This window comes from Schistocerca nitens, chromosome 3, assembly GCF_023898315.1.
Source record: "Schistocerca nitens isolate TAMUIC-IGC-003100 chromosome 3, iqSchNite1.1, whole genome shotgun sequence".
NCBI lineage: Eukaryota > Metazoa > Arthropoda > Insecta > Orthoptera > Acrididae > Schistocerca > Schistocerca nitens.
In genome coordinates, this window is record NC_064616.1 from 238,888,084 (window position 1) to 239,032,262 (window position 144,179).

A 144,179-nucleotide genomic window follows, 5' to 3' on the forward strand; every position below is an offset into this window, starting at 1 on the left:
GGACCCAACTTAAAGCCTGTTTATGTCTCGAGCTGGAAAGGTTTATGCTCCAGATAAAAACGAAATTTCTCCAAAGCAAAGAGAAGTAACGCCTCGCACTCGTACACTGAGTACTTCGACTCAGCGTCATTTAGCCTGCGAGATGCACAAGCCCAACGCTGTCTATAGTCATCCGACTCTTACGAAAGAACAGCCAGAACTCCAGCATTTGACGCGTCCGTTTGCACAACAAAGGGTTTTTCAAAGTCGGGAACCCAAAGGACCAGCGGTTGGCAATAACCGTTTTAATCTGGTAAAAGGCAGCCTGCTGAGTGGGACCCCAAACAAAACGAATACCTTTCTTACGGAGTTGATTCAAGGGTGCGGCTAAGGAGGCAAAATTCGGTACGAAACGCCTAAAATAGTTCACCATACCAATGAACTTTGCCACTCCCCGCTTATCCCTATGAGGCGGACAAGGCGCGCAAGGGTTTCGTGCGATCCTGATCGATCCGGACTGACTGCCCCGAAACGATATGGCCCAAAAAGGAAATTTGTGGTTTCGCCTGCGTAACCTTAGATGGTTTGACTGTTAGACTGGCCGTCTGGAACCTAGCGAGGACCTGAAGCAAATGTTCTTCAAATGACCTACTATAACTAGATCGCCTAAATAATTGCAGACGCAATGTAACTCTAAATCGCCCAACACATTATCTAATAAACGAGTCAAAACATCAGCCCCAGTAGCAAGACCGAAGGGAACGCGATTGAATTCACACACATTCCAATCGGTACAGAAGGCAGTAACATGCTTAAAATTTTCAGTCAAAGGAATCTGATAATAGGCCTGATTCAAATCAAGTACAGTAAACCAAATCGCGCGAGCAAACCAAGTAAAGGAGTTGTGGAGGTCGGGAAAGAGTACTGATTCCAAAATGACTTTCTCATTATAACGTCGGTAGTCTACTACTGGCCGGAAATCCCCCCCCCCCCCCTTTAGTTTTGGGGACCAGAAATATCGGGGAGGCATACGGAGATGTGGAGGGACGAATAACCCCCTGGTCTAACATTTTACGTACCTTCCCTCGTAGTATTTTCATTTTGGGAGGAGACAACCGGTACGGAGACTGCCTAACAAACGTCATCGGTCAAATGAATGTCATATTCCAGAATGTTAGTCACCCCCAGTTTATATCTCAGTAAATCCGGAAGCTCTCCTAATAACTCACGCACCTGCCGACCTTGCTGGGGCGAAAGGTGGCTAATATCCCCTTCATCAACAGAAGCTACCGGAAAGGCATGGACCACCGACGACAACGCCTCCCAACATTCACAGAGACCAAACTTCTGCAGAGGAGCAAACTTAAAGATGAAAAGCCTACCAAAATAACCCAACACCAGCTGCGTTTTAGAACTAAAGTCACAGCCAAGTACCAGGTTCACTTGCAAACGCGTCACGAGAGCGAAGGTGATTGGCCAAGAAAAATGCCCTACCGAAACACTACCCTTAACCCACCCCACTAGAGTCAACACATGACTATTAGCGACACGACATCTCCGAAGCGGGATCTTCTCGGGTTTAAGTTTAGCAAGGTGTCCGAACTCCAAAAACCAAGCCTCACTAAGTAAGGAGTACGTGCTACCAGAAGCCAACAAGGCGCAAATGGGTTCGTGGTTAAGTTGAACAAAAATATAGGGAAGACGCGATCTGGACTCTGCTACGACGGCACGCCCACAACAAGCTGTAAATTTACCAAACAAGGTACGCCGCTTTCCCTTATGTCATTTGTTACTCCTACTACAACGGGGAACAGGACAATCCCGAACTAAATGACCACCCTCACCCAACGGAAACATCGCCTTGTCTCAACCCCGGTGGTTCTACCCCGACCGCGCTCCTCGGCCACCCCAAGTTCTATTACGGGCCTAGAAACCCTAGCGCCCCGTGTTTCCTCTAGCAACTTTAACGCATACGCAGTGACTATTCCTCCACGCAAATTCTCCCATGTAACCGGAGGGGATTTGAAGATAAAATGCAATTTATCTTCAGCAGCCATCGCTTCCAAAATCACAGAAACCAACTGGTCCTCAGACATATCGACCAAGAGCGCTTGTTGGCAACTTTCACCCTCTCCACATACTGCTGTAGGCTCTCGCACTCTCCCTGTACCCTCCAAATGTAGTGATACTAAATGCTTCCTAAGCCCGCAGTAAGTCTCTCACTAATAATCTTCTACCTAAGCTGAAGCAAGGACATCTGTTCAGTGAGAGCTCTGGAGGAAAGATCTCTAAGACCCCCTTTGGCTAAAGGGTAGAGTAAAGCTAGAAAGGTGGAGTGCGCTACCGCAGAGAAGTGGGCGTGCTGTTCAAAGTGAACCAGCAACCAAAGTAGCTCCTTGATCTTACTCAAAGAATCAACAGTTAACTCTCCTATATCCTTCAAAAGAAGTCCACTCGGGTTAGGTAATTTAGCAGAAGGTTCCAAACTACCTTCCATCTTCTGGTTTTGAACACTAGGCAAGATCCCCGCCTGGGCCCGATCCGGTTAGACCTGCCCACTGAATTCCTCAGAATCAAACTCTAAATAAGCTAAGCTTAGCTGCAACGTAGCCACCTTCTGCTGCAATTCCGAAACGATCTTACGATCAGCGTCACTCGAAACTACACTCCTGGAAATTGAAATAAGAACACCGTGAATTCATTGTCCCAGGAAGGGGAAACTTTATTGACACATTCCTGGGGTCAGATACATCACATGATCACACTGACAGAACCACAGGCACATAGACACAGGCAACAGAGCATGCACAATGTCGGCACTAGTACAGTGTATATCCACCTTTCGCAGCAATGCAGGCTGCTATTCTCCCATGGAGACGATCGTAGAGATGCTGGATGTAGTCCTGTGGAACGGCTTGCCATGCCATTTAAACCTGGCGCCTCAGTTGGACCAGCGGTCGTACTGGACGTGCAGACCGCGTGAGACGACGCTTCATCCAGTCCCAAACATGCTCAATGGGGGACAGATCCGGAGATCTTGCTGGCCAGGGTAGTTGACTTACACCTTCTAGAGCACGTTGGGTGGCACGGGATACATGCGGACGTGCATTGTCCTGTTGGAACAGCAAGTTCCCTTTCCGGTCTAGGAATGGTATAACGATGGGTTCGATGACGGTTTGGATGTACTGTGCACTATTCAGTGTCCCCTCGACGATCACCAGTGGTGTACGGCCAGTGTAGGAGATCGCTCCCCACACCATGATGCCGGGTGTTGGCCCTGTGTGCCTCGGTCGTATGCAGTCCTGATTGTGGCGCTCACCTGCACGGCGCCAAACACGCATACGACCATCATTGGCACCAAGGCAGAAGCGACTCTCATCGCTGAAGACGACACGTCTCCATTCGTCCCTCCATTCACGCCTGTCGCGACACCACTGGAGGCGGGCTGCACGATGTTGGGGCGTGAGCGGAAGACGGCCTAACGGTGTGCGGGACCGTAGCCCAGCTTCATGGAGACGGTTGCGAATGGTCCTCGCCGATACCCCAGGAGCAACAGTGTCCCTAATTTGCTGGGAAGTGGCGGTGCGGTCCCCTACGGCACTGCGTAGGATCCTACGGTCTTGGCGTGCATCCGTGCGTCGCTGCGGTCCGGTCCCAGGTCGACGGGCACGTGCACCTTCCGCCGACCACTGGCGACAACATCGATGTACTGTGGAGACCTCACGCCCCATGTGTTGAGCAATTCGGCGGTACGTCCACCCGGCCTCCCGCATGCCCACTATACGCCCTCGCTCAAAGTCCGTCAACTGCACATACGGTTCACGTCCACGCTGTCGCGGCATGCTACCAGTGTTAAAGACTGCGATGGAGCTCCGTATGCCACGGCAAACTGGCTGACACTGACGGCGGCGGTGCACAAATGCTGCGCAGCTAGCGCCATTCGACGGCCAACACCGCGGTTCCTGGTGTGTCCGCTGTGCCGTGCGTGTGATCATTGCTTGTACAGCCCTCTCGCAGTGTCCGGAGCAAGTATGGTGGGTCTGACACACCGGTGTCAATGTGTTCTTTTTTCCATTTCCAGGAGTGTATTTGCTCTAAGTCAGAAATCCAGTTAGAATTATGCACCAAATGTGCACGTAATCTAGTAAGTTGTTTCTAGCTAGGCTGATCTACTGAATACCAACTAAGAGACTTTTCCAACTCACCCATCGCCTCAACGGCCGCGGCTACGCCGGCCGGCAGACCAATGACTTTCTTAGTAACAACAGGCCGCTGCAAGGAATCTCGTAAACATGCGGCCAGCTCTGGAACCGTGCCCTCCTTGTCAATCCCACAAATTTTAATTTCGTACAAAATCTGCTCGCGCCGGAGCAATCCTAAGCCCGGGCACTCCCTCACCGCCATCACACCCTGGAATATACACTTTAAGTAAATGTGAACAAACAAAATAAAACAAAATAGTAATAAATACTAACTAAAAAAACTTCCCACCAGCAAGTCAAGAGGATCAGGTAGCGAACGTACAACCACGCTCTGCTACCAGTAATGAACCGTCAATTAGGGCGGTTCACAAACAACAACTAGAGTACACGTTTTATTCCAAAACGTTATCGTGGAAGTAGGGACCAGGAGGTGCTGGTGAAATAACACACACTGCTGAAGATACCTGTTTATTTTAAACTTTCTCAATAATAAAATTTTAAGTCTGGCACCTGTTTAAAAAAAATAATTTCAAATAGCTTGACAGTTTTCATTATGAAAAGATTACCAGGTATGATATTAGCCACTTGCCAATAATGAGATTTTAACTTAAAACACACACACACACACACACACACATTATAAAGACAACAGTAAAAAACCCTTTTTAAAAATAGCTCTATGTAAAGGATATTGCAAGGTTTGACGTTAACAGCAGTAAGAAATCTAACTAACCGAAGGACATCGAACACATCCATGCCCGAGGCAGAATTCGAACCTGTGACCGTAGCAGTCGCGCGGTTCCAGACTGAAGCGCCTAGAAACGCACGGTCACGGTGGCCGGCTATCGAGAACGTTTTGAGATTTTTGGGAACAGTGTTTCCCCTATATTAGCCTGTGCCCGTCTGAATGTTCATTAGAATATCGTGTAAAAATTTGTTTGCAAAATTTGTTTGAAGTAAATCGGTCAAGGAATTTTAGAGATTTTTGGTTACGACGTTTCAATTTTACGTATTACGTGTTTTTTTATACATAGTATATATTTAAAAAATAGGTACACGAAAACAAGCTCTTTTTCGAATGCAACCTTGTGTCAAAATTTTCGAGTTTTGCGAGCACTAACATACGCAGGATGAATATTTATATGTTATGTAACTGATGAACCGGTCGGCTGCTCATGGTTAGCATTAAGTATATACGGCCAGACGACTTAAAGGAAAGATAGATAGACAGAGAGAGAGACATCCAGATCACTTTCTAAACGACCAGTTAGAGTCAGCTGACCATAATTTTTTTAGCATTTTTGATCGTATATTATGTTTAGGTAAGCTAGTAGAAGAGACTGTATGTTACTGAATTGGTTGGTTTATGACTAAAGTGTGTGTTTACGGATATGCAGGCGCTTATAGTAAAACAGTCTGAGTGTACCATGGCATTACTCCCAAATCTCATACGTAACCTGTCCCACAGGCAATCTTCACACTGTATGTTGGATCCAGCACTTAGCAGGTCTCATTTGGCAGTCATTTAGTATTTAAACGTCTCGTGCATTAATCTGAAGCTTGGTCAGTGTACACCCTCAGGAGTTGCAGATGTAACGTATTCCGTCTCATCCCTTAGCCATTATACTAAATATGGACCTCGTACTCAGCCCATTTACTGTATTTTCATCATTGTTACAGCCCCTGTTTACAGTAACCTTTGACGCAGGGCATGGATTTGCCCTATCCACATACGCAGTACTACGACCCAATCATATTTTTAATTTTATTGTAGCCGTCTATATACTTTTTATATTATCATTTCGATTGATTCCATAATAGACACCTTGCACCAAATAAGGCTTGCCCTTGAATTAGATTTTGAAGTACTGTAACGCAACAAGTTATTAAGAGATGACATTCGTTGCAGTAAGGCACGCCTGTGGGGAAGTTATGTTGCAACCAGGATTCAGGTGACGTATGTCGGTGTGTGCTTGCTTGTATATAAAAGTGGCCAGAATGGAAGTGAGAGGCGGAATAAGTTTATTTATCAATTTGATGAATGTTCCGCACTTCGTTTTTTTACTACACAAAATACAAGATATTGATGTTTTGCTGATATTAATTACTATCAAATTAGTGATTGGATACGGCAAGATTTGCCACAAGAATGATTTGGAAAAAACGTTTTGATTGGTCGTTTAGATCAACAGCCAATCAGAATTAAGCTGCTCCCGTGCGAAAAGCGGGGTGGGCATATAGGAGAGTACCTCGAGAGGAGTCGCTTGCTATCAGGTCTATGGATAACATGATGTCACATCACTCCTTAAAGATGCTCTAAGATGAGGAACTAGTGAGCTAATTTCGGTATAAAAATCAGAGTTAATCTAATTTTAAACGCTTTTCTCCAAGTAGACTGGATACCCATAACGCGCGACTTTTGTATCAGAAACTTTCGGGAAGTGAGTTTCAACTAGAGTTGCGCGGCCTCTGTGTGGTAGGCATCGACCACGTGAGACATCAGAAAGAGAGGACTTATTTGGATTTTTTGGTTTTGTTGTGGTTTTAGGGCGCAAAACTGCTATGGTCATTAGCGCCCGGTCTGTGACTTAGGAAACGGTAAAAACGAAAATGGAAGGCAGCAGCAATGGGAACGAACCTCACAAAATTGGAGAAACTAAAAGCAGAAGGAAAGCTTAAAAATCCACAACAGAAAGGGGTTGGTTGTCACCAAAAAGAGCTTCAAATGACTGACGTCATCTCACTGGCACTAATGAACTCGAGAACGCGATCGGCCGAGCGCGTGTCATCTGCTTAAATGGACGAATATATCAGGCGACAGCTGTAGACGGGTGCGTAACGGAGTAAAATAAGGGCACTCAATTAAAAGGTGTCATACCGTCCATAGCTGAGAGCAGTGGGGACAGAGTGGGGGAGGATCGCCGCTTAAAAGATGTCGATGGCTAAAAAGACAGTGCCCTATCCGGAGCCTAGTTAAAATTACCTCCTCCCGACAACGCGTTCGGGAGGAAGAGATCCAAGCACAGGGAAGAGTTTTCACGTCCCGCAATTTATTATGGGGAAGTGTCGACCAATGTGCGTGCCATAAAAGAACAACACGACGACATAAAACGCTCCGTAGATCGGCGAAGGGAATCGATCGAATAGCTGGCAGAAGAAGAGAGACTGTAGCCTTGGCCGCTATATCGGCCGCCTCATTGCAACAGATACCAACGTGTCCTGGGAGCCAGAAGAACGCCACGAAGACGCCCCCCAAATAGAGCAAGCGCAGGCAGTCCTGAATCCGGTGGACCAGAGGGTGGACAGGGTACAGAGCTTGGAGACTGAGGAGAGAGCTGAGAGAATCTGAACAGATAAGAAACTGTATCCGCTGATGGCGGCGGATGTAGTGGACAGCCTGGAGAACAGCGTAAAGCTCCGCAGTATAAACCTAACACTGGTCGGGAAGCCGAAATCGATTTGGGGTGTCGCAAACTATATAGGCACTCCCTACACCTAACGATGTTTTCGAGCCATCGGTGTAAATAAATGTGGCTTCCTACAGTTGTGCACATAGAGCAGCAAATGCCCGACGATAAACAAGTGAAGGGCTACCATACTTGGGGAATTGACAAAGGTCACGTAGCAGGCAGATCCGGGGACGGAGCCAAGGCGGTGCTGTGCCCCAAGTTGTGAAGAAGGTTTTAGGAAAGCGGAAGGAAAGAGAATGGAGCAGGTGACGGAAGCGGACTCCCGGTGGTAGTAGGGAGGAAGGGCGGCCTGCATACCCTACATCCAAGGCGGCGTCGAAAAAAATGTCATGGGCCGGATTAGCAGGCATGGAAGACAGATGGCTAGCATAACGACTCAGAAGGACAGCTCGCCGATTGGACAGCGGAGGTTCAGCAGTCTCAGCATAGAGGCTTTCCACAGCGCTGGTGTAAATAGCTCCAGACACTAAACGTAATCCACGGTGGTGGATAGAGTCGAGTTGCCGAAGAATAGACGGCCGAGCAGAGGAGTAAACTATGCTTCCATAGTCCAATTTCGAGCGCACTAAGGCGCGATAGAGGCGGAGAAGGACCACTCGGTCCGCTCCCCAGGAGGTACCATTCAGGACACGGAGGGTGTTGAGGGATCGCAGACAGCGAGCCGAAAGATAGGAAACGTGAGAGGACCAGCACAGTTTTCTGTCACACATAAGACCCAAGAATTTAGCGACGTCCGAAAACGGAAGGTTGACTGGGTGGAAGAAACTCCTTACGTCGCCAAAAATTAACACAAACTGTCTTACTGGGAGAAAAACGGAAGCCGGTTTCGATGCTGCAAGAGTGGAGGCGATCGAGACATCCTTGAAGACGTCGCTCAAGAAGGCTGGTCCGTTGAGAGCTGTAGTAGATCGCAAAATCGTCCACAAAGAGGGAGCCCGAGACATCAGGAAGGAGACAATCCATAATAGGATTTATGGCAATGGCAAACAGTACAACACTTAGCACGGAGCCCTGGGGTACCCCGTTTTCTTGGGAGAAAGTACGGGAGAGAGTGGTGTTCACCGCACTCAAAATGTACGCTCTGCCATAAATTCGTGAAGAAAACGGGGCAGCCGACCTCAAAAGCCCCAAGAGAAAAGTGTATGGAGGATGCCTGTCCTCCAAGAGGTACCGTATCCTCTCTCCAGATCAAAAAATATTGCTACTGTTTGGCGTTTTCGGAGAAAATTGTTCATGATACAAGTGGAGAGAGCAACAAGATGGTCAACTGCAGAACGATGCTTTCGGAAACCGCATTGGGCAGGTGTTAAAAGACTGCGGGATTCCAGCCACCAAGCTAAACGGCAATTCACCATACGCTCCAAAACCTTACATACACTACTCGTGAGAGAAATGGGGCGATAGCCAAAAATGAGATGTTTGTCCTTTCCAGGTTTCGGAACAGGAACGACGATAGCTTCCCGCCATCGTCTGGGAAAAGTACTATCGGTCCTAATTCGATTATAAAGGCGAAGGAGGTAACGCAGACTATGGTATGATAAATGCAGCAACATTTGGATGTGGATACCATCCGGTCCTGGGGCGGAGGAGCGAGAAGAATAGAGTGCATGTTGGAGTTCCCGAATGGAGAAAACAGTATTGTAGCTTTCGCGATTTTGAGAGGAGAAAGCAAGAGGTCGCACTTCCGCTGCACGTTTCTTCGGGAGAAACGCTGGCGGGTAATTTGAAGAGCTCGAAATCTCAGCAAAGAGTTGACCCAATGAGTTAGAAATTGCGACGGGGTCCACTAACGTATCATGCGCGACAGTGAGCCCAGAGACCGGGGAGAAACTAGGCGCGCCTGAGAAACGTCAAATTCGACTCCAAACTTCCGAGGAGGGAGTGAAGGTGTTAAATGAGCTAGTAAAGAATTTCCAGCTTACCTTCTTGCTATCGCGGATGACGCGACTGCATCGCGCTCGGAACTGTTTATAGCGGATACAGTTGTCCAAAGTAGGATGGTGGCGGAAAACGCGAAGAGCATGTCGCCGCTCACGTATTGCTTCACGGCATGCCTCGTCCCACCAAGGAACTGGGGGACGCCGTGGCAATGCGGAGGTGCGTGGTATTGAACGTTCCGCAGCTGTAAGAATAACGTCTGTAATATGTGTGACCTCATCGTCGACGCTAGGAAAGTGACGGTCTTCGAATGTCGCTAGAGACGAAAAAAGTGTCCAATCGGCTTCGCCAAACTTCCAGCGTCGCGGGTGCATATATGGCTGTTGAGGCTGCAGTCTAAGGACACATGGAAAGTGGTCACTCGAGTGTGTATCATCAAGGACGAACCATTCGAAGCGCCGAGCTACCGGAACAGTACCGACCGAAAGGTCCCAATCAGAGAAATTTGTCGTGGAGGCAGACAAAAATGTAGGGTCCCCAGTGTTGAGGCAAATTAGATCCGCTTGGTGGAAGACGTCTAGCAATAGTGATCCACGTGGACAAGGATGTGGAGATCCCCAAAGCGGGTGGTGGGCATTGAAGTCCCCAACCAGCAAATGGGGGGGTGGAAGCTGACCAAGAAGATGAAGGAGATCAGCTCGTGCCATTGGTGTGGACGATGGAATTTATACAGTACAAAGAGAAAAGGTATATCCAGAAAAGGAAAGACGGACAGCGACAGCTTGGAAGGAAGTGTTTAAGTGGATTGGGTGATAATGGAGAGTATCATGGAGAAGAATCATGAGTCCTCCAATGTGCTGGAGTGCCTTCAACAGAGGGGAGATCAAATCGGACGGACTGAAAATGGGGGAGAACAAAGCGGTCATGGAGACGCAGCTTTGTTTCCTGAAGACAGAAGATGACCAGCGAGTAGGATCGTAAGAGGATCGACAATTCATCCCGATTGGCTCGAAGGCCGCGGATATTCCAGTGGATAATGGACATAGGGTGAACATAAAATGGAGGAATGTGACCAAGGTTGCCGTCAACTCAGCGACTGCTTAGAGCTTGCGACCGACAGAATGGAATAGCATTCAGCCGAAGGCAGAAGATCCTGATCCATAGGTTGTTCAGGAGCAGCTCCTGCCACCTGCGATCGGCCGGTTGATCGGCCGCCAGCAGTGCACCTCGGCGACCAGAAGACGGCCGAGGGCTATTACCGCCAGGTGGTTCTGTAGATGAGACACGCCTTAGCGGAGGAGGAGATGAACTGGGTTTCTTACTAGCCTTCTTGGAAACATGATGTTTAGATGAAGGAGGAACCGATGGTTGTGAAGTTGGGGTACATAAAAAATCTTCACGAGTATGCTCCTTTTTCGAAGTCTTGGTGTCTGACTTTTGGGCTCGAGATTTAGCAGAACCCGACGAAGGGTGAGCCATAGAGTGGGCAGGCGAAAGTGGTGAGGTGGAACGGGCGATCTTTGCGCTGGCCGATCTGACGACTGTGGCACTAAAGGTGAGGTTGGAAGTCTGCGTGGCCGCCTCCTTTGTTGGCCGAGGAGAATCAAGGACAGTGCTGTATTTTCGTTGTCTGGGGCACGGTGGGCTGTAGACTGGCGAATAATTTTCGAGCAGCAAAGGTCGACACCTTTTCCTTCACTCTGATTTCCTGAATGAGCTTTTCGTCTTTAAAAATGGGGCAATCTCGAGAGGAAGCAGCGTGGTCACCCATACAGTTGATGCAACGAGGGGATGGAGGTGGACAAGCACCCTTATGGGCATCTTTGCCACACGTAACACATTTGGCTGGATTGGAACAGGACCGGCTGGTGTGATTGAACCGCTGACACCGATAGCAACGCGTAGGGTTAGGGATGTAAGGGCGAACGGAAATTATCTCATAGCCTGCTTTGATTTTCGTTGGGAGTTGAACTTTGTCAAATGTCAAGAAGACAGTGCGGGTTGGATTGATGTTCGTGTCAACCCTTTTCATAACTCTATGAACAGCCATTACGCCCTGGTCAGACAGGTAGTGCTGAATTTCTTCGTCAGATGATCCATCGAGGGAGCGTGTATAAACGACTCCATGCGAGGAATTTAAAGTGCAGTTCGCTTCAACCTGGACAGGGATGGTGTGCAGCAGTGAAGTACGCAGCAATTTTTGTGCCTGGAGGGCACTGACTGTTTCTAACAACCATGTGCCATTCCGTAATCTGGAACAAGACTTTACAGGACCTGCAATTGCGTCGACACCTTTCTGAATAATGAAAGGGTTGACCGTGGAGAAGTCGTGACCTTCGTCAGACCGAGAAACAACAAGGAACTGTGGCAAAGATGGAAGAACTGTCTGTGGCTGAGACTCAGTGAACTTACGCTTGTGAGCAGACATAGTGGAAGATGAAGAAACCATTGTGGAAGAATCCCCCATGATTACCGGCGTCTCCGATGGCGCGCTCCTCCCTTGTGGGGGCCCTCTCTGAGGGCACTCCCGCCTTAGGTGATTGTTCACACCTCAGGTCACACCTCCCGACAAACGGACGGAGGGACCAATCGGCACATTCGGAAGGTATCAGCTCGGGTAATCACCCCTCCCTGAGCCTGGCCATTACCAGGGGGTACGTACGTGTCCTACCTGTCTACCCGGGGCGGGGAATTACGCGTTACCCCGTCACCGGCTACGCACGAAAATACGTGGGTCGGCCTTCAGACACGCACGGGGAGGAAGAAAGAGAAAGGGAAAAACAAAGAAAGGGAAAGGAAAGAAGAGAGGTCTCAAACGCCGCAGCGGAGAAAAGGGTAAAGAGAAGAGGTAAGGAAAAGAGAAGGACAAAGGAAGGATGAAGACATACAAGCAGAGAAGGCGAAGAATTCGTTACATTTACGAGCGTCCATCTCCGAACGTAGGCACAAACCATACTCCCAGAGATGGAGAAAGGGAAGGAAAGTGCCAGAGGTAAGGGGAGGGGGGGCGAAGATGGGGGATAGGGAAGGATGCGGAAAAGGAAGGTATGCAGCCCAGAAAGGAAGGAGAGCCACATTAGCTCGGGGTCCCGTGCTCGCTACGCACGTATCCACAAAAGAGTTGTGGACCCCCTGGGGGACTTATTTGGCTGTAAGGGCACGACGGAACCGCCTTAGTTGGGCGTGGCAACTGGCATCTGCCCTCTCAGCATACACTGGACGTGTTGTATCAAGGCAAACGGTGTAGAGCAGGCTTCGACAGATTGTCCTTTACTGTCAGAGACCTGCCGTATGTGTGCCTCGGACGCGTCTTCACCGAAGGGAAGCAGAGTCGTCAACATGCTAATTGGATACATGGACAGTCCAACAGTGGGCCGAAGTTCTTTTCACAGATGAGGCCAGGTTTGGTCTGGAAAGTAGTTGCCGACGTATTCGCATCTGAAGTGAATGTGGAACACGATTTCGAAACCAAAACATTGTGGAAAGAGACCAATATCGAGGAGGATCGCTAATGATGTGGGCAGGGATTATGTTGATCACTCGAACATCGCTTCATGAAATTGTACGGGTGAATCGGAAAGGTTAACTGCCATCAGGTGTCGTGACGAGGGCTTAGGACGTCACGTATGGTTGCTGTGAGATGCTGTGCTCCCAGACTTTTTTCTGATGGACGATAATGCTCGCCCTCATAGAACACGAGTGGTTGATGTTTTCTTTGAAACTGAAGATACTGCACGCATGGTATTGTCTGCTTGCTCTCCCGATATGAATCCCATAGATCATGTCTGGGATGCACTAGGGAGGCGGGCTGCATCACGTCAACATCCACCAACCACTCTCCAAGACTTGTCAGCAGCTCCACAGGAAGAATGGGTATTATTGGCTCAACATGACATTGATGACGTTATTCACAGCATGTTCCGTAGTTGCCAAGTCTGTATTGCTGTCAGAGGTCGTCACTACCCATACTGAGCACGTTACCCAGTTGACGGGATGTGTGTGCCAATCTGTTAAGTTCGAAAAAATGAAGAAATTTTCGTGCCAGCCTCTGTGGCCGAGCGGTTCTAAGCGCTTCAGTCCGGAACTGCGCGACCGCTACGGTCGCAGGTTCGAATCCTGCCTCAGGCGTGGATGTATGTGATGTCTTTAGGTTAGTTAGGTTTAAGTAGTTCTAAGTTCTAGGTGACTGATGACCTCAGATGTTAAGTCCCATAGTGCTCAGAGCCATTTGAACCATTTTTTGATATTTTCGTCTACTCTGCATGTTGCAGGTGTTTATGTTCTGTATTCGTTACATTTTTTCTACTTTTCTATCACATGTTTACACTGTTTTGTGGGAAAATAAACGAAACCTTGTAAAATTCCGTTTGTCGCTTTAATTTTGGACACCACACAAGTAAAATTACTTAGAAAATCATCATTTAATGCGATAGTAACCACACAGTCCAGGAGAGGACTAAATCTATCAGGGAGAATCGCATCAGTAGCGCGGATATCATAAAAGTCTTAAGAAATTAAAGATCGCTTTAGAAATGTTACATCGGGATGTCAGTATGTGACAATTTTTGTAAGGGATGTGATATATGCTCGTTTTCGACGCTTCCGCCACCGGATAAGGTGATATAAGGTGGTCAGCTCATCCTGTGGGAAGGAGCGGGATTTTGATCGCACCCTGAGTCCTTCCAGTTGTTGTCTATTTAACTGAAAATGCTTCGCCATAACATGGAGGACTTTCATAATCCGTAAGGGAGTTGGCCTGGCACCGTCATAAAGTTGACGCAAGACGGAGTAATAAAATTCCTGCGTCCGACGGAGATACCTCGCTCTCTCAGCGCCGTAATGCATTAATGCTTTCCGGAGCAAAAGTTTGGCATGCCATGACCACCATTCCGTAAGACAAGGGTAAGGGTCCTGCGAACGAAAGCTACGAGCTCAAACCTCTCTAACGATAATCTCGATGGAAGGGGTCTTTAAGATGGATGTGTTCAGCATCAAGAGCAGGCCATATAGTTTTACTGGTTGCAGCACATGATTTAAAGTTGAAGCTTCGGCACAGTGATCAGTGAAACAAGCTGGTATCACGTCTATCGCTAACAGCTGTCCACATGAAGTGTCAGAAAGAAAAAAGCCATCGAATCGGCTGCGGGAAGTAGCTGTAAAGTGCGTATACGAGAGTGGAATGTTGACAGATCCACCCATTTCGTATTAGCGAAGAACGGACCAAACAGTCTAGTTCTTTCCTGAAATTAAAATTATGGGTTTCATCCACAGGACGCAAAACAATTAAAATTTTCACGTAACAGAAGTTTCTGCGGAGTTTTACGAAATAAATAAAGTACATCCTTTTTATAAAAACGCGCGTCATCTGTGGAACGACCATATTCCTAAGGGGAATAAATAAGATATAAATTAAGGTTACAAGAAATGCAGCTTATTCTTCGACGAATATCAAGAACTTAGAAATCAGTCAGTGGTATTTTCTGTATATAAAATAACGCTGTACCAGTAGATAGTTCAGGAGCCACATTAAAGAAAGTAGAAAAACTGGAAATAGAAAAATTGTCAAATAACGCTTCTTGCAAAAAATACCACGTCTTCATTTGAATCTTAAGTAAAATGGTTCAAATGGCTCTGTGGACTATGGGACTTCACATCCGAGGTCATCAGTCCCCAAGACTTAGAACCACTTGAGGGGAATGGCGACCCCAGATGTTAAGTCCCATAGTGCTTAGAGCCAATTTAAATCTACTTGCACGTAACTAACCTAAGGACATCATACACATCCATGCCCGAGGCAGGATTCGAACCTGCGACCGTAGCAGTCCCGCGGTTCCGGACTGCGCGCCTAGAACCACGAGACCACCACGGCCGGCATGGCAGAGTCAACGAATGAATCTGAGTAGAGAGAGGTGGATCCCTCTCTCCCACCCTCTTTCTGCTTTTGCTTTTCCGCGATGCCGCGCGCTCAGGTAGAAAACACTGACGAGGCTGTTGGGGAAGGCGACTGCCTCATGGGGCAATGTGATTGGAGAAGGGGATTTGGGGGGGGGGGGGGGGGTGGAGGAATCGTGCGCAAATTCAACATCAGGTACAGAGGATACACCCCACTCTTTCACAGGTGGGTGGTTCGGCTCCTAGAAATCAATGAAAAAGAAAACTGACGGTTCGTCTTTTACCATCACATGTCCCGCTTGCACACTTGGACCGATCAGGTTCTAAACAGCAGTGGCTTGTGGCGTACTTTCCCCATACGGGGCCGCAGAAGGATTGTAGGAATACATTACAGACTCAGCGATGTCTGGCACGTCCATAGATATATTACGGAGCTCCGTAACATGTCTGTCCTCGCGTGATTCCGAATGGGCGCTCTCGGTCTAGGGAGTCAGGTCGGAGGGATTGCGGGACGCTTTCGAATCTTGAACAGTAACCGACATGTTATCATCCGGTCTAAACTCAGGGAGATGAGGCTTCCTCACTGGAATATTTTCATCGAACGGAGCAGCGAAGAGGAATCATCTGACTCAACATCTTGCATCCGTCTACGCTTGTTTTGAAGTGGAGTTGGTGCCGGCGCGGAAGCTACAGTGGCAAAGTGCCTATGGGAGGTAACGGCGGAAATGCGCTAGGACCATCACGAAATGACTCGTTTCGCCCCTCAGAAACTCTGTTAGGCACAGTGGCTGACACTAGGGAATCCAGGTCCGTTAAAGTTAGCTTCTTACGTTGTTAGTAAGTGGATTTTAAGACCGTAACACGACACGAGCAATTTGTTCGGAAGTGTCCACTCTCCTTACATATAAGACAAATATCTTCTTGTCCTGTGTAAATTATATGTACCTTCAAATATTCAGTTTGACACCCATGTCCACGGATCGAACTCCGCTATAAAATTGCAAACGATGTTGAGCGGACCAGCGTTCGATCCATATATTCCGTATATCCCCAAACGGAAGCAGAACTGTCTTGAGGAAACTGTCGTCAGTCATTCGTGTATTCTACCTCCACGTTCGCCAGAATAACCAAACTATTAGAGTCATCGCGACGAATCAAAGGGACTTCTTGTCCGTGCTGCAAAGCGAGCCCGTTAATCTGAAGCGGGTCTAGAATCTTGACTAAAAACGCATACGATTCAGAATCTAAGTAAGACGTGTGAAACTGGTCTGAAGTGACCTTGATCGTATCTACAAGCCAATCAATCATGAATTTCTAACAAACTGGGAGGCACATGATGCGTGGACTTGTCAGAACTAAAACTGCGTGGAACGTTCCTGGGAACCATGGACGTCAACACGAACCAAGACAACGCCGCGTCAAAATGGAATAACAAACACGAGACGGCGAGAGACAAACCACGATGTGACGTGGACAACGACTACTCACGCAGAACTGAGGGCAAACAAGGAAACTCTCGCAGCGTTACGATAGAGGCGGGAACAGGCAGAACCTTAACACCTGATTCAAATTTGGCCACTCTTTCTGCCAAGTCAAGGCACTGTTGCTCTCTCAAGTTACGGCCTGTGTCCGGTAGGTGGCAGTGGCTTCGTTTTCATAACTTCATTTCAATTAATTGTAATTCCGACAATTTGTACAGAACGTTTAAAATTATATACAAAAATCTTACTCGTGGATCAGTGTTTAAAGTCAGTATCGTATATTTTAATCATTAATTAAATAACATTAGAAATAGTAGCCACTCTGGCAACTAGTAACACCTGTGTTGCTCAATTTACTATCACACCTGCTAGTCATAACCATTCCTTGTCTCAACCTATATTCTAAAAATTTTCCCCCATTTCACAGAAATAGTAAACTAATAACAGAAATAGCATAGCGCCACACTACATTTAAACAAGTCAACAACTAAATAGTAAAAACTAAGGAAATACGGAAGCGTCCGATCCCGCCCGTCTGCTTTGACCCATGACGTCACAAATATGGCGGAAACAAAAACAAATACACACACTTTCCACAAGAAGCCTAATGACACTAACGGGACAAGCGCGGGGAATGGGGTGTTTTGGGTGGGGGGCAAACTAAATATAAACAAATTTAGACGCCTTGCGTAGCAACAACGTGTAAGTGAAGACAGCCATGCATGAATACCCACCCACCTCCCCAGGGGTCGTAACCCCTGCAACCCATAGAAGATAAACATGCTTCAAAAGCTGATTAGTGTTTTTTGTCTTTAAAAAAAATCTCACGGGATAGAACGAACAGATCAGAAAGATAAATATAATAAACTAAAACAGAAATTGGAGGAAACAGATAATTAAAATAAGTAATAACTGTTTTTAAATTTAAAAAAATCTCACGAGATAGAACGAGCGGATCAGAAAAGTAAATAAAATAAGATAAAACAGAACTGGAGACAGCCACACTCAAACCAAACTCCTCGCCGTCATGACGTCACACACGACAACACCCTTACGTCACGGGTCGAAGCCGACGCGTGGAATCGGACGCTTCTGTCGACCCAAAACTAAATATCGAGGGTACCGGGTGCTGTCATCTTTAAGCTGAGGCTCATGTCGACATCAGTGATGCCTGTAGCATGGATTCTGAGGGCATCCCTCGTTCATGGGTGAAGCTCGCGGAAGTGATGAAGACTGCTGGCTTCTCTCACGGGGTTCAAACAGAGTTCATAATTTAGCTAGAATTGATCGGGTCCTTTACTATGGAGCCGAGTGGAGCGTCTGAACCAGAGGCTCTGTCGATTCTGTGAAAATGTTAGCTCAAGATTTATGGACTTGGGTTATGGGGTGGAGAGTTGAAGGACTTGCCATTACAAGTCAGTGTTGTACTGCACTATATAGAGCAAGCAACTTGTCGGGTAGGATAGCAGAGTACGTGCGGAGCCTACATTCCTTTTCTTCTTTAAAGAAAAAGGCTATGCGATAGTTTGAGGTCTTCTGATGAATGCTCGTTCGCCGACCGCGTGGGGCTAAATCAGACAGCGTACAAAATATTGACACTTTGACTATCAAAGTTTTAACGGTAAGTTTTACCGGAGTATTTGTAACAAAGTACCTGAATTTAACGCTCTACAGGAAAGTTGTTGCGTTCAAATTACACTCGGAACCGAAAGCTGGATGAAACCCAAAATATAAAACAGTGAAATATTTAGCGAGGCGTGGAACGTACATCGAAAAGTCAGGTTAGACACCAGAGTTGAGGGACTGTTCACGGCAGCGGACTAAAATATTGTGCCCATAGAGGTCTGACTGCGAAATTCATGTGGATGTGTGTAACCGGCGCAGGTGAACTCAAGATAATCATCGTATGTCTTTACCGGCCACGCGATTCCGCCGTAACAGTAATAGAATCATTCAAAGGAAGTCTGCACTCAACAGCGCGGAAATGCGATTTTAACTTATAGAATATAGCCTTGACCTCTGTAGATTCATTGCAGGTGGAATGGACAGAAAGTTTAGTTCTGAGCACATTTTCGAAAATTGTCTTCAGCAGCTAGTTAGACAACCCACACCCAATGGAAATATTCTGTACCTTCTAGGTGCAAAGAAGTCGGACCTTATCGATAGTGTCAGTAGAGAGACAGGTATCAGTGGTCATGACATCATAACGACGATTTCCAAAGGTAACAGATCTATCAAGAATACTGGGAGAGTTTTTATACTAGAAAGAGCAGATTAGCAGTTGTTAGCATCCTACTAAGCAGTGAATGGACATCATTTAGTTCCGATACGACGGACGTAGAGGAAGTGTGGCCAGATTTAATCCGACTGTAAATCGTGCTCTGGAGACGTATGTGCCGAGGCGGAAACTACCCGCTCTGATTTAATAACAATATCAGGAAAATGCTGAGAAAGCAGAAATTGTTACATTCTCGGTCAAAAAACAAACAAGTGGCAACAGGCAACAGTTAATAGAAAATCTGGCATGTAAAAAAAGACTTGCGTGAAGCATACAACTTGCCCCGTCATACCTTAACAAATGATCTTGGCGAGAATCCGCGAAAATTCTGTCCGAAGTTAAATTATTATGTTTGTGGAAGGATTCTATGCAGCCACTCGTCTAAACAAAATGGTGTGGTGATAGAAGACAGAAAAAAGAAAGCTGAAGGTTTAAATATCACGGTTAAAACATCATTCACGGAGGAGGATCATACAGTCATACCATCGTTTAACCGTCGCACAACATACAGAAATAATCCCTGGTGTTGAGAAGCAACTGATACAATTAAAAACAGGAAACTCGCCAAGTTCGAATGGATTCCCAATTCCGATTTATACAAAGTATTTTTGCATTTAAGGCCAAACTCAAATCCAGCGCGAAGTTCCAAGCGACGGAAAAAGACCACAGGTGACTATCGTATATAAGAAAGGAAAATGAACGGACCAGCAAAACTCCATACCAATATGCCGAAGATCTGTCTACAGCAGAATTCTTATGCATGTTCTAAGATCAAACATAATAAAGTTTCTTGAGCCAAAAGCTTCCGTCCCCAAATCAGCAACGGTTTAGAAAGCATAGGTCGTGCGAAACTCAGCTTTATACATAAACAACCTGACGGATACGGTGGGCAGCAATCTGCGACTGTTTGCTGATGATTCTGCCGTATACCTGTACCGGAAAGTACAGAGGAATACATAATGACTTAGACACAACATCTATTTGGTGTATGCTCTGAATTTAGAAAACTGGAAGTTGATGTGGATGAATTGGCAAAAAAATGCACTAATTATCAAATACAGTGTTAGTGATTTTCTGCTTGACACAGTAACATCGATTAAATATACAGACACAACGTCGCAAAGCGTAAGGTCGGTAGTAGGGAGGGCGAATGGTCGTCTTCGGATTATTGAGAGAATGTTTGTGATCCCCGCCACGTCGGATTAATGGAAGACCTCAAAACAGTTCAGTGCCGTGCTGCAGATTTGTTACCGGTAGGTTCGATCAACACGCGACCATTACGGAGGTATTTCGTTAACTCAAATGGGAATCCCTGCATGTAAGAAGACATTCTTTTCGCGAAAGAATATTGAGAAAATTTAGATTTGCGGCATTTCTGGATGACTACAGTACAATTCTACTGCCACCTACGTACATTTCCCTCAAGGACCACGAAGACAAGATAAAAGAAATTAGGGCTCGTACAGAGGCGTATAGACAGTAAATTTTCCCTCTCTCCATTTGTGAGTGGTACAGGAGAGGGAATAACAGTACTAGAAGGTACCTTCCGCCATGTTTTGTGGTGTCACCGCCAGACACCACACTTGCTACGTGGTAGCCTTTAAATCGGCCGCGGTCCATTAGTATACGTCGGACCCGCGTGTCGCCACTGTCAGTGATTGCAGACCGAGCGCCACCACACGGCAGGTCTAGTGAGACGTCCTAGCACTCTCCCCAGTAGTACAGCAGACTTTGCCAGAGATGGATCACTGACAATTACGCTCTCATTTGCCGAGACGATAGTTAGCATAGCCTTCAGCTACGTCATTTGCTACGACCTAGCCAGGCGCCGTTACCAGTTTATATTGAGATTATAATTCATGTATCAACAAGAGCGATGTTCTCCAATTGTGGATTAAAGTTAAGTATTCCAAGAGCTTCGTGCTTTATTTATTAGACTCAACTCCTTTAACTGTTCCAGACGTTACGCCAGTCTGCGTGAGCTTAAACGCGTGCATTTCGGCCTCCTCTAGCAACACGGTGTTGGCTCTTCTGCCAACACATCATGTTTACCGTACAATGGGCTGCGGAGTAAGTATGTAGATGTAGATATTGTTGGCAAATGCAGCATCAATGAAAGTAGAGTAGCCAGGCACCATCTCGTGACACTGTTAAGCTGCAAATAAAGCTAAACTTAAAATAGATATTCTCGGGTCTTCTTATTACGTTTTCCGGTTCAGCAGTCTCGCGGTGGCCTAGAAAAATAACAGTTCAACACTCACTGCCTCCATCTTCACGCTGCGATGAGGATGATGTCGCGGCGGAACAAAGCCGGCTGGCGATGCGTGGGCGCCGTGTGACGGAGCAGGATCCGATTCCACGACCGTCCGCTACGAGGAACGGGCAGGCAGGCAGCTGTCCAGAACGCTCGTCCACAAGGCGCGCGCACCTGATGCTTCCCTGTACGCAGTGTCGCACCCGGGCAATGTGAGCGGATAGCAGCGCCTTACCCCGCCAGGCGGCGCTCAGCGATGCGGAAACCAGAAACTGTTTACAGCCTGCCAAGGCTGACACCGTCGCGCACGACGTAGTGAACTCGGAGGACATACGACAGCACAGATCGCCAGGACTGTCCAGCCAGCTCTTGAAACGCAAGATAAAACAGAGCATTCCCTCTACATTCATATTACGCAAACTACTATGAAGTGTGCTATGAAGTTGCTTACACTGACAATAAATTTAAATGTTAGGAAGTCCTTTCAGTTCGGATTTATCTTAAATGCAGGCCTGTACGCGAGTGAAACGTGGCGATAAGCCGTTCAGACAATAAAAACAGAAGCGTATTGAATAAAATCCGCCGCAGCTGTTCTAAATACTTTATTAAAGGCACTGCCGGTTTCGTAATTTAAATTACATCCTCAGATGCAAATCTGAGTAAAAACAAGAAAGAGACGGTGGACAGTGTTACGCAAAGACCATATCACAGTAATAAAAAGTGGCCGCAAGACTTATAGTAGTCAAGCCCCTTTTACAGACCGATCCCAACCCTTTCTTTAAAATTCGGGAAGTTTAACATAAACCGATAGTCATGGATTAAAAATGTGGCGGGAAACACGAACCTGTTAACAAATGAAACGAGAGAGTAGATTATAAAAAACACCGAAAAGAAAATGAAGGAGGGGCAAAGACAAAGTATAGAGTAAACGGTACATCTGCCGAAGCCGCGCCGGAACGGAATGCTGCGATTGCCATACATGAACTAGCAGCTTATGAAAACATAGCCCCGAGAGACGCGGCGCATACGCGGATGCGTAAATATCATCCGATGAACTTTAAGGGTCCGCAGCTCGTGTTCGTGCGGTAGCGTTCTCGCTTTCCGCGCCCGGGTTCCCGGGTTCGATTCCCGGCGGGGTCATGGATTTTCTCTGCCTCGTGATGACTGGGTGTTGTGTGATGTCCTTAGGTTAGTTAGGTTTAAGTAGTTCTAAGTTCTAAGAGATTGATGAGAATAGATGTTAAGTCCCATAGTGCACAGAGCTATATTGAACTTTAAGGAAACAGTTGGGAATCGAGCGTACAAAAATAAACATATTAATAACTCATAGCCATAGGGATAAAAGCCTAGAACCTGTTGTGGGCCATTTACAAACATAACATTTCGAATTTAAATTCTTAAAATTTCTTACAATTTAAAAAAAAACAAAAAAATAAATTTGAACGATTCTCAAAAATTTTCAATAATCGAGAATCGTTCAGCAAAGGCACCAAGGAAGAGGAGGTAAGGGGTCAGCGAAACGGAATCACACCATTCATTTAAGTAACCAAAGCTAGCCAAAATTACTTTATGACTTAATTCATTTTGAAAATTAAGTGGCTGATTTGAAGATTATCTTAATGCACGGTAGATCTAGTGTTCGAAGATATTGAAAACATTACCCTCGCGTCCCGTACGCAAAACTGAAAAACGACATGTAATACCAGATGCTGAGTGGCACGTTGCGGATAAATTTGAACGCAAGGCATAACTGGAATACCAACCAGAAATTTGTTCCATAAACATAACTTCCAACGACCTTCCAGTTTGATCCATATATTTCGACTGAATCAGAACTTGTGATGTTGTAAGCACCTGACGACGTCTGTTGTTCACGTTTCGTCCTTTCCCTGTATTTAAATCTTGGCGCATTATTCCTAGGAATGAAATGTGTGGGAACAATATCTTCCTAGTCAACTGCATACCCATTGCATTTGAAACAGTGCCATAGTACTGAATACTATGATAAGAAATGACCCTAGGGCCACTCTCCTTCCCGGGGAGTAATGAAGATGAAATACCCTGTTGATCCTGGGCCGGAGCAGTCCTACGGCTCTTTCCTTTATTTCTTTTTTAGAAGGCTTTTGCCATTACTCGGGACAAAATGTACGTGGTTTCCATGAGAACGTCCTATGAACTAGATGGCCCTATATTCGCGTTCATATGCTAGTTTACGTAATGAGGTGTTATATAATCTATAAATCATTGACCGGAAAGCTGCCTTTATGCACTCTAGAGGGTGATAGGAAGAGCTGTGAAGAACCAAATTCGTGGTTACTGGTTCCTAGCCGTTCTCTAAAGAATTCTCTAACGTAGCGTCCAGAATTAGGACGTTACCATTTTTGGACATGTCAGTCACTATGTCAGGGAATCCTTTTGAGAAACGACATTCATAGGAAAACAGCAACCACGGATTTGGCTATTCACAGCTCTTCCTCCTACCATCTGGAGTATAAAAAGACAGGTTTCTGGTCAGTGTTTCATGGATTACGTAACGCCCCGTTACATAAAGTAGCTTATGGACGCTAATATAGGGCAATCCAGTTCGTAGCAGGTTCTAATGTGAACCACGCTCATTTTGCCCCGAGTATTAACAAGAGCCTTTTAAAACAGGAAAAGAGAAAGAGCCGTAGAACTGCTTCGGCCCAGGATCAACAGGATGTTTCATCTTCACAACTCCCCGTGGAGGAGAATGGCCCTAGGATCTTCTCTTATCATAGTATTCTGTGCAATTGAACGGTTCCAAACAAAATGAGTGTACAGTTGGCTAAAAAAGATATTGACCAAGCACAATTCATTCTTAGAAATTATGGACTGAAGTTTAAACACTGAGCCGGCTTCCGTGACAGAGCGGTTCTAGGCGCTTCAGTCTGCAACCGCGCGAGCGCTACAGTCACAGGTTCGAATCCTGCTTCGGGCGTGGGTGTGTGTGACGTCCTTAGGTTAGTTAGGTTTAAGTAGTTCTAAGTTCTAGGGGACTTACGACCTCAGATGTTAAGTCCCATAGTGCACAGAGCCATTTGAACTATTTTTTAAAACACAGAGCAGGGACGAAAGGCGAGCCTCACGAGTCGTCAGGTGTTTACATCAGCAGCGATGATTGTCAGTAGAAATATGTGGGTCAAACTGGAAGGACCTAGGAAGTTATGTTTAAGGCATATATCCATGTTGGCTAGCTTTGATCACTTAAATGAATAGCCTGGTTCATTCGCTCTTTCCCCCTTACCTCCTCTTCCTTCGTGCCTTTTGCTAGAACGATTCTCGATTATGAAAATTTAAACTTTCTTTAGTTTTTTAAAAGCTGTAAGAAATTTTACATTTTAAATTCAAAATAATACGTTTATATACAGCCCACAACAGGTTCCAGGCTCTTATCTCATAGTCTATGAGTTATTCACTTGACATTTGCTATCTTCACTAATATGTTTACTTTTGTATTATTGGCACACTTTAACACTCTGATAAGGTCTTTGTGTAACCTTATGTACCGGCTCTTTCTCGTTTCTATTCAGATTTGCGCCTGATGACGCAATTTAACTTACGAAACTGGCCGTGCCTTAAATAAAGGATATACAGGAGGTGAAACGGTTTTTATTTGAAATGCACAAGTTTCGCTGTTGATGCCCGTCCATTAAATTGTGTGTGTGTGAAATCTTACGAGACTTAACTGCTAAGGTCATCAGTCCCTAAGCTTACACACTAGTTAACATAAATTATCCCGAGGACAAACACACACACACCCATGACAGAGGGAGGACACGAACCTCCGCCGGGACCACCCGCACAGTCCATGACTGTAGCGCCTGAGACCGCTAGGCTAATGCCGAGCGGCCATTAAATTGTCAAGTTAAATGGTTCAAATGGCCCTGAGCACTATGGGACTTAACTTCTGAGGTCATCAGTACCCTTGAACTTAGAACTACTGAAACCTAACTAACCTAAGGACATCACACACATCCATGCCCGAGGCAGGATTCGAACCTGTGACCCTAGCGGTTGCGCGACTCCAGACTGTAGCGCCTAGAACCGCTTGGCCACTCCGGTTCAGGCCTTTCCGTATCTTTGTGACATTCTCCTAAGGACCGAATGAATCGTGCTACACTTCACTGTATTCGTTCAGTGTCTCCTGTTAGGCATATTTGGTACGTGTCCCACATGCTTGAGCATTATTCCAGGATGAGTCTCCTTTGAATGGAGTCTCCTTTGTAGACGGATTGCATTTCCCCAGTAGTCTACCAAGGAACGGAAAGTTTGTCAACTGCTTTACCTGAGACGGAGACTTAGTGGTCGATCCATTTCATGTCCCAACGAATTGTTACAGCCACGTATTTGTTTGAGGTGACGGATTGCGATTGTGACTCATTGATATAATCATACGATACTACATTTACTTCGTTTTGTGAAATGCACCTTTTTACATTTCTGAGTATTTAAGGAAAGTTGTCAATCTCTGAAATCTTAACAATACCTGACTGAATACTTGTTCAGCTTCTTTCAGACGATACTTTGTTATTGATAACAGCATCATCTGCAGAAATTCTGAGGTTTCTATTCCGCGAGAAAATGCTATTAGGGTTCCTTACCGCAATCGGTGAAAACAGAACCCTTATAGGACCGTCTTTTGTTCGTCTGGTTGTCTGTCCGTCTGTTGAGACCTATTTTTCTCAGGAACGTGTAGAAGCATCGAACTGAAATTTGTACTAAAGTCTATGGTCCCTTGGCGTTTTAAAAAATTTCTAAATCACTTCAGTCAAAAGATACGGCCATTTACGTCGTATATTTTGTTACTCGTAAACTCACTCACCAAAACCTATAAATGAACTATCTTAAATATATTAAATATATTAAATTTTTTTTACAGTCAGAGCGCTATTCCTATTCACACTTGTTTTCTGGAAGTCTTTTGGGGTAGGCACGAATAGGCTTAAGTGATTGCTCTTCAGCACACCAGTGTACAGGATGGCCAAGATTGGCAGTGGGTGTCAGAATTTAGATGATTTAGTATTAATAAGAATGTATACTTTACACACAACTGGTTTATTCAAAACGGGGTGAATGGGCTCTGCGTAGGGCAGGCATAAGGAAAACGTCAGTCTCTTGGGTTTCATTATTTTTAGTGAGTCCGTCACGACCTGGTGGGTCGAGGGTAGGAATCTGTAGAAGGAGCAGCCTCGCAGGCCCGCTACAGGTAAACCTCGCCTGATCTGACTGCGCAGAAGCTGACTGGTCGGCTGTGTAGGCAGCACCATCAGCGCTAAAGCAGCAGAGTCAGCTCTGGCGGCACGGCACGTGGCTCATCGCTTCCCTGTCCTGGCCTGGCTCGGAGAATCGGAAGGCATCGAGACTGTTACAGTCGTTATCAGTAGTAATACAGTAAACTGAATGTCTAAGAAGCTATCCTTTCTGTAGGTCCCTAAGTCTTAAATGGCAGCACATGGAATAATAATTAGTAAAGAACAGTACCGTTAAGACTGATGTAATGAGAGAAAGAATATTGCATATCTTGGAAGTAGAACCTCATCTGGAGTCATTCCAGCTGATTACCACAGTTATCAACAGGAAGATTAACCTTATCAGACGTTGTTAACAGTTTATCAAGATCTCTTTACACCAAACGTTTTACAATAATTTTGTCTGACCATTCTTATTATTGTGTGTTAAGTGAGCACAGAAACTGTTAACTATTTTGGGTCAAGAATTCTTACTTATAAAAGACAGCATTATCACAAATAAGATTAAACACACACATTTAATTCATTAACTCATAATTTCCATCATTTACTGTATTATTTGCGTCACACTGAAGCTTTACATAAAATAAAAGTTCATGAATTTCGTTTGTTTACGGGAGGTGGTATGGTTCCTGTGGGCCGTTGTCAAAAATGGTTTGATATGGCTCTCCACAAGTCTCTTCACCTCTGCACCCTACATTTATTTTGGCCTGTTCACTGTACTCAAGTCTTGGATTTTCCTCTTCAGTTTTATATAATGAATGAGGAGGTTGTTGTGGATTGGCAGGAGCCAACCCACGGGGTTTGGAGGAAGCCGAAATGCACGCGTTTAAGCTCACGCAGGCTGGCGTGAGGTCTGGAACAGGACAAGGTATGTCGACGTCAGAAAAAAGGGGGTACTTGGTGGAATACTTAACTTTAATCCATTAATGTTGAACGTAGCTCTTGTCTGTACATTATTTACAATCTCAATAGCAACTGATAATGGCGCCTTGCTAGGTCGTAGCAAATGACGTAGCTGAAGGCTATGCTAACTATCGTCTCGGCAAATGAGAGCGTATTTTGTCAGTGAACCATCGCTAGCAAAGTCGGTTGTACAACTGGGGCGAGTGCTAGGAAATGTCTCTAGACAGGCCGGCCGAAGTGGCCGTGGGGTTAAAGGCGCTGCAGTCTGGAACCGCAAGACCGCTACGGTCGCAGGTTCGAATCCTGCCACGGGCATGGATGTTTGTGATGTCCTTAGGTTAGTTAGGTTTGCCTAGTTCTAAGTTCTAGGGGACTAATGACCTCAGCAGTTGAGTCCCATAGTGCTCAGAGCCATTTGAACCATTTTGTCTCTAGACCTGCCGTGTGGCGGCGCTCGGTCTGCAATCTCTGATAGTGGCGACACGCGGGTCCGACGTATACTAACGGACCGCGGCCGATTTAAAGGCTACCACCTAGCAAGTGTGGTGTCTGGCGGTGACACCACATTCCTCCCCCGCAAATCGGCGAACGGTGGTGTTATAAAGTTTCCGCCCGCCGTGGGGAGGACCCCATGTAGACGTATGCGACGAGGTGGGGAGCCTAACAACAGGCGAGGCTGTGCCACCCGCACCCGGCCATTCGGTCCGAGGGGAGCTAGGAAACGCCTGAAAACCTGCTCCAGGGTGCACGCCAACATACGGTGTATGCGCCCGCAGAGAGACAGGAGGGGACGAAGGGTCCACCTCCGTCGGGCCGGGTCACCCGACGGTCGAAGACGACATATGGTCCGGCGCGGGCAGGAGTTCCATGGCGGAGGACAACCGGTCACAGGAAGCGAGCGGCGGCGCGTGACCCAGTGAGGCGCCAGGCGGTTGCAGCGACGCGTCCACTGCGGGCGTCGCCGGCGGAAGAACAGGCGGCGGCGACGGCGCGTCGCCATGGGGCAAAATGGAAGGCAGCGTCGGTAACACCTGGGGCTGAGGCGAGCCAGTAGATGGGTCCCCAGGGCGCTGACCTGACGGCACCGTCGCTGAAAGCAGATGGGGAGCGGCAGATCCCATGCGACGGCAGAGGTGCAGCTGATGGAGATGCCGACACACCTCACCAGAGGCCCCCAAAACCAGATACATAGCGCGGCCGAGGCAGCGAAGAATGCGCCCTTCGAGCCAACGCCGTGAACCTCGATAGTGGCGATAGTAGACAACGTCGCCTGGAGCAAAAGCAGGTTTCTGCCGCTGCACAGGAACCTGATGCGGCGGATGTAGCAAAGACATCAAGATTCGATGAGGACGACCGTGGAGCAACTCAGCCGGCGAGCGACCATCGTGGGACTGAGAGCGATACGAGGAAAAAAAGAGCAATAACGCGTCCTCCCGAGAATGCGACTCTTTCAACTTCAACATCTGGGACTTGAAAGTCCTGACCAATCGTTCAGCAGCACCGTTTGACTGAGGCGAAAACGGAGCGGATGTCAGATGTTGAATACCATTGGCGTTGCAGAATGTCTGAAATTCTGCGGACATGAATTGTGAGCCATTGTCGGAAACAATAGTCTGCGGAAGACCTTCAATGCAAAAGATAACAGATAACGCTTGGATGGTGGCAGATGACGTCGTGGAAGACATCTGGACAACAAAAGGAAAATTACTGAATGAATCTACCACAACCAACCATCGAGCATTCCAGAATGGACCAGCAAAATCGATGTGTAAGCGTTGCCAAGAGGAAGTGGCTGTTGGCCATGCAAAGAATTTCCGCAGCGGTGCGGATTGTTGTTCGGCACACGCCAAGCAAGAGGAGCACATATTCGTAATCGCAGCACCGATTCCGAACCAAGTACAGTGCTGACGAGCAAGTTGTTTCGTTCGCACTATACCCCAATGTCCTTGGTGGAGAAGCCGTAAGACAGAGGACTGTAACGAACGTGGGACCACAACCCTGGACTGATCATTATCAGAACGCAACAGCGAAACACCACGTCGAACCAAAAGTCTCTCCTTGTAAGCAAAAAATCGGCGAACCAACGGATCCTCGATCCGTGACTTTGACAAGGGCCATTGCGTGGCAACAAAACGCAGAACGGTAGCAAGGACAGGGTCGGCAGCTGTGCCTGTAGCTACACGTAGAAAATCAATCGGAAACGATTCGACCACGTCATCGGTTTCCGCATCAATGAACATGCAAGCAAGTTCGGAAGATTCGAATGCTCTATCCTCAGCAACAGGCAAACGGGACAACGCATCGGCGTTTCCGTGCTTAGCAATGGACCGATACAAGTTATCGTAGCGGTACTGCGAGTGGAAACTAGACCAGCGAATGAATTTCTGTGCTGTACGCGTAGGTACAGGCTTGTTCGGATGAAAAAGCGATGTGAAAGGTTTGTGGTCTGTGATGATGGTAAAGTGACGACCATACAAGAAATCATGAAACTTAGTAACACCAAATACGAGAGCCAATGTTTCTTTCTCGATCTGTGAATAATTTCTTTGAGCAGACGAGAGCAATTTGGACGCAAAGGCAATAGGGCGATCGTGCGATCCATCTTTGTGCGCAAGCACAGCACCGATCCCGAAATCCGGTGCATCTACCATCAACAAAAGGGGTTTCTGGGGATCGAATGGCGTAAGGCAAGTATTGGAAAGCAACGCCGATTTCAACTGGAGAAAGGCGGGCGATCGTGCGATCCATCTTTGTGCGCAAGCACAGCACCGATCCCGAAATCCGATGCATCTACCATCAACAAAAGGGGTTTCTGGGGATCGAATGGCGTAAGGCAAGTATTGGAAAGCAACGCCGATTTCAACTGGAGAAAGGCGCGTTCGCATTCCGTCGTCCAGACGAACGGAACACCTTTACGGCATAAGCGATGAAGCGGAGTTGAAATGGAAGAGGCGTGAAGCACATAGCGATGATAATAATTAATCTTTCCCAGCACACTCTGTAGCAGCTTCAAATTCTGCGGCGAAGGCAAGGCTTGTATGGCATGGAGGTGCTCGGGACTGGGATGTATGCCTTTGGCATTGAGGACACGTCCCAGGTAGGATAAGTCACGAGCAAAAAACACACATTTGTCCTTCCGCAAGCGAAGACCATTTGGTCGCAAGACCTGAAATAATGTTCTGAGATTGGCTAGATGTCCTTCTTCCGTCTGTCCGGAGATCACAATATCGTCCAGATAGTTTGCTGCAGTAGGGACCGACGCACAAACGGTTTGTAGATATTGCTGAAACAATGCAGGGGCAGATGCACCCCTGAATGGCAGTCGTTTGAATCGATACAAACCAAGATGCGTGTTAACCACCAAAACGCGCTGGAATTCATCGTCCACCGGTATTTACAAGTACGCATCTGCTAGGTCCAACTTCGAAAAATATTTACCCGGGCACAGTTTGTCAAAAAGATCTTCCGGGCGGGGTAAAGGAAAAGTTGCAATCACTAGTTGTGGATTCACTGTTGCCTTGAAGTCCACACAGTCTCAATTTTCCGAAAGGTTTTGGCAAAGTTACTAACGGTGATGCCCAGAGAGAAGTCTGCACACGTTCGATCACACCTTGTGATTCCAAATCGTGTAATGTTCTTGCGACCTCATCACGCAATGCGTGGGGAACATTGCGCGCTCTGAAAAATTTCGGTTGCGCGTTTACTTTCAGTTCCAAATGTACTTTATAGTTCTTACCCAAACCAAGGCCCGGTGCAAAAATGTCTGCAAATTCTTCACTTAGACGAGAAACACTGTCTGAAGGCACAGTCTGGTTCACTGATAGGACCTGATTTACTATAGACAAGTTAAACAACCGAAATAAATCTAAACCAAACTAGTTCACTGCAGAAGAAGAACGAAGGACGTACAATGACACTAGTTTTGTTAGTCCCTTGTATGTCGCAAGAAGGCTGCACTGTCCTAACACAGGGAGCCCGTGACCTGAATATGTAGTTAGCTTAACATTTGTGGCACGCAACGGAGGTGTGCCCAGCTGTTTGTACGTGTCTTGATTGATAAGTGAAACTGCAGCTGCGGTATCGAGCTGGAATGGTATCACTTTGCCGTTAATGTCCAAATCTACAAAAAGTTTATTGTCCTGTTGACGACAAGAGCGACTGTCACGTGCAACGTGAACTGACACTGGTACAGAACCACTTGCGACTTGACGGGATTCCCGGCGATGTCGACGCACACTATTTGTGGGTCGAACACAGTCACTGTTAGAGAGAGTGGCACTGGGCGGAGTGGAATGATCTACATGAATTTCCATGGGCGAAGGGTCACGAGCCTGAGTATTCTTGGTTCGATTCCGATACCGGCGCGAAGCAAAGGGCCTGGAATGGTTGTGAGTGTCCGATCTGAGCTCTTTCTGGCAAACACTTTGAACATGTCCTTTTTTATTACAGAAAAAGCAAATAGCCTGGCGTGACGGGCAATTCTCACGCGAATGTCTAGTAGCACACCGCGGGCATGATTTTAGCACTGCATTTGCTTGCCTACGAGGCACACGTGGCTGAGAGCCAGGCGGCCGTTGCGCGGCTGGGCGAGAGGGCTGTTTACTGCTCCGTGCAGCTCGCCCGGCGGAACGGATAACGTGACACACGGCTGGGGAACTTTCAAATGATTCCTGAGCAAAGTCAAGTGTCTCCAATATGTCCATCACTTGTTGAAGGGAGGGATTGACTAGTTTCAAAATCTGTTCCCTTATACGAACATCAGAAACGTTCTGTGCAATTGCATCACGTACCATAGTATCTGAATAAAGGAGTCCACATTGACACTCAAAAGCACAATCCCTAGTAAGGCCTTGCAAGGTTGCAACCCACTCCCGATTAGTTTGACCGGCCGTACGTTTTGTACGAAAGAAGGTATACCTGCAACTACATTGACTGATTCTTTGAAATATGCATCTAATGCAGACAAAATTTCGTCGTAGGACAGAGTTGCTACATCGCGTCGGGGAAATTATTTCACTATCACACGGTACCTTTGGACGCCAATGGAGGAAAGCAGAAAAGGCTGCCGCTCATTACCTTGAATTCTGTAGGCGGCGAGATGGAATCCAAATTGGCGTGACCACTCCGTCCAGCATTCCAGTGCAGCATCAAAAGGACGAAAAGTTGGTGCAACAGCGTGTTGTGGCTGCGTTAGCGGTGGAGCGGCGGCTGCCGCATCGTTTTGCATTGCACGTTGACCCTGGACGAGCTGTCCAAGGGCATCCAGTAAGGCCTGCGTCGGCTGATTCTGTAAGCGATAAAATTCGGACAGTACATCTAGAGATTGTGGCGAAGCCATTACACAAGTTCAAATGGCTCTGAGCACTATGGGACTTAACATCTGTGGTCATCAGTCCCCTAGAACTTAGAACTACTTAAACCTAACTAACCTAAGGACATCACACACACCCATGCCCGAGGCAGGATTCGAACCTGCGACCGTAGCAGTCGTGCGGTTCCGGACTGAGCGCCTTAACCGCGAGACCACCGCGGCCGGCATTTACACAAGTAAATCAGGGCAGTATAGTTAAGAACGCAGAAAACCTCGTCGCCAAAATGTTGTGGATTGGCAGGAGCCAACCCACGGGGTTTGGAGGATGCCGAAATGCATGCGTTTAAGCTCACGCAGGCTGGCGTGAGGTCTGGAACAGGACAAGTTATGTAGACTTCAGAAAAAAGGGGGTACTTGGTGGGATACTTAACTTTAATCCATTAATGTTGAACGTAGCTCTTGTCTGAACATTATTTACAATATCAATAGCAACTGATAATGGCTCCTTGCTAGGTCGTAGCAAATGACGTAGCTGAAGGCTATGCGAACTATCGTCTCGGCAAATGAGAGCGTATTTTGTCAGTGAACCATTGCTAGCAAAGTCAGTTGTACAACTGGGGCGAGTGCTAGGAAATGTCTCTAGACCTGTCGTGTGGCGGCGCTCGGTCTGCAATCTCTGATAGTGGCGACACGCGGGTCCGACGTATACTAACGGACCGCGGCCGATTTAAGGGCTACCACCTAGCAAGTGTGGTGTCTGGCGGTGAAACCACAGAGGTAGTCAATCGAACCGGGGAGAAAAGAAAAGTATAGCACAATTTGACTATGAGACTTGACTAGACCCTCCCACTCCGCTTCGCCTCGTCCGCACTACACGCACACACACACACACACACACACACACACACACACACACACGCGCGCTCCCTTCCAGTGCACACCAAACAGTCAGTTGCTTGATGGATGACGGTCTGTCCTATCAACCAATTCCTTCCAGCAGTAAAGTTCTGCTTTAGATTTCTTTTCTCCTTTCCTCTCATTTCAATTAGGTACTTCCTCATTAATGATACAAACCATCCATTTGATCTTCGGCATTCTTCCGTAGCTTCAAATTTCAAACGCTTTTGTTCTCTTATCGTCTGAACAGTTACTGCCCACGTTTAACTTCCGTTCAAGCCAACACTCCAGACAAATAAATTCAGAAGTTACTTAAATTTACATTCGATGTTAACAAATCTCTCATATTCAGAAACGGTTTCCTTGCTACAGCCAATCTGAATTTCATGTCCTCTCTTCTTTATCTATTAGCAATTACTTTGGTGCCCAAATAGCAAAACTCATTTACTACTTTTTGTGTTTCATTTCCTAATCTAATTCACTCAACATCTCCTGGCTGAATTCGATTACATTCCATTATCCTAGTTTTATTTTTATTGCTGCTCATTTTATAATCTGTTTTCGAGACACTATGCAATCTGTTCAACCACAAACCTCAAAGTTTTTGTTTCTTCTCCCTGATCATTGATTCCCTTTCCAGATTTCTCCTAGGTCTTCTTTACTGCTTGCTGAATGTATAGGTTGAATAACATCGGGGATAGGCTACAGCCCTGTCTCACTCCCTTCTCAATTATTGCTTCCCTTTGATTTCATTCGGTCAATGACGGTGCCGCAGTGGATGACCGCGTTCCATCAGATGGCCGAAGTTTAGCACCAGCGGGCGTGTTTGGCACTTGGATGGGAGACCATCCGGGCCGCCATGCGCTCTTGCCCTGCCACTCAGCATCGTGATATCAATTGAGGAGCTACTTGGTCTGGTAGTAGCGCCTCCAGGTCACGAAAACTGTCAACGGCCGGGAGAGCGGGGTGCTGACCCCACCCTTCTCGAATGATGTCATTGAGCTGTGGATGACACCTTGGTCGGTCGTACCACTGGGCCTTCCAAGGCCTGTTCGGAAAGAGGGAGTTTCATCCCATTCGACTCATATAAATGCAGTCTGGTGTCTGTGAAGGTTGTAGATAACCTTCACGGTTCCGAAAAGTGTGTTCTAGTCAATGTTGCCTCTAAATGTATAATACTATAAACATGACTTTGTCTTCCTTCAATCTGTGTCGCAACGTCAGTATTGCCTCGTGCGTTCCCTTTGGAAAGATTTGTAAATACGTTAATAGAGGATCTTTGACTGACAGCCCCGTTGTACATAAAGGTATGTTTTTATTGTTATTGTTAATGAGAACGATACTGATTAATTAATAATAATTAATTTTATGTATGATTATTCATATTTCCTCATTAATAAAAATTAATCTCTGAAACCAGTGAATGTGAAATGGAGTGAGAACTTAGGGTCTGCGGCTTCGGTTTATTGGGAGAATTTTAGAAATGTGTAGCCTATCTATAAAGGAGACCACATACAGAACAACAGTGCGTCTCGTTCTTGAGTAGCGCTTCGTGAACACAAACCGGAAGCTCTTCAGGAAAGATAACCTTTTTTTCGCAGAATACTACTGAGAAAATTTAGATAACCGTCATTTGCGACTGATTGCAGAACAATTCTATTGTCGTCCAATACTTATCTTGTAACGACCGCGAGAACATGGAAATGAAAGCAGACTATAATCTTACATTAACACAAAATTCCACCTTTCATTTTTTGTTTTTACTATGAGCATAACACTTCTTAAATGTTCGTTTGATGCTGTAAACAGTATAACAACATTAGGAAGAAAACTCAAAAAGCTCATAGCATTTATTTCTGCATGCTACTAATCATGGATATTATAGGATAGTCAACTCTGTGATCATCTGAACAACTGCCAGCAACTTCACGGATTACGTTTTGAGTGTCTATATGAAAGACAAACAGAGAAAAAAGCCAAAACCATCGGTGTTTGATTACTGAGGGATATTCCTGCCATACGAGAAATGTAAAACAGTTTCGGTGGCAGTAATGAACACATAAGTAGGGAAGGAGATGCAGAATTATAGTGAATGTGTAACACTTGTCAGAGTGAGTTTAGGAGAATAGATCACTGTCAAGATGGTGAAAAATGAAGATGCTGAAATTAAATTCCTCTCAGGAATCAGTTACATGGCTCAGTATAATCCAGTATATTGCTAAGATGCTACTAGTTGGATTTCTCACAGTTTTTCGTATGCTACTTTTGTCAAAGAAGAGCTATTCCACATCTTTAGAGCCTAAATTATTTAGGTGCTGAAAGGTCCTACATTGAGTACTCTGCGATAAGGAACTAGGGTTAGAAATAAGCATTTACTTTTTAGTTCCTCTTAAGAATTCAATGGAAAATAAAAAAATAAAAAAAAATTCTCTTTAGTTTCTACTGGGCTTCGTAAACTGATAACTTCGTGTAACACAATATCAAAAAATCTTCCATTGGGCTGTACTGCCCCATTCAATCCAGCGATGGGAGAACTATGCCAGTGGTCATGGAGAATAATATCGAAGTGGGATCGTGCAAGTATTATCGTGAAATAATATTCTCTCATGGACAACAATAGGCACAGTCTCAAACAACTTTGGCATCACATCTCAAAGGAACACCAGATAATGAGTACTGTCAAACTGGGTGGCAACAAATAAAGTCCTGTCAGATAATTTTATGCTGCACCAATCCACTAGCTGACAGAGAATCTTTACTGGTGATACGAGTGCAGCACATGAATTTATATCATTCCAGATATGGCTATTGTGGCAGTTGAAATCCCATGAAATTGATGGAAATAATACAGACAGTAGGAGGTTCAGCACTGAAGTGTCGTTATCGATAATCCGTTGACACACTGAAGTTTGTGTTTGGAACTATTTGGTGGTCCGCCTTGGTAGCTGTAGGATCAGCGAGGCGAACTGATAAGCGAAAGGGTCAGGGTTCGATTCCTAGCAGGTCAGGAGAATTTGTACGCCGGAGACTGGTTGTTGTGTTGTCCTAACGTTCATATCGTCATAAGTGACATTCCACTACTGAGATGGTTATATGGAGATGTCCCGAAAGCCAATAAAAATCATTTGGTCCCCTTGCTTCAACACATTGTTTATGATGACGTGTAATTGCTGCTTCAGACACATACTGCACACTATATTCTTCGACATTTGCTATTCACCGACAAGTTGACGAGCAGTTATTGATAAGTCCTCTCCCACACGATCCAAGGACATCTCCTCAAACTCTGCACTGTGAACAATTCTTTGTCGAGGACCTTTTTCCAACTCTCTTTGGTTTTGAACAATCTTCCTTCGCTCTCGTTTTCCTCCAAAATTATAAATTTGTTTCAATTAAGGCGATTCATTGCAACGTTTTATCTGTTACAGGGAGTTCGGAAATTACAATTACACACTTGTAGAGGGGTGCGAGTAAATAATATTTTGAATAGGAATCCATGTCCAGAAACGTACCGTTTCTGTTCTACGAGGGGTTCATTTCAGATGTGTAACGTGACCAAGTCTGCTGCGGGAAGAGAAAATTCTCAGAGTCACTTATCCTGGTATGAAGTAGGGTAGACGGGATGACATCTACTGCGTCAGACCATCACCTGATGTCACTTAACATCTGCCTTGCTACGAGACTGTTGTAGAGACAGAGAAACACCTGCTGGCACAAGTTCTGGCTGCTGCACTAGAAACTGAAGAGACACCAAGTGGGATGGAGAGAGTGTGTAACTGAACGTACTTCGTAGGGCACAGTGTCTGTAACAACGTAGGTGGTCGCCACATCGAGCCGCTGTTGTAATGCGTCATTACTGTTCTGCACGTACGGTACGGTGGGTTATTTTTGTTTTGAAATAACGTAAACACTTACTGTTTAAGTGTTCACACAAAAAAATATGCTTAAGTTGTAAGTGGATGTTTCGTTGCGTTTCTTTCCAGCTGCCACCTAATAATTGTACTGCGTCACTCCTAATTCATGTTGTCAAACAGAAGTGGATGAGTTAAGCGTCTGAATGAAAACCGTCCTGGAACGGAAACAGTACTTCTGCGGACAGGGTTTTCTCTTCAAAATATTATGTACTCACTCCCCTCTACAAGTCCTAGAAACTTGTAACTGGAATATCCGAACACACTATATGTATTTGCCTTTGTGGTCACATCTTGTTGCACCATGTTTTGAATGTGTGACTACGAATTTCATGTTGCAAGTACCGTACTACCTATGAAGATTAGTCATGAACTGTAAATATTTGTAACCTTCGCCATGGATACGTAATAGATGGTTCTTTATTGTTTTACAAAGCAGCTCCTCCAATGTTGATGCTCCGAGTATTAATTTTTATTTCATATAAGCAGTTTACAAACATATGCTTCACATGCATTGCTCAAACAAGACATTGTACTGTCTGAAAGTTCTATTTTAACCATGAGTTAAGAATACTGACTCATAACTGTAATAATATTCAATCCTCTGGCTTGTACCTGCGTAATACATTTTCTGGAGTTATCCATTAACAATAAACAATTGTCTTAAATGCCCTCGAACCAAACGCAGGAACGTCTACACACCATAACTGTCCATTAGTCGTGTGATATTCCTTACTCGTTACATAGGCGAAATATTACTTTGTTATTCTCATTACACATAATTCGTATCCATTCTTTATTTATGATGTCAGTTTTTGAAATCAAAAGTTTAAAATTCAAAGCTATTGTTTCGTGATTTTCTCAGTTTGGCAAAATCCATATTCATCAGCCGTATTATGTATTATGAACTAACAGCCCTCATGAAAATATTGAACTTTCTACATTGAATAGCCAAAGAAATTGGAACACCTGCCTAACATCGTGTAGGGGCCTCTCGAGCACGCAGAAGTGCCGCAACACGACATGGCATGGACTCGACTAATGTCTGAAGTAGTGCTGGAGGGAAGTGACACCATGAATCCTGTTGAATCCTGTAGGCTTGCCTATAAATCAATTACAGTACTTGGGGGTGCAGGTCTCTTCCGAACAGCACGTTGCAAGGCATCCCAGATATGCTCAATAACATTCGTGTGTGGGGAGTTTGGTGGCCAGCGGAATGGTTTAACCGAAGAATAGTGTTCCTGGAGCCACTCTGTAGCAATTCTGGACGTGTGGAATGTCAGACTTTCCTGCTGGAATTTCCCAAGCCCGTCGGAATGCACAATGGACATGAATGGATGCAGATGATCAGACAGGATGCTTACTTGCGTGTCATCTTTCAGAGTCGTATCTAGACGTATCAGGGGTGCCACTCCAACTGCACATGCCCCACATCATTACAGAGCCTGCACCAACTTGAACAGTCCCACGCTGACAAGCAGGGTCATGGTTTCATGAGATTGTCTCCATACCCGTACACGTCCATCCGCTAGCGACAATTTGAAACGAGACTCGTCCGACCAGATAATGTGTTCCCAGTCATCAGCAGACCAGTGTCAGTGTTGACGGGCCCAGGCGGCCGGCCGTTGGTGGCCGAGCGGTTCTGGCGCTACAGTCTGGAACCGCACGACCGCTACGGTCGCAGGGTCGAATCCTGCCTGGGTCATGGATGTGTGTGTTGTCCTTAGGTTAGTTAGGTTTAAGTAGTTCTAAGTTCTGGGGGACTTATGACCTCAGCAATTGAGTCCCATAGTGCTCAGAGCCATTTGAACCATTTGAACGGGCCCAGGCGAGGCGTAAAGCTTTGTGTCGTGCAGTCGTCAAGGCTACACGAGTAGGCCTTCGGCTCCGAAAGCCCATATCGATGACGTTTCGTTGAATGGTTCGCACACTGATATTTGTTGATGGCCCAGCACTGAAATCTGCAGCAGTTTGCGGAAGGGCTGTACTTCTGTCACGTTGAAAGATTCTCTTCAGTCGTCGCTGGTCCTGTTCTTGCAGGATCTTTTTCCGGCCGCAGCGATGTCGGAGATTTGATGTTTTAGTAGATTCCTGATATTCACAGTACATATTGCTACCTCGGAGAGGCTGTGTCCCATCGCTCGTGCGCCGACTATAACACCACGTTCAGACTCGCTTAAATCATGATAACCTGACAATGTAGCAGCAGTAGCCGATCTACCAACTGCGACAGACACTTGTTTTATATAGGCGTTGACGCCCGCACCGCCATGCTCTGCCTGTTTACATATCTCTGTATTTTAATACGCATGCCTATACAAGTTTCTTTGGCGCTTCAGTGTATTAGCGCAATGGGCCACTTCTTCAAATTATTACAGAACATACGAAAAACCGAAGGGCGAGAGATCATTGCAGCTACTCAAGTTTCAGGCGTGTACTGGGACACAGCAATCGACAGTTTATACATTAACACGGATGATGTCACAGAAAAATTTATCTGATAGACCTACTACAAAAAGCAAACTGTAACAGACTACAACTACATTTTACGACTAGGATTATTCTGTCAGGTATGAATCATAGCAAAACTATTATTCCAAGAAACATGGTGTAGGGGAACTGATTGGAATAATTGCTGTCCAACAATCTGGCAACACGATGGAATTCTTGGGTGTCCATTGTACCTCTATATCTCTCCGTATCCCGCAATGGACATTAACTACTAAGGATCACGCTGTTCTAATTCAAGTATTTTGTGAGTCTTCGGAACGACAGTACGTAGCAGTTCTGTTCAGCCACAGCGTTCTACACGACAACACAATGATTCACTTAGACTTTAGCAAGAACAGACCTGTACCTGTCATAAGGATTATATTGTCAAGTCTGAAACGTCTAGGTGAACTTGTGGGAGCACTATTACTAAGTTATTTCTACACAGCTGCAAGGTACGACATTACCCAGGCGACTTTGTGGACGGGCGTCACGGTGACCTTGGGCTGGATACGCAGTTACGCGAATCGATGGAAGACTTCCATCTGCAATAGAGTGACAGATATTCCTCAATACACGTCGCCCAGTCAGTGGAGGCATTGTTCTGGACGTAACAACCCAGCGGATCACCTGATACTGGGCCTTACTGGTAATCAAATACAATCTGCACATGTTTGGTGGCAGGGACGACAATGGCTTACACGCCAAGAGGAAGTTGGCCATCTGGTACTCCAAACATGAGTAATGATCTACCGTAAGAAAAGAAGAATGTAAAAAACGTGTGATGGCATTGCTACACCTCTTGGCATCATAGACATTTCCTAATTCAGTTCCTGCTGAAAATTAAATCGTACGACGGGTTGGATCCCTCGCTTCACACATGATATTCGTCACAAAGGAAAACTTGCTGAAGAATTCACAACAATCGAGCTTAGGAATACTAGCGCTTACTGGATTACGACAGTCTAACACCAACGTTTCACGCTGGAATTTCATGTTCTCCAGAACGGTGAACCGACCCCACAAGAATCTAAAATTGGTCGCTTTCATCTGCTCATTGAAGATGGACTCGTCCGTCTGGGAACAACGACATCCAACACTTATAGACTGGTTACATCACTTTGCGAGACACCTCACATTTAACAAACACGTTGATCTTCATCATCTTGGTGTCAGAATAGTGTTATTCGAACTTAGGAAAGAATTGTGGATACTTAAAGGTCCTCACACCATTAGAGGGGTCCTGTATACATGCTTACCATACAGGATCATGAAGAATCCAAGAGGACAAAAAACTGAAGCACCTCCTCCTGCAGGTCGAATGAGACAATCTTAGCTCTTTACTGTCACTGGCATAGACTTTGCAGGGCCTCTCTACTTCAAGATACGCATGACCATGGAAACGGCCTGTACAGCTCTCTTCGCTAATGCAGCAAAATGTGCAATACATTTAGAACTTTGCCCTAATATGAACATCGGCACATTTTTGATGGTTTCACAGAGATTTTCCAGTAGACGTCGACTGCGGTACACAATCTACACCGACAACGCAAAGACTTTTTACTCTACCAACAAAGAATTGTTGGAACTATGAAACTCACTGACCGCCTGAGAGACCCATCGCTTCTTCGCGAAGAACGGGATCACTTGGAAATTCATTGCGTCACAAGCGTCTTGGTGGCGAAGATGGTGGGAGAGGATGAAGGGCGCCGTCAAGCGAAGCTTACAGGGGGTGTTCGGACGATCAAGATTAACTGATTAACTAAGGAACAACTCTGTACCATTCAGGCCATCACTGAAGCCGCAGCAAACTCGAGGCCAATCTCTCTGGGTGACGATACGGAATCTCTGACGCCAGCACAATTTCTGGTTGGTGAGGGCTTGTTAAAACTGCCCACTGGACCACAACCTACTGTCCCCAACAATCTGACTAAGGGATGTAAACTACGGCAAAAACTGGAAGGCGACTTCTGGCAAAGGTGGACCAGGAGCGTAGGAGATTCCACGAAGTTAGAGGCACATTGCTAGATCTGTTGCCTTCCGACCACGTGATCTGGCTCTCGTTCAAGAGGACGGACGCCCAAGACACATGTGGAGGAAATAGAAAGCTGTGTATAGAGGAGAGGACAGCAGACAGTACGTTCGGTTAAGCTGGTCGTCCTACCCTGGAGGTTGACGAGGGTGGGTGGGATGCTGGAAACTGAGGTGTTCATCACATTTATATCTCTCATTTGCAATACTAATTTTCACAGACATGACATGACATGACCTTTGTTTACATTTCGCGGCCTTGCCTTACTTTCCGAGTGTGCATACTTAGCCTTATACCGCAATCCTAAGTGCATCTGCTATAGATAAACTGATTAAATACGTTCATTAGTGTGCTCTTCAAGTTTGCCATTAAAGGCTTTTCTTTTATTTGCGTATTCTTCCAGTAATCGCAAAAAGTTCGTTTTGTTTACATTCGGCTGTTTAGGCCTAATTTTTGAACGTGCATACTTAGCGTTATACCACAAATTTAAGTGCATTTGCTAATAGTTCACTTACATATTTGTTCCCAAAACATATTTAGTGTCCTTCTACATCTGTATTTAATATATTATCGTTAGCACTTAGTAAATCTCTTAACTAATTTCCAAACTACCATGGATACTTAGTGTGTGAGCTGCAGTAGGAAAGTTAGTTCAGGGGTTTTGTACAGCTGTTGTGACAGGTGGTTTCATTGAGGAAATTGTAGCGGCGTGGGAATTGGGGAAGCAAACAAGACTCTTCCCTTCTTTTGCAGGGTTTGCTCAACAGATAGGATTATAGCTGAAGAGTAGGAGAAAATTAGAGCCCTTCAGGCTGATTTGGATAGAGTGAGGGAGGAACTGAAGAGGTTAAGGGGGGAGGAGGATAAACAGCGGTGGGAAGTGGTAGCTGGGAACAGGGGCCACAGAAAGAGAACAGTGTCTGACAGTTTCCCAATTGGCACACTCAATAGATTGGCCTTGCTACCACAGTTAAGTAGTGAAGAGGCTCCAGTAGAAGCAGATGTAGGTAAGATGCAACAGAATCTCACTAGGAAACCAACTGTTTCAAAAAAAGTAGAAAGTAAGAAGAAAGTTCTGTTGCTAGGTACCAGCCTTGGAAGAGGTGTGGGCCAGATTTTGCAGGAAAAATTAGGCGACAGGTACCAGGTCACAAACTTTTTCAAGCCAAGTACATGTGTTAGTCTGGTGGTAGAGGATATAGGTTCCTTGTGCAAGGGTTTCTCAAAGCAGGATCATGTGATGATAATGGGTGGAGTGGGAAACAGTATTCATAGGGACCAAGGCTACAGTATTGAGTGTGACCTGGCGAAAATAGCCTCTGCAACGACCCATACCAATGTTGGGCTGGTGCCTGCTTTCGTGCGACATGATCAGCCCCAGTTGAACTGTTCTGTCAGGAGGGTAAATATGGAGTTGGATCAGTTGCGTAGGGCGGCCACTCTGTCAGACATTGGATTCGTTCCTGTCGATTCTTTTGATAGGAGGGATTTCAAAAGGCATGGCCTACACCTTAATAGGAAAGGGAAGGGTAAACTGGCAGGTTTGTTAGCGAAATCCGTAAGGGGGGACACTAGTACTCATGGATGTACCTCTTTTTAGACTAATATCAGTGTCCCATGAGAAGTTCAGGAAAGCAGGTTTTAAAGAGGTCCAAAACTCACAAGATTCTCACAACAGTAAAGTAAATAATAATGTTACCATGTTGTTGTGGTCTTCAGTTCAAAGACTGGTTTCATGCAGCTCTCCATGCTACTCTATCCTGTGCAAGCTTCTTCATCTCCCAGTACCTACTGCAACCTACAAACTTCTGAATCTTAGTGTATTAATCTCTTGGTCTCCCTCTACGATTTTTACCCTCCACGCTGCCCTCCAATACTAAATTGGTGATCCCTTGATGCCTCAGAATATGCCCTACCAACCGATCCCTTCTTCTAGTTAAGATGCGCCATAAATTTCTCTTCTTTCCAATTATATTCAATACCTCCTCATTAGATATGTGATTTACCCATCTAAGCTTCAGCATTCTTCTGTAGCACCATATTTTGAAAGCTTCTATTCTATTTTTGTCTAAACTGTTTATCGTCCACGTTTCACTACCATACATGGCTACACTCCATACAAATACTTTCAAAAACTACTTCCTGACACTTAAATCTATACTCGATGTTAACAAATTTCTCTTCTTCAGAAACGCTTTCCTTTCCATTGCCAGTCTACATTTTATATCCTCTCTACTTCGACCATCATCAGTTATTTTGCTCCCCAAATAGGAAAACTCATTTAATACTTCAAGTGTCTCATTTCCAAATCTAATTCCCGCAGCATCACCCGATTTAATTCGACTACATTTCAGTATCCTCGTTTTGCTTTTGTTAATGTTCATCTTACACCCTCCTTTCAAGACACTGTCCATTCCGTTCAGCTGCTCTTCCGGGTCCTTTGCTGTCTCTGACAGAATTACAGTGTCATCGGCGAACCTCAAAGTTTACAGATTGAATAACATCGGGGAAAGGCTACAACCCTGTCTCACTCCCTTCATAACCACTGCTTCCCTTTTATGCCCCTTGACTCTTATAACTGCCATCTGGTTTCTGTACAAATTGCAAATAGCCTTTCGCTCCTTGTATTTTACCCCTGCCACCTTCGGAATTTGAAAGAGAGTATTCCAGTCAACATTGTCAAAAGCTTTCTCTAAGTCTACAAATGCGAGAATCGTAGGTTTGCCTTTCCTTAATCTATTTTCTAAGATAAGTCGTAGGGTCGGTATTGCCTCACGTGTTCCAACATTTCTACGGAATCCAAACTGATCTTCCCCGAGGTCGGCTTCTACCAGTTTTTCCTTTCGTCTGTAAAGAATTCGTGTTAGTATTTTGCAGCTGTGGCTTATTAAACTGATAGTTCGGTAATTTTAACATCTGTCAACACTTGCTTTCTTTGGGATTGGAATTATTATATTCTTCTGGAAGTCTGAGGGTATTTCGCCTGTCTCATACATCTTGTATATACTATGATGGCAGACGCTCTATCCATCTGAGCCACCGATGACACCGAAGAAAGCGAGACTGAAGGGATTTATCTCTGGCACGCCTCCCGGGAAACCCACATTCTCAACGTATTGTCCCGCACTACATTCGTAGTGCCCCCGCCCATTATACTCATTACTCGCGGCGCGTTGCCGATTCCCGTGAGTTCCGGCACTGTTTGTGCATTCGCACATAAGAAGAAGATGGTCAAGTGGCCGGTTAGCCTTAACTATATATATACTAAGAAGGTATCTGTTCTTTCGGACACGTCCCTGTCGGGGCACACATTTTTATCTGCCCCGTTGACGTATGTCAACGCCTGTAAGCGGCTAAGGGTGTCCTTTCGTTGTAATTTCATACATCTTGCTCACCAGATTGTAGAGTTTAGTTAGGCCTGGATCTCCCAAGGCTGTCAGTAGTTCTAATGGAATGTTGTCTACTCCCGGGGCCTTGTTTCGACTTAGGTCTTTCAGTGCTCTGACAAACTCTTCACGCAGTATCATTTCTCCTATTTCATCTTCATCTCCATTCTCTTCCATTTCTATAGTATTGTCCTCAAGAACATCGCCCTTGTATAGACCCTCTATATACTCCTTCCACCTTTCTGCTTTCCCTTCTTTGCTTAGAACTGAGTTTCCATTTGAGCTCTTCATATTCATGCAAGTGGTTCTCTTTTCTCCAAAGGTCTCTTTAATTTTCCTCTAGGCAGTATCTATCTTACCCCTAGTGATATGCGCCTCTACATCCTTACATTTGTCCTCTAGCCATCTCTGCTTAGCCATTTTACACTTCCTGTCGATCTCATTTTTGAGACGTTTGTATTCCTTTTTGCCCGCTTCATTTACTGCATTTTTATATTTTCTGCTTTCATCAATTAAATTCAATGTCTCTTCTGTTACCCGAGGATTTCTATTAGCCCTCGTCTTTGTGCCTACTTGATTCACTGTTACCTTCATTATTTCATCTCTCAAAGCTACCCATTCTTCTTCTACTGTATTACTTTCCCCCAATCTTGTCAGTCGTTCCCTAATGTTCTCCCTGAAGCTCTCCACAACCTCTGGTTCTTTCAGTTTATCCAGGTCCCATCTCCTCAAATTCATACCTTTTTGCAGTTTCTTCAGTTTTAATCTACACTTCATAACCAATAAATTGTGATCACAGTCCACATCTGCCCTTGGAAATGTCTTACAATTTAAAACCTGGTTCCTGAATCTCTGTCTTATCACTATATAATTTATCTGAGACCTTCCAGTATCTCCAGACTTCTTCCATGTATACATCCTCCTTTTATGATTCTTGAACCAAGTGTTAAGTATGATTAAGTTATGCAATGTTACCATATTTAACCAAAATATTTGTGGATTAAAGAAAAAATAAGATTCTCACACAAGTAAAGTAAAAAATAATGGCTCTGAGCACTATGGGAACTAACATCTGAGGTCATCAGTCCCATAGACTTAGAAATACTTAAACCTAACTAACCTAAGGACTTCACACACATCCATGCCGGAGGCAGGATTCGAACCTGCGACCGTAGCGGTCACGTGGTTCTAGACTGAAGCGCCTAGAACCGCACGACCACAGCGGCCGGAAAAACAATTGTTACCATTTTTCACCGAAATATTCCGGGATTGAAGAATAAAGTACATGAGCTGCTGATTTGTTTAGATGACATTAAATCTGATAACGTAATAGATATACTATGCCTGTCTGAGCATCACATTGTGTCTAATATGGAAAAGGTAAATATCAGTGGTTATAAACTAGCTGCACATAAGAGTAGAGAGAATAAGGTGAGAGGAGGAGTTGCCATATATGTCAAAAGTTATCACTCTGTTAAAAGCTTAGATACAAAAAAGTTTTATCTAGAGCAACATATACAAGCATGTGCCTGTCAACTTAAACTGAAGGAGGGCTCTTTTATAATTGTAACAGTATATAGGTCCCCTTCTCGAAAATTTAATTTATTCCTGGAAAACTTGGATGCCTTGTTGTACTATCTGTCAGATACGGGAGAGCAAATTATTATTTGTGGGGACTTCAATATTGATTCACTGAAAGAGTGTTATACGAAGAATGACCCGGAAGTCTTTCTCGGTTCTTTCAATTTGACATCTGTCATTTATTTTCCTACTCGGGTAGTAAGGGACAGTAGCACATTGATAGATAACACTTTTATAGAACAAGATAAGTTTAAAAACATAAACTCTTGTCCTTTTGAGAATGGCCTTTCTTATCATGGTGCTCAGCTAGTTATAGTATATCACACAGCTCCATTCCGTAATTCAAAACTACCCTCCAGAGTTGTGCGTTCAGTTAATGACTCAACAATTAGAAATTTCAGGGAGAATCTGCAGTAGTTAGACTGGGACAAGGCGTACAAGGAACCCAATGCTAATTTAAAATATAACTTGTTTCATGATAAACTTGTAAGAGAATTTGAAAACTGTTTCTCCAAGAAAGTAGTTAAATCTAATTATAAGAAACCACGCAAAAAACCTTGGCTTACTAAAGGAATAAAAATATCTTGTAACCACAAAAGGGAACTGTATCTAACAACAAGAAAGAGTAATGACCAAGAAACAGCCAAATATTATAAAAAAACTACTGTGCTACATTAAGAAATGTTATTAAAAAGTCCAGAATCATGTGAATCATGTCTGAGATTAATAGCTCTGATAACAAAATCAAAACAATTTTGAATATTATTACAAGAGAGACAGGTCAACCTAGAGTACAGGATGATGGCATTACCATCAAAGCGAATGGAAACCTGACAAACAACTAGCTGGAAGTCGAAAACATTTTGAATAATCATTTTTTAAAATGTTGTAGAGAAAATAGGATCTAAATGTTCATTAGAAGAAGCAAGGCAGTTAATGGAAGAGGACTTACCCACACAATTTGATACAATTGAAATTCCACCCACCTCTCCTTCTGAAATTAGAAATATAATAAACTCTCTCAAGAATAAAAGCTCACATGGAATTGATGGCATTTCCATCAGCATAATAAAAGCTTCTTCCCAAGAGATAAGTGGGACTCTTAGCCACATATGTCATAGCTCTCTGAAGCAGGGTATTTTCCCAGATAGACTGAAGTATGCTATTGTTAAACCACTGGATAAAAATGGGATACGTCTGATGTCAGCAACTACCACACAATGTCTCTTCTGACTGCCTTACCAAAAATTCTTGAAAAATAATGTGTTGTACAGTAGCTTCACACCTTTGTAAGAATGAAGTTTTAACAGAATGTCAGTTTGGTTTCCAGAAAGGTTTCTCAACGGAAAATGCTATATTTACTTTCACTAATGAAATATTAAATGCTCTGACTAACCGGAAGTCACTCGTTGGGACTTTTTGTGATCTCTCAAAGGCTTTTGATTGTGTAAATCCTGGAATACTTCTAGATAAGCTCAAGCACTGTGGTATGAATGGGACAATGTTCCAATGGTTCAAATCATACCTAACTGGAGGGGTGCAGAAAGTTGAAATAAGCAGTTCACATAATATGCAAAGAACTTGTGATTTCTCAAACTGGGGAACATTCAAGTATGGGTTGCCGCAAGGTTCTGTCTTGGGTCCTCTGCAGTTCTTAACGTACATTATTGACTTGCCATTCTACAGTGACGAAGATGCAAAGCTGGTACCTTTTGCCGATGATACAAATATAGCTATCACACCCAATACACAAGAATTAACTAATGAAATTGTAATCGATGTTTTTCAGAAAATCGTTAAGTGGTCCTCTGCAGATGGGCTCTCATTAAACTTAGACAAAACACAGTATATACATTCCACACAGTAAATGTAATAACACCATTAATAAATATAGACTTCGTTCAGAAATCGGTAGCTAAGGTAGAATATTCTAAATATCTAGGTGTATGCCTTGATGAGGAGTTGAAATGGAAAAATCACACTGAAGATCTGCTGAAACGTTTGACTTCTGCTACTTATGCTATTAGGGTCATTGCAAATTTTGGCGATATACATCTCAGTAAATTAGCTTACCACGCCTATTTTCATTCTCTGCTTTCGTATGGCATCATATTCTGGGGTAACTCATCATTGAGTAAAAGAGTATTCATTGCACAAAAGCGTGTAATGAGAATAATTGCTGGAGCTCATCTAAGATCATCCTGCAGACACTTATTTAAAGAGCTAGAGATTTTCACTGTAGCCTCACAATATATATATATTCACTTACGAAATTTGTTATTAACAATCCGAACGAAGTCAAAAGTAATGGCAGTGTACATGGTTGCAACACTAGGAGAAAGGATGATCTTCACTACTCAAGGTTAAATCTAACTTTGGCTCAGAAGGAGGTAAATTATGCTGCCACAAAAGTCTTTGGTCACTTACGTAATAGCACCAAAAGTCTGACAGATAGCAATATAGCATTTAAAAGGAAATGAAAAGAATTTCTGAATGGCAACTCCTTCTACTCATTAGATGAATTTTTGGATAAAGTAAGTGGGTAATTTCCCCACCCCAAACCCAAACAAAAGATTAAAAATATTAAGTGTCATGTAATATTTTATGTAACTTAATATCTTGTATAGACACCTTTTTTAACCTGACACGTTCCACATCATTACGAAGTGTCGTATTCATGATCTATGGGACAAGTACTAATCTAATCTACTCTGTAAACTCTTTTTGTTATAAATTTTCTGTGACTTGTAACTAAAGAGTGTTTTAGAATGAAACTCACTGCTCAGAACTGTCTTTTCACGACAAAGGTGAAGGATGGACACACCCTATAATGTCCACTAATAATACTTTCGTAATAGCGCCTTGATTGCCCATCCTTTAGGCAATATCCACGATTCTCTTATTCCTCCCTTGTATATTCTTCAACAGAAATCCTTTTGACATTTTGATTGGACACTTATTTTTGAACATGACTCTAGATCCCTCCTTCCGCCTCGCACCGAGCTTCACTACCCCCACCGCCGTGGTCCTTCCCTCTCCAATGTCTTCAAACTCACACACACACACACTCACACAAACACACACACACACACACACACACACACACACACACACACACACACACACACACACACACACACACATGGGACTAATTCTTTCTTCCACTTTCGTGGGAGAATATCGAATAGCAATGGGTATTTTGATGAAAGAGTCGTGCATCTTCTTCTAGTATTCTGATTAGTGTAATAAATTGGAATCAGTTTATCACTCCTTTGACGAAGAAGTCAACGAGACTGATTTGACACGTAATTTTTGAGAGGTTGTGGTTTCAGCTTCCCTTTCTTCTGCTTGATGTACTGCTCAAGTGCTGTCCATTTAATTTTCAAATTGCGTAGGCTGTTGAATTCTTCTGTCATACTGGCTCTTGTCACCATGTCTTTTCTATGTTTCTCTCTTATTCCAAGGCCAATTATAACGCATGACCCTAAGTTCTGTGCTTCTTCTATAAAAGTAATAGCTTAGAGGGTTTGTGAATTTAGAAATTATTATTTTTGCATCCTGTTTGTTTGTTTCGAAGTTCATCTTACACCTTATCAACTGTAATCAATTATGTGAATAAATATCTGCATGTTCTGCAGCCTAAACTCAGTCTTGCTTTTAGTGAGAACCTATTAGGAACTAGGAAAATTGTTAACGGATCATGTTTCGCACAGCCGTGGAATATAAATTTAGCTAACAGCATGTGAACGTCTATGAACAACAATAATTGTGTCTTATATTCGGTATGTAACATTATCTGCGATTTGTAATTTATGAAAATGTTCTCATTATCGCTGTATTCAGCAGTGAGTCCCATGAGGAACAAACAATTTATTTTACTCTAATAGTGAATATTCATTACATGAAGTGTATGCTGTTTGCATTTTTTAAGGGACAGAGTGATGACAGAAATACTTTTTCACTTAAAACAAGAATTTATTGTGTGAAACGTTTCCTGTTTGCATTTCTTCAAGAAGAGAGGTATATATTTGTAAGGAAAGGCGTTATTTTGGTTTATACTGTACTAGTGTTGCTGCTAAAAGTCAACAAAACAGAACACGCTGTATCTCTGGTGAGTAGTACGTTACCTTATGATGGAAAACGATAAATTTTTCAATTTTACAGCTCATTTTGCATGGATTACGTCACAGAACAAACAAGAGGAAGAAGGCGAACATAATTTTAATCTGAAAGATCTCGCACCGTGAACTGAAATTTTTCCAAAATGACATACTTCGAAATATAAATTTCAGCACCAGCAAGTAATTATGTACCTGTATGTTGTCTGTTCAGAAAATTACAATAACGAGTTAGATGCCCTTGGCTTATCTTTCTCGTTTGCACGTAGTCTCTTCTAAAATTAATTTTGTTTTGTACTGAGTTCTCGCTTTTCGGCCATTCGGCCATGCGAACAGTACATTTATTGATACACTCATCATAAATTTATTCACTGCCTTATAATCCTGATTATTTACTTGCATAATCTTATATTCGTTACTGAAATATATCTGCAACCATTTCCGTGAATGCTTTCTGTCAGTCTGATTGATTCACTCAGTAAAATGAATTTTAAAACACAAACTTAGTTCAGGTAGGGACTCCAGACTAGGACATCCACGTTGCAAGCCAGCGCAGTTCGTAAACGGTTAAGTTACTCATTATATGAAAGACAGCATTTCCCCCCGCCGGCGCTGCCGCTCGCTCAATAGCTGTCCGCGCCGGCCGTAACCATGGAAACAGCCAGGTACTCCACCCACGCTCAAACCTCCGGCCGAGGCCAGGTGAAGTGCTACGTATCAGCCATACTGGAAGTATTGATTGTTGTATGTCCCTATGACATCCACTCACTATTCCCAGCAACTCTCTCTTACTATCTGAGGGGTGTGTGAGGTTCCGTGTAGATTCGACGAGTGTAAGGGTAGCTCATGCTGAAGAGAACAGAGCATTTACTGAGAGAATCAGATGTGTGCTACAAACTTATAACAGGTCAAAAATGAACACGAAATTTAAACTGTTACAGAAGACATTATTTGATCGGCATGTGTTATAAGGATGGGAAAATAATGCAGAATACCGAGCGCAAGTACTCTCTCAGCGGGAATAGAGCGATTACCCATCTCCTTAGCTGAAGTACCTATCTGGTCTCACGTTGCGATAGCAGAATTTTTGCTGTCCTGCTTATGAGGACATGCTTCTCCTCTTAGTCCGCTCGCCGATCAAAACGCAAATAGTAGCCGATTTGATAGCAGTGTACGTAGCAGCAGCAAGCAGTGCCAGGCATGTCGCTAAGGCCTCGGCGATGTCCATTGGACGCGGCCTCTCACACGACAACTTAGCACCCCTCCAGTGCGTGCAGAACCTACGATACGTTGGTATTATTTTCAACCCCACCGTGCGCCGCTCCGTTGCCACTAATTTTAAGCGTAGTTTTTAATTTATCTGCGCGACAAAGTCTCCTCCGCCGACCCAATTCTTTATAAAGAATGGAATACCTCAATCAACATATGGCGTCCAAGATGGTCCACATTCCACTGCCATCTGATACTGGACGCAGCATCCAGGTCGCGTTCGGCTACTTTCTTACATCCGGTACCCTCTTTAAGGTTCGTTACGAGACGCTCATCCTCCCCCATGAGAGCTGGGAGCCTCGGTCTTCCCAAAGTGCCACTCCGAGAGGCGTCTATGTACATGACCACCATGCACAAGGTTTGGGCCGGGGCGCCTCCCTTACGTGCAGCTTAGTGGACATCCTTATGCCCACAACCATATCACCACCGGTATCAGCAGGACACATCACGCCCCATATGGCACATATTTCTCATTTCATCACTGACTTCAGTCACTTAGTTAAGACGCGCCTTCCTCGAACCAAAGGTTTTCACACTCCACTACTGTGCTGTACATCCCTCAACAACGTAGAACTCACACATCCATCGACGCGGTGGTCCAAGCTTTGGCGCCATGTCAACCAGCCTTTACTTGCCTCCAACATGTTATCATGTTGTATGTACAAAATGCGCCACAAATCAATGTCTTCACGCAATCGGATTGTTGGGTTCCACCTCGTGGACGATGATGATAGCCACCTTATTTGTACTGCCGCCAATGACGTCTGTAAACTGGGTCGACAGTTCGGTGCCTGCTAACTGCGCATTTCGTCGGACTCGATTGAGCCATGGGCTTTCATCCATCCTGAGGACACGTATTTCCCCGCCAGAAAAACTCACGCTATTGTATGGGTCAACGGATGGACTATCTCGTAACTGCATAATGATGGCGATAAATCACGCATTGACCTCTGGCAGTACTTACGAACCGCCCATAATGAAATGAAGCACCGATTGCGATACCTCTCCTTCCTCGCCAATTACCTTCGCACGATCTTTACGTCAGCCCCGCTCAGCTGGATGGTGCCACGCGCGGTCTGCACCAGCCCCCCTGCTGACGTCTGAGACGCCCTGTGCTACGTTTCTACAGGGTGTTTTTTTCCACAGTGTACTAACTCTAGGGATTGATCCATGAGAGGACACGGAGCAAAATAGGTCTAATGAACTTACGTCCAGAAATGCATGGTTCCCATGCTAGAGACAATATATTTAATCATACATTATTACAGAGACTGCGGTCTAATATACGCTCGTCCATGCAGCCACAGTTTCAGCATGTGTTGAAAATGGTTTCCGTGTGCCTCAATGCATACGTGTACGCGCCGAAGCAAGTTCTGTCTCACACGTTCACATCGTCCAGGCTGCATCCGAACAGTTTCAAAGGCAGCATGAATACGCGGCTCCAGTGTCTCCATATCTGCAACAGTCTCTGCAGACGCGATACTTATCAGATGGCCCCATAACCAGAAATCGCACGGGTTGAGAGCAGCTGAACGGGCAGGCTGTGTAACTGGAATCCCTCGTCCGATCCATCGACCAGGGAAGACCAGATTAATATGCGTCCGGACGTTAACGGCGAGGTGGGCTGGAGAACCATCATGTAGCACCCACATAACCCTTCAAATCATCAATGGTACTTCTTCCAGCAGGGGAGGCAAAGTCACACGCAAGAACGCCCATAGTTCGCGCCTGTTCAAAATGGTTCAAATGGCTCTAAGCACTGTGCGACTTAACATCTGAGGTCATCAGTCCCCTAGACTTAGAACTAATTAAACCTAACTAACCTAAGAACATCACACACATCCATTCCCGAGGCAGGATTCGAACCTGCGACCGTAGCAGCGGCGAGGTTCCGGACTGAAGCACCTAGAACCGCTCGACAACATCGGCCGGCTCCGGCCTGTTAGGTGACGTGGATGGGAGACTGGTCCCAAAATACGGTCGCCAATTATCTCGGCCCACACGTTCCGGCTGCACCTTTGCTGATGATTCGCTGTCACCATACCATGGAGGTTCTGCATACTATTCCACAAATGCCTGTTATGATAGTCAGAGATACCACTCCGCGTAAATTTGGCCTCTGTGAATTAAATGGATGACACAAATCGCGGAATCATGGTTACCTAGCGAAGAAACCAGTGACAAAACTGCTTCAGATGTGGTAAGTCTGTCGCTAGTAAGCACTACACACACTGTAAGCGATAAGGTAGCAACAATTGTCATGGATAATGTTCCACACTGTCGTCTGGCTTATCCTGTACTGACGGGGCAACTGCCTGCCACTGACTCGGCAGTCGCATTCCTTGGTGTTAATCACCTTTTCCTCCAAGTCTGGTGTCCGAACATTTAGGGTATGTCCTTCATCGTTTCCTGCTTCCTGAAACGACCCTGTCTCCGAGAAACGGCGAAAGACTCTTGCAAACATAGAATGCTGTGGTTGTTGTCAGCGGGGATTAGTCTCTTGGTACAACCTCGCTGCTCGCCGCCCATTGCCATTTCCCTTTCCGCAGGTTCTCGATTCGAATACGGAACCATTGTGTACAACGCTGTATCACATCCACTACAAGGTGCGTCAGGAAAGAGCGCTAGGGCATGGCGTACACTACGTGATCATAAGTATTCGGACACATCTAAAAACATACGTTTTCCATATTAGGTGCATTGTGCTGCCATCTGCTCCTAGGTACTCCGTATCAGCGACCTCAGTAGTCATTAGACATCGTGGGAGAGCAGAACTGGACGCTCCGCGGAATCACGGACTTCGAACGTGGTCCGGTGATTGGGTGTCACTTGTGTCATATGTCCGTACGCAAGATTTACATATTCCTAAACATCTGTACGTCTACTGTTTCCGATGTGATAGTGAAATAGAAACGTGAAGGGGCACGTACAGACAGAAAGCGTACAGGCCGACCTCGTCTGTTGACTGACAGAGACCGCCGACAGTTGAAGAGTGTCGTAATGTGTAATAGGCAGACATCTATCCAGACATTCACACAGGAATTCGAAACTGCATCAGGATCCACTGCAAGTACTATGACAGTTAAGCAGGAGGTGAAAAAAAAGTGGATTTCATGGTCGAGCAGCTGCTCATAAGCCACATATCACGCTGGTAAATGCCAAACGACTCCTCACATGGTGTAAGGAGTGTGACGGTGGAATAATGTTGTGTTTAGTGACGAATCACGGTACACAATGTGGCGATCCGATGGCAGTGTGTGGGTATGACGAATACCCGGTGTAAGTCACCATCCAGCGTGTGTAGTGCCAACAGTAATATTCGGAGGCGGTGGTGTTACGGTATGGTCGTGTTTTTCGTGGAGGAGGCTTGAACCCCTTGCTGTTTTGCGTGGCACTATCACAACACAGGCTTACACTGATGTTTTAAGCACCTGCTTCCTTCACACTGTTGAAGAGCAATTCGTTCATGGCGATTGCAATTTTCAACACGATCGAGCACCTGTTCGTAATGCACGGCCTGTGGCGGAGTGGTTACACGACGGTAACATCTCTGTAATGGACAGGCCTGCACAGAGTCCTGACCTAAATCCTATAGAACACCTTTGGGCTGTTTTGGAACACCGACTTCGTGCGAGGCCTCACCGACCGCCATCGGTACCTTTCCTCAGTGCAGCACTCAAGAAGAATGGGTTGTCTTCCCGAAGAAACCTTCCAGCACCTGATGTAACGTGTGCCTGCGAGAGTGGAAGCTGTCATCACGGCTAAGGAGGGATCAACACCATATTGAATTCCAGCATTACTGATGGAGGGTGCCACGAATTTGGAAGTCATTTTCTCCCAGGTGTCCGGATATTTTTGATCACCTAGTGTATAATAATCTTTGCTTCTCTGGATGTTCTGGAAAACCACTGCAGTTACACGTCTGGGATATGTTTCATTAGATTCAGTTAAAACCTTTTATTAGCCGTAATTCCGTCACTAAACATTTGCGGACCTATGTTTTTATGAACTTTTTGTTTAGTTTTGCTTGTAGAGTAATGTTTTAAGATATTTGCATATCTCCGTGAATCACCCTGTATAAGGGGCGTGAACTGTATCATGATTTGAGAGATTACTATGAAGGACACGGAGATGCCGTTTATTCGTGCAAGAGAGCGTCACAGCAGCTGTCAGAATTTGAAAGTGGCCTCGTTGTGGGTATCCGTTTGGCTGGCTGGTCGAACAGTACAGAATTCAGATTTGTGGGGCATTCGGGTGCGACAGTGGTCCGCGACAGTGGTCCGATGTTGGACCGCACGGGAACGTGTGGGCAAGCATCCTCGTCGTCAAGATTCCAGCCGACGAAGTCTGACCGCCACGAGGGAGAATATCCGAATTGTGCATTAAGAACGTCGTAGACCCGGCGCATCCGCTTCTGCCATTCGAGATCAGGTTATGGATTCTCTGCAACATTCTGTGTCATCCCGCATCACTAGTCGGAGACTGAAAGCAACTGGACTACTGGATCCCTGCTATCTTTAACACCTCAACACAAACGACTACGCATGAAGTGGTACCGTGACTGGGAAGCAAGGACTACTGATGAATGGTGTCGCATGTCTTCAACCACGAATCGCGTATGACAGTCATCGGCGAGTTCTGTGGCGACCGGAAAGATTTACCATTCTTCTAATGCTTTGGAGAAGCACATCTGTGTTACTTAAGGCGTTATGGTGTACGGGAGCTTCGGGTATGACTTCAGGTCATGGCTGGTGTAAGTAGGCTGTTTAGGTTTTTTTGTTGGTAACGTCACGTAGCGCTCTGTATGAAAATCACTGGCTGTGCTGTGTGCAGTCTGTGGCCTTTTGGCATTGTTGGAATATTCACTATTGTAGTGTTGGGCAGTTGGATGTGAACAGCGCGTAGCGTTGTGCAGTTGGAGGTGAGCCGCCAGCAGTGGTGGATGTGGGGAGAGAGATGGAAAAATTTTGAGAGCGGACGATCAGGACGTGTGTCCATCAGAAAATGTAAATTTGTAATATTTGATATCATGAACTGAGATATATATATATATATATATATATATATATATATATATATATATATATATATATATATATATATATATATTATGACTTTTGAATATTATTAAGGTAAATACATTGTTTGTCCTCTATCAAACTCTTTCATTTGCTAACTATGCCTATCAGTAGTTAGTGCCTTCAGTAGTTAGAATCTTTTATTTAGCTGGCAGTATTGGCGCTCGCTGTATTAAAGTAGTTCGAGTAACGAAGATTTTTGTGAGGTAACTGATTCATGAAAGGTATACGTTATTGTTAGTCAGGGCCATTCTTTTGTAGGGATTATTGAAAGTCAGATTGCGTTGCGCTAAAAGTATTGTGTGTCGGTTTAGTGTTCATCAGAATAAGTAAAGAGAGAAATGTTTGAGTACGTTCAGTTCTGCCCAGCTGTTTGAAATAAAATAACGTAGAGGTTTCCCAGCAGTGTCATTTATAAAATTTTTCTAAGAGGATGTTTCATATGTCGTCCCTTAGCCGAGGATACCTCACTGTAATCTTCTGATTGTCTCTTGTAGTTTATGTAATTAGTGTAGGTGTTGTTCATTGCTAGCGCGTAATTGTAGGGAGAATCTTCCTTGTAGTTTTAGTTTTGCACTGTTGTACTGTAAAACAGTTGTGGCGTGCTTGTAGATTTGCATCAAGTATTTCGCATCTGCGCTTGCAATTAACTAGATATTATTTTCAGTGCTATGTTAATGTGTTTTCTTATTTTACTCTTCAAATTGTGCTTTTCTGTGTTATCGTGTGAAATATTGTGACAATTACCGCGTGTGGAAACGTAATACTAGGCTCCAAAGTAATGTGAGAAATGACAGTGAAGACGAAGAAAGTGTGTTAGCGCCACCGTGTAATGAAGTAACTAATGTTCAACATAGTAATTTGGTAACTGTGCATAGGGAAATGGACCAGGCGGCAAATAATGGTGTAGACAGTGAAACAATTAGTGAACAGGGAAGCATTATCGATCGATCGGTCGGCAACAGCTCGCCTCAGGAATCAGAAATGACAGGACACAATCTTGCAAATACTGTAAATTCAGGTTTTGCGTCCTCACAGTTTTCTCAAATAAATCTAGACACATTTTCTGCTTTTCAAAATGCGAATATTGCCGGTTCAAATGCACTGCCGAAGAGCACTGAGGAACATGTTTCAGACACCAGTGCATTGTTATTACAATTAATGCAACAAATGGAAGTAAAGCTTCAAAAGTTAGACACAATGGATCAAAACCTTCAAAAGTTAGACACATTGGAACAAAATCTTCAAAAGTTAGACACCACGCTTGCACAAACGCGTGTATGTTTAAGTGCTGAATTACTTAAAATCGAATAGAAATGTCAAAAAGTCTGTAATGACGTAAAAACACATATTTGTGAGCATTTCTAACCTATTTTTTCGCGTCATGGATATGCATTACAGAATCACGAAGCAGCCATAAAAGAACTGCAAACTATTGTTCATTAAAATCACGACACCTTGTAAGCTAAAACTGACTCAGTTGCATCTACCGATTCGGTTACGCAACTTGAAAAACTCAGAGAAACATAAAGGACATGATAGATGCGCTTTCAACACAAATGGGCACTCTGAAACTTGGTTCAGAAAAACACACTGAGGAAATCAGTTCATTATCGGAAAAAGTAGCCGAACTTTCGGATCAGTTCACTAACTTATCTACAAAGGTAGATGATGATCTGAATGACACAAGACCGGTTGCCTTCACTGACACAGAAGAGTATGAACAAATTAAAAAATTCAAAGAAAATCAAAATCAAGTCAAATACACAGTACAAAAGAGAAATCCGGGAAGTACAAGATCAGTTGACACAGGTAATACAAGAATTACATTTTTCAAAGGACACTCGCGCTCCAATACGGGAAGAGGGACATAGAAATACGGAACAGCCACAAAATAATAACACAGGGCACTTCGGAAATTATGAAAGAAATAGGCAAGGTGCACCGAATTTTGAGATGGAACCGCCGAACCGAAGTAACAGTGACCGACATGCGACTCGCCGACATGATGATTTTCACTGTAAGCTGTTCATTACTACACGTAAATTCAAATCATTTAAGAATTCTGGCAACGACATTCATCCACAAGCATGGCTTCGTCAATTCCCTCATTGTTTTCCTCCCATCTGGTCATTAGAGCACAGGTCAGAATTTATGTGTGGCTACTTAGAGAATGAGCCAGCTCTAAGAATGCAATCGGTCATTCACGATTGTCACTGTGAAGGAGAATTTTATCATGCCTTCCTCTCAGCATATTGGTCACAAGCTATTCAAGATCGCGTAAAACATAGCATCATAATGATGAAACATTTCGAACAATCTGAATTTTCCAGTCTAGTGAAATATTTTGAAGACATTGTGCACAAGAATCGGTATCTGTCAAACCCATACAGCCCCTCAGAACTTATTCGCATTTGCTCAATCAAATTGCCTGAACATTTCCGACATATTAATTTGGCAGGACGTTGCAAAGATGACATCGAAGCTTTTCAGGGACTATTACAAGAATTGGAAATTGACGCTGACAATCGCCGGACACGAAAACAGGAACACAGCAATTACAGGTCACATCCGTCGCAATTCCGCGATAACAGAAATAATAACTGGATGCGACAGGGCTACCCTTACAACGCAAATCGTGACCAAAACAGACACCACCCGTATGACAACTGTTGGCAGAGTAGCAATAATTACAGGGAAAGATCATCTCTCCGCGGTAATGACTATGGCAGAGACAGAGAAACAGGCAATATGGGAAACAACATAATGAATCATCAAGGGAGACAGAATAACTTCAGACGCAATGGGCCACCACGCAGTTACGACTCGTGGAGAAATTCTCCACCACGTGACCGACAAGAAAAAAGTTGCAGAAACTACCGACATGACGACAGTCGATATAATCTTAACAACAGACCAGAATTTAATCAGAACTGGTGGGTTTCAAACAGGGCAGGGCCCTCTCGACAATGTGAATTTGTAGAAGTTAGATCTCCAAATCCCAGTAACGACGCATGACAACAAAGGTAACAGACAATGACTCGCACCGCAGGCAACCACGTGCGCCGGCTGGCTCAGCGAAAAATAACATAGACACTAACCTTGAGAAAAATTTGAGCATTCTTTACCAATGTATACCACATGATAATTGCATTGAAGTTGAAACTCTGCGTACTAGGAAGAGTAAAGGATTGCACAACATTTCACATGTAAAACCGTTTATTGAGAGATAATCTGCTTTTTAACTTAGTCTTTGACATAAAATCTTTCACTTCGCGTTACTTCAAATGGCTCTGAGCACAATGGGACTTAACATCTGTGGTCATCAGTCCCCTAGAACTTAGAACTACTTTAACCTAACTAACCTAAGGACATCACACACATCCATGCCCGAGGCAGGATTCGAACCTGCGACCGTAGCAGCCGCGCAGTTCCGGACTGCGCGCCTACTTCGCGTTACTAGTACGCTTTGTCACACATAGAAACGGTTAACATGCGCCTATGTTTTAAAGTTAACTATCCAGTCAAGAACCTAGGGAACTTATTTAGACAGTAATTACAAATGCATTTTTGTAGTGAACAGACAACACGGTGTTATTGTGTGTACATTCTTCCTTGTTCGTTGCACGATTACGTAACGACTATAAGGCTTACATACTTAGAACATGTACTGGTACTGCTAATGAGATTTTACTGCAACATTTTGGTTTACTTGAAAATACGATCTAGATTTAAAGTACGTTCTGAGACACCAGATAACACAGTGGTTAGTTTATTTGACGATTATATCACGACGCATACTAATGAGTGACACAATTTATATGATTGCTTCTGTGCTGTATCTGTTTCATATCAGCACAGTTTTTCTGAATTCTTCTGGAAAGTAAAACATGTTTTAGTAGTAACTATTGTGGTATAGCTACTATGAGACAGCCTTTTCCATAGCACAAAAATACTTAAAGTACAGTAATTTCTTGATCACAGTAATGTGCGTAATAACTACGATATCTATACGCATAGCATTTCACTTTTGTTTATTATGGGGAGAGTACATTGACTTCTACAGAACTTCGCTTACGGACGACGATAATTACGACACATGGCACATTTTTTACCCTTAAGTAATGACAGAGATTATCTTACAACAAGACGCACAGTTTAGCGCTACAGTACACGTATTTGAGTGATTAATTTTCTACTTAAAACATCTATTTTTTAAAAATTTTTGAATTACAAAGATACAAAGGTTTTCCATGATACATTTCATTCCATTGCTGTAATCTGTAACACCTGAGGGTATAATTACATTAATCCTCAGGGGGTACACTCCTACTTTGTGTACTAAGTGTGTGGCAAGCGCTAGGAGAGCTAGCTAATATGGTACTTGCTTATACAACTTTACACATCGGTACCATATTTCTCTAACACAGAATTACACAGCTATCTGATCATTTAACTGAGAGAGACAAACATTTCTTTTACTATGTCAGTAACACAGTTGGATAACTTCACATTTATTAAATTGTATTTTGTCTTTACTTTGTGAACTGTTCATATTTTTTCGGAACCATTGTGATTCTATGAGAGCTTGGAATGGTGTATTTGGTATGGGATCATGATTTTTAAAGTATGTTTGAGTTAGATGACACTATTGAAATCAGCAGAGAATTTTTTGTAGGTTTTGAAATTATTGCAGAAAGCTACGACGTTTTTGAGTTTTGACTGGGGTGTTATGATGTTATTATTATGATGATGATGTGTATTATGCTGTTGAGGTATGTTTATGATCAATAAGCTGATGCTATATGAGGAATGTGATTACGTGTGTATATGTATATAAATGATGAGTAGAAGTTAGGTAATCTGGTTTGTGAAAAAGGATGTTGGAAACCAAGAATCATACTTTAAGAGTTATGACATGTTTGTCCATGCATGAATGTATCACAACACTGCTATTCATGAGATTTCGTTTCTACGCATTTATACTGTAATTCTTCGACCTGTGAAATTTTTTTATGTGAGATGTCACTGTAGCGGAACCTGCTGTCGTAAATATTTCGGTAAGAAAGCTAAGTGACCTTGACGTAATGTGCTGTAAGCGCCCAGCTATGCGACAGTCACCTGGAAAAAAAACGGAGCCTTTCAGAGGCACAACAAAAAAAGAGGCCATTAACCTCGCTATTGACATTCCTTTGTAGAAAGCATCGCAAATATGACACGCTTTTACTTGGAAACATATGATTATACTGTGGAGCTCATACTTTGTGCTACTTACTAAAATGCTTATGAACTGATGGGAAATATTCTTACATCTGCACACCTGATGTACATAGTTACTTATTTCATTTGATATCTGGGTTCCAGCTGTGTTGCAGCATTGGTTTTATAAAATAAAATTAAATGCATTTGCTAATTTGGACACTTTCTGTCAACAGATGTATTAAATAATAATTTTATGATCCACATTCTTCGAAAAAGAGCACTTGGAAAGGAAAGAACAATAAGAAGGGACTAATAACAGTAACTGCACAGATAATTTTCTTTTCAAGTACTAGGTAATTTTCTTTTGTAGAATAAGTTGCTGTGGTGCACCACTTTAATGACATAGACATGAAGATGTAAATAGACATTTCCCTTATCTGCAATATTGTCTTTAGTGTACTATTTTTTCTGCTTGAGCTCTGTCATATTTAGGTATAAGTTACTCCATTTGATGCTGCTGTTTGCCAGGCATAGTGCTACTGAACTTCACTTTGTATTGCTTTGTTAAGCCAGTTTTATTACTGATTTATGTTTCTTGTTGCTGCACGTTGGCTCATATTAGTTGCAATGTTGCATTTGCTTTGCTAATTTAGATATGCTGCTGCTCGCTTTGCCAATCTGCATTTTTTTGTCATTGCTGTTTGTTATGTGTTGCTGCATTGCCTCATCCCTTAGTATATATATCTGAGCTCAGTAGATTTAAGTTAGCCTAAGATGGGGTAGGCTATATAAGAGAATGAGTTGCGATGAAATGGAAGAAATGCATTGAGAAGTTATATGAAAAAGACTTGGGCCTAAATGAGTATTGTACAATGAGAAATAATTATTTTAAAAGAGGATATGAACCAAACAGTAGGGTTTAGGGACAACAGGTATAGATAGGACTTTTTGGGAATAATGATGAACTCAGGGAGATGTCCTTTCCTTGTGTGTTATTCTGCTATGAGTTTGTGAACCCTTGTGTATTTTTGTTCTTCCTGTCTGATATGAGTTATGTTGTAGAATTTTTCTAATACTATATTATTTACTTTGTAAAGATGCTTAGACATTATTAATTCTGTTCTGTTTCAATGCTCATGTGTGAAATTAGTGTTTTGAAAACTATTCTCATTTTTTTATTTATTTACTTATGTTATAATTCCTGTAACACTGATGTATATGTTTATTTCTATTCTTTTGTAAAGCCTGTATTACTACAAACGTTATCTGTATTATTATGTTATTTAATTATGTATTTTGTACCTTTGTAATTGTATTTTTATGTTGTAATTTTATATTTGTATAGACACCAGTTCTTCAAATTAAGTTTCATTTCAATGCACACGTCTCTGTTGGTCATAGTATGTGCACAATATATGAGAAGTTGGGACTGTTACTGTTTGCATGTGTGTTAATTATTCAGCAAGGGACTGGTTAACAGCATTGCTGGTTCTAAGGACAATTCCAAAAGCTTTGTGAGTGTACAAGTGGTAGTTTATGGACTTGCTATATTGTCCGCAAAACTCTTCGATGGTGATTGTGCACCTGCACAGTCGCAACAGATGGGTGCTGGCCGTCTCTACAAGAACTATAGTGTGTCTGCACCTTTGATGGCCCACCAATACCGTACTCTCTACCAGGACTACCGTGGGTCTGCTCTGTGATGACCTACCTACCAATATTCTTCAAAACTTTGTGTGACTCTGCTGTGGGTTTGCTCTGTTGTGGCCCATTACCATTCTGCATGCCAAGAGTCAGCATTGTTTTTCCGTTGGAAGGATAACACTACTTCTTCAAGACTGCATGTAAATCCACTACTTACGTGTCCATCTTCTTTTACTGCTCAGACTTTGAGGGAAAAAAAAAAACTGCAATTAATGCTGTGTGAATGATCAGGAATGTTTTTATGGACTGTGAGAAAATTTTAGCTTTTGACCAACATTGTATCGATAAGTGTTTGCATTTGATATATTTGTTAGCGTCAATATAAATTTTTTTAACAAATATGTATTAGCCAGTGCCCAAAAGAATTTGTAAAATTTTTTGTGGGGAGCATGGGGGTTATCTAAGTAGGCTGTTTAAATTTTTATGTTGGTAACGTCACGTAGCACTCTGTATGAAAATCACTGGCTGTGCTGTGTGCAGTCTGTGGCTGGTTGGTATTGTTGGAATATTCGCTATGGTAGTGTTGGGCAGTTGGACGAGAAAAGCGTGTAGCGTTGTGCAGTTGGAGGTGAGCCACCAGCAGTGGTGGATGTGGGGCGAGAGATGGCAGAATTTTGAGAGAGGACGATCTGGACGTGTGTCCACCAGAAAGAGTAAATTTGTAATATTGGATATCATGAACTGATATATACATATATATATATATATATATATATATATATATATATATATGACGACTTTTGATATTATTAAGGTAAATACATTGTTTGCTCTCTATCAAAATCTTTCATTTGCTAACTATGCCTATCACTAGTTAGTGCCCTCAGTAGTTAGAATCCTTTATTTAGCTGGCAGTATTGGCGCTCACTGTATTAAAGTAGTTCGAGTAACGAAGATTTTTATGAGGTAAGTGATTCATGAAAGTTATAGGTTATTGTTAGTCAGGGCCATTCTTTTGTAGGGATTGTTGAAGGTCAGATTGCATTGCGCTATAAATATTGTGTGTTTGTTTCGTGTTGATCAGAATAAGTGAAGAGAGAAATGTCTGAGTACGTTCAGTTCTGCGTAGATGTCTTAAAATCAAATAACGTAGAGGTTTTCCAGCACTGTCATTTATAAAATTTTTCTAAGGGGATTTTTCACAGGTAGTGATTGAGGGTGCCGTATTTAGGCAGGTGGAACGTCAGCAGGTGCACAGGGCGACAAAATACTGGGGCAGTAAAACTTTGCACTGGAAAAAAATAATTTAAGTGTAGTTTTGGTGTCAGTGGTAACACAGCTGTCGTTCTGGGCTAGTACTTGGATGCATGGCCATTCGGTCTGCCAAGTGCTGTTGATAGGCGGGGTGCACTTAGCCCTTGTCAGGCAAACTGATGAGCTACTTGATTGAGACGTAGCGGCTCTGGCCTCGTAAACTGACATACGACCAGGAGAGCGGTGTGCTGACCACGCGCCCCCAATATCTGCAGTGACGCCTGTGGGCTGAGGATGACAGTGTGACCGGTCGGAACCGTTGGGACTTCCAAGGCCTGTTCGGACGGAGTTTACTTCAGTTTTTTTTGTGTGCATTGTACCAGAATTCAGCCATTAAATAATTTATTGGCAAAGTATTGACAAATATTTGTATCTTTCATTAAACTCGTATTTTACTACTGCTGCTAGTCCACATGTATAACATCTCCCACGTATGGGTGCATTAAGGCTGCTATGACATCATCCCTGTCAAACAGGAATTGCCCGCGCTACACCGCCGTTGCCTGCAGCTAGTAGCTTGTGATCTTCTATAAAGTTAACTGCAGGCAAGTGTGCCATTATGGCGGCAGGAACATAAAAAATGAAATTTTGCTTGCATATATACAGGGTGTTCAGAAGAAAGTGTCGAGTACTTTTAGAGGTGGAAGTACTTATCGAAGCAAGAAAACTAATTCCAATAAAAATAGATCTGAAAATGCATACTTCCTTAGATAATTCCAGTAAACATGGATACAGAAATGCATCCTTTATGTGATAAACACGTGTGTGCAGGAGGTGTTCAATGTGGTGTCCATTCATGACAATGGACTCCTCAGCCCTTCTACGTAAGGAATGACGTATCCTTTGAAGTATACCCGGGTGGTGTTGTACTTACTGGCACACATTGAAGACGCGACCGTGTGCTGTCCGCATGTGGTCGACTGGCGTGATGTAGACCAAATCCTGCAAGTGTCCTCATAACCGTAAGTGTAGGGGGTTGAGGCTTGGGAACGAGCAGGCCCAGGTGTGCTTCCCCTCTTCCCCCCGCCCCCTCCTCCACGCCACCCTCCTTCTCGACCAATCCAGCAGTCCTGATACGTCTGGGGTCAGATCTTCGCGCACACTATGACGAAAGTGTGCTGGGGCGCCATCATGCATGAACTACATATGTATTCTTTGCTGCAATGGCACAGCCTCCAGCAAGGTAGGCAACACATTAATGAGAAAGTTAACCTTTGTGGTGGGACGTATCTCCCTATTAATGTATCACCAAGTACGCGTACCCACTCGTTGATTGAGAGCGGTGTTGATGCCCTGTTTCCTGAATTGCTTGGGATTTTCATGTACCTATACATGCTATGAAAATTCACATCATGTCTTGGGAACCCTGCCTCCCCTGCCTCATTGGTAAATAAAATCTTGAATGTGAAAAGTGGATCTGCTATACACTTCTCCAACAGCCACTGACAGAACCGCCGTCTGAAATGATGATCCTGTGGCCTTATGGCCTGAACGTCCTGTAGATAAATGGGCACAGAAATTGTTCAAGAAGTAGAGGAAACGGGCTCTCAGGCTAAGTCAATTTGCTAAACCGTAGCAGAATATCATATCTGCCTTTTCACTTGTCGAGTTGTAGGCTTCCATTGGTAACAAGTACTGGAAGAGAGAAAATGTAAATGTATTACACCATTTTAAGTACAAACAGCGCAAAACACTAAACGCATAAGTGAATTCGTGTTTGGAAGACGGTAAAACACCATAATACGTACCCAGGGTTGACAGTACTGTATAATAAGGCACAGAAACACAACGAAAAGTAAAGTAGCCTACAACAGGACTCGAACCACACAGCTGACTGCAGACCGCGTAACGATAGGTAGCGAGTACTGTGAGTAAAACAACGTGATACCCTGCTGACACATTTGACGGAGCGCCAATACAAGACTTTCCTGCCTCTAAACTTAAAACTAAGCTAATTCATTCGAGTACTAACTGGTCATAGTGAAGTTCTTTCTGTTGTATTTGATATAATCAAAGTACAGTAGTTGGTTGATTCGGAGGAGGGGACCATACAACGAGGTCATCGGTCCCAATGGATTAGAGAAGGATGGAGAACGAATTGGGCTGTGCCCTTTCAATGGAACCATCTCGACATTTGCCTGGATCAATTTAGGGAAATCACGGAAAACCTAAATCAGGATGGCCAGACGTAGGTTTTGAACAGTCGTCCACCCGAATTCGAGTCCAGAGTGCTAACTGCTGCTCCACCTCGCTCGGTGTACAGTGGACTCCCGACTATCCAGCTCGTGACTATCCACCCTTTGGACTATCCGTGCTACTAAATTAATATCGCAATAATACTTCTCCGTAATATTATAATATTTAATGGGCATACTGTACTTTTCCAAATCTTTAGCAATCAGGCGCCGGCTACAATGCTGTCTGGTCTTTCAAAATGTTTTATTCACCTCTTATGCTTCTAACACATCTGGGGTCACAATTATAACACTGAATAAATTTCGGGAGCCGCTCTCCAAAAACCAAACTTAGAAGAGCTCACAAACAATAATGAACACACGCAGAGAGCAGCTTTCCTGATAAACCTGTGTTTTTTGTTTCTTCAGCTGCATATCAGACATCCCAAGTGCGGGAGTTGTTAAATTGTTGTTTTTTGCGCTCATTTTTGTTTCAGTTAAAGAGCCCAAAATGGATAATTAACGAAAAAAATGTAATGATTACAGAATTCAGAAAATGATAATAAAATTGGGTCTTGGTAAGAATAGGGAGTTTTTAATGGTACTGCTGGAGTCGAAAGAGAGAATTCATAAAACTCCGGCTATTCCGGTTTTTTTGTTGTCCAGCTTGAACTTCCGCCACATTAGACCGGATGGTCGGGAGTCTACTGTATGTTCAGTTTTAACACTCTACATCGCAGATTTGTTTCTTCAGTTTAAGATAGTGGTAAGCACAGACGATCTAGATTAAACGATGCTGCGTATCGAAATAAAGATGAAGTAAAAAGACAGAGGGATAGTAAACATTTACATAAAATCCGCGACTGGAATCGTATTTCAGTTGTAAAAGTGAAAGTGATCCGCGTGCCTATGAACTTTTAGGTGAAGCTGCAGTTCAAGACAGTGACAATGAAGAGTGTAGCTCTCTAACTGTAGGCGAAATTAGAGTTCTAAAGGGCAAACAGAATGCAGAAGCTCTAACTTTCGGAGCACCGGAAGGAATGCAAGAATTCTCACAACCTAAAGCAGAGAATTTCCCGGTTTTCAGTATTGACACATTTTACTGGGAAAACAATGACCAGACGCTAGAATATTTGTTTAAAACGGTGTTAATCAAAACAAAAATGCTTATTTTTTTATCCTCACAGTGAAACGTCGAAGAATCTCAGCGATCCTGCAACAAAAAATGTTTCAGAGGGTTTTGATGAATGAAAAAATTATCAACCGTGAATATCCTGTATATTTTCCAAGCAAAGTATCGTTGTTCGGTACACGTTGTAAATTATTTGGTGGTGAATCGCCATTGGCAACATCTGGTTTCAGTGATTGGAGCCATGCTGAAATACGAATAGCTGAACATGGAAATTTTACGTCCCACAAAGACTGCCTGATAAAATTGAAAAACCGAGGAAACAAGATGAATAGAACATGACAAACAGTTGTCCATTCAGCATGAGAATGTGCTAAAATGAGTTGCTTCTTTAGATAAGAAGCTAGTATCTTAACGGTTTAGCATTTCGTGGAGACAAAGAGGTATTTGGTTCTATGAAAAATGGAAATCTCATGATGTGCCAGGAATTAATTGCGAAGTATGGTTCTTTTTCGCTGATCATATAGCAAGGCTTGTTAGCCCTGTAAAAGGATTTACTTCATAAGTGTCACCAGCAACTTATGAAGATATAATACGACTTATGGGGAGGTCAATAACCCAAAAAATATGTAATGAAGTTATTTCTTGTAAATATTTTTCTGTCTTACACCAGATATATCCCATAAAGTCTGCTTAAGTGTAATAATTAGAAACGTAAATGAGTACGAGCTCTCAACTGGAAGATTCCTGTATTTCATAGAAAATGCAGGTCACACCGGAGAGAAGCTTTCTGGGGCAGTTTTAATTCTTGAGAAGAACATGGACCGAAATTTGAAAATTTTAGCTTTCAGTCATACGATAACGCAGTAATGTCTGGTGCATATTCAAGCTTGAAGCGAGACTGAAGAGCGAAACTCTTTAATTTTTCTCATTCCGTGTTCGGATCACTCGCTGAAACTAGTTGGCTCAAGGTTGCACAACGTTGCACAGCTGCAATACGGTTTTTTGAGTTAATTCAAGGTTTGTACAGTTTCTTTGCAGATTCTACAGGCAGATGGAACATCTTGGAAACATTTTGTGATTCTGCAAGTATGGCACTCAAGTCATTGTGGACGATGGTGTGCACTTGAGTATGCTTGTAGGAGTTTGAATGCAGAGTGGAAACTTGTGTTTTCTGCATTAAGAATAATTTCAGAGAACGATAGTGGTAAACGTGAAGCTGTAGGTCTTCTTAGAAAATGTAGCAGTACTGAGGTAGCTTTCATAACATCAGTGTGGAATTGTATTCTGCAACAGTTTAATGAAGCAATGAAAACACTGTTGGAATGTATGACTCTTTTTCAATGGTTTTATGTGAGCTTTACACATCTTTTTCAATTCACGAGAATTCAGCTGAAAATAAACTTAAGATCAGGATTTCGGAATCATATCCATCTCCTTCAGCTGCTGAGAATCAAGAAAGGAAACATCAAGTTAACTGCAAGAAATTCTTGGATGAATCATCTGACTCCCAAGGCGAACGCAAATGTCCTGAGGAACAAGCACTATCAGATTGTTTTGAGATCTGGAGAAGAATGAAAATGTTGTGTTCTAAGACTGTACAAATTTTTCGGAATGAGTTACAGAAGAAATTTAATATCGAAAAAGAATATAACTTAAGATTTTCAGTTCTCCAAATATCACGAATTACAAGCTGTTCAGATTTGTGATGCTGCAGAGAAACTTAGAGCCATCTATAGTTCTGACATAGAGAACAATATTGGTGAAGAATGTATACATTTTAAAAGCTATCAGTTGTCTATGAAGATAGAAGCTGGTGACAATATGTCCTTTCTTCCATTTCTCATAGAATGATGGTTTCAAAAAGATAAATAAATAAAAATTGGTGATGTCTGTCGAAATGTGTACCGAGCACTCAAGAATTACAGCTGTACACCTGCAACAAACTGTTCAGCTGAAAGGTCCTTTCCTGTTCTAGAACGGACTAAGAACTGCCTATGGACAACAGAAAATCAAAATAAATAAATCATAAGTCCTGGCATACTAACAACAGGATTAGGCATGACAGTCCAGAGTTTCAGAGAGTGATAAATAAATTCGCAAACACATAAGTGAGAAGGAAGTCATTTCTTTAAGTTCGCTACATTTTGGAAAAGGTCAATTAAATGGTATTGTATCACGTATTTGGGAGTGACTAAATTTCACATTAAGTGAAATAATTTTGATATGGGGTATTAATCTGTAATGGTTTTCTTTGTATTTTTACCAGACGTTGTGTCCAAGTTTGGTGTTCCTATGGTAATTTTCAGTAAAATGGGCTATTGAATGTAGTAGTTATTTTCTTATTTTTAATTTTTTAACTTGTACATCTGCTTTGTTCTATATATTACTTAAAACTTCAGTAAATTTAGAAATGAAGTTATTACACATAATTGTTGATAGTCTGTAAATAAATAGCAATGCTGATCCTTAGGGTCTGGGGAGGGGTGGGGACGATAGTAAATACATAACTGCACACGTGTGTCACACACCCTAAACACGGCCCTACGTACCATATTCGTATGACTGATATGGCCCTATGTACCATATTCATCTGACTTGAACACTCGCTGAGAGAAAGTAGCATGTTTGCAGCTAGTAGAGTTGACTGTGGTGCTCCACAGACAAGCCGCACTCTTTGTCTTGGAAGAGGATGTAAGTAGTGAGACAACGCAATTTCTGGCATAAATAATTTATTCAAATTGGCGCTGTGTTTCCTCCAGCCCTGTGGTGTCACACACCTGTCCATCCAGTGCAAATGGTGGGAACTATTTTTGTGGAAGGTAGGTCAATTGGGCTACCTCCACTTAACTGACTCCCTTCGCTCCTCCTGCCGCTCCTATGACACCAGCCACCAGCCTCCACCCACTTGTAAATTGGCAGGAAAAACCTTAGTCTGAGCTGCAGCAGGGGAAGGATGTAAGTTATTTATTTACTTAGTTTGGTAGGAAATGTGTTCTTGGAGTGTTATTCTGCTGGTGGATTGTCCTCCACAGTCCTCTCTTCCTCCTAACTTCCAGCCGTCCTTTGCCCCCCCCCCCCTTTTTCTGATCATGCTTGTGTATGTTTGCCTTGAAGTTTTAAGATGGACTTTCCTAATCGCCAATACTGCCACCAGTGTTACAACCACCCCCACTTTCTATCACCCGCTCCCCATCCTTCCACACCCCAGAAATTGCCAGTAAACATTCAGTGCATGTTGAGCTGTTGGTGTGTAGTGACATCCGTTATGATCTAGTTCATGATACCCTCACCAGGTGGCGCTGGATGAATTTAATAACTATGTTATCCGTAAGTATGCAGCCGAGGACTGTGTCCATGCTTCCTACATGAGGTTTCGAAAGCACTGACAATGAAGGAGCATAAGAAGATGAATACTTTTCAGCAAGCAATGGTGATGCAGTGGGATAGGTTGGAGTTGCATTTCACGACTCATGCAGATAAATGTTTATGCTGGAACGGTCTAGCAGTGTGTTCATTTGATGAGATGCTGCTACTGAACAGGGAGGTGTTTAATGACTGCATTAAACTGTATTACCTGTAAGCATGCACCTGAGGACCGTGTCCATAGCTTCCTGTAACTAAAGCCACAGCAAAGAGGTCATCCACAGGTTTGGCAAGAATCAAGATATACCTGTGGAATTAAACAGGACAGATATGTTTTGAAATTTAATGTCTCAAATTAATTCATATATCAATACGTAGATTATCACTTATTATTATTCATAAGCTATAAAAATAAATAACGTATGCCGCTGTATCAGATGAATTAAGATGATAATTGTATTTTATCCTTTCAGAGAAGACTAAATTGATTAGCCATTCATCGTTAAGTACCTATTATACAATTGGAGGTGGTAGACAAATCGCAAAGAGAAAGAAGGAACTGGATATGTCATTAGAGGGACGTGGTTTATTATTTGCTGTTACCTTTGTTTTACTTTCGATTATTTTAAGTCGTAATTCATCTGTAGAATTATACGTTTGGTATGGATGTCATCTACATTTTGCACAATGTTTCTTATATTTAGTCCTAAGACATGATCCAGAAACACGAGTCCTCAGGCTGAATACTGAATTATCACTTAATTCAAGGCGTGCCATGTTTTTTTAAAGTGCCTCGTTTCCTGATCAACTATGCTGAGGAGGAGGACATTAGTGTCGAAAGTTCTGTCAACAGTGAGGTCATTAGAGACGGAGCACAAACTTGGATAAGGGAAGGACGGAGAAGGAAATCGGCCATGCCCTTTCGGTGAAACCATCTCGGCGTTTGCCTTAAGCGATTTAGAGAAAACCTGAATCTGGTTGGCCAGACACGAGTTTAAACTGTCGTCCTGCTGTATGCAATTCCAGTGTCCTGTGCTGAGAGAGAAGGCAATTGAAATGAACTTGTTATGGGGTAAAATCAAGCGCCGGCGCCGACAACGACAAAGCAGAGAAGGCTGTGAGATGAGATCAGCCAATCGCACGATGACCGACCTCCTTTCCAGGACGACAACGCGACAGCAGCAGTTCAGGAAAGACTTTTGTCAGTTAGAGATCAGCAGGCACTGCTAAGACTGATTATTTCGTATGCCGCTCTTTGCTTTTGGCACTTTTGTTAATTGTCAAAGTAAAGTATCTCTAATTGTCTTTGTAATAGAACTCATTAATACAACTTGTTTGATTGTTTGTCTAGCGAACCCAGTAGGCGGGATTCCTAGACACAACAGGACTGTCGCATAACATGCGAAGGTCCCGATTAACGTCAACGTCAACAAGCTTCAGAATTTTTCTGCTGCAGTGCTGTCATCTCCATTCATTTTTATCTGTGACCGTTCAATTCCGACACGTCATCGACCCGTTTTGAACACCCACCGAACTGCTCTGGTGCGTCCTGTGCGTGCCACTCTGTCGAGTGATCAGCAAGGAAACATTGTCTACCATCACACGAGCGGCCTTTGGGTTGTGTATGCTATGTGGGCTGTTACAATTCAGTTCGGAAAGCAGGAAACCTAGCATTGTTCGTGGGGCTCAATTTTCTGTTATATAAAGTAGAAGTTAATTAAATACCTACCTCAAAATCGCACCTTTCATAAACAACTGCTACCGAGTCTTTTAAGCTTCAGAGTTATTGAAATTTGATAAAACTACCTAATTGTGAGACTCGCAGCTCAAAAACTATTCATAGTCAAATTCTCAAATAAACTTAAAAAGTCAGGTAATACGGAATTCAAATTTATTCCTGAAATTCATCTTAACTGTAATAGGTATAGATGTAGTACCGAAAACACTTTAGGTATTACATCTACACCTACGACCGAACCTGAATTTTAGATCTAAATTTCAATATTTGGAACTGTAGTTCGTCATCAAATATAAATATACAGGGTGATTCACTAACTATTGCCACGAAGAATAACTCCGAAAATATGACAGGAGCTGAAAAGTTTCTAGGAGAAAAGTTGCATAGGACAATGAAGGCCATAATATGACGTTGGTTTATTGTTGCTAGGTGGGGTAGCTTCAGAGATATGAAGGTCAACTTTGTTTTTTTAAATAGGATGCTATAGTTTGGTACTTATTTTCTGATAGAGGCTATCGACACGAATCCAATGATGTGAAACAATATGGTCTTTGAAGGTCAACGAAGGTTACAAAGGTGACGTCAGCGTCCATTTACAGAAAGTGTTCGAACTGATGACCATTGGTTTCAATGCAGTGCTGCAATGTTATCATGGATTGAGTGGTATTCCTTATCACATCGACACTTACCGAAGCACATGCTCTGACAATTCTCTCTCGCATATCTTCAGGTGTAGTTGAACGTCTTTATAAACAATGTCATTTCGAATCCCCACAAGAAAAAATCCAGAGGCTCAAGTCTGGAGAACTAGCCGGCCACCACACATCTCCTCCGAGTCCAATCCAACGATTTGGGAATTGTCTCTGCTACTCATTTATAGCCATCAGCGAAAAATGTGCCGGACGCCCATTGTTATGATACCACTTTCTATTCCTTGTTCCTAAAGGTATTTCTTCCAATAACAGACCTAATGTTTCTTGCAGGAATTTGGTGTACTTCCTACCATTCAAATTTCCTTCGATGAAATAGGGGCCTATAATTCTGTCCTCGGTGATCCCACACAATACATTCACCATCACGGTTTTTGGTGAGCCACTTACCGCAACCAACATGGATTTTCAATTGCTCAATAATGCATGTTATGAAAATTAACATTTCCACGGTTCGTGAATATAGCCTCGTCAATAAATAAAATCATATCAATAAATGTGTCATCGCTCTGAATCTGAAGTTGGGCCCATCGGCAGAATTCAATGCGACGCACGCAATCCGTACCAGTGAATTCTTGGTGAAGAACGATATGGTAAGGATGATATTTATGGCGATGCAGAGCACGAACAACACTATTCTGGCTCATGCTAGATTCCCTTGCGATTTGACGCGAACTAACACAAGGATCTCGAACCACAATGGCAAGAGTACCAATTTCCGTTTCCTCGCTAGTAACCCTCCTTTGCCGGATATGTTTCCGATGCGTTAAATATCCAGTTGTTCTCAATTTACATTGAGGATATCTTTCAGCGAATAAGTCTCTAGCTGTCACTGAATTTCGTTGGCATTCTCCGTAAATGAGAAGCATATCGACTTGTTCTTCGAAGCAATACATCATTCACATCCGCTTGACTCTACTATACTACTCTTACCGTTACTATTAGTGTTGTATTGCGAAACCGTCGAATGGTGTTTACATGTCAATGACACGTTAGATGGATACGCAGTATTCGGCGAATATTTACTATCTGCACGATATACGAGAGAGAATTGTCAGAGCATATGCTTCGATAAGTGTCGATGTGATAAGGAATACCACTCAATCCATGATAAGAAGATTGCAGCACTGCATTGATACCAATGGTCATCACTTCGAACACCTTCTGTAAATGGACGTTCACGCCACCTTCGTGACCTTCGTTGACCTTCAAAGACGTTACTGTTACACATCATTGGATTCGTCTCGATAGCCGCTATCAGAAAATAAGTACCAAACTACAGCATCCCATTAAAAAAAGTAAAGTTGACCTTTATATCTCTGAAGCGACCCCACCTAACAACAAAAACTAACGTATTATGGCCCCCGTTTTCCCATGCAACTTTTGTCCCACAAATGTTTCAGCTCCTGTCATACTTTCGGAGTTATTGTTGGTGGCAATAGTTAGTGACTCACCCTATATATAAGGCGAAGACGGGCCTGTGACGAAAATACAATGGTAATGTATGACTTTTCGTTCTTTTGATTCTAAAAATCTACAAGGGTATCACGAGATGTGTGAGGGTGTGTAAATGAATCAAAAATATATGAGAAGAAGTAGATAGGTGTGTGACATATGACAGATTAGGTCGATCTGGGGAGCGCGCTCAGATTGGCTCAGCGGTAAGGCGACTGCTCGCTATAGACGAGAAATGTGAGTTCGGGTACTGTTCCCGCAAAAATATTCAAATATCACTTTAGACATTACGCTTGTACCTACTACAGTTAAGTTCAATTACAGGAATAAATTTCAATATTTGAAACTGAGGTTCTTAATCAGATATAAATATAATTTTGTATAGTTTGAGATGATATGCATCTAGTTCTCTTGGAACTTTTCTTCTGTATTTTCTTTTAGTGGGCGTGTCTTGAGGTCCATACAAGCTGTGTATTGTATTGAATGGCTATCTGGGGTGGGGGAGAGTAGCGTCTCTTAGTTCTGATTTGCCAGTTAAGACTTTACGTGCTTGTGTGATTAATAAAAATGTTTCCTCGATGTTGTTCCCACGTGTCAACCTGGCACTAAGACTTCTGACTAGCACCATAATACCAGAATATTTATTAGTGTGTTCCATTTCTACGCTCTGAAATGGTTTACGAAAATTCAGCTGCTGGTATTCTGCAATATTGATCTGAATTAACATCTTTTACTTGAACAGAAATGCCCTCTTCCCTTCGCCCCCCCCCCCACCCACCACCCCATCATCCCTAGAAGAAAAAAATATCTGTGCCCCCGATAGCGTGAAAATGAAACTGCTGGACAAAATTCGCTAGACATACAGGTAAAATATGTCTACAAATACTCATGAAATATGTCAAACATGCGTGAACTGTATTTGACATGTGTGTATGACGGAAAATTTCATGGGTATAAAACTCTTCCTAAACTCCTGGAACGAATTGAACGAAATTTGCTACGTGTATTACTTGCAATCTGGAAAGAGATACTGTTGGGGTTAGAACCACCAGCTTCAAAAATTCAAGTGGTTCAAATGGCTCTGAGCACTATAGGACTTAACATCTGTGGTCATCAGTCCCCTAGAACTGAGAACTACTTAAACCTAACTAACCTAAGGACATCACACACATCCATGCCCGATTCAGGATTCGAACCTGCGACCGTAGCAGTCGCGTGGTTCCGGACTGAAGCGCCTAGAACCGCTCGGCACCGCGGCCGGCCCACCAGTTTCCTGTTATGGTGAGTGTGATAACGTGGGGAGAGAAGAGAGGACGAGGAATGGAGAGATGGCAAGGTGGAAGCAAGAGATAGGTACATAGAAGAGGAGGAGGAGATGGGCAGAGATAGGGGAAGAGGAAACGGACAGGAAGGAGCGAGATGAGTAGATGGTCATAGAAAGGAAAGTGCAGATAATGGACAGAGGCATGAGGACGAAGAGACAGGCAGAGGGATGGGGGAAGAGGAGATGAACAGGTAGAGGGGGAAGAGGAAATCGTCAGAGGTAGGGAAGAGGAGGAAATGGAAAGAGAGAGGGAAGAGGGTCAGAATGTCACAGAAAGGGAAGGGGAGGTGATACACAAAGAGAGAGGGGAGAGGAAGAGGTGGAAAGAGAAAGTGGTGAGGAACAGATGAGGGAGGGAGCAGGGAGAGGGGGACGAGGACATTGAGAGAGAGAAGGGCAGGAGTAGACGGTCAGGTCCTGATGGGACTCCAATTTGGTTTTAGAGAGTACTCTACTGCATTGGCTCCTTACTTAGCTTGCATTTATCGCGAATATCTTGCCCAACGTAAAATCCCGAGCTAATGGTAAAAGCGCAGGTGACGCCTGTGTATAAGAAGGGTAGAAGGACGGATCCTCAAAATTACAGACTAATATCCCTAACATCGATTTGTTGCAGGATTCTCGAACATATTCTCAGTTCGAATATAATGAATTTCCTTGAGACAGAGAAGTTGCTGTCCATGCATCAGCACGGCTTTAGAAAGCATCGCTATTGCGAAACGCAACTCGCCCTTTTTTACATGATATCTTGCGAACCATGGATGAAGGGTATCAGACGGATGCCATATTCCTTGACTTCCGGAAAGCGTTTGACTCGGTGTCGCACTGCAGACTCCTAACTAAGGTACGAGCATATGGGATTGGTTCCCAAGTACGTGAGTGGCTCGAAGACTTCTTAAGTAATAGAATCCGGTACGTTGTCCTCGATTATGAGTGTTCATCGGAGGTGAGGGTATCATCTGGAGTGGCCCAGGGAAGTCTGGTAGGTCCGCTGTTGTTTTCTATCTACATAAATGATCTTTTGGATAGGGTGGATAGAAATGTGCGGCTGTTTGCTGATGATGCTGTGGTGTACGGGAAGGTGTCGCCGTTGAGTGACTGTAGGAGGATACAAGATGACTTGGACAGGATTTGTGATTGGCGTAAAGAATGACAGCTAACTCTAAATATAGATAAATGTAAATTAACGCAGATGAATAGGAAAAAGAATCCTGTAATGTTTGAATACTCCATTTGTAGTGTAGCGCTTGACACAGTCACGTCGATTAAATATTTGGGCGTAACATTGCAGAGCGATACGAAGTGGGACAAGAATGTAATGGCAGTTGTGGGGAAGGCGGAAAGTCGTCTTCGGTTCATTGGTAGAATTTTAGGAAGATTTGGTTCATCTGTAAAGGAGACCGCTTATAAAACACTAATACGACCTATTCTTGAGTACTGCTCGAGCGTTTCGGATCTCTGTCAGGTCGGATTGAGGGAGGACATAGAAGCAATTCAGACGCGGGCTGCTACATTTGTTACTGGTATGTTTGATCGTCACGCGAGTGTTAGGGAAATGCTTCAGGAACTCGGGTGGGTGTCTCTAAAGGAAAGGAGGCGTTCTTTTCGTGAATCGCTACTGAGGAAATTTAGAGAACCAGCATTTGAGGCTGATTGCAGTACAATTTTACTGCCGCCAACTTACATTTAGCGGAAAGACGACAAAGATAAGATAAGAGAGCTTAGGGCTCGTACAGAGGCATATAGGCAGTCATTTTTCCCTCGTTCTGTTTGGGAGCGGAACAGGGAGAGAAGATGCTAGTTGCGGTACGAGGTACCCTCCGCCACGCATCGTATGGTGGATTGCGGAGTATGTATGTAGATGTAGATGTAGAGGAGGAGATAGAGGCAAAACGAGCAGATGGACAGAGGGGGACGGAGCAGATTGACAGAAGTAGGGGAGAGGAGGAGATAGAGAGCTAGTAAGGAGGAGATAGACACAGTAGTGTACAGGGAAAGGGGGTGGCGGAGGTGGACAGAGAGATGGGGATGGAGGAGATGGGATAATAGATGATTAGAATAAATACATACCCGGGTAATGCCGCGTACTCAGCCAGTATTACATATATGTCGTAGTGCTCCACGCCAAAGGCAATATCGAGATGTCAGACAGCTTGCATTACATGTATATTATACAGAGATCCGCCAAATATCATACAGAAGAAAGTTCGGCAAGTAAGAAATCTCTCTCTCTCCCTCTTCCTCTCTGTCTCTCTCTCCCCCTCTCTTTCGCACGTACACCCACAGACCAGTTAACATGTTTACATGTAATATCGGACGAAACTGAGATCATTACGAGCTGAGACCATTACTTTGTTTTATTATTCCAGCACCTCTTGATGACGCAACAAGTCCGTGTAGAGAATCTATTTCTATTCGAAATTCAGGTCTACAAAGGAAATTCTAAATCACATAAGCCAGAATAATATTTGTAGACGCTACTGCGCCACCTGTGGAACTAGTACTTTTATAGCAGGGTGGCGGGATTGTGTGTCCTTGTATGCCCATAAATCGTTTGGATTACATCATATGGAGGAGAAAGAGTATCGAACAGTCGGCCGGCTTGCTATAGGCCCACAAGCTGCTCTTCAAGTTCATTAGCGCGGTCAGTAAGTTCGACGTCACAGCACATCACATCACGTCAAATCGTATCACATCGGAACCTCATGTTTACACGATATCTAATGCACCAAAGTTACCACCATTGACAGTGGACACAATTCAGACTTCATTTTTTGTTTATTCGTCGTGAGTTGTGTCATTCTGTATAGTAACTTACACTCTTAACAAGAAGAAAAGAACAAGAGTGAAAACCATTCGTTACTCACTTCTTCTTTCAGAGTGTCTCTTGCAACTTATTGCAAAACCAATATAGAGAAACTTTTTCTCTTTTCTGATAGCGTTATCATTAGCGATGAAGCATATGCATGTTTGAACAAGAATGGGGAAGGAAATCTGGCGTAGCATCATTCAAGGAGTCATTTCAACATACACCTTAAGTGACACTGGGGGAACCAAGTAAACTATAATGCAGGATGACTGCACAGAGATTCTATCCCCACTAATCCATAATATGAGACTAGTGTCTTAACCATTGCGCTGCCTTTTTCGAGCTCAATGGAAAGAAGTCTGACCAGGGAGAGATAACGCACTTGTGTTTGTCGACATAGAAACTGTAAGGTGTCAGGAAAATCAAACACCTTCCATGTAAACCCTGACATGATAAGCAAATCCAGTAGTATGTCACATAGCTCCGAATAAATCATGACATTGAATTAACCAAAGTAATACGAGTAACGAGTGAGCAAATGGAATACCACAGACTAACACAAGAATGCCTAAATGCATGTCATACCTTCCCACCGTGAGACAGACGCAGTTCCGAGGGGAGAAACGAGAACAGAAGCCGAGAGCAGAACCGTGTTAAGCTAGAAGGCCCTACGATAAGGGACAGACACTCACGTCGCCAGCTAACCGATAGGACCACCACCCAGCCCATGTTAAAAGCTAGAGCCCTCCAGAAGAACAGTGTAGATCTTACGATAACACTAAAAGGGCCACCCCAGCCGCATGTTTTAGCGTGAGACTTTTTCTTGTCTCTGTTACGTCAGGATCACCCCCCAGCCCATGTTAAAAGATAGAGCCCTCCAGAAGAACAGTATAGATCTTACGATAACACTGAAAGGACCACACCAGCTGCAAGTTTTAGCGTGAGACTTTTTCGCATCTCTGTTACGTTGCAAACTTTAAAAACATTGCCCCACCACGAAAAGTATAACATTTCTCATTGGACAGACAGAATTTTTGTAGGCGGAGCTTAAGGTTAACATTGAGACCCTGACTGGTCAGATGAAAACACAGCCAAATAGTTTTTTTAAACCAACTTCGGTAAACTGTAGTAAGGAGAAGTTAGGAGAGAGTTGCTTCCGAGACGACGAGGTGAGCGGAGCTGTGCTGCTCGCCGCCCCCTGACGAACACCGACAAGGTAATGAACGCACGCGATGCCGCATAACAGCGCATAAAGCTTCACTCAGAACTGCAGAAGTCTCATCTGTTACACCCCCTTTTTGCGTAATACTAGTGTCGATCGTCAATTTAAGCTCATGGTGTTCACATTTGCCACTTGGAGTAAAAATCTGAAACGCGATGATTTTTCTGTTATATAGTTAACGAGAAGCCACATCGGCCACTGTAATTTACGACAAATTAGATAAGTAATTAAAGATAATTGAGGGTCACTGTAGACCATTTCGATAGTTTTCTCTTTTGTGAAACTTAATTTAAACCTAGATTATAGATGTGATATGGCATAGGTCATCCTTCGATCCATTGTAGAACTTGGAAACCCATTCAGGGAATATTCCTTCACATTTTTGTTGAATGCAGTTGGTTTTTACCATCCTGTATTAAAACATTTCCTCTTTTCAATAGTGCAATTTATAAACAATGCCGGCCGCTGGTGGCCGAGCGGTTCTGGCGCTTCAGTCTGGAACCGCGCGACCGCTACGGTCACAGGTTCGAATCCTGCCTCGGGCGTGGATGTGTGTGTTGTCCTTAGGTTAGTTCGGTTTAAGTAGTTCTAAGTTCTAGGGGACTTATGACCTCAGCAGTTGAGTCCCATATTGCTCAGAGCCATTTGAACCATTTATTATAAACAATGTTTTGTGAGTAGAATAAAATTTCCAATGGTAAATTTAACTGCTTTTTCGACGTTATTTTACCAGTTAACTAAAAATAGGGAAGCCTTGAACCCCTTGCACTAAATTTAGTTAGTATTAAGATTCTTTTACAGGGAGTGCAGTGGAGCTGACGTTGAAATCATTAAGTATTTGGTTATATCATCGCTAGCCTCACTGAACTCTTCTGAAGTCTACATGTCATGTGTGGTCTGACGTCTCCTTACCAGCAACAGGTCCCAGGTTCAAACTAGTCAATTCCCTAAAAAACACGCTCAGAGCGTCGTTGCGCGAAAGTGGTAGGGAGACACGAATAGAACAAACAGATACCATGCAGAATGTTCAAAAACGATGCGAATGTGCAGTGAGTGTAAACTGGATCTACAATTTGTAACATTGTTTGGACTTGCTGAGTTATAAGCGAAAATTTAATTTTTTCCTGTCACTGTCGGGAATGTGTGATTTACAAACACTTCTTCTAACTGAATACACTGAATTTTACTTTCTGGCGAGTGAGGTGGCACAGTGATTGACACATAGGAATCGCATTCTGTCAGAAAAGGAGAATGTATCCTCTTGCATCTATCCGGATTTAGGTTGTCCGTAATTTCCCTTATTTACTTAAGGGAAATGCCCATATAATTCCTTCGAAAATGAGACGACCGATCTCTTTTGACATATTTGTCCAATCTGAGCAAGTTTTCAAAAACGTAACCTCAAGAACATTAAACCCTTGCGTTTCTTTCTCCTTATATGAGTAACTGTGTAGCAAACAGTAGATGTGATGTGTCATACTGACTGGACTGTCTTTACTTGTTGCTCTTAGTACTTCAATCGCCCTACCTTACCTTAACAGCTCCCGACATTAGTTCCGTTTGCAGCCACCGATAAAGATAAATCAGACGAATCAGAGTAATTTGAAACTGTTGTCCTAAGTTCATTACACTGAAGCCGCAAAGAAACTGGTTTAGGCTGAGTATTCAAATACAGAGATATGTAAACAGACAGAATACGCCTATATAAGACAAAAAGTGTCTGACGCCGTTAGGCCGCTTACATCTCCTACAATGGCAGTTTATCATGAGGTAAGTTAGTTTGAGCGTGGTATTTTAGTCGCAGCACGAGCCGTGGGACACAGTGTGTCCGAGGTAGCGATGAAGTGGGGAGTTTCACGTACGACTATTTCAAGAGTTACGGCAAGGAAAAAGGAATAAAAGTAAGATAGCGTTCATACTTTCATCCTTCTTTACCTCCTCAGCACTACTGCAGATGATGTGTCACTGAGAACATTTGTACTCTGCATGCAGTACACGTGAGGTGCCTAGTTGTTTCCACTGCCCTGTGTGGAATGCATAAGTTCTTGTACACTTCACTAACCTGCTGTCTTCATGATGATGATGTCCGCAGCGCAGAAAACAGCACGCAGGTCATGGATTCTTTTTCTTGAGACTGAAATTAACTTCGCAAGGAACTGCTGCTACGAATAAACTATAACTCATTTGGGATGCCACTCGCGTTTCTATTGATATAGACACGAGAAACTATTCTTGATCTCAACGTATTGAACATATATTTCCACAGTCATTATATCCGGCTAAAATAACATGAAATACATCCTGCCACAGACAACATATCTGTCTACTGGAACCGTCAGAACTGGAGAATAAAATTACATGAATCAAATACTACTATTACAGACAACATGTCTGAACCTAGCGACGGTCGGAACTGTAGTAAATAAAATTGTATGAAACAAATACTGCTATAACAGACAACATGTCTGTCTACTGGAACGGTCAGAACTGATTAATAGCTGGCTGTTGAGAGATGTTTATTTAAAAAATGCAGTAATTTGGATGACAGGTTTAATTACTAAGTACCAGCTGCTCATCTTTGATGTTTTCTAACTCACTTAACTGCTGTTCATGTTTATCATTACATTCTTTAGCAGCCTTGCTTTGCTCGTTTATTACTTGGCTAACATTACTACTTATTGTTGATATTACAAAATCCTGAGCCCCCATATCATCATTCAGCTTTTTAATTCTACAATCAAACTTCTGATTTATCTCAAGCTTACATAATTCTAATTTCTTACCCCATTCTTTTGTTTCTCGATCTATTTTTCTGGAACAAGCCTTAGTTTTAGCTTCAAATTTTGATACCTTTTGTTCTAAAGCCTTAAAATTGCTATTGATTTGAGTCATTACTGCATATGCTTTCCTGACATCACCTATTGTTTCTCTTCACTCGGCTTTTATCTCTTCTTTAGTGTCATTTTGCCCTTTATCTATTTTATGTATGTTTTCGTTAGTTTCTTTTAAAATTAATAATAACGTAGATAACGTATTTTTCTCCTTGCTGATTTCTATCTCCCCATTATCTACTGTTGGCAATGTTTCAGCTGAAGCAGTGCCATCACTTAATCTGTGTGACTCCACTGTTGGCTCATTTGCAATGTTGACGTCAGATTCAGTGTGTCTGACGTCATCATCCAAACCTACATACGTCGTTTTGGTCTGGAGCGACAGTGTCTACATTTTCCGTACGATCATTTAACACAGAATCAGCATTTTCCGAAACATTTTCAGTTTCATTATCTAAACTTTGCAAATTATCTGGTAGATCATCAACAATGTTATCTATTTGCAAGTTTTGTGGCTGATCTGAAGGATCATTGCCATCAATATCTACTTGATCCCTTTCCCTACTTCTAAGATGATATCTTTTTTCAGTTTTGTCAGACATTTTACACTTAATATAATTTACAACGTATTGAACATATATTTCCACAGTCATTATATCTGGCTAAAATTACATGAAATACATCCTGCCACAGACAACATGTCTGTCTACTGAAACCGTCAGAATTGGAGAATAAAATTACATAAATCAAATACTACTATTACAGACAACATGTCTGTACCTAGCGACGGTCGGAACTGTAGTAAATAAAATTGCGTGAAACAAATACTGCTATAACAGACAACATGTCTGTCTACTGGAACGGTCAGAACTAGAGATCCGGACTGCCCGAGACACTTCGCCCGCCAATCCAGCAACGCGTGACCCGAACGCCACCGAAGTGCGTCGGCAGTATTATCGTCAGTCTTTTGTTTTAGTAATACTTTGATTTTAATAATTTTGAAATGACTGATTGACAGCTGGCTGTTGAGACATGTTTATTTAAAAAATGAAGTAATTTGTATGACAGGTTTCATTAATAATAGCAACTAAAGTTTAACGTTCTGGCGCCCTGCCACCGAACACAGCAGCCAATCACGGAGCAGCAGCATCATGCAGGCGGTCTTTCTCACGGGAATGGTACCGAATCTGATATCTGTCACCGGTACCTCATCCCACATTGCGTCATCTCTATGCTTCTTACATCTCCACTGCCCTGGGAATAGCTTCCTGGAGCCTAATATGATGGCTGAATAAGCCAGAAATATTACAGAGTGTACCGTGAATATCAGGAATCCGCTAAAACACCGAATCTCCGACATCGCTGCAGCCGGAGAAAGATCCTGCAGGAATGGAACCAACGACGACTGAAGAGAATCGTTCAACGTGACAGAAGCGCAACCCTTTGGCAAATTGCTGCAGAGTTCAATGATGGGCCACCAACAATTATCAGTGTGCAAACCATTCAGCGAAACATGGTCGATATGGACTTTCGCAGCCGAAGGCCCACTTGTGTACCCTTCATCATTGCATGACACAAAGCTTTACGCGTTGCCTGGGCCCGTCAACACCGACATTGGACTGAGGACGACTAAAAACATGTTGCCTGGTCTGATGAGTCTCGTTTAAAGTTATGTTGAGCAGATGGACGTGTACGGGTATGGAGAGAACCTCATGAATCCATGGATCCTGCATGTCAGCTGGTGGAGGCTCTGTAATGTTATGGCGCGTGTGCAGTAGCAATGATATGGGACCCCTGATACGTCTAGATAAGACTCTGACAAGTGACACGTACGTAAGCATCCTTGGCCCGGGTTCCCGGGTTCGATTCCCGGCAGGGTCAGGGATTTTCTCTGCCTCGTGATGACTGGGTGTTGTGTGATGTCCTTAGGTTACCTCGCGCTATATCAGCCATTTGTTCTGCCTATCGTGGCCCTTAGTCGTGTGGCTCACTTTACTTTTATTTCACGGTTTTAGTTATTAGTATTTATAACTTTGCAGCTGAATGGTCTTCCTGCTGCCACTGTTAACGAACTTCACGAAATCTATTAAAACTGGAAAAAAAAAAACTTCGCGAAAACGGAAAGTCGATTGTGAGTCGTCTGAACTCGGTTGTGTGCTTTGTCGAATTTAACTGTTAGTGTATAATGTTTTATAGGGCGAAAACCGAGAGGCATTTGCCTCAATGATCTTCGCAAACTGCTAAAAAACAATATTGGGTTTCTGCACACCAGACCAATGGTTGTTTTCCGTTGCGTTTGATCCAAGATTCGTAAGTGAACGCAGTACCCGTTAAGCTAGACGAGAACCTGTTATGTAAACCACTTCCCGGTGCGAAAGAAGTATTGCCACGTGCTTAACTAAACTGGGGCGATCGGAACAACATCGCAATATCCCGAGCGATAAAGAGCTCTTTGGCATCCGACAGAAAGAAAGAGTGTATGGAAAATTTAAAATGGCAGGTAAAAGTGAAGAAATTTAAAATACTGCATGTATATATTTCTTTTCAAAAGGCTTTAATTTAAAAGGCCTTGGTAAGTGTAATTATCTTGGTTATAAATTTATGTGGGTGACTTACCTTGTTTTTCATTTTAAAAGATCTCAACTGTTGATTATAAAGATAACAATGGTTAAATTTCAGCAGAGTTCCTTGAGTTTTAAAATTTAATTCTGGCAAATTTCTGGTAACAAGATGTATTGTTAATGTAATATGGTAAAAGGAATATGGAAAATTCAGCAAGCGTTGTAGAATTCCGAAGGAAGAATAAAAATTTTTATAGTCATTAAAAATAAATTTTAGGTACCTTAATTGTGTGTCCTTTTCCCCTAATCAGCCACTGGCAATAGAGTCTAGTCTCAATATCCTCTCGAAAGGAAATGGAAAAACGGGGTCAGTCTGATCGGTGTGAGGTGTAGTTTTTCAATGAGAGATGTAATTTTTGAAAGCAATCAGGGTAACTAATAAAAAGGTAATTAGTGATATGGGGAAAAACTACACAATGTATTTGTATTAGAACTTCCTTAACCACATAAGCAGTGAGAAATGGACAAAGTAACCAGCGGGAGGTCTAGTTTGCAATAAATAAATAAACAGCTAAAAATAAAAGTAAAAACTTGTTCCTCAACTTTAAGATTAGTTAAGATTCTAATTTCGTTACAGTATATGACGACGAACACTATAACGTATTATGTATTTTAACTAGATATTGTCTCCCACGACACATACGTCTTTCTGAATCAATAAACTCCCCATCATCCACGTATTGCTTTCCGCAGAGTACATCCTTCATTGGGGCAGACAGATGGAAGTCCGAGGCGGCGAGATCCGGGCTCTAGGGTGGGTGAGGAAGGTTTGCAGTCATGACAGACGCCTCACTCAACGACTCACCGTACTTTTGTTCACTGCGAGCTCTGACATTCTGCAAGTGCCCACGAATATCTGCGATGCATTGGTTTTCCCCCAAAAGAAACTCAACGGCAGCTCTCTGCTTGGAACGCACCTCTGTTACAGGCAACGTTCAGAATGCTACGTATACCGCCGCCATGTATCGGAACTTTGTGAAACTATAAGGGCTGAAGCGAGAATATTCCTCGATGTCCCACACAAAATTTCGCATTCTTTCAACCTAAACTAGATGAGAAAAAAAAATTCCTTGAATGACTTGTTGAACGCTCCTCGTATTAGCGTGATGGCTATCGGGGTGACATTTGTCCGGTGTGTTGCTACCTTCCTTGGCCTCAACGTTAATGTATTTACCTTCTTCGTTTCAGTCTTTGAACGGACACCAGATATGAATCGTATGGCGTTTCAGAAGAGGAAGTGAAAGACGAGAGACGCGCAGGCGCAGCCTCAGCAGGCGGATTGCCTTAGTATTGATCGTCCGCGCGGCATGCCCTGTGTATCGTACCTTTTGACTTCACTGCCTTTGAAAATGACATTTATTACAACGCCGAGGCACTATAGACCTTAGTATACGACATAAATCTCAGCGTCATAAATCTACGTGTTTCTGAGCCCGAGAAAAAGAGTTTTAAACAGTCAGACGGATAGACGGACAAATAAACACGTAGTGATCCTATAAGTGTTACCTTATTACCAACTGAGTTACGAAATCCTAATATGGAAATATAGACACACAAATTCGACGTTTTGTCCCTCTATTTTGACACACTGGTAGTCTGATTTAATGACAGGGAAGTAATCCCTATCTCTTTCCTCCAGCTTATGGACACAGTCATGTTCATCAGACACGAATACAGGGGTTAGCGAAGTGAAGAAACGTGGCGAGGACTGAACACATGAAATCAGTTACATAGAAAACTCAGAACCAAACTACTGTACAGAAGAATAAATCTCGCAAGACACAGGAATATGTGAAGAAAGCCGGCTGCTGTGGCCGAGCGGTTCTAGGCGCTTCAGTCTGGAACCACGCGACCGCTACGGTCGCAGGTTCGAATCCTGCCTCGGGTACGGATGTGTGTGATGCCCTTAGGTTAGTTAGGTTTAAGTAGTTCTATGTTTAGGGAACTGATGACCTCAGATGTTAAGCCCCATAGTGCTTAGTGCCATTTTTTGTGAAGAAAAGTTTTTGCAAGACTCACGCATGAGAAATTATTGAATTCAATTCCACTGTTTAAGAACCTTGCCAGATGATTTTGAAGAAATAGTCAGAGTGCTGCTGCTACACTATGTGATCAGAAGTATCGAGACACATGGCTGAAAATGAATTACAAGTTCGTGGCGCGCTCCATCGGTAATGTTGGAATTCAATATGGTGTTGGCCCAACCTTAGCCCTGATGACAGCTTCCACTCTCGCAGGCATACGTTCAATCCGGTGCTGGAAGGTTTCTTGGGAAATGGCAGCCCATTCTTCACGGAGTGCTACACTGAGGAAAGGTATCGATGTCGGTCGGTGAGGCCTGGCACGAAATCGGCGTTCCAAAACATTCCAGGACTTAGGTCAGGACTCTGTACAGGCCTGTCCATTACAGAGATGTTACTGTCTTTTAACCACTCCGCCACAGGTCGTGCATTATGAACAGGTGATCGATCCTGTTGAAAGATGCAGTCGCCATCTACGAATTGCTCTTCAACAATGGGAAGCAAGAAGGTGCTTAAAACATCAATGTTGGCCTGTGGTGTCATAGTGCCACGCAAAACAACAAGGGATGCAAGCCGCCTACATGAAAAACACGACCATACCATAACATCGCCGCCTTCGAATTTTACTATTGGCACTACACACGCTGACAGATGACGTTCACCGGGCACACAACGTTTGTCCACTGTTCAGTCGTTCAACATTTACGCTCCTTACACCAAGCGAGGCGTCGTTTGACATTTACTGGCGTGATGTGTGGCTTATGAGCAGCCGCTCGACCATGAAATCAAAGTTTTCTCACCTCCCGCCTAACTGTCATAGTAACTGCAGTGCATCCTGATGCAGTTTCGAATTCCTGTGTGATGGTCTGGATAGATGTCTGTCTGTTACACATCACGACCCTCTTCAATTGTCGGCGGTCTCTGTCAGTCAACAGACGATGTCTGCCTGTACGCTTTTGTGCTGTACTTTTCCATCACGCTTCCACTTCACGATCGCATTGGAAACAGTGGACCTAGGGATGTTTAGGAGTGTGAAAATCTCGCTTACAGACGTATGACATAAGTAATACTCAATCACCTGACATTCTTCGAAGTCCGTGAGTTCCGCGAAGCGCACCATTCTGCTCTCTCGCGATGTCTAATGACTACTGAGGTCGCTGATATGGAGTACCTGGCAGTAGGTGGCAGCACAATGCATGTAATATGAAAAACGCATGTTCTTGGGGGTGTCCGTATACTTTTCAGCACATAGTGTACATTTGTGAGTCTACTGTTTCTGTTGTTTCAAATCGTAAATGTGTGTCTTTTAGAGTACGTAATTCTGAATTCTGGAGTACCTGGCAGTAGGTGGCAGCACAATGCATGTAATATGAAAAACGCATGTTTTTGGGGGTGTCCGTATACTTTTCAGCACATTGTGTACATTTCTGAGTCTACTGTTTCTGTTGTTTCAAATCGTAAATGTGTGTCTTTTAGAGTACGTAATTCTGAATTCACAGATGACTGGCTTTTAGTTGGTAAAGAATGGAACGAAAGCAGTTAGGGATGAGTGAAACGAAGGAGCCAGTTATTTTCATTGCATCTCGTTGGTAGCCGCATCTTAACGAACATTGTTTCATTCGCTAAGCTGACTGGTAATTTCTTTGGTTTCACTCTAAGGTTTGTAGATGCTTCTCAGTTATACTTTCGTGTCTTTCTTCTTTGTTGAAGTGTATCTGTGTTTCATATATTTTCTGTGGGTATCAAATGAATTTTCCTTCTACAGACACCTAGAGGTTGTTTCTTGTGGGCCTGCGAATGAGGTCGTTGTGCCAGGCCCGGATCTGGGGACTGGGGGACAAACCGAGGTATCTGCCCGGACGGCAATTGCAGGACGCGAAAAATTCATATTCTTGAAGAAAAAAATCTTGTTTCAGATAGAGCCTAGCATTCAGCTCACGTTGGTCTATCGATTATACATGTGATTTTGAAACGCATCCCTGTTGGTTCTTGAACACTCTTTAACACATTCTCAATTGATTTCTGAACGAATAATAAGTTGAATTTTGAATGCATGCATGGTATACGAGATGCCTCTGTCAGGGGAATCTCCATTGCATCAAGAAATAAAAAAATACAAAAAAAACATTTCCGCAGACAAAAGGGGACGAGGCTATATGAGCTGAGCCGAACAAACCTGAAAGGGTGAATACCAATCGCTGTTTGTTTATGTAGTTGATTGGTTGTGCGAATGATATAATTACTGGCGAAATTCGTAGATTTAGACTATCAGAGTAGAAATAAACGACTATCAGGAATAACAAGGAAGAAAGATTACATATTAGCTTCTGGGTGTATCCAAGGAAATGAAATTTTGACACAAAACGTTTGGTCAGATCGCTACTCTGCTAAGGGCCAGTTCTACAGTCCTCAGTTCGCAGACGCTTAAGTTCTTTTCTCTGAATAGCGCAGATAACGCGTTGTAAGGAACACGCCATAATGCGTAACTGGAGAATAAATACGGGATAACTAAACCGGTGAGTCTGGCAGGGTTAGTGAAGTTAACCGCAGAATTAATTTTGACAGTGAATTAGTTACGACAAGATTGGTTGTTAGAATGAGGAAGGAGAAGAAACGGAGGCATCACACAAATTATATGGAAGAATATGATGATTTCAAATTTCTATAGAAATTTCGTACTACTACTACTTTTAGATCTCATGCTTCAGAAACCGGAGCATCGGAATGAAATGTGAAACTATTTCTTAACATAAAACTTTTTGCTTGTAATAAGTCTAATAGGCATTTGAGATGGGTACTTCGTGAATTATATTCTGTCGTGTTGTTTATGTAAATGAGGTACATAAAAATGACGATTTGTGTCAGAAAAGTCTCGCTTACTCTAGCACACAGTGACAAAATAGACGTGATCATGTCGAGAAACCACACTAATCTTGGGTAGTATTTGTGGTAACAGTTTTTTCAGTATTAGACAATAACAATTCGATTTTTCATGTAGCAAAACGTTTGACACTTTGATGAGGTACTAGATTCTTTAGCAGAAAGGAAAACACGCCGTGTAAAGCTGTCGCAAGGTTAGAAAGAAAAAATGCTGGGACCTAAGGATTGAAGAAATGTGTACTGTCTTGCTAGTCTCTTGTCTTCACTGGTTTTATGTGTTCTATATTTAATTTTATGTCACAGAAAGAGAAAATTATTAGTTAATAGTTAATAAAGAGTGCAAATTTTCGGAAGAGTTCTTATTCTCCCGGTCACAAATAATACCAACATCATTTAATTGCGAGTTTTTATAAGGGGGTATGATGTGAAACCTGTCGACTGGAAATAGGAGAGGCACCACAGGACATTTTAATTTCCACTGTCCTGAATGTAGGTTTGATGCCTTCCATTACAAAATATACACGTTTGAATTCCGCAGAGCGATATACAGTGACGTGCGATAGCATAATGCTGTGTGAAGAGGCATGGCGTTGCAGTTTGGCACACTTAAGACCAAATAACGTATTGCTTTTCTTGAACGTATATGTTTTATATATCAAACCCTCCAGAAAGAATTGCGCTAGAAAATTAAAATATTTTCGAAAAATCGATTATTTTCAATTTTTGGCGTCCTATCTGAAACGCTCGAATGGGATTATCAGGAGGTGGTGGGAGTTGGATGGAGGGCACCCTAACAAGTTTCTGCCCCGGTTCGGAAATATCGCAGCTCCGGGGGGTTGCGTCGTGCCACAGACGACGGAAAGCCTTTTCGTTGTCTATGAACACAGCCCCTGTTCTTTTGTTGGTACTGTAGCGGTCTGTTAGGTGTTCAACGACACGAAGGCGTTGTTCTGTTCTGGAGTGGTAATTCCTGAAGCCGAATTGCTCCGGTCTCAGAGTGTTGTTGCTTATGCAGTGCCTAGTGAGTCGTTTTAGGACTCCCTTCTCGACAATCTCTCTCAGGGAGCTCAGAAAGCTGTTGAGTCGGTAATTTTGTGGGTTGGAATGGTCGTTCTCTGTCTCCCTGAAAATCAGGACTTTGGGTGGCTTCCACGACGCGAGGAAGTGTTGTTGGTGTCTTTGGATGGTGAGTGTGTGTGTGTATTGAACGAGAAACCTAGAAACAACGGAGAGGCTTCGTCCCACAGTAGCCCTCAGTGGTTCACAACCCTACAACAGGCCACAGCAGTCCACCCACCCCACCGCCGCCGCCACGCCATACCGAACCCAGGGTTATTGCGCAGTTCGGCACCCTGTGCCCCCCCCCCCTTGTGCCACCTCCCCCCCCCCACGGGAACGTCTAATACCAGACGAGTGTAATCCCAAATATTTGCCCGGTAGAGTAATTAAGGTGTACGTGTACGTGGAGACAGTGTTTGCGCAGCAATCGCCGACATAGTGTAACTGAGATGGAATAAGGTAAACCAGCCCGCATTCACTGGGACAGATGTGAAACCGGCTTAAAAACCACCCACAGAGTGGCCGGCGCGAGATCCCCTTCAGGCTGGTACTCTTACGATAGTATTCGACATCCACATCCACACAGATACTCCGCAAGCCACCGCACGGTAACTGGCGAAGGGTAGCCTATCCTGTACCAATACTAGTCATTTTCTTTCATAATCTGTGTTAGGTTTTCTATAGCTTTGCTCGTGAATTTCTGGAAGACGCGGTTCTGAATGGCATCTGAGGCAGGCGCTTAACAGCCCATGTAATTTTATGTGTGCTAGTACGTCTGATTTCGTCGCGCGAGGCCTGGATACAAGACCTGTAACCTCGTGACCTGTTTAAGTGTGAATACCGGGTCAGGTTTATATCTACTTGAAGAATGCATATAGTTTCTTATAGTTTCTTGTGTCCCATCTATTAGGCATGTGATATAATTCGTTTGACTAACTGAGAATACGAATATAATCTAGTGAAGATTATTTTATCCTATGTGATTTATAAACCTACATTACAGAAATAAGTCTACAAACTTTTCCTGTTTCCCATCTGTGCAAGAAGGTAATTATTATATACTGAAACCAATAACGTAACTGTTTTAGTTTCAGTTGTAAATGCATCTATAAAAAGCGGGCTGAATAGTAATGCCTCCATGAAAACTGTTAAGGCTTTTTAAACAAAACAAACTTTATTGACATCCTACATCTTTATTCCACATGTCTCTGTGTTTATTTCTCAGCATAATCACCCATACAACGAACACATTTCCCCAATGAGAGACCAGTTTGTAGATACTGTCACTATAGAATGTTTGACTTTGTTGCCGGGCCATGACCTCAGCTCTGCCTGCAGCGCTTCGGCGCTATCAAAATGACGTCCTCGAAGGAAAGTTTTTTAATCAGATGAAAATCGGATGGGCCAAGTCTGGACTGTGTGGAGGATGATCGATGACAATGAGCCCAAGGCATCGGATTGTTGCAGATATCGCCAGGTTCGTTTGTGGACTGACATTTTTATGTTGACGCAGAGGGTGCTCCATGTGTGGACGAACTCTTTGAGTTCGAAATTAGAAATGGTTCAAATGGCTCTGAGCACTATGGGACTTAACATCTATGGTCATCAGTCCCCTAGAACTTAGAACTACTTAAACCTAACTAACCTAAGGACAGCACACAACACCCAGCCATCACGAGGCAGAGAAAATCCCTGACCCCGCCGGGAATCGAACCCGGGAACCCGGGCGTGGGAAGCGAGAACGCTACCGCACGACCACGAGATGCGGGCTTCGAAATTAGATTACAGCAGGAACCTCAATAGTTACGTTACACACCGCCATGTTACATGCCACACACAATTCCGAGCCCTCTACCTGCAGAAAACTGTAGACATAAAGAATAAATATGTAGAATGTTAAAAACGTTAGTTTTATTTAAAAACATTTCCATTAAAATTCGGTGGCCCTTCTTTCCAGCACGCCCTTGTACTAACACAATTAATGGCCCTCCAAGTTGCAACCTTGCTACTTTCCTTTATAATCGGGACTTAAATAAAAATGGCAAAGGTAATGTTAATCAGAATACAGGGAGAAGTTGTGATATAAACCACAATAGATTTATTCATTCTGAATATCACAAGACAAAAAAAGACTAAAGAAACGTCACACAAACATTTTTCATTTGGCAATCGCTTACACTAATATGGGCTCTATGGTGGACAAAATTATCAGTTGGGCATCGACACACGACACTAACCAGAACAATAATCGCTCTATCTGACTTCGTACACGTGAATCCAGGATATGGCACAAAACTACCCCACAGTCAAGCATCTATACTCTACTATTACAAAAAAATAAAAATATGGTTCGAAAGAACAGGGTGCTGAGAAAGATATATTGGAGGCCTACGCCGTAGCAGCGAATACTTTACTCCTCTTCTGGTCAGACGGCACACCACGATGCATTTGGCGACTGAAGTCATCGATGGCAGCAATCTCTTATTAACGGCGTGCCTCCAAAAATGCAAATATGCGGTCTCATGTTCAGATAATTCGGAATGCATGTAATTCCCTATGAGCCTCTGAAACCCCGGTGGATTCCAATGTGCAGGTGGACCCGTTTGCTGGTCTGCCAAACCAATTTGACTCTGTCCCACGACTATGCGTGACGGAATATGTCAAATTTTTAGACGGCCGACTCAAGGCAAATAAGTACACCCACGCATCACTCGTTGTGTGCGTGATGCTGGAAGCTGTACCTCTGATGGTTCAGAAGGTGACTGGTACAGGCTCTAAGCGGCACACTAACAAAGGACACAAGTCTCACCGTTTAGGTACAGACCTGCAGTTCATTACTAACGAAGTGCCAGTACAAGAGTAATTTCTTCACCTTCTCTCTGCTTTCCTCACCAGCTCGGTAGCAAAGCACATTTACATCTTAGACTACTCCCACTTTAGCACAAGCCAATCACGAGCTGGAGCACCGTATTCGAAGATGCTCCTTGCTCTGCATACACTGATTCTTTCAATCAGAGACTTTAAAGTTAATTGGGAGAAAAGAAAAAACAGTGTGCCTCTACAGGAAATGTGTAGCATAGTAACATCAACATACAAAATGTGCTTAACTGTGTTAGTACATTTATCTGCCGACTGTATAATGTTTGTTACTATTGACGGAAGGTACCAGTGTGCAAGATGTTGCAGAGTCGCTTTTATTTTATTTAACTCCAGCAGTAATAATGTATCCATGTACATTGTTGTAAATAGCTTTATAATACCGGAAGGTAATCTGAAAATTGAATCCGGTAAATATAAGTAATTATTCGTTAGCAGCTCTTGGTGTTTGGACTATAACTTCTTTTTAAAAAATAATAAAGAATGAAGAAGAGCTTGCTCCATACAAGGTTGACTACCTTTGAAAGTCAAACATGGAAGGAAATCTTTCAAGGAATAATCCACCGCTTGGCAATAACCAAGGAAGACTGCACTCGGATACGGTGGGCAGTCACCTGAAAGATAACTTGGATGAGTCGGAGCATCTGAAAATACCCAAAACGGACAGACGACCAAAACTCAAGACAAGACAAATAAACTACATTGCGACACACAATATAAATTCCCTCATACAACCAGGCAAACTCAAAATTCTGACGGATGAAATGGATCGCAAGGGGATTCTCATAACCGGACTTCAAGAAATGAGAAATACTGATCAGGAGCCGATAGAATCACAAGGATATAGGATTTATAAGGGAATACCAGGAAAAAGAGTCATGAAACAGTGTCCACAATTTGGAACAGGATTCGTGGTGAGTCTGAAAATAATAGAGTCCATAATAGAATTTAAAGCACAATCTCCCAGGCTCTCAACATTAACTCTAAAAGCTGCAAATAAAATGTACACAATAATAAATGCCCATGCCCCGACAAATGATAAAAATAATAAAAAAGAACACAGAGAAGAGGTAGAAAAATTTTGGGAGCTCTTAGATCAAACGACGAATAACATTAATAAAAATCACATCAAAATTTTAATTGGAGACTTCAATGCCCAGTTAGGAAGGGAAAAGAGATATAGAGACATAATAGGGAAATGGACAGCACAAAGAAGAACAAACAAAAATGGCATAAGACTAGTGGAATTTTGCAGAAACCATGACATGATCTCAAAGTCGACGTATTTTAAGAGAAGACCAAGTAAACTTAAAACTTGGAAACATCCAGACTGGAAAAAAGGAGAATGGCAACTGGACCATGTCTGCATGGATAAGAATTACCACAAGGAAATTTACAATGTGAAAGTACTGAGAGGGACAGATACCGGATCAGATCATTACATGATAAAAATTAAAATTAAATTAACCCCATTAGCAAAGAAAAAATCCCACCAGAAGAAGAAGAGAACCTATGACCCTCATAAACTGATACAAAATGAGGATTATGAAGCACAAACCAGGGATATAAAAATAACAGATGATCTGGAAGAAATAATTCCCAAATTGAAACAAATAGCTGAACAAGTTGCCCCTATAAATCCAAGGAAAAAACACCAGTGGTGGAACGATGAATGTGATGAAGCAGTGTTGGATCGACACCAAGCCTGGTTAAGGCATCAAAATGAAAAAACAGAAAAATCATATTTGGAACTCACAAAACAAAGGAAGAGAACACAAAAAATAATAAGGAGAGTTAAACGTCAGTACCAAAAAGATATACTTCTAATGATAGAAACAAATAGTGAAAAAACAAACTCAAGAGACTATTACAAAATATTTGGCAGACAATTACAAAGATATGATCCTCCAACATTAATGTTAAAAGATAAAGATAATAGCCTAGCCCATAGCAATAGTAAAAATACAGAAATTCTAGCAGAAACATTTAACAAGTTACTAAATTGTGAAGATCCCCCAGAACTTCTTCAGATAAACACAGAAACCCCAATTAAAACACCAGCAGAAAATATAAATCCACCTACAATTAATGAGGTCTACAGAGCTTTGAAAGAACTCAAAAACTACAAAGCAAGTGGAGAAGATCAAACGTTTGCTGAACTTTGGAAATATGCAGCAGAACCAGTAAAGATAACATTACACAAATGCATAGTAAAAATCTGGAATGAAGAGAAATTACCAGAAAATTGGACTACTGCTATAATACATCCATTACATAAGAAAGGAGAAAAATCAAATCCAGACAACTATAGAGGAATTTCCCTTTTGGACTGCACGTATAAGATCATGTCAAGAATACTATACAACCGCTGTAAAGATCAACTAGAACTGGAACTGGGAGAATATCAAGGAGGATTTAGATCCTGGAGAAGCTGCCCAGAACAGATAATCACCCTAAAGTTAGTTATGGATGTCTACAAAAGAAGGCAAAAACAACTAGTCATAACCTTTGTAGATTTCAAAAAGGCGTATGATTGCATCCATAGATCTTCAATGATGAAAATATTAAGGAATTTTGGACTTCATCCTAAATTAATAAAAATGATACAGTTAACCTTAACAAACACCAAATCCAAAGTAAAATTTAGAGGAGAAATATCTGAACCATTTACGATTAAAACAGGGTTGAGACAGGGAGATTGTTTATCACCATTGCTATTCAATTGTGCTCTTGAATATGTAATGAGAGAATGGTACAAGGAAAATCCTATGAATATTAAAATTGGGACTAAGAAAGATAAAATAAACCTAAATTGCTTGGGATTTGCTGATGACCTAGCATTACTAGCTAATAATATTCAGGAAGCCACGAAACAAATAACAAGCTTACAAAATATAGCACAAAAATTAGGACTCCAAATATCATTTGAAAAGACTGAAATAATGGTAACGGATCCACTTGTAATAGATCACATCACAGTGAATAATAGGGAAATTAAAATAGTGAAACAATTTAAATACCTGGGTGAAATTATAACACATAAATTGGACGAGAAACCTGCATGGCGAGCAAGAACTAATAAAATGATAAAAGCTCAAAAACTAACGTGGTCTACGTACAATAAAAAATGTCTATCGATTAAAACAAAATTAAAACATTACAAGACGGTGGTTCAACCAGAGGTTACATACGGAAGTGAAACTCTTTTTAAAGTCACCCAGAAAAACAGAATTGACAAAATTTTAAAAGTAGAGAGAAGAATTGCTAGAACATGCATAAATAAGAAATATCAAAAAGCTGGGCAATGGCGGATAGTTCCAAATGAAGTGGTATACAGAGAACTGGAGCCCATCACTGATACTATACGAAAGAAAAGGATCTCTTTTTGTGGTCACATTCTGAGGACACCAGAAACCAGATTATCAAGGAAAATTATTGAGAAACTCTGGAAGTTGAAACAACAAGGAGGATGGCTTAAGGAAATAAGAGAGGATATGGAAGAACTGGAAATAACCCTGGATGATTTGCAGAACAAAACGCCAAATTTAAAGAAGTTGAGGGACACAGAAATAAGATTTAAACCAAAAATTGACAAACGACATACAATGAAAAGGGTATTTACAGATGAGGAACGACGAAAAGCATCGGAACGAATGAAGAGATACTGGGCCACTCGGAAGGGGAAAATACCAAAGAAGAGGACCAGAAATGATTGACTGAAGTGGTCCAATGAGGCCGTAAAAGCAGAAGAAGAAGAAGAAGAAGATATATTACATAAAAGTCGTACTGCACCAAGCTGAAGGCCATATTTAGATGTCTAGGTGTTTGTATTCCATGTACATTATGCATAAGTATACCAAAGATCATACTGAAGAAAGCTGGTCAGGTACGAAGATGCAGCGGCTAACATATTTTGTCCTTTTTTTACGGTTTCTTCGGAATTTACATATGATTTAAAGTTTAGTCTCTCTCTCTCTCTCTCCCCTCCCTCCCTCCCACCCTCCCTCCCTCCCTGTCTCTCTCTGTCACACACACACTTCGCAGGTACACACCATTTTACAAATTTACTTGTAATACCAGAGGAAACTGTGGTCATTATCAGCTGGGAACATCACTTAATTATTCTTACATATATTGAGGAACAATACCGGCTCTGTAGAGAATTTATGTTTGTTCAGAATTTAGGTTTACCGAGGAAATTTGAAACCAAACCAAATAGAATGGGATTTGAGGACGCTGCCTCTCGAACGTTCTTTCTGGATTTTATCACTGCTCCAGCTCTGGGGCTTCTGCTTTTGTATCTGCATGACGGGTTGTGTGCCGTTAAATCGTTTGGCTTCCATAACGTGGAGGAGATAGAGGATCCACCCTCCAGACGTCTGGTTAGGGGCTTACAGGCGCTTCTTCAAGCCTATTCACATCACCGTAGCGTCGTTTCACACCACACCACATCACATCAGAACATCATGTTACAAGATGTCGATTTCAGAAAATACAGCAATAACGATGGACACTATTCGTCATCTTTTGTGCGTTAATTTGTAAACGTTAATTTACTGAATTTGATATGGGTGTTTTCTGCCTGCATTTTAATTGAATATCATAGAACCATTTCCCGTTTATTTGAGATGATCTTTCTTGAATAAAAATTATTCATCATGATCCTCTGTCGCCTACATCAGCTACAGAGGATGGAGTAGAACCGTTGTTATTAAACAGTTCATTTAACTTTTAGTTTATATTTCTATGTATTTTATTAACTCGCATTTCTCGCCCAATGCCAAGACTACTTGACTGTAGGATCACAGCTACAGGTTATTGTTTGCAGCGAATTAGCTGTGTGGTATGAAAACAGACGTCTGCAGCTCACCCCTATGACTAAATCGAGCTATCCTTTTTAAACAAAGCCGCGCATGGCCCAAGTACCTCAAGTACGAGTAATAGCAGGTAAAGAGGCGACTGGATTGCTTGTATGAGATGCTGTTTGGAAGAGCAACTACACTAGCAGCAGCCGTTTCGTACCGTCCAAATTATTGTTTTCTCGTCTTGTATGTGAATGTAATTCCTTTAGAATTACATCTGTAATTTTAACACTTTAAATATTCTGTGCTCCAGGTTCCAAATCCATTTCATTTTAGGCAGTTTGCGTGAGGGCTCCTAGCGTAAGATTTTGCAGGTTGAAGTCGTAGTTTTACACCACTCCTTGACTAAATAACTTCTTGACGAAAAGGGTAGAGGGCTCATTGAGGTCTGCGGGGGTGGTGGAGAGGGGGGGGATTGGGGAGCTATCCCTATTCCACTCAACGGAATGCGAGAAAGAAACGGAAGCGATCATCATCATCATCAGATAATGGAGAGACAGGCATTGCATCATCTAGCTAACCGGAAGAGAATCCGAAGTAACCTGTTGCTGCACCGTATCAGAACGAGAAAAGGATAGTATTGCATTAGAACACTGTAAGAGCAAAACAGCAAACGATGTCTCCGTTAAATGACCGGATCTCACAGGAACAGATGTTTTTACAGATGGAGGAGAGGACGCAGATGTGAAATTCATTTCAAAATCTGGAGAACCAGCCACATCATCTCTGCCGAACAAGAACCGCAGTTAACGTCAGTATTCAAAGCATCACCACGGGAAGAAACACCTTCCACCATCACCTTCTCGGAGAGGCAAGATTGGGGAGGATGACATCAAGATCTTCACCATCCTAAGTCAGCTGGATTTTAAATTTTGCTTCCGGTGTCGTCGCCTTAACGGCAGCAGGGGCCGCATCTGAACGTACCGGTGACGGCGGACAGTCGCTCTGAGTGGGGTGTACTGTCTCCACAACGTCATCTAAAGGTGGAGAATTATTGACAGCAGACTGCGGAGACACTGACTGAGCTAATGTCAACGGAAGATGTTTTCCACAGGACGACTTTAAAACCGTAACACGACGCGGGCAGTTGGATATACGATGGTTGCCTCTTTACAAAGGAAGGAGGTTCCTTCTCGCCCTACGTATGTAACATGAATCGGTTGAACACATTTTTCTGCGGTTCGGATACCACTGTAACATACGGCGTGTTGAAAAAGAGAGGGAGAGAGAGGGTGACATATTCGTGTGAATGATAAACACATTTCTCGAAAATTTCTCTCTTTCGTACCTCTCCCTGTGTTACCACAGATGACGCGCCATTGATCTCAATTGTACTAAGATGGCAGAACTCTTGAGGTCTTAGCGAGGAACTGATATTGGGCAGATAATAAAATTTCAGTTAGCTTCTTTATACTGGATGCCACTCATTTTTTATTAGCAGAATACGAGAAGCTACAAAACTATATTCCATTGTATGAATCACAAATAATCTCCAATCTTAACACTTTAATAAAAACAAAACAACAAACTGCGTATTTGCGTAATCGCTCCAGGAAAATGCAGGGATGGTTCCTTTCAAAGGGCACAGCAGACTTCCTTCACTAACCGATGAGACCGATGACCTCGCTGTCTGGTCTCCTCCTCCAAAAACAACCCAACCAAGTTAGGCGCGATCCGAAAGTCTCCGAAGTGCTTCGTCTGCCTTTTCGTTTATCAATTGTTTACTATTCTGTTGGTAATTAACACTTTTCAAGTAACTGAAGGATATCCTACTATTGAGAGATGCTTTTACATGAAATGCAAGTAAATACACTGTTTAGTTTTTCTAATATTAATAACAGAAGGTTATCATTTTGGCGCGCAACTTTCGAATGAAACAGCCAATCGCGGACAATCACGATGGAACAAACCGTCTGTCATCGGTAGCTCACACCAAATTACGTCATCTTGCCACAGCTGCCTTCTCAACTTCATAAGATGACCTTCTTGTAGCCGAATATGATGGCTGTAAAGCCAAAAATATTACAAAAATTGCAAACGACGCTGTACTGACCAATGTTCCAGCCGGATACGTTGAACGCCTCCTAAAAGAAGCAACGCAGGCGTAAGAAATAAGTCGTCCACTTCGGGTGGAAGAGCGTGACCTCTAACTGGAATATACTCGATCGATGGATTTGCAAGAACGACTGGACTAATGGAACCATTACGATGTGTAAACATTACTTGAGAACCAACTCGAGAGAGAAGCAGGTCCACATGCGAAATACCTTGACACTTCCCAAAAAATACATATAGATGAGAATTGATATAAGCAGTATCTACATGATCAGGTGTAACGCGAATCATATCGACCAACTAATCGTGAATTTTATACAGCCTGGACGAACAGGACGAGCATTCTTGTCAAAACTGAAACCAACGGTACACCGACAAAGAATATTTTTGTGAGATTCGGCAGACTGATCTATGCAAGGGCGTAGAAGTCTGTCGCCAGAGAGCACACCAGCAATAACCTGCGTTAAGCAAGAACAATGCGACACACTCACAAACACAAACTCGCTCGATGCGCAAGGCTGAACTAGCGCTAGACAACCACATCATACGCTAATTGTGTTACGTAATGCCCTCTCTTAAGGAACTGTGTCTTTCTCGAATTTTAGCGGCTGCTCGCTAGGTGGCAGTGACATCGCTTTCACAACTAAAATATAATTCATCAAAATTCAGACAATTCAAACAAAATATTTATAGCTAACATACAAAAACCATCCTCATGAATCAGTGCAATTATTAGTGAAAACCGGATCAAAATCTCTACAGCAGCTACTGACATTAGTCTGCGCACACAGCAGGACACGAAAGTAATTATTTTCAGCGTCTTGAACTGGACACCAGAAATATTACTTATTTTTTACACATCAGACTGCAACAGAATCCACTAATTCACAACACCGTATAACACTATTTGTTTGTGGTTCATCTAAAGTTTTGTAATATTTTGCTTTATAATGTTCCCTTATTGATGCTATGTTTTCTGTATATGTAAAGTAAAGTGTTCAAAACAAATGGCTCTGAGCGCTATGGGACTTAACATCTGAGGTCATCAGTCCCCTAGAACCTAGAACTACTTAAACCTAACTAACCTAAGGACATCATTCACATCGATACCCTAGGCAGGATTCTAACCTGCGACCGTAGCAGTCGCGCGGTTCCGGACTGAAGGGCCTAGAACCGCTCGGCCACCGCGGCCGGCAAAGTAAAGTGTGCTGTATTGGAGTTTGAAGTTCTTTGAATTGTATGTGAGTAATGTATGTAAAATACTATGTAAATTGTTTATTACGTTAAATAATTTTCTGATGACATTTTGTATTTAAATTATTGGTGTGTATAAACTGTTCATGTTCATGTAAATTTGACAATTGTAAGAAATGGTCACGCTTAGGAACAACGTATGAAGTAGATGTTACGTAAAAGCCAATGTGCTTTTGTTTTGAAACGAAAGTGGCTCTGAGTAGTGGAAAAGGTGGCAAGTACGGATTGGCGCGCTACCTAGAGCAAGTGCTGGAAGTAAGTCATACAGTCTGTAGGCAGCAGCGATTGAGGCAACACCCTATTGGAGCAGAAGTTTTGCCTTAAAATTTGTACAAAAATGCCTCGGATGAAGACTGCAAAAGGCTTACGGCATAGCTGCGAGTTCTTGGGCTACTGTATAAAAAATTGAACGACGCCAAGAAGAGAAATTGAGCCCATACAGTAAGATATTTGCATGCCGAACTGTGGGTAGTGTAGCCGTCATAATTGTTCGCCAGACCCAAACCTACAGCTACCAGGTAACATTTTTGTGTGTTCTACTTTAATACAGCGTTAACCATTAACTTAAACTGTGTTTTAATAACCATTCTTGAACTTAAAAGAAACTGGTTCAGCTGTTCTTTCATCTCAACCATTCACCTACACAGGGTTCCTTCCTGGCGTTTGATTAATCTGAGTATCCTGTTTTACAGACCTATGAAGTGCCAAGTTAATCTACAGAGGCGCCATTTAAATTGTTTTCGTGTAAATAATGAGAAAGTTTTCTTAACTACTGCAAAATGATATAGTAAAAGTTTGCTTACGCAAAATTCAGTCAGAGTGAAGCAAAGTTACTAGAATCTATTAAAAGAATATAAACATTTAGTTCAAAGAGAAATAGCTTTTGAAAGTAAATTACAGTAAGAAAGAGGTTCGCTTGACATGAAATGTTCTCTATAAAAGTGTGCTTTAGTATCTAGGTATTTTAGTATTTAAGTCTGTTGATTACGGAAAATGCTTTTCTAAAGGCCCCCCCCCCCCATGGCAAAATTTTTTTTAGCTTCATTGATGTTATCCACTGTCCTTTTGCTCTTTTAAGAACGTAATGTCTAAGGACGTAGTCCAACATTGTTTAAGTGGAGTACCATTTATTTGAAGAAGCAACTTAAACAGTAGCATGAAAGTAGGCAAAACTCATACTTTTGCTTTTCCTATACTTAACTGTTTCATTGCCGGAATAGGCTGGCGATCGTTAGTACATATGTTAAACCACTGAATGGACTTGGAACTAAGTTGTCCTAGCTTCAATATAGTACTATTCATACTGCGTTTCTTTCTAACCGCTGGGAAAGATTTTAGGAAAAGAATTGAATAGTCTGATTTACTTATTCGTTAGACACAACACACGGTCAAATCCTGTAAAAAGGATAACTCAGTTATTAGTTTTTCCTGTTAACGGGGCTATCCTCCTATACTGTACATTATTTGGAAACTAAAATAAATTTCGTAAGAGCTATACGTGGAAACATAAACAGGATTTTCTGTTATTTATAGTGGTAGGGTTATAACCGCTGTCGGCGATAGAAAGAACTTCTGCGTAGCATGACGTATTTGACGACATACACGTCACTGCAGGACGCATCTGATAGCAGTGACCGCTCAGTGCTGTCACAGCCGACACACCAAGGAGCAAGAGCGCAATCCGCACGCCTTACGGACCGCTAGCGTGAATGCACCAGAGGTACCGGCAGTCTGTCTTTAAGTGTGTGTCCATACGATTACGATTCGCATACAGTGTAAACTATGTGTGCAGTGTGCGAATTAAACTTCACTCGTGTGTCATCTTTGCATCCGCGAGCGAACCTGTTATATTCCGGTAGTTGAGGTGTAGCTAGAGGTGCTAGACGGACTTCACCCGCCACGTGTAGCGCTGCCGAGCCAGCCTCCTCCCTGCTGCCCCTCGGCGCGTGGGCGCGACTAACACGTGGCTGACCTCTCAGGCAGCGGCAGGCAGTATCCTAGACCTCACTCTCCGTCTTGCACAGAACCCCGTCGTAACAGGGTTTGCTTACAACACATTTTACTTATGTCCTGAGTCGGGTAAAATAATTTTCCGTGGTTGCTCATCACCTGAAAAAGGTGTCGATTACACAGGAGTTAGCTGTGAGAATAATAAGTGTTCACCAACAATAATCTTATACACCTTTCTTCATAGAGTTAGGAATTTTAAAATCTCCGTCACAAGAAGGAATTTCACCAATTAAATTCGTCTTAAAGAGTTCCTTACAATTTGAGCAAGAATAGTGAAGTCCACGGTTTCGTCACTAGAAGAACAAAAGACCTTTATTAGTTGTTACTACAGTTGTCACTTTCTTAGAAAGGAGTCCAGTATTCAGCCACAAAAGTCATTAATTGTTTGCTCAATAACACAACATGCCTGAAATAGCACATTTTTTAATCCAAAATAAATTTATTTTTATAGATAATTGGTTTAGTTACAATCTGCCAGAAAGTGCAGTTTAAAATAACTAAATTTTAGTTTATCACTCGTTAAATAAGTAGTATTTGAGAGCAATATGTCGATTCATGTCAATTTCTGCTATTGTCCTGGGTAGTAATCTGTTGGTTGGTTGGTTGGTTGGTTGTTTCGGGGAAGGAGACCAGACAGCGAGGTCATCGGTCTCATCAGATTAGGGAAGGACGGGGAAGGAAGTCGGCCGTGCCCTTTGAAAGGAACCATCCCGGCATTTGCCTGGAGCGATTTACGGAAATCACGGAAAACCTAAATCAGGATGGCCGGACGCGGGATTGAACCGTCGTCCTCCCGAATGCGAGTCCAGTGTCTAACCACTGCGCCACCTCGCTCGGTAGTAATCTGTAAGTGGTCAGCAAGTAGTCATACAAATAAATTATGTATGCATAGCCTGTACACTGATTCATTCCACTTCATTCGTACAAAGACTAGTGGAAATAAACTATGGAAAATCTAGCTTACTAACTAATTAACAGCGTGGCTGCGAATTTATATCAAGTTGGTGGCGTATCTGTAGTTTTTATTCGTATTCATTTTATAAATTTCTCATCTACGTGACATTGTGTGTCGTCTGGCACCAGGCAGCTGCTATATGTGATGCTATTCTTACACCCATGAGCCTGTCTGTTGTGTCGCCATACAAGTGATCTGGGAATGAATGGAAAAAATAACATAGAATATTGCTGAGAAAGAGACAGAGAGAGAGGGAGAAAAAAAATAGGTCACAATTCATTTCTTCTTTGACTTACAACCATAATGCTATAACGCTTACAAGCAACAGGATGCATTCAGTCGCTACACTTGACATCTCAAGCCTACGATACTAACCTTTTTGTTGAAAACTGCTCGAATTAGTATTTTCGAGTCAAATATGCGTGATGATGATGAGTGGACAGAAGAACTGTTTGTGACTGAACTAGCTTATCAAGGCAGCAATGGACGGTTCCAAGGCAGCCGCTGTGGCCGAGCGGATCTACGCGCTTCAGTCCGGAACCGCGCTGCTGCTACGGTCGCAGGTTCGAATCCTGCCTCGGGCATGGATGTGTGTGATGTCCTTAGGTTAGTTAGGTTTAAGTGGTCCTAAGTCTAGGGGAATGATGACCACAGATGTTAAGTCCCATAGTGCTTAGAGCCATTTGAACCATTTAACAGTTCCAAACAATTATTAGATATGACATTATTTGCAAGGAAGTGAGAGTACGACTGGCTGTGATGGTTTTACTGTTCACACGGGATATGCTATTCAGGCGCACTGTAATAACAGCTTGAACCAGTAATTTTTTTTGTGTTTTTAGAAATAATAATTTGTTGCTACCATACGCTGGTTCAAAGAAGTTCATTGAAAGGTGGCTATAATTTCGCAACTTACAAGGACTCATCTTCTTACTTTGCGTGATTTACAATCGAATTAGGTATCATTTGATAGGCAGTGCATGGTATATATGAATATTTAAAGATGACTGTCATTGTCACGTATACCTTTTAATAGCTGTTAACGCATATTGCATGAAAGGTGATGGACTGTCTTTATTATCAAAATGGCGTAATGAATGATTGCTTATACTAGCAAAGATCGGAACGCCAGTGGAAACGAAACGGCAGGCATAACTCATGCCCTGGGTGCAAAAGGCCCCACAGGTGTGTTGCTCCAGCTTAACACAAGCTGAGTGACAGGAAATGGCCGATGTGGCATCCCGACTGCATAACACAGGAAGTGGCCCAAGACTGACGGTCAGAGGACCGCCTTCTATCGTCATAGTGTCTGAATGAGTTTTTTAAAATATTTTATGGCTGGAGTTCTTCCGTCGTTGCAGACGTGTACGAGAATCATCACTCCGATGCACTGGACGCAGTACAAACGGTGATATTGCTAATCGCTTCGGCTTATTAGGGCTATAAATCTAAACAGCTGTGACCACGTAACTTTATTCCCACTGAGGTTGCACACTACTGTAGATCATCTTTGAAAGTAGTATCTTCTAGTATTTGTACCTAACTGATGTCGGTGATCTCATGTTATTTATATAAGATCGCATATCAATAAAAAGGTCAGATTTGGGCAATTTATCAGTAATACTAGTTAGGAAATTCATTTCTGTCTCTTTATGTCCATTGGACATTGGTATATAAACATTTGTGATGTGTAAATGGTTTTTTAATCTACAGTGAATGTATAAGCTGAAACGACATTTATCATTTTGTAGTTACCAGTTCCCTTAATCATTCATTTATGTTTATGTTGTAATTTTTATGTTAAAGAATAAGAAGGAGGAAATAATATTACTATTAAGAAATCCTAAGATCTTCTTCAGGAGGTGGTCAGACACAGCCAAATCTTCATTTTCGCGTTCAGTATTCGCCATTGCGCACTTTCATTTTACACCCGCCTGGAGTAGCATCTTGGATCATTTTCCCTTGATATATACCTAGAAAGGAGACCTACTAAGGGTTGGGTTGTTTTGGGGAGGAGACCAAACTGCGAGGTCATCATTCTCATTGGATTAGGGAAGGATGGGGAAGGAAGTCAGCCATGCCCTTTCAAAAGAACCATCCGGATATTTGCCCGAAGCGATTTAGGGAAATCACGGTAAACCTAAATCATGATGGCCGGACGCGGTATTTAACCGTCTTCCTCCCCAATGGGAGTTCAGTATGCTAACCACTAGTCCACCTCACTTGGTCAAACACATAACCATGCCCGAGGGAGGACTCGAACCTCCGACGGGGGAGAGCCGCGCGAACCAGTGACAAAGCGCCCCAGACCGAGTGGCTACCCAGTGTGGCTATCATAGTGAAAATGCTTCTTAGTATTCTGAAATGATGCAGAACTATAATTCTGCAAACTTAATCTAGTAAAATATCTTGAAATTTTTTGTATAATCACAAAAAGATTTTTTTGTTGAATTTAATTTGTAATTTTATGGAAGTTACACTGTTGCCGAAGTCCACACGTTAGTTATGAAATGAAGGAAAGACTGCTTAGTGAAACAAAAATAGCAAAGAAAATTATTTATAAGTAAATGATCTTGCTAGTTTGATAAATAACTTTGAGTGTAGTATATTCTGATAATATAAAGTACAATAGCATACTGAAATAGTTACAGTAAAATATGCTACACTGTTGTATAAAAGATTAAACTGCTTAAATTCGGTACTATAATGAAAATCGAAATTAATCAGTCAGATTTTTCTTATTTTTGGAACAGTGTTTAATGAAGTACAGTTTAAGTGCCACCATTAGATTAATTACTGAGAATAATAAATTCTAAGTGTGAGTTAATATTGTGTTAGTACGATAGTAATGTAAATTTGCCTTAACTAACTAATAATAATAACTTGTTGGTCAAATCTTAGTTGTAGAGATTTGTTTTGCTGCACTTGAATAATATTATTTACACAAAGAACAGAGGAAGTGTTAATGTACCTGGGTGCTGTAGTATAATTCCTCTGGATCTGACATAGTCACAGTAATGGTTAGTACTTGTCCTGCACATGAGAAACAGATTCTACTTTCCCAAGTACATTAAGGCACAGTATATGCAAAATAGAAACTCACAATTACACTTTAGAATAACCCAGTGAAGGTAACTTCGTGCCTAATTAGGCTGCTGACCGTCCACATATAGAGTTGACCATATAAAAGGTCTGTAACTAAAAGATTACTGGTTCGATTCCTGATATTGCCCTATACTGGAATCCCTTCAGGACAGGCAGTAGTAGTCTGATACTTGTATCCATTATGGGTAACGTTAACTTATGAAGCCTAAGATCTAGAATTTACTTTGGTAATATGCTTTATAGGAATTCTTAGAGAAGGTACTGATCCAAATACTCCAGCAGGAGCTCACATCTAGAGGACGCTTTAATGTTACACATGAGTGTTTTTTGTGACGGTTCTCAGAATACTCTAAAAGAGTTAAATGCTATATTTGTCCCTTGACAGTGGGTTTTAGTGGGTATTTTCTATATATTTATTCAAAGCATTCATCAATGATAACTATCATTACATGGCACAATTAATAAGAAGATACTGACCACAGTACAAACACAGTAGTGATAGATAGTGTCCAGTGACACAAACCTAATACAGTAATTAGGAAGAAAATAGAGCAGGAAATTAAATTAGTACGTGTGGTTCCAACAGTATTTAAATATGGAAAAGAAAAGGCAGGCAAAACATTCAGAACAGAACAGGGGGTTACAAGAACAAGAAACGGGGGCAGAAGCGTCATCAGCAAGTAGGTATGTTAACAGGTAGACAGAGAAATCTATTTTACAGGCGCAAGCGTATGGACGACATACTGAATATCGGAGTAAATATTTTGATATACTGAACTCGTCACAGATCATGAAAGAAACTTCAAATTAGGAGGAAGCAGAATCAATTGAAGAAAACAGTCCAGAACAAAACACACACATATACATAGACATGTATGGAGTACTGCAAAGTTTAGTAGCACAAACTAGTGATATGAATAGCCAACATCAAGCACACGGAAGTACTATGAATGAACAGCTTAAAAAAACAAACTGGTAATATAAATGACCAATTTAAACCACAAGATAAACATACGAACGAACAAGGAGATAAAATTAACCAGAACCTCGAAAATGTATACTACAAATCAGGTATCATAACTAATGAAATGAAAAACATGAAAATAGAGACTGACTACCTAAATAAAAAATTTAATAGCATGCAAGAAAAAAATCAATAATATTAAAGAAAAATTCGATGTGGAAATATAGAAAATTAAAAAATAATGTCATCCTATGTAGTAACTAAAGTCCAGGACAAAATTTCGGGTTTAAGAATGGCAAATGAGGCAAATGAGAACTATTGCTCGCGAATCTGAGAAATTATTAAATGAAAGAATGTTATGAAAAGCGTAACAGACAAAATTCGGGTATTCACGGAAAATTCCGTTATCTTGAAAAGAAAACCAACACTGCTACTACATACGTAGTAGACAGGATTGCCTACGATAAAGTTTTAGCGGGCGAAGAAAAATTCGACCCATACCGAAAAAACTGTGGGTTATAATCAGGAGATTTTATAAAAATCTCTGAAAAACTGTTTCCTAATAATCTCACGGATCAGGAAAAAGTAAATACTGTTAATAGCGCTACTAAACGATGGGGGATCAAGCTAAGCACTGAAGAAACGTCATTCGGTAAGTTTAGACACAAGTTTTACTATTAATAATGGTCCGAACAAATACGGAACTGTCCTTGGAGAGAATTTATTATCGTGAAGATGTTGGAAGGAAAAGGTTAAATGACCATGAAACACTTCTGTGAGGCATGGTATAGGAAACTGACTTATTTATTGAATCGAAGGTCGTGTTCCGAAATAATTTGAGAAGTTTGGAAAAAGTTACCGGAAGATTCAAAAAGTTATGTGGGTAGCAACCACATATCCTTTTCATCGCTCTTAGAAAGAATGATCGACGAAGGCTAGTGGCGTGAAAATTATAATTTCCGGCAGAACGAATACAATAGGAACCACAGACACAACAATCACGAACATGATAACAAGTACAGAGTATAAATGCTTCAAAAGGGAAGAGACAGAGGCAGGCTTACGTCAAATAATCGCACTAAGGGAAATGTATGGCGTAATGATTCTACAAATGTGAAGCAGAAAACTAAGATCCACGAATGTTAGGGGCCTGACGGACTTAGGAATAATGCTGAGAACAGACAGAAATTTTAAAGCACACCAGTACCGTGCTAATAAGGTGCGAGACAATGCGACCGCCGCAACAGATGGTCAGAGGCATGAATCATGGTCAGCTAAAAACAAGAGCTCTTCGCCAGCAAGTGAAAACCACCAGCAGCGATCAAAAGCGGAAAAACCAGTGTCAGTTGCTGTGCACGCTGTGTGTGACGTAACAGGGGCGAGTGGGAAATTTTTCGCTCGTAGTAAAGGAAATTAAAACTAACGACAGTAATGACACTAAACTAATATTAAAGGAATCAAAGGAAGACTTATTCGGAATTGACGAATGGCATTTAGAGATGGATTATCCCTATAACAATTTAAGGCATCGTAATGGCGAAAAATACGGCGTTGAAACGACCGAAAATTTTGGGGAAGCAATAGGTGAAATGGAAAGTGAGAGATTATTAAAATGTGCCGCGCGGAGTTCGTGTGCTACCGACAAAGGGCAAATGTTTAGTCGTCAATTAAATCACGCCGTGCAAAGATCGCGAACTGCAGTGGTTAGGGAAAATAACAAAGCCTTGGACAAGCGTTGAGCAGAAGATGAAATAATGAGTATTGCAGAATAATCATTCTGAAGAAAATAAGATGCTGAAGAAGTTGTTAAGAATGAATATATGCGAGGAATAGAAATCCGTAAGGATTACAATCAATCTGAAGAACGAGGTGGCGTCATAAGATAAGATAGAGAAGACAGTTCGGATAAAAAACTGTTCATAAACGAAAAAATGTTACTGCTCCAGAATAAAAGGAAGATCTAATTACAATAGAATGCATTCAACTATGCATGAATTGCGAAACCAGCGCTGATATGGAGTTTACGGCAACATTAGAAACAGTTTTTATGTTGAAACCAGAAAGCGACTTTGAAGAGTCTGACTCACATGAAGGTGAAGAGAGCGATGAGATACGTGCTTCAAAAATAGGAGAAAAAGAAATTTACGGAAAACTCAGTTCTACAGAAATGTTAGTACAAAAGGAAGCACTTACTCCGTGTGAAAATCTTCCAAATCTAAACATGAAACAAGAAGAGTACATTTATAAAGGAAATGTAACACCGCCAGATTATGAAAGATGTAAAGTAGACCTTATTTCTATCCAGGATCCAAAATACATTATGGATGTAAAGAAAAAAAAACAGCGGATGAAAATTTCAGTAATCAGCAACGAATGGCTATCGTGAAATAATTCGCAATCAAAAGAAGAAAGAAGTCACATGATGAAGAAAATATAGAAATGAACATCATAACCTATAACTGCCTAATGGTGGAACAGTAACTTACCTCCATGATGTTAGAAACAGGTACCGGTACTGAAAATGATGGATTATCTGAAGTATTCGAAGGATTCCAAATGCTATAAGAATTTAGGAGACTTGTCAGTGAAATAACTGATTTAGATCCAGTTCAAAGAGACTAACTGTTACAAATTCTCGAACAAAACTTTACAGTCTTTTCGGATAAACCTAGAAGGGTAAAGAATTTCGAAAAACATATGAAAATCCTACCACATGAGTCTTCTATTCTTTGCCCATATTCAGCACCGTTAGCGAAAAAACGAGCCGTTCAAGAAGGAATTGACAGAGTGATTGAATGGGGAATCATAGAATGTAGTAACAGTGAATACAATAATCGATTGATTATTATCAGCAAAAACGATAGAGGAGTGAGAATAATCATTGACACCAGGACAGTGAACAAAATTGTGAAAAGGGAAACAGATCGGCCAGAATCGTTGGACGAAATGTTGCGAAGATTGTATAATGTTAGATATTCAACCAGTCTGAATCTGACAGTAGGGTTCTGCCAAATCATCCTTGATGCTCACTCTAGAAAATTTACCGCTTTTCTCTTTGCTGGCAGTTGTTATAATTACAAATTGATAACTGTCGGTTTAAACATGTAGGTTACTGTGTTTATACGTGCGTTACATTGGGTGTTCGGAAGAGTCTTAAGTAAAAAACTCACAATTTACGTAGACGTTTCATTAACAGCTACGCAGCAATGGAAAGAACATTGTGAATTATTAGAACAAGTATTCATTGCTCTACAAAACGTGGTTATGACTTTGAAATTTAAGAAGTTTGAATTAGTGAGGAAAGAAAATTCTTAGGCCATGTCATTATGACTTCTGGAATAGAAAAGGAACCTGAGCAGTTCAAAGCCATTGAAAAATGTCGTCCCCCGAAAGATGGACACAATTAAAAGCTTTCCTCGGGTTATGTGGGTATTAATAAAATTTTATTAGAATAACTATAGCGAAAGCAGTGTTTAGAAAAATGTTAGAATATTTTAACGAAATAAGAACATCAAAAACAGTACTGTCGGACAATGAACGTCGATTTATTGCTAAAATATGGTTAGAAGGCATTGAGAAAATGTGGGTACAAGTATCATACAGATCGGTATACTACCTGTGTAGCAATCCTATAGGACGTTATTTGAGAGAATTGGCAAAATTATGTAGAACTTACTGTCACATAAGTCATAGAACTTAGGGCAAATTTATGTCATATTTTGAAGTAATCACGAATACATTGAAACAGGAATCCACTGGTTTCAAAACTGTAGAAATAATGTGAGGCTAAATAAGTAAAAGCTTAATCGAAGAAATACTTGAATTTCCAACCAACAATGAAATAAGTCTGGACAGATAAAAGGAACTGGTAAATGAACTGATAAAAAGGAAAGCAGAATCTGGAGCTAAAAGACATAATGAAATATTAAAAGCAGTAAAAGTCACTATAGGCGAATTAGTTCTAATTAAAACACACAAGAAATAAAACCCATTGGGGGTCAGAAATATAGTTGACCTGAAAAAATATGGAACTAGAACTGAACAGAAGTGAGTATTACTTAATGATGATGATGATGATGATTATATAATTATTGTGTTATGTTATAAAGCAAAATTCCAACATTTACAAAAGTTTCAGATTCCAAAATACGTATGTACATGGAATATGCAAAGAAGCCCTTAGTGTCAGATAGTGGTCTGCAAAGCAATGTTTTTTGCAGCCAAGGTAGTATGAAATGGAAGATGAATTCACATGGCAAAGAATGGACTGCCTAATTTGTTTATATAAGGGGCAGCAGCGAGTCGGTGAAATGTGATAAGAAAGACATACGACAAATGGACGGCCAAACTCTTGTCAAGAGTCCGAAAAGTGCCATGCAACGAAAATATCCCAAAATAGAAAACTGACTGTCATCATACATGTATGTAGCGGAACATAAACTTCTGTTTTTATGTAAAATGTGTGTGCTGTATGTAAATAAGTTTATTTATTAAAATTACATTTTTCAGTCATTTTAAAATAAAATTTATAAGAAAATAAGTAAATATGATGATTTTAGTAGAAAAGAAATGAAAAGTTTTAGTGAATTTTCTGAGTAAATTTCAAGTGTTTTTCAAACTAGGTTGATAAATGCTATGTGTGATGCATAAAAATGTTATTATGAAAGAGATTTGTGATTAACGATTACAGAGCTGTAGTTTCCTGTTAGTGTTTTAATGATGATTACCTATTGAGAAACGTCATGGAAACAGGAGCATATGCAACACAACTGCCCTGATGGATACGTAACTTTCTAAATAAAAAACATTTCCTTACAACCAGCTTATAATACTCCATTGTAAGTTTTATTGCTTTTCTGTGAAAGTCAATGGCTTTAAACAAAGGTGCTGTAAGAACATTGGTGTCTACAGAGTAATAAGATGAATTTGTAAAAGATTTTTGTATAACAATGTTTGAAAACAATTTAGTGCTGAATAAGATAAATGTTTTAAAAGAAATATTGTCGACATAAAAACAGGTTCATGCTGAGGGCATTAAATTTACAAAGTTGAAAAGTAAAAGGGGTAGTAATTCCCATCTCAAACCGCACTGAAAGGAAGCAAGGCGAAAAGGTGAAAGGACTTGGCGCACTGTTGTTAGGTGGAACAAAGAAGAGTGCCCAAATAGCTTTAGATGGTGACTGCTATTTTACAGTAGCACTGAATTTACAGTTGGGCTATATTATATATATAAATCGACGCCATTTGGAATTTATTAAGCCCAAAAACTCAAAGATCCATGACTTCTAGTACATAGGTTTTGTAGTCACCACTCCCATCATCACACACATCACCTACAGCACATGGTTAACAAGTTCATTTCGAACTGTTGTAACAGGGTGAAACTGTAAATTTTTGGTGTGCATTTAGAAATAATAATTTGTTCCTACTATATACTGATTCAAGGAAGTTCATTTTCCGAAGACTTATTCCTAGACATGGTCCTCTCCGAGTGAAAATGGATCTCAGTATTCTAAACTTATAAAAAATCTTAATTTTGTACACTTAATCAAGTAAAATATTTTGAAAATTATTTTGCATAAACTCTAAATGTTATTTGTGGAGAATTAAATTTATAGTTTTCTGGAAATTACAGTTTTTCTGATCTTCTACATCTACATCTACATGACTACCCTACTATTCACAATAAAGTGCCTGGCTGAGGATTCAATGAACCACCTTCAAGCTGTCTCTCTACCGTTCCACTCTCGAAGGGCGCGCGGGAAAAACGAGCACTTAAATTTTTCTGTGCGAACTCCTGATTGTATTTATTTTATCGTGATGATCATTACTCCCTATGTAAGTGGGGCCAAAAGAATGTTTTCGCAATCGTAGGGGAAAACTTGTGATTGAAATGTCATGGTCGCAACGAAAAACGCCTTTCCTTTAATGATTGCCATTCCAAATCACATATCTTGCCTGTGGCACTATCTCCCCTATTTCGCGATAATACAAAACGAGCTGCCCTTCTTTAAACTTTTTCGATGTCATCCGTCAGTCCTCCTGATGCACATCATACACCGCACACCTATAGTCCAGAGTAGGGCGGATAAGCGTGGTGTAAGCAGTCTCTTTAGTAGACCAGCTGCACCTTCTAAATGTTCTGCCAATGAATAGCAGCCTTTGGTTTGCTGTACTCACAACATTATCTATGCGAACATTCCAATTTAGGTTCTTTATAACTGTAATCCCTCAGTATATAGTTGAATTTCCAGCCTTCTGATTTGTGTGACTTATCGCTTGATCGGAATTTAGTGGATATCTTTTAGTACTCATGTAAATAACTTCACACTTTTCACTATTCAAGGCCAATTACCACTTTTCACACCATAGAGATATCTTATCTAAATCATTTTGCAATTCGTTTTGGTAATCTGATAACTTTACAAGACAGTAAATTACAGCATCATCTGCAAACAATCTAAGATGGCTACTCAGATTGTCTCCTATGCCATTAATATAGATCAGGAACAAAAGAGGGCCTATAACACTTCCTTGGGGAACGCCGGATATTACTTCTGTTTTACTCGATGACATTGCGTCTATTTCTACGAACAGTGACCTTTCTGACAGGATACCACGAATCCAGTCGCACAACTGAGGCGATATTTCACAGGCACGCAGTTTGATTAGAAGACGCTTGTGGGGAACGGTGTCGAAAGCCTTCTGGAAATCTAAAAATATGGAATCAATTTGACATCCCCTGTCGATAGCACTCATTACGTCATGAGTATAAAGCTCTAGTTGTGTTTCACAAGAACGATATTTTCTGAATTCGTGCTGACTTTGTGTCAATAAATCGTTTTCTTCCAGGCATTGTACTGTATTATATTGAACTGGGGACCTAGAAATAACGGAGAGGCTGCATCCCAGCCGTAGCCCTCAGTGGTTCACAACCCCACAACAGGCTACAGCAGTCCACTCATCCCACCGCCGCCCCACGCCGGACCCAGGGTTATTGTGCGGTTCGGCCCCCAGTAGATACCCCCCCCCCCCCCCCCACGTCACACACCAGACGATAACTCCAAATGTTTGCGTGGTAGAGTAATTACGATGTACGCGTACGTGGAGATTGTGTTTGAGCAGCAATCGCCGACATAGTGTAACTGAGGCGGAATAAGAGGAACCAGCCCGCATTCGCCGAGACAGATGGAAAACCCCCTTAGAAACCATCCACAAAATGACTGGCACACCGGAACTCGACACTAATCCGCGGGAGGATTCGTGCCGGGGTCCGGCGCGCCTTCCCGCCTGGAAAGCAGTGCGTGAGACCGCACGGCTAACTGGGTGGACTTCTTCCAGGTTCTTCATGATGTTCTAACATAGAATATGTTCCAAAACTCTACTGCAAATCACGTTAGTGATATGGGCCTGTAAATCAGCGGATTACTCCTACTTCCCTTTTTGGGTATTGGTGTGACTTGACCAATTTTCCAGTCTTCAGGTACGGATCTTTCTGTGAGCGAGCGGTTGTATATAACTGCTAAATACGGAGTTATTGTATCAGCATTCTCTGAAAGCAACCTGACTCGTGTACGATGTGGACCAGAGGCCTTGCCTTTTTTAAGTGATTTAAGCTGCTTTGCTACACCGAGGGTATCTTCTTCTATGTTTCTCATCTTGGCAGTTATTCTTCACTGGAATTCAGTAATATTTACTTCGTCTTCTTTGGTGAATTAGTTACGGAAAACCGTTTTTAATAACTCTGCTTTAGTGGGACTGTCATCAGTTGTTATCGCGCAGTGAAGATATTGATTGGGTCTTGCCACTGGTGTGCTTCATGTATGACGAGAATCTCTTCGCGTTTTCTGCCAGATTCCGAGACACAGTTTCGTTGTGGAAGTTATTAAAAACATCTCGCATTGAAGTACGCGCTGTATTTCGAACTTCCGAAAAACTTTACCAATCTTGGGGATTTTGCGTTCTCTTACATTTGGCATGCTTTTCCCGTTGCTTCTGCAACAGCGATCTGACCCGTTTTGTGTACCATAGGGGATCAGTACCATCACTTACTATTTTATGTGATATATATATCTCGATTTCCGTCGATACTATCTGTCTGAAATCATTCCACATCTTTTCTACGCTTACATGATCAGATCGGAAGGCGTGACGACTGTCTCTTAAAAAGGTCTTAAGAGCATTTTATCAGCTTTTTTAAAAATATATGTACTTTGCGTTTCTATTTTATCGTTGTGGATGTTACGGAATTCAGTCTAGCAGCAACTGCCTTGTTGTCCAGATACTCACTATTTGTCCTGGATTATTTCTTGCTAAAAGGTTAAGTATGCTTTCGCAACCATTTACGCTTCGAGTGGGCTGATGAGCTAATTGTTCAAAATAATTTTATGAGAAAACATTAAGTATAATTTCGGATGACGTTTTATACCTGCCGACGGCTTTAAAGATATAATTTTTCCTGCATCACCACCGACTATAGTTGTATGATTGGAGTACCTATTTGAAATTAGACTCAAGTTTTCTTTGAACTGTTCAGCAACTATATCTTCTGAGTCGGGTGGTCGGTAAAATGATCCAATTAATAGTTTAGTCCGACTGTCAAGTATACCATCTACCCATACTATTTCGCAGGAACTATCTACTTCAATTTCACTACAAGGTAAACTACTTCTAACAGCAATAAATACTCCACCACCAACTGTATTTAACTATCCTTTCTGAACTCTGTTAGTTTGAAATAATTTCGGATGAACTTATTTCGGGCCTTAGCCAGCTTTCTATACCTATAACTATTTGAGCTTCAATGTTTTCTATTAGGGCTTGGAGCTCTGGTTCTTTCCCAAAACAGCTACGACAATTAAAGACTACAATACCGATCGTTTCTACAACTACCTTACTGTGTTGTACCAGCCCCCTTTTAGACGTCCCCCTTTCTGTGGTTCCCTGAGACTCTCTAACCTAAGTTTAATTATAACGTGAAAGACCTCCTTAAGACCTCCTAAAACAAAAATACTAAAGAAAATTGTTTATTTAAAAACAAATTATCTTGCGATTTTGATAAATAACTTTGAGTGTAACAACACTGATCATATAAAGTAAAGTAGTGTACTGAAATGGTTATTATAAAATATACTGTACTGTTGTATAAAAGATTAAACTGCTGAATCTAGTGCTATAATCAACACAGAAATTAATCAGGTAGTTCTGTCTTATTTTTCGAACAGTGTTTAGTGTAGGGTTCATAAGAGTTTATAAAGTTTTTAGCGTTCTCAGACTAAATACAATTTAAGGGCCACCATTTGATTAACTGCTGAAATGATGCATAAAGGAAAGAATGATAAATTCAAAGTATGTCTTAATACCGTGTTAGTAACATAACGCAGCAATTCCGCTTAACTAACTTAGAATAATAACTGGTTCACCTGATCGTATTTGTAAAGACCCCTTATGGCCGATTTTTCTTTGTTTGCACTTGAATAAAGTTTCAATATATCTGGGGGCTGTAGCATAATTAGTCTGGAGTTGACAAAGTTAGAATGAAAGTTAGCTGTTCTGCCGCTCATGAGAAACTGGTTCTGCTTTCCTAAGCACAGTAAGATGTATACGAAACAGGAAATCACAATTTCGCTTTAGAATAATCCAATGAAGGCAATTTCGTGCCTAATTAGACTGGCGACGGTTCATAAATAGTCTTGACCACATAAAACACCTGGAACCAAAAGATTACTGGTTCGATTTCTGATTGCCTAATGTCTTGCTCCAAACTGGAATCGCATCATATTCCAAATAATAGTCTGACAATTGCATCTAATACACATACACTACATGGTCAAACAAACTTCTAAAATTCCTGTAAAAGGGGCAACGTTAACTCAGGGAATTTGATTTAGAATCTGCTTTTAGGATAGCTTTTATTATGAATTGTTAGAGTAGGTGCTGATTCGTTGATACCGACAGGAGGCCACATTCAGAAGAGAATGTTACACATGGATAGTGTTGTACTTGCGTCTCTGTGACAGGACGTTTTATTGTTACACGTGGCTTTTACCTATGACAGTACTAATAATACTTCCAAAAGAGTTAAATGTTACAAGGGTACTACATCACAACTGACAATGATTCAACTAATCATTTAGGATGTCAAGACATTTTGTACTGAATTCGACTTGATAGTTAATGAAAGTATTCACAATGTCGTGGTCACTTACTTCTTACAAATTTGACAGGCCCACAAAATGAATTGTACCGTACTATTAAAACATAGTAAACATTTATCTGCCTTGTTCGCAGATGTGCGACCGCTCCTGATTCGTCCATACCCCATCCATCGCCAATTATGATCTCATCTTTTGTGTTTCTTCAAATGAACGCAAGCTTCTGTTCTTTTCCCCCAGCCAACAAGATGCAAGGAACAGCCACACAGCTGACGAAATGCGTCTCTTTCCGTAGCCTCAGATGCACCAGTTTCAGACAAGACAACGTTTTGTTACCTTATAAGACAACATCATCACGCTGCAAGATTATTACCTGCGGTTGATTGACAGCTTTACCTTATGATTTGTAACACAGTCATTCGTTAAGGCTGGATATCATGTTACCTGCAACAACACGATTGTTCTGGAAGATGGGGCAGACTTATGAAACTCAGAACCTCGAAGTTTTATGCGCTTTTTTCCTCCCAGTGGTCAGTACTATACGCTCAAAGCGACTTCCCACCTCACTCTGATGATGTTGTATGCGATAACATAGGCAAAATCTCTCAAGATCGCCACCAGTATACCGTGCCAAATTGAACTGCACATACAGTAAACGTGGGATGTGAGCTGTTGCTTGTTAGCGCTCTGATTTTCTTTATTTCTCGGTGGCTGTGTCATGAGTTCTAAGATTTTTCTAAATTTGTTGTCTACATGACATCCTATCTCAAATGTAAGTTTTTAAATATTTTGTTGTAGTAAATGAATATACCACGTTTGGGAATTTTTTGCTTACGGAGGAGGAGAAAAATTCCTTTTCGGCTGTTTCACTTTGCTTGATACTGACGATGTAATTTGCTACATATCTCGGCACAGAGACCTGACATCACTTGATTTTAATTTAGAGTATCATTACGTCATTATCGGTCGTTGTCAACACTGCTGATACCAACCAACCTTATAAGAATGATCCCTGAAGCACTTCACCTCCATAACGAAGTATTAGTATCTTTCCTCTTTATGGTCAAAATTATTGGCGTGCGTTGTAACCTTTGTCGCCTCTGTGCACAGCCGGCGATAGTATCCGTTCGTGGTCAAGAGAACGAAGGTTTTTTCAAAGAGAGTCTTACGGCTTCCTCTTTGCAAAACGTGTGCCAGTGCAGCTAAAAAAATGGCTCTGAGCACTATGTGACTTAACATCTGAGGTCATCAGTCCCCTAGAACTTAGAACTACTTAAACCTAACTAACCTAATGACATCACACACATCCATGCCCGAGGCAGGATTCGAACCTGCGACCGTAGCGGTCGCGCGGTTCCAAACGGAAGCGCCTAGAACCGCTCGGCCACTCCGGCCGGCTCCAGTGGAGCCAATGTGTCCATTTCATTCCACTGAACGTTAATTTTATGCCCCTCTGTTCGTTTTCACTACTTTCTTCGTGCAATCTATGTACATCTATTCACAGTTACTTTGTAGTCTACACAGGGTGGTCACAAACAGTTTGATAAGCTTGTGCGGGCGTTGGTAGGGAGATTGTCCTGAGATATAACTGTAGCAAAAAATTCGATACATTAAGCCTTTTACGAGTTATTTAGCACTGAATTACTCAATCAGGTTCCTGCGAATGCAAATTGAAGCAGTTTGCTAGAGAGAAATAGTGTCAGTTTTCTCATAGCGTAGATGACAGAGCACGGGACTGTTCAGTCTTTGGCTCTAGTTCGACCATTACTACCGTGTCAAGTTCAATTTTTGTATCGCTGTCTTGTTCGGATTTAGGAAACCAAACGAAGTAGACGTCCGACGACGCTGTGTCTGGCGGGCTGCTTGAATTTGCGTGGGCTACGACCTGAATGGCTAACTTCAATGTTAACTAACTCGCAAAGGGCGCAACCCACCGAAATTTTGCTTAAAAATTATTCCTCAGTACAACGTATCATGCAACACCCTTAGACGCTTTTCAGACTGTTTCTGAGAGCACTGTATATCCACGGTTCGGACGATTGGAGAATGACCTTGACCAGCGTAAACCATTTCTATATACTGCTATGAAAATAGGATACAATTATAAATCACGAAGACAGTGGCAGAGAGGATTACAACCTTCGTTCATATCCATGTCTGACGAAGGTCTTAAAATGAAACGTTTAAGTTTACAGTGACATTTGCTGATGGCGTTTGTCCTCTGTTTTCAGCACAGCTAATGTTCATAACAAGTCAGTTTAAAACACGAATATCTGAACTCTATACTAGTTAGCAGAGATATCATTAGTAAATCTTAGCTCACTGATACTGAATTACCAGGACATATACTCCAAAGTCCTAATGTACCTAACAGTACCTTTGACTGTTGCTAAATCTCAGCATTCTTTTTCAAAAATCAAATACTGCTTACATTCTGCAGTGAGTCAACAACGGTTATGTGGCTTGACAATAATACAAAAACGAAGGGGCACGAAACATTGAGTTTCCTAAAATAAGCAATTCTTCATTCACATAAGATAGGAAAAAATATTTTAATTAAGAGAAAAATTTAGTTCACGAACCACATGTACTTTACTAGCAGTTCATACTAAACGTAGAATACATATTAATGAATTACTTTTAAATTAACATTATGTATTCTGTACTGGACGAAACTTACACATCAAAAAAAGTTTTGCATCACGTCGGTTCCGAGAATTCCAGTACTTGTACACAAAATCGGAATAAAGATCAACATAAATATCATTTCAGCCCTTTTTGTTGCTCATGAAAACCACACATTGCATGTTGTACCACCATACAGCGAGACCTTCTGAGGTAGTGGTCCAGATTGCTGCACACAACGGTACCTCTAATACTCAGTAGCACGTCCTCTGTATTCGTCTTGGCATACTATCCACAAGTTCATCAACGCTCTGTTGGTCCAGATTGTCCCACTCCTAAACGGTGATTCAGGGTAGATCCCTGAGAGTGGTTGGTGGGTCACGTCGTCCATAAACAGCACTTTTCAATCAATCCCTGGCATGTTCAATAGGGTTCATGTCTGGAGAACATGTTGACCACTCTAGTCGAGCGATGTCGTTATCCTGAAGGAAGCCATTCAGAAGATGTGCACGATTGGTGCGCGAATTGTCGTCCATGAAGACGAATGCCTCGCAAATATGCTGCCGATATGGTTGCACTATCGGTCGGAGGATGGAATTCACGTATCGTACCGCCATTACGGCGCCTTCCATGACCACTAGCGGCGTACGTCGGCCCCACATAATGCCACATCAAATCAGCAGGAAACCTCCACCTTGCTGCACTCGCTGGACAGTGTGTCTAGGGCGTTCAGCCTGATCGGGTTGCCTCCAAACACGTCTCCGACGATTGCCTGGTTGAAAGCATGTGTGACACTCATCGATGAAGAGAACGTGATGCCAGTCCTGAGCGGGCCATTCGGCATGTTGTTGGACCCATATGTACCGCGCTGCATGGTGTCGTGGTTGCAAAGACAGACCTCGCCATGGACGTCGGGAGTGAAGTTGCGCATCATGCAGCCTACTGCGCACAGTTTGAGTCGTAACACGACGTCCTGGAGCTGCACGAAAAGCATTATTTGTGGCGTTGCTGTCACGGTTCCTCCGAGCCATGATCCGTAGGGTGCGGTCATCCATTGCAATAGTAGCCCTTGGGCGATGTGAGCGAGGCATGTCGTCGACAGTTTCTGTCTCTATGTATCTCCTCCATGTCTGAACAAGATCGCTTTGGTTCACTACGAGACGGTTGAGAGCCCTTTCTGGCACAAAGTAACAATGCGGACGCGATCGCACCGCGGTATCAACTGTCTAGGCATGGCGGAAGTACAGACAACACGAGCCGTGTTCCTCCTTCCTGGTGGAATGACTGGAACAGATGGGCTGTAAGACCCCCTCCGTGTAATAGACGCTGCCCATGCATGGTTGTTTACATCTTTGGGCGGGTTTAGTGACATCTCTAAACAGTCAAAGGGACTGTGTCTGTAATACAATATCCACAGTCAACGTCTATCTTCAAGATTCTGGGAACGGGGATGATGCGAAGCTATTTTCTGATGTGTGTAGTTGTCAATGACTTTGAACATCGTGTACAGTTCTGCCACTGGGCACAAGAGAAATTACGGGACGATGACAGATTTTTTGCACGCGTTCTGTTTAGCGACGAAACGTCATTCACCAACAGCGGTAACGTAAACCAGTATAATATGCACTATTGGGCAGCGAAAAATCCACGATGGCTGCGACAAGTGGAACATCAGCGACCTTGGCGGGTTAATGTATGGTGCGGCATTATGGGAGGAAGGATAATTGGCCCCCATTTTATCGATGGCAATCTAAATGGTGCAATATATGCTGATTTCCTACGTAACGTTCTACCGATGTTACTACAAGATGTTTCACTGCATGACAGAATGGCTATGTACTTCCAACATGATGGATGTCCGCCACATAGCTCACGTGCGATTGAAACGGTACTGAATTGCATATTTCATGACAGGTGGATAGGACGTCAAAGCACCATACCATGAGCCCCACGTTCACCGGATCTGACGTCCCCGGATTTCTTTCTGTGGGGAAAGTTTAAGGATTTTTGCTATCGTGATCCACCAACAACGCCTGACAACATGCGTCAGCGCATTGTCAATGGCATGTGCGAACATTACGGAAGGCGAACTACTCGCTGTTGAGAGGAATGTCGTTACACGTATAGCCAAATGCAGTGAGGCTCACGAACATTATTTTGAGCATTTATTGCATTAATGTGGTATTTACAGGTAATCACGCTGTAACAGCATGCGTTCTCATAAATGATAAGTTCACAAAGGTACATGTATCACATTCTATCAACCGAAATAAAATGTTCAAATGCATCTACGTTCTGTAATTTACTTTTAAAAACCTACCTTTTACCAATTGTTCGTCTAAAATTGTGAGCCACATGTTTGTGACTATTACAGTGCCATCTGTCACAAAGCGAAAAAAGTGGTCCGACTAAAACATTCATATTTCTTTACGTACTACACGAATATGTAATAAAACATGGGGGTTCCTATGTTAAAAAAACGCAGTTGATATATGTTTGACCTATGGCAGCGTCATCTAGCGGGCCAACTATAGCGCCATCTGGTTTCCCCTTCAAGCTAGACAAGTTTCGTTCGTTGTAGTTTTTTCGTTTGACGCTTATTTCGTGAGATATTGGGCCCGGCCACGATCAATTGACTACCCTGTATGGACAGATTTTTATGTAACGCTAAGCAATTTCGAACTAAAGAAGAGATGAAAGGGGATCACTAGTACTGTGATAAGGGCTGCAAACGGGGAAATCCACTGACACAAGTGACTTTGACAAAGACCAATTTTTTACGGTCCAGCAGCTGGGATTGAGCAACTCGGAATCGGCGAAGCCTATTGCATTTCTGCATGCTATTGTCGCGGGCATCTATGGAAAATGAATCTAAGACGCGGCAACCACAGTAGGCGACAACGTGCTGGATTTCCATACCGCATCACAGAACTTGGACATCAGGGACTTGTCCATTCTATAACGCAGGATAGGCGGCGGTCTGTGGCACATCTGACGACAGAGTACAATGCTCGTGCAGGTACGAGTGTTTCGGAGCACACTATTCAGCGCACATTGTTTAACATGGGATTCCGTAGCTGAAGAACCTGCCTGTTCCTCTGATAACGACGTGAGCAAGCGATGTGACACAGTGATTTGCACGTTTGAATCGTATTCGGCAGGACGCCGGTCGTAATCTCAGTACGGCCATCCAGATTTAGGTTTCCGTGATTTCCCTAAATCGCTTAAGGAAAATGTCTATGTGGTTCCTTTGAAATGGGTGTCTCTGATTTCTTTCTCCATCCTTAAGCGAGCTTGTGCCTCGTCTTTAATGACTTCATTTTCGACGGGACGTTACACTCTAATCTTCAAAAAAATGGTTCAAATGGCTCTGAGCACTATGGGACTTAACTTCTGAGGTCATCAGTCCCCCAGAACTTAGAACTACTTAAACCTAACTAACCTAAGGACATCACACACATCCATGCCCGAGGCAGGATTCGAACTTGCGACCGTAGCAGTCGCGCGGTTCCGGACTGAGCGCCTAGAACCGCTAGACCACCGCGGCCGGCTTTAAATTCTACCCTCGTATTTAATGTGTAGGCTACATTAATTTCTATAGTACGTTGAGAGAATAAAGTTATCTGTGCATGACATGTATAAGTCGCATTGTAGTCGAGATATGCCTGTGTCTTCTGTGAACTTCAAAGCTCGTTTCAGATTGCTTCATATTTGGGTTATAAATCTATATGGTGGATACTGTGTTTTTTTACCCATTATCCCTACTGCGTTTAGGTTTTGCTTGATTCAAAATTCCTCGACTAAGGTACAATAATATTACTACATGCACGGTGTGTAATATACTCTGATTCAGTCTGGTTGCTAATGAGAGCTTACCAAAAGGTGTAATATAAAACCTTGCAGAAGAAAAACTTTTCATCAGATGTCTTTAAATAAATCTAGTCGTCGGGAAGCATGGTTTCTTTACTAGTAAATGGTTGTATTGTATTGTATTAAACCAGGGACCTGGAAACGACGGAGAGGCTTCGTCCCACTGTAGCCCTCAGTGGTTCACAACCCCACAGCAGTCCACCCTACCCACCGCCACCCAACCACCGCCCCCCACCGAACCCAGAGTTGTTGTGGCGTTCGGCCCCTACTGCCCCCCCCCCCCCCTCCTGCGGGAGTCACTTATAACAGACGAGTGTAATCCGAAATGTTTGCGTGGTAGAGTAATTATGGTGTACGCGTACGTGGAAACGGTGTTTCCGCAGCAATCGCCGACACAGTGTAAATGAGGCAGAATAAGAGGAACCAGCCCGCGTTCGCCGAGGTGGATGGAAAACCGCCTTAAAAACCATGCTCAGGCGGGCCGGCACACCGGAACTCGACGACACTTATCCGCCGTGCGTATTCGTGCCAGGGATCGGCACGCCTTCCCGCTCGGGAAGCAGCACGTTAGACCGGCTAGCCAGGTGGGCAGTAAATAGTTAGTTTTAGCTATGTTAATTTATGTAACGAAAATTGTTTCAGAACTCTGGAGTTTGTCCCACAACTTTGATTTTTCCTTGTAGAAACAACATTCTGAACGTAAAAGCGGTTACTTACCTTTTCCTGCTGCTGTTAATGAAGATTCGAGATGATCAGTTTACGTTACTCACTTACCAGTAATTATTTGAGCTAGCTGTCGTAACAGGAACTGTGAAATCAATCCATGCCGACGTTAATAACAGAGGAGTGGAAATGGAAAACATTCTACTTGCCATTATATCACAAAACCCTTTTTCTGTGGTACTGTGTTCGCAGCACTCTGCGTGTGTCTAGACTTGATCCTGGTGCCAAACCACGGCGACAGTCTTTCAAAAATGCTTTAGTAGATGGCGCAAGGTCTTTGTGACAAGCTGACCTTCTCTCTGGAATTTCAAAATGTAAAAAACGTAATGCTGTGTATCTGCATTTGTATTATCAGAAATAAAACGTACTGCATTAGTATTAACGTCACTTGAACAAATACTATCTTCCGTCTATTTTGTCGAAAAATGAGGTTATTGAGACTGTGGCTTTGATCAGAATACAAGTTGATTCATGCAGTGAACAAAATAGTAACCAGGGACTTTTCATAATTCTGTTTATGTAGGCAAATAGCGCTGTATTCTTTTCGAATCGACAGGTTCACCTTCCGACGGCTGCCCAGTTTTATACTACACTTTATGTTGTTTACATTAGCTGTTGAAAAAAAAAACTAGTGCAAACAACACTAAATTTAATATAATCGTGAACAGGCGTGTGAAGATGAACCCGTCGGTTCCAAACCGGTAACAACGCTACTTGTGTAAACAGTTCTTGCTGTTTTCTGCTTTGCAAGAATCAACTTGTTGGCACATATAATTGTCTCCTTCTTGCGCTGATGCGTTGAACAGTACAATTAAGCACAATCAGAATACATTCTCAAATTTTTGGATACGATTTGGCACTTAGAACGTTTTCAATTTCCACTCACCAAATGCTAGTTGCGTGAAAATTAGGGATTATCGTCGTCACAGAAGATATTTTTCGAAACATTTTGCTCACATTTCTATTGCCGAAGATTCAAAACGTTCAGTTTCAAGCTGTTGCTCTACCTTAGCAACATGTGCGCTAGTAGAGCACGCTTCATCAATAGAAACATCTAAATATACTGTAGTGGTTAATGCATGACCAGCAGCACGATGGTCCCAAAACAGCAGCAGCCGGAAAGGTGGCGACACTTTCCCTATACAGAGTTTTTATGAACCCCTCGTTGGTCCTGGTCCGTCCCCAGGCCTGTACAGTCCTTAAGAGACTGTCAGGTTTGTTGAGGACGGAACAGTTAAGCCCCCCCACCTCGGCAAGGTCTGGGGTTCATAGGGGGGGGACCAGTAAGCCGCCCAAAATCCAAGAGCCCACGTTCCTACCTTATGCTCAAAGCATGTGTAGAGACGTATGCTCTTTGGACCGTTCGCAGTTTACTGGCGACCAAATGCCAAACTCTAACTAAAGTGAGCAAATACATATTGAGGACACCAGCAATGTCTGGCTATAAAACAACTGAATCTACAAACAGAAACTCGATGAAGGAGAAGTGTTTAACCCATTTTGGGTGAAGTGTGTATATCTTTCTGTGCCTCCCAGTCTGATAATAAAAGAACCGGGAAGCATGGAGATATCTGCAATACAGTATTTTATACTAGGTCGGAATGTCTCTCTAAGGCCGATGAATCGCAAATAAGCGACACTATCGACATGTGAAATGCAAAATGGAACGACAGCATTTAAAACTACGAAGTTATTAACAAGGCATTTGGTCTTACACTTATTTTAACTTCTCTCTTCGCTGTACCATGTCGGCACTTATCGATTGTCGCATCACAGAGCAATGATCTATCTTCGGGCTGGGAGGCTGTGGGAGGCTGTCTGGCACGATGGTCGGCGGCGAGAGAGGTGGTTGTCAACTGGAGTGGGGCAAGCCGGAAGCGTGGCTGGTAGGCCGGGGGAACTGACCGGGGACAGTGGTGTACCTGGAGCCATGCTCAGACAGTGTTATTGCAGAAGTATCACTGCTTGATCGGAAAACGTGACAGCTGAATTTTTGTGCTGATGTAAGAACGTACGAAGCTGACGTTTGAATTAAGGTTAATGAAACCAGTGTTTAAGTACTACGTATATGAGGGCACGGTCTGTGCCAATGAACTCCATGTGATGTTGCTTCTGTAAAAGGAAAAAACGCTATATACACGTCATATGCTGCTGAATTACTGGACAGGATAGTGGCAGCTCTACTGGCGTGCTGCAACAGAAAGGAAGCCTCAGTTTGTATTCACTATAGATTTCTGTACTTCTGAAAAGCGTGTTCAGCTACTGGGTTCTAACCTGGATCGAAAAACTCGAGGTTTCCATGATTATGATTTGTTCAGGGAAATTCTAGATGGATGTTCGGTGGTTTCATTAAAATAATAATTTTGGATTTTGTGTTTGCTGTTTTTAAAAACTCTGATCTTAACATCTTGTTGTCTTTGATTATCAGAAACTATACAATGTATTACGGAAGGTAAAGGTTCGAAAGGGTTTTTTGACAAGATTTTGCTGGAGCAATTCATTTCTTAGTAGCTTCATCCTATTGGTCATCCTTATATTAACTAGCATTTGTTACGTTGTATTAAGTATGCTATTTATACTTGAGATCACTATCGTGTAATCTGACGAAAAAATTTGACCTTGTATTGTATACTCAATCAGTCGACTCCACGAGTAATTATTTAGAGCCACAACTCCATGCTTCCAAAACACTTTAGTAGCAGAGTGTGGTTGACTGACTGAGGTGTAACTATTCTAATTATTCCTCGTACTGTTGCTTGTAGAAAGAAGATCGACCGTTGTGATTTCAGTTTGTCCGGGGATGGGACTTGTTTGCAGTGGGGTGAGCTGATCTGTGAGTTGCAAATAAGGAATATTCAAGCGGAAGGTACTGTTCGGGAACTGATGGAAACATTACGTCAAAATACCATTACCACCGCATGTAAGATTTCGGACCCCAAGAAGGTAAGTCTCGCAGCCGAATGTGAACAAGACCTTGGTGAATCATTAGCAGAACATGTGGAACTCGTTAGAAAGAGTGCGGTAGCCTTTGCTCTCCAGTATATGGAGGAGCAGATGGGAACGCAGATGTTAGGGGGACTAAACCCCGAAACCATGCAACGAGCTGTATTCTGTGTAATTCCGAAAAGGTTGACTTAATTAGAAGAGATGTTAAAACAAGTACAGTCCATCGAATTTATCGACACCCAAAGGGAGGCACAGGCTCACGGGGTAGACACGGAACAAAGAGTGTGAATCAGAACAGGCGTGTGAAACGAAGCGCTATGGTAGCGCACGGAATCGCTGACCACGCTCAAGAATTGTGTTAATGAGTGCGTAATTGGGTCTGCTGGGGTTGTGGTAAGCAGGGACACGCAAAGAATGAGTGCGCAGAGACGCAAAGGGCGCAGCAAGTACTTTGAAAATTAAGTCAGGGAAAGATTATGAGTGCGATTCGCGAAAAGACGGGTTCGCGGTTACTGTTTATGTGCAGCCCTTAACTTACGCATTGTCATTTAATGGAAATTAAGACTGTTTTGTCAAATATAAACATATATGCACATGGGGAAGGTTAAGGCGAGAGTCAGGAGAGTACTGAACGGCAAATAAAACAAATTTAAGAGTAAATGGCTGTGTTAAATTAAAATCAGTGTTGGGAATTTGTCTGGAAGATGGGTATGAAGGCGATAGAATATTCAGCTGCCAATTATATCCTCGGAGCCGATTGGATTGCTAAGGCAGGATTAATTCTCCATTGGTCTCGTGGCCATTCTTATTTTAAATTTCGTCCCCTAAGAAAGTTGTTCTTATGGGCACATGAACAGAGGTCCGTCGTCTTTACCACAAGTGGGACACAGAAGGGCGAAAAGAAAGATGAAGTTAAGGTCTAAATATTTGAAGAACAAATAGCTCATTTGGTTGAAGCATTAATGGAGCAAATCAAAGGACTGTACACAGAGCCCTCCTGCAGTACGGACAACATGGGTGGTGGGGGGATTGCAATGGTGCGGCAATTGGAAACACACTCCCAAGTTGAAGTACGCTGGACCGTACGATTCTTGTGAGCAAAATGTCTCAATTGCACAGATTCACTGTGATATTATGGCGGCATTTGGACCAAATGAGAAATGGTGTCAACAATGTGACCCAGGTCCCTCTGATGTGTGTTATTCTCGTCGGGAAGAAAGGCCATAGACATCGACCATAGACGACAATGTCCAGGTATCGAGGGAGAACATCAGGGGGAAAGAGATTTTCAACGATCAAGACATTCAGACAGCAGTTCTCGAATGGTTTCGTCACCAAGGAGTGCATTTCTATTGTCGATCAATTAAACAGCTGGAAAAACTTCCTGACCTGTATTTATAGAGACTATGTTGAACGACAGTATCTACGTCACTTTGTGGTGTAGTGCAGCGTTCAAGAAAAGTTACTTGGTCTGTCATTATAATGTGTAACATAGTATTCCAAGTTCACTGGTATAATTTTGTCAACACAAGTAGCTTTCGGCGGGAAAGGGAGAGCGGGACGAATGTCATCCACGCCGCAAGGGACACTGAGTGGAGGCCCCCCAAGCCCGCTCTAGCATGATGAGCATCTCAAAAGATCTACTGCCGCCTCCGCATTTGTTAGGAATTACATCGAGTAGTTCACAGAAGCAGGGTCTGTGATGTCCGTCCATCTAGGTAAGATTACCCGTCACCACGGGCCCATAGCGTGATAGAAAGTGGTAGAAATTCGTCTGAAAGAAGAGTGGTTTTAAGGGCGGAGGGAAAAAGTACCAAGGCATGCGTCAAGGAAAAGAAGAATGCACGAGAGTATGGCTCAAAATGGCTCTGAGCACTATGGGACTTAACATCTATTGTCGTCAGTCCCCTAGAACTTAGAACTACTTAAACCTAACTAACCTAAGGACATCACACATCCATGCCCGAGGCAGGATTCGAACCTGCGACCGTAGCAGTCGCGCGGCTTCTAGTATGATAAAAAAAATTATTACTATTAAATATATCTCAATTCTTTCAATTTAAATCTGTATTTCATACTAGAATGCCGTGTTCCCAGTTTGGCACAGCTTTGCCACAGGACACACGAAAGCGGTCGAAGACGTCCGTCTTCTGGTCGGCTCCTGATCGTTGTCAGAAGGAGGCTAGTTTTTGATTACGCAAAGACTTCTATTATTTGGAAAAGAACAACCCGGATTTCTTTACGTAATCAGTATGAATTTTATAATTACCTAAGGGACTTTTAACAATGAACAGTAAAAAAAAAATTGCATTTGCAAATGAAATCATTAATTAATGGGGTAGCTATGAGTTGTATAGAGGACAAGGAGCGGCCTTCTGTCTACGACCAGGATGCCGCAGTATTCTCTGCTGTAGTAAAGGCTGTTTGATATTTATAAAAACAATATGGCATGGAGGATAAAAACGTATAAAGGAAAAGAACAGAATAAGAAGTCTGGTAAACACTAAATATATTCAAACAATTCTCACTAGCAAATTAGGGCTTATTTATAAACAATATAACTTAAATAAGTACTTTTTTAACAGTATGGTGCGATCAGATTTCAGCCTGTCCTGTGCTGTCTCCTTGGGTCACGTTTTTGTCACAAATTACAGTCATTACTTTTCTCCTTTCGTTAAAGACAATTCTTGCACTGTTCAGCACCTCCGATAACAATAACTTACAGTTTCGAACATGAATTACTTTAATTTTATTAATTAATAATGTTGTCTGCACGCTAGCAAGACCGCTCACTTTTTTAACTTAAAGTCGACCTCCTTTACGTTTTCACATTACAAGCAGAAGTACATTAAAACCTGAAGATCTACAAACGTTTTTTACTGTCATCTTTTATTCAGATCGAAGCGGAACGTCAGTTCAGCTTCTGTTAAAATGTTTCTTTGACTGCGCAATCGATGTATTAGCGTCCGCGCTAGATGCGCAACTTTGCAGTTCGTGAATTATATAAAACAAATGTCTTTCAAAGAATAGGTCTCATCTCATAAGTTGATCATTTAAAATAAAGATAGGTGAATGCCTTTCCAAGGGTACTCAAAGCTTTCATAGGACGGAAATACCAATAATATTACATCGCTTCCCGCGTGAGGAGTAATCAGTCTGAAAGATCGTTACGACTCACGCGCAGTCGTAATATTATTGGATTCACGTACTTAGTGAATGAAGTATTTAAGGATCTCTCCTTGTAGGGAGCAAAACAAACATAACATAAGGCACATAGAATTATATACGTTTCACACTAAGTCGTCAAAGCTACTCGCAGTTACTTGATCATTAACAAACTTGGTTGTGGCATGAAGCCATCATAAGTGTTCAAGGATTAACATAGGTTCCTTTTCTTCCTGTTCTCAAGAATTACTCTCATTCAGTCAATTGAAACATTGAAATACTAACATAGATACAAGTACAAATTAAATACACATACAGATACATATATACATGCTCGTTGCAGTTCATACCGCTTTGCAGTGTTACGCCCAAATATTTAAACAACTTGACTGTGTCAAGCGGGACAATATTAATACTGTATCTGAAGATTACAGGTTTGATCTTCGTACTTATCTGCATTAACTTACATATTCCCACATTTAGAGCTATCTGCCATTCATCACAGGTACTAGAAATTTTATCTAAGTCATCTTGTATCTTCAGCCGGCCGAAGTGGCCGTGCGGTTAAAGGCGCTGCAGTCTGGAACCGCAAGACCGCTACGGTCGCAGGTTCGAATCCTGCCTCGGGCATGGATGTTTGTGATGTCCTTAGGTTAGTTAGATTTAACTAGTTCTAAGTTCTAGGGGACTAATAACCTCAGAAGTTGAGTCCCATAGTGCTCAGAGCCATTTGAACCATTTTTCTTGTATCTTCCTACAGTCACTCAACTTCGAAACCTTACCGTACATTACAGCAAACAATCGAAGATTGCTGTCCACAATGTCTGACAAATCATTTATGTACATAGAGAACAGCAGCAGTCCTATCACAAATCCCTGGGCCACTCCTGATGATACCCTTGTCTTTGATAAACACTTGCCGTCGAGTTAGTTCCTCGTCTCATAGTCTGCCTGCTTAGCTGGGTCTTCTGCTGCTGTTGTGTTTTTCCAGAACCCGGCTCCTGTTCCCGCCCTCCCACTGGGGGCCGGTCCTCCCCACAACTGGTGGGACATTCCAGCCGCTCAGTGGTAGGGGGGGGGGGGCAGGCAGCGGTTGCTGACAGCTGGCGTCGTTGTCTTCTCCTGCCTCCCATGTAAGTGGGTCAGTGTTCGATTCCTGGCCGAAATGGAGATTTTCTCCCCTCGTGGACTGGGTGTTGTGTTGTCCTCATCATTTCATCCTCATCATCGACGCGCCAGTTGCCTAGTGTGGTGTCGAATGAAATAAGACTTGCACTTGGTGTCTGAATTTCCCTAAATGGGGCCTCCTGGCCAACGATATCACACACTCATTTCCATTTCATCTCATACTTTGAACGCTGCTGACTGTTCGGCAGGGGCAGTCCCAGTAGCTTGGGGCATTGCCTGAGCAGTAGATGTCTGCCTGGCGGCAACTTTCTCCTACGACTATGCTGGGGCAGTGGCAGGGGCAGGTACCCCTCCGCCTGCTAGAAAGTCGCTAGCAAACTCTGGACGCAGTCCTTTTGTGTGGCTAAGAACGCAGTCCTCTCTGTACCATGACGACTTGCAAGGCCACAGTCGTTCCTCAGACGTTAGTGCGCATTGTGGCGAGCATGTGGACGGTCTTCTGCTGCTGCTGTGTCTTTCCAGATCGCGGCAGCTGTTCCCGCCCCCTACTGGCGGCTGGTCCTCCCCACAATTGATGGGATATCACAGCCACTCACGCGAAAGTGGGGGGGGGGGGGGATAGCAGCTGTTGCTGACAACTGGCGTCGTCGTCTTCTCCTGTCTCCCATATAAGTTCGCCCATTTTCGATTCCTGGCCGAATTGGAAATTTCCTCTGCTCGTGGACTGGGTATCATCCTCATCATTTCATCCTCATCACCAGCGCGCATGTCGCCCAGTGTGGCGTCGAATGAAATGAGACTTGCACTTGGTGGCCAAACTTCCCTGAATGGGGCCTCTTGTCCAACGATATCACACACTCATTTCCATTTCATCTCATACTTTGAATACTGCTGACGGTTCGTCAGGGGCAGTGCTAGTGGCTTGGGGCATTGTCTGAGGAGTGGATGTCTGCCTGGAGGTGACCTTCTCCTACGACGCTGCTGGGGCAGGGGCACATACCATTCTGCCTGCTCGAAATTCGCTAGCACACTCTGGATGCAGTCCTTGTGTGTAGCCAGGGTGGCTAAGAACACAGTCCTCTCTGTGCCATGATGGCTTCGATGGCCGTAGTCGTTCCTCATACGTTAATGCGCATTGTGGCGAGCATGTGTACGGTCTTCCGCAGCTGCTGTGAATTTCCAGATGCTGGCTGCAGTTCCCGCCCTCCCACTGGCGGCCGGTCCTCCCCACAACTGGTGGGACATTCCAGCCACTCAGGGTAAGGGGGGAGGGGGGGGGGGTAGGCAGCGGTTGTTGATGGCTGGCTCCGTCTTCTCTTCTCCTGCCTCCCATATAAGTGGGTCTGTGTTCGATTCCTGGCCGAAATGGAGATTTTCTCTGCTCGTGTACTGGGTGTTGTGTTGTCCTCATCATTTCATCCTTATCACCGGCACGCCAGTTGCCCAGTGTGGTGTCAAATGAAATAAGGCTTGCCCTTGGTGGCCAATCTTCCCTGAATGGGGCTTCTCGGCCAACGATATCACACACTCATTTCCATTTCATCTCATAGTTTGAATACTGTAGACTGTTCGTCAGGGGCAGTCCCAGTGGCTTGGGGCATTGCCTGAGGAGTCGATGTCTGCCTGGCGGCTACCTTCTCCTATGACTATGCTGGGGCAGTGGCAGGGGCAGGTACCCCTCTGCCTGCTAGAAAGTCTCTAACAAACTCTCGACGCAGTCTTTCTGTGTGGCTAAGAATGCAGTTCTCTCTGTACCATGACGGCTTGGGTGGCTGTAGCCGTTCCTCAGACGTTAAAACGCATTGTGGCGAGCATTTGGGCGGTGTTCTGCTGCTGCTGCGTCTTTTCAGATCGTGGCTGCTGTTCCCACCTCCCTACTGGCGGCCGATTCTCCTCACAATTGGTGGGATATCACAGCCACTCAGGGAAAAAGGGGGGGGGGGGTTTCAGCGGTTGCTTACGACTGGCGTCGTCTTCTTCTCCTGCATCTGCGTGCGCTGAGTCTGGGGCCTCATTTCGCCATCGGCTTGGCTGCCGCTAGAGATGGCCGGGCAGCAACGGTAGTTGACGATACGGTGCATGGCGCAGCATGCACCCGCGTGCTCCATGTGTCGCCTGCTGGCGGGGCTGTGATGGTAGCCTGAGCTTCTGACGCATCTCGGTGTGATGCGGCAGTACTTTGCCACTCGGCCCTCTCCCCGGCAGCTGAAGTAATGTGGTTTAGGGTCCACGACCGGAGGGAAAGCTTCCACCTTGATAGGGAAGTCTTGGTCATCTTCCCACACTGATTTAGCGGCGGCTTTGTTTCCTTTGCTGGTGCCTCGACATTTAGGCGACCACAGGCTCTTTGAGTGCCCTTTGGTGGGCCATGCTTGCTGATCGCACCTCGGCAGTAGTGTCAGAGTCAGCAGACTCGACCCTCACATCGTGCTTGCAGCAGCCGACTATATCATTGTACAGCACTGTCCGTGCTGTATCTCTGAGGTGGATTTGCAGAGGCAAGACAGGTGCGCGACCTTCTTCTTCTTAAAAAGTAAAGTCAGTTATCCGTTTCTTCTTTTGAAAGTAATCTTCTACCAAATTTTAAATGCTCTAATTTGTTGTGAATTGGTCTCTTTTATTTTCCAGTTAATACAATGAATGCACATCCATAAAATTTTTCGTTGTAGTTTTAAGACAGTAGAGGACGGCAGATCCGCACTGATTTGTCTGCTGCCCTCTTTAACAATCTTCATTTTTATCCGAGAACTAATATTTCTTTTTTAAAGTATTTCAGTCCTGTTAAGAAATGTAATTGTATGTTATCACTTGAAATATTTTCACATAGTACGCTTGGATTCTGCAACACACGTAGATCAGCTGAGATTATTACACACAATCCTTGGGAACTTCCAACACACACAGATCAGGCAGCAGAGTGTAACGTGACACGCATTTCTCTCGGGATTTGGTGGTCAAGTAAAAAGTCCATCCAGCATATTACAATGAATCAAAACTTTCTTGTATTCCGATTTGGAATTTATTCAGAAAACTCTTTCTGTTGCATTATTAAATTCCTGTGGAAGCATTCTTTGATATTTGTAAGCTAAACGAATGGAAAAGCTGAATTACTTCGTGCTGTATCTTCCATATTCTTCTTATCGACTTCTTTTCTTCATACCTTCCTTCTTCTACCTGTTCAGTAGTCTGGTGTTCTTCAGTTGTTCTTACGAAGCAGTCTGTTATACCATTCGTTCTGATACAATAATAGTTGTTTTTGGTAAAATATATGACTTTTATAAAATCAAACAAATTCGTCAGGATACATACATCACTTTTAGATACATGAGATACACATCACATTCAGCTTACATAACTTGCACATTTTGAGACGATACTGCAGAAATTTTTTTTTTTGTTCAGCACAGATAACTTATCGAATTGAAATACATTATCTTTTGATGCGTTTTAAGTCATTTTTCTGTGTTTCCAATTCTGGCTCTTGATAAAAACATGCGTCTTATCTCTTTCGTCAAAACTATCCTTAAAAAAGAATTGTTACTGAAAATGATCACATTTTGGACAAAAGAATGGAAATTTTGTGAAGATGGTGGCCAAAGAGATATGTCGCCGCAGGAATCTGGACAGGCTAGCTAAAGATTAGTTGACACAAGCGCACTATAAATATACATATTTTACTCAAGTGGCCACTGAAGAAGTGCTACACTGTTAACAGTTTGTGGCAGCCGTGGCTAGGAAAAATAGGGACTCTTGACCGCAAGTTTCCTTCTTCTATTATCATCCACGTTCTGAGTAACAGCGCCACGTATCATAAGGTCACTATAATACTTGCCACAGCCACATTTAATCTTACGTAAACTCTTGTAAGTCTGTCACATATTTAGTGTGACATATTTAAACCTGGCATCCGCCAAAAGGAATTTCTTCTCATAATATCTATTCTAAGCGTGGATTAATTCTTCATAGATCACAAGTTCTGGCCCCGAAATGGGCAACAATGTGCAATACATCCTATTAACTGACACAAAAGCCGTTGTTGAAAGAGAGACTGTTTAACGGTACTTGGCATTGGTGTGCAGATAGATGAGCTTCAAACTGGTCCAGTTACTGAACCCACTCCTCTTGAAATGGGCGAAACTGAAGCGCTAAGGATGGCTGTGTAAGCTGTGGCGCTGCCGTAATTGGTGGCGCCTGAAGGTGATTCTCATTGGCTTCCGTCTGCATCCGAATTAAGCCCTTCATAAGCTCAGTAATCTGCGTCATTTGTGGCCTCTCTATCTGAAGAAGCTGTGTTAGATCGAGCGTTGGTGCCAAAGGCGCTTGCAATTGTGGCGCCACTAACTACGAGACGGGCTAGCTTGGGGCTTGGGGCGATGCGATAGCCATGGCAAAGCAAACAATGCTAAAGCTAAATCAATATGTGGCGGCACGAACAAGTAAAATAAGAGAAAATGGCATGCACGGATCTGAAGCAGATATATCGGAAAGCACAAATGGTAAAAGTTCAATAAAAAATATCCAGAAAGCGCTAAGAAAAATAGGCGTCGAGAGAAGCAAAGTGATGCGTGTGTCTATGTACACCGAATGTTTGCCCGTAGAGCTAGCTATCAACAGCTCGATCTAATGTTCGGCACCATGTAGTAACATGACTGCCGCCGAGGTGGCCGCCGCTTGTAACACCGTCCTGGTAGTGGTCATTAGTCGGCGGCCTGGATGTTCTTCATTGGTCAGGTCACCCTATTGGTGACAATATTCAAAGCGCCGCTCGCAGTGCAGGAATTTTCATGGAGACGCCAGCTCTGCCAGTATCGATAAGCTGCGACACTACACTCCTCCCCTCTAACCTCCTCTCCATTGTCGTGTAGTGACGACAACTGCAACAACAGCGGGGCTGGAGGCATGGATGCAGGAAGAGACGAGGAGGCAGGAGCCGAAGCTGTGGCTGGTGCCGAGCTCCTGTATTCGTCCCGGCATTCGCTTTGAGGCCGTCCTGGAACGCCAGCCGAGAAACCAGACGGAATGTGCGTCTCTTCATCCAGCAATAGTGCGAGGTCTCCTGGTGGTCGAACCGATACGGTGTCTCGAATTGGTGCGTCGAACCCCTGGTCGGCCGTGAAGTGGAGAGGACCAACGCCTGTGGACGTCAGCTGTCCGCTAGACGCCGGATTACCTGTAGGGTGCAGGACCATAGGTTCATGGCCAGGTGCTGGCGACGCAGGACCCCAGGTAGCCAGAGAAGATACCGGCTGCATCACCCGGTCAGGCAATGAATCTGTGAACAAAGAGTCAGTAGCAGGATAACGCAATTTACAGGCGCCAATTTGATTCAGGTGCCGTCGCTGCAATCTGCCTGGACCCTGTATAAAAAATATACAATTACCAAGCAACCTTATAACGAAGCCGCGTTCTCAGCACTTCCGATCGCTACTTGACCTGAAAAAAAAACTAGGCTATTAGTTTGATTCGTAGCATGAGGAAGAGGAGTAGGCATCGGCCACCGCGGTGGGCGCAGCAAATGGACTAAGTTGCGGTGGCGCCGTCCATGAAGCAACTCCACCAGTGATGCGCCGTTGCGACACGGGGAATGGCAGGGTAACAAGAAGAGCAACAAACCTTCATACCGCTTCTGGTGGGTGCGTAGTTCATTCATCAGCTGCTTATAAGCGCGCAGGCAGGTATCTTCATCGATGCACCAGCTCCCTCGGTTAGCTGACAGACTACAGATAATGTGGCATACGGTATCTTACATGTATCGAACCCATTGCTTCCTTCTTACGTTGAGGGATACTGATCACTAACTGTTTCTTAAGAAATTGTACACCTATCGTAGCAAGGAACTCGAACATTTCTTTTTCTTTCTAGAAGATGAAACAACATCGCAAGAAGCTCTTTCACTTCATGGCATTACGATGTAGCTTCGGTATTGGAACTTGTTTCTGAAGACCTTAGTCATGCTAGAGACCGCCTACGACCCGCTTCCACGATTTTCATGGTCTCAAGATAGAGAAGATAGATAAAACCTTTATTTCTTAAATACGGAAGACACTGTGGCAAAAGTTATTCGCGGATGTTTTGCGAAAAATGTAGGAACTGTAACGAGAAATAGCAATAAGAAGTAAAGGAATAATGTTGTGAACAGCACTGTAAAGCATGACGGGAGTTATGGTGAGGCATTGGCGTCGGATGTTGTCTTTCAGCATCCCTAGAGATGTCGGTCGATCACGATACACTTGCGACTTCAGGTAACCCCAAAGCCAATAATCGCATGGACTGAGGTCTGGGGACCTGGCAGGCCAAGTATGACGAAAGTGGCGGCTGAGCACACGATCATCACCAAGTACAAATGGTTCAAATGGCTCTGAGCACTATGGGACTTAACTTCTAAGGTCATCAGTCCCCTAGAACTCAGAACTACTTAAACGTAACTAACCTAAGGACATCACAAACATCACCAAGCGACGCGCGCTAGAGATCTTTCACGCGTCTAGCAATATGGGGTGGTTCTAATAAAACTCTTTTCGCTGATGTTCCTTTTCATTGGCTACTCTTTCGCTGGTGTCTCAGATTATGCTTAAAGCAGTCATTTGGAATTTTCGGTTGCTACGGCTGAAAAAAAGTGCGTCATGTTATCTACGTGTACCATTTATCACAGTTAGCTGCAATACGTTCTACGACGGTAAATTGACTTAAATGAAAAACCTCTTTTCTGTCTCTGCCATACTACCATTTTTTCTTTCCCTGTCATTGTACCTCATGCTCGCATTTTTCGTGTTTTGCTGCAGGCTTCCAATCTAGTGCGAAATTTCATAGTAATTGATATCTATTTCCCATAGTTGACATGGTTGCACCATTGTTCAATAACATGAGTGACTGCGTTAGCATTTTGAAGGTTTTGTTTCGTCCGAAAGCCCATGCTCACGTCTGATTTCAGTCACCTCTGTAATATCAATTTCTATTCGCAGACAGATATACCTTTGCAACATCATTAACACATTTTTAATCATTAAGCTGAATATTAAAATGTTTGAACTTTTTTCTTTTGATATGTATTTGTTTTTATCAAACTACTTTCAAAGAATGTGGTATCTCTGAAACAGAGATGTGGCAGCTGAATGGAAAGCGTCCATTGTCTCTTTGGATCACACGATAGATCTTCTCAAAATACCTGTCTTTGGCTTAAGTAGCTTAACTATGTACAGTTATGCCTCAATTGCTTTTCATTTATTATAATGTTGTTCTACCAAGAACGGACGAAAATTCAGTTAACGTTAAGTTTCTATTGTTGTAATTCTGACATTATCCTCTTCTTCAACTGTCCATGTGAGTAAATTCTTTTCACACATGATTTTGCAATCTTAAGTTAATTTAACTCTCCGTGGATGAGTGTCTGCGCCTCCCATTTGCACAGCTGCTGGTGCTTCGTCGTCTTGTATTTGATTTCTATCTTCTTTAGCTCGCGTATTTAAATCTTATCTGCCTCATCAAAACATGAGGCCCGCTCGAGGGGAAATGCGTGAATTGTATTGTCATAACTCAGGCAAATACTCCTGTGCCTTCTCAAAGACGATAAAATGGTGAATCGTTTCAAGATTCAGTACAAGTCAGCTGAATCGCATTCATTCTGTAATTTTGTTGTTAAATAGCAGCCTTTGTCAATGTGCTTCTTTTTTCTGGAAGTCGGTGGTTCAATTTGTAAGACAACGACACAGTTCTGAGAATTATTCGTTATAAATTTGTGCTCCTTACTGGTTAATCCCCCCCTCTCTCCATGAACCATGGAGCTTGCCGTTGGTGCGGGGGCTTGGATGCCTCAGCGATACAGATAACCGTACCGTAGATGTAACCACAACTGAGGGATATCTGTTGAGAGGCCAGACAAACGTGTGATACCTGAAGAGGTGCAACAGCCTCTTCAGTAGCTGCAGGGGCAACAGTCTGGATGGTTGACTGATCTGATCTTGCAATATTAACAAAAACGGCATTGTTGTACTGGTAATGCGAACAGCTGAAAGCAAGGGTAAACTACACCCGTAATTTTTCCCGTGGGCATGCAGCTTTACTGTATGGTTAAATGATGATGGCGTCCTCTTGGGTAAAATATTCCGGAGGTAAAATATTTCCCCATTCGGATCTCCGGGCAGGGACTAATCAGGAGGACGTCGTTGTCAGGAGAAACAAAACTGGCGGTTTGTGGATCGGAGCGTGGAATATCATATCCCTTAATCGGGCAGGTAAGTTAGAAAATTGATAGATTAAAGTTAGATATAGTGGGAATTAGTGAAGTTCGGTGGCAGGAGGAACAAA